Here is a 130,154-nt window from a genome sequence, read left to right as displayed (position 1 = left end):
AAAGCAGGGCATTAAAAAAAAAAAGCCTGAACAAAAGATGAACATTGCCACGAAGACAAGCTGAAGTCTTGCAAAGAGTGAAAGAGCATCAAAATGTGTAATCAGACTGTTTTATCATGTGTGACATCAGTGATACAATGAGATTTAATTATGTTTATATGGCATTTTTCTAATATTTGATTCTGCTTCTGTTGTTCTTCCAACACAGAGCTTTAATAATTAAAAATTCAAACATTTCTGTGGTGCTCATTTCTGTATGAAGTATTTTGTCAGGCTAAACTTTCTTCAGTTGTCTCATACTATTAAATGATTGCACCACTGCGTGACATATGTTCTCTCTCTTTTTGTGTAATGTAAATACATTTTTCCTTTTATGTAAATGCTTCTTGTACCAAACCTAACGTGTCTTAAGAATTTCACCTTTTTTTTTTTTTAAAAGTCAGTCTTGACAAAACTTAACAAGGTTGTCGGCTAGCATCGACATGCAAATGATTTCTCTTTCCAAAGCTTGTCATCAGCTTTTCCCCTCCATCCACCATTTGGGTTTCTTGTAGTGTTGGGCTTCAGGATTTGACACCAATGATGAAAGAAGGGATTTCAGGAATGTCACTCTTCAGTTTGTGAGATTCTGACTCAACCTGGTGTGAGTTTTCAGTGGATTAAGTGGATGTTGATTCGTGTCATATGACTACAGTCATAAAACTGTAATCTTGAGCCATATCTTGTGATTTAAGATAAGAACTATTTTTTAAACTTTTTTTTTAAAGTTTTAACATAGCAACTGTTTAACCATGAGTAATGCATATTTTAATTCCAGACCCTAAGTGATAATATTTGGCAAAAATAGAGCTAAACTGTTTTTCACCATACAGGAAAGTACTGAGAGAGTTGTTTGTGTTAAGTCTGGACATAGTTGTCTAACTGTTTTTTGTTGATGATGATAGAAAAAATAAGGTATTTTGGACTAGCGTGGAAAACAATTGTAGAGCTATGTAAAGCTACAGGGCATTCACACCTGGAGTATGACAGGGAACCCAGAACTACCAGAAAGTCATTGCTTTTGAAATTATTTCTGGGGTCACAGTCAGTAACACTTGTGAAGACACTGACAAGAAGATTACCATCTGAGATGATGAGCAGAGAAATATAGTTGTTGATAATTTATTGGTTGGGAATTAGTCCAGACTGTTTTGATGGAAGCCACTATTTACAGCAATAATCTGATGAAATATAAGTGAAAATTACTAACTTCACATTCCTCTTTTTTTTTTTCCTTTTTTTTGTAGATTGGCAAACATACTTATAAATGGCAACACCATTTATGTGGTTTGGATGTTTGCCTAATGATGATGGTCTCTAGAATCATAGAATGGTTTGGGTTGGAGGGGACCTCAAAGATCACCTAGTTCCAACCCCCCTGCCATGGGCAGGGACACCCTCCACTAGATCAGGTTCCCCAAAGCCCCATCCTACCTGGCCTGGAAACACTTCCAGGAAGGGGGCTGCCACAGCTTCTCTGGGCAACCTGTTCCAGTGCCTCACCACTCTTAACAGTAAAGAATTTCTTCCTTATATCTAATTTAAATCTACCCTTCTTCAGTTTAAAGCATTACCCCTGATCCTATCACTGCATGCCCTTGTAAACAGTCCCTCTCCAGCTTTCCTGTAGGTCCATGGAGGTACTGGAAGGCTGCTCTATGGTCTCCCCAGCGCATTCTTTTCTCCAGGCTGAGCAGTCTCAACTCTCTCGGCCTGTCTTCATAGGAGAGGTGCTCCAGCCCGCATCATCTTTGTGGCCCACCTCTGGACTCACTCCAACAGCTCCATGTCCTTCTTATGTTGGGGGCCCCAGAGCTGGACGCAGTACTCCAGGTGGGGTCTCACAAGAGCAGAGTAGAGGGGCAGACTCACCTCCTTTGACCTGTTGGTCACATCTCTTTCGATGCAGCCCAGTATACAGTTGGCTTTCTGGGCTGCAAGTGCACATTACTGGGTCACATTGAGCTTCTCATCCACCAGCATCCCCAAGTCCATCTCCTCAGGGCTGCTCTGAATCCATTCTCTGCCCAGCCTGTAGTTGTGCTTGGGATTGCTCTGACCCACGTGCAGGACCTTGCACTTGGCCTTGTTGAACTTCATGCAGTTCACACAGGCCCATCTCTCCAGCCTGTCAAGGTCCCTCTGGATGGCATCCCTTCCCTCCAGCATGTTGACTGTACCATACAATTTGATGTCATCAGCAAACTTGCTGAGGGTACACTCAATCCAACTGTCCCTGTCGCCGACAAAGATACTAAACAGCGCTGGTCCCAATACTGATCCCTAAGGAATGTCACTCATCACTGGTGTCCATTTGGACATCGAGCTGTTGACCACAACTCTTTGAGTGTGACTGTCCAACCAATTCCTTATCCACTGAGTCGTCCATCTGTCATGTCCACGTCTCTCCACTTCAGGGACAAGGCTGTCGTGCAGGATAGTGTCAACTGCTTTGCACAAGTCTAGGTAGTTGACATCAGTTGCTTTTCCCTTATCCACCAGTGCTGTGACCCCGTCATAGAAGGCCACCAGATTTGTCAGGGATGATTTGTCCTTAATGAAGCCATGTGGGCTGTCACCAGTCATCTCCTTATTTTCCATGTGCCTGAGCATAGTTTCCAGGAGGATCTGCTCCATGATCTTCCTGGGCACAGAGGTGAGACTGACTGGTTGGTAGTTCCCTGTGTCTTCCTTTTTTTCCCTTTTTAAAAATGGGTGTTTTGTTTCCCCTTTTCCAGTCAGTGGTAACTTCACCAGACTGCCACAACTTCTCAAGTATGATGGATGGTGGCTTAGCAACTTCATCTGCCAGTTCCCTCAGGACCCATGGATGCATCTCGTCAGGTCCCATGGACTTGTGCACCTGCAGGTTCCTTAGATGGTTTTGAACCTGTTCATCTCCTACAGTGGGTGGTTCTTCATTCTCCCAGTTCCTGCCTTTGCCTTCTGCAACTTGAGTGGTGTGGCTAGAGCACTTGCTGGTGAAGACTGAGGAAAGAAAGTCATTGAGCACCTCAGCCTTCTCCATGTCCTGGGTAACCAGGTGTCCCGTTTCCTTCTGGAGAGGTCGCACATTTTCTGTAGTCTTCCTTTTATCACTGACATCATACCTATAGAAGGTTTTCTTGTTGCCCTTGTGATCCTGGCCAGATTTAATTCTATCAGAGCTTTAGCTTTCCTAACCTGATCCATGGCTGCTTGGATACAATTTTTCTGTATTCCTCCCAGGCTACCTGCCCTTGCTTCCAGTTTCTGTAGGCCTCCTTTTTGTGTTTGAGTTTGTCCAGGAGCTCCTTGTTCATCCGTGTGAGCCTCTTGGCGTTTTTCCTGACTTCTTCTTTGTTGGGACGTATCACTCCTGAGCTTGGAGGAGGTGATCCTTGAATACTAACCAGCTTTCTTGGGCCTCTCTTCCCTCAGGGCTTTGTCCCATGGTACTCTACCAAGCAGATCCCTGAAGAGACCAGTATCTGGCATCTCCTGTAGTCCAGGGTTGTGAACTTGCTGTGCGCCCTCCTCACTGCCCTGAAGATCTTGAACTCCACCATCTCATGGTCACTGCAGCCAAGGCTGCCCTTGAGCTTCACATTCCCCACCAGCCCCTCCTTGTTGGTGAGAACAAGGTCCAGTATGGCACCTCTCCTCATTGTCTCCTCTGTTCACTTGGAGAAGGAAGTTATCAATGCATTCCAGGAACCTCCTGGATTGCTTATGCCCTGCTGCGTTGTCCCGCCAACAGGTATCAGGGTGGCTGAAGTGCCCCATGAGGACCAGGGCTTGTGAACGTGAGGCTGTTCCTATCTATCTACAGAGCGCCTGGTCGGGTGGCCTGTAGTAGCCCCCTATAGTGTTAGCTGTCCCCGCACTCCCTTTAATCCTGACTCAATGAGGGCACAAGTGCAGTAAGTAAGACTAAATGCTGTTCACTTCTAGAATAAAATTCCACTGTGCAGAAGAGATGCTAATCTGTTACAAGCAATATGAGACTGGTCAATAAAATCACAGCTGTTAGACTGATTTTTCTGTTTTGAGATTAGACATGCGAAATACTGGATGTCCTGAGATTGTGCTTCAGTTCAAAACACTAAATATGATCTGCAGAACCTGTTCAGATGTATGAAAACACAGTGAGAGAATCCAGACTGTCCTAAACTGTCCTTATGAGAATGTAGCCACTAGAGGAATATCTAGGGTTTATAGTTCACAGCATGCTTGGAAGCTTTTCCATTCTGTTTTTCTGAAATTGTACAAGATCCTTGAGTCAAGACTGGTGCTACTTGCTTTGTTTCAGTATGAACTGACCTTTTATTAGTATACTTTGAAGTAAGAGCTGTTGAAGAGCACATGGAGGTAATGTGTAGTAAATTTTACTTTATAAATTGCAACTTGCTTGCTGTGATGGTGTGGACCAAATGAGATGATGGCGCAGAAGTCAAGAGTGACCCAGTTCTCCAACTCTCATTAACTTCTGTACAGCCAGTTCACAGCAAGCACTCAGTGTGCGTAGAAACTGCAAAGCTCAGTTGAATAGCTAAAAGAACTGTGTGTTACGGTTTATTTAAGTTCTGGTAGACTCACAAGAGCTATACTTAGAAATATGAGGATATAAAAATGTTTGTGTTATTAGAATTGTCAATTCATAGGCTCAGAAATGACAAAAGCATTGCTGCCAACATTCAGTAAGCTTTTGAACTGAACTGAATTAACCCTGAAATAGTTCTGTGGAGTTTGGCAGATAGCTACAAAAGAACCACAGAAAAGGGCATCATGCTGGCTATGCTGGAAGGGAGGGTGAACTAGGCATTGACACCCTCCCCCCAACCCAGCAGCCAACTGGGTCTGTGGCATTGTGCTCATGCAGTGTACCCTAGTGACCCATGAAGATCCGTGCTCCAGGAGGAACTGAGAAAGACCCAATAACAAAACCAAGATGACTGTTCTCTGCAGGGCCTGGGCATGCTAGGAGTGTTCATGACTTGGCTGGTGGTCACTGCCTCCACTTCATAAATCTTTCCCACCTTTCCCCTCTCTCCCTCTAAAAAGTGTGTGAATGCAACAGTCTTGTTCAATATTTCTGTTAGAAAATCATAGAATCATAGAATAATTTGGGTTGGAGGGGACCTTTAAAGCTCATCTAGTCCAACCCCCCTGCAATGAGCAGGGACATTTTCAACCAGATCAGGTAGCTCAGAGCCCTGTTCAGCCTGACCTTGAATGTTTCCAGGGATGGGGCATCTACCACCTCTCTGGGCAACCTCTTCCAGTGTTCTACCACCATCACTGTAAAGAATTTCTTCATTATATCTAGTCTGAATCTATCCTCTTTTAGTTTAAAACCCTTACCCCTTGTCCTGTTGCTACAGTCCCTACTACAAAGTCTGTCCCCATCTTTCTTATGAGCCCCCTTTAAGTACTGAAAGGAAATTAAAATGTTTGGAGAGAAGTGATTAAGAATTAATACAAGGTTATGCATTAACCCTAATAAAAATCAAATAGCTTTGTTTTGGCCAGGAGAGGTAGACCTGTATCTCACATCTGCATCTTAATTTGTTGGGCTTGCTTACCATGCTTGCATTTGATTTTTAAGAGAAAGGCGTGACAGAACTTCAGCTGGTGGCGCTGGCAAGCCTTAACCTGTTGCATTGCACTGTGGTGGCACTGGGATCAGGAAATGAAGGCAAGTCTTGTGAGTGCTCCTGCGTGCTGCACTGGTCAGTATATGGGTCTGTGGCAGACACCCCTCTCCTGATTGAAGGCTGCGCTCCAGGAATTGAGGCCTGGAGAAGGGCAGCTTGGTTGTGTTGAGGGAGGAAGCAAAGAGAGTTGCAAAGTGGGATGCAAAACTCTTCCGTTTCTTCTCATCCAGTGCACACAGACACCCAGTCTGGACTTGAGGAAAGCTTTCCTCGTGTAAAGCTGCATGTTTCTGAAGCAGTCTTAAAGACCTGTAATTTTCTGTTTAAGAGTTCATCACCATAAACACAAGGGCAGTAGGTTGGGTATACACTTATCCAGGAGAAAATGCACATTGATGGTGTGTCATTGTCTGAGTTCAATTAACTTTTAAAATTAAATGAGTAAGTGGCCCCAGTCCAGGAGAAAGGACTCCAAGGGTTGAGTGTTCATTTCTAGGCTACAAGGTTAGACTGCTTACTGTCTGTAACCTGGGAGTCTGGTATTTTGTTTTTTTTGCCAGAGGTCTGCATCCATGTGTTTTTGTCCTCCCATCCTATTATATTTTCCAGGGCTGTAGGTGCTGGTTTTGTGTTTGCCCAGATTACAGCAGTTTGATTAGAAGAGTAATCAGAACTTCTCAGACTGAGGTCAGGTCCCAGCTGGGGTCTGTTTGGAAGTATACAATGAAATCTGCCATTTTGAGGTTTGCATTGCTGAAAGTGCTTGGGTTGAGTGGTCAAAATGTGCTGGTTTACATCTAGCTTAACGAAAGGATCAATATTTATATGAGAGAGATGGTAACACTGTATCATTGGTGTGTGATACCAGAGCTAAGGATGCTATACTTATCCCTTTTGGATTGACACATGGTGAATGGGAAATCATAACTCTTTTAAGGTTATAGAGCAAAACCTTACCAGGTTATGTGCCGAAAGTTATTGGCTTGATTGATAAATATTTTGAGCACTCCTTTAATTAATCTTCCTTGGTTAGTGTGGTGGGTTGACCCTGGCAGGGGGCCAGGTGCCCACCAGAGCCGCTCTATCACTCCCCTCGTTCACCAGACAGGGGAGAAAAAGTGTAACGAAAAGCTTGTGGGTCGAGATAAAGACAGGGAGAGGTCACTAATTATTGTCATGAGCAAAACAGACCGAACTTAGGGAATCCATCTAATTTATTACTAAGCAAGACAGAGTAGAAGAATGAGAAATAAAATCCAATCTTAAAACACCTCCCCTCACCCCTCCCATCTTCCTGGGCTCAACTTCACTCCCGGCTTCAACCTCCTCCCCTCTCAGCGGCACAGGGGGTCGGGGAATGGGGGTTGTGGTCAGTTCATCACACGGTGTTTCTGCTGCTTCTTCATCCTCAGGGGGAGGACTCCTCTCATCATTCCCCTGCTCCAGCGTGGGGTCCCTCTCACAGGAGACAGTCCTTCATGAACTTCTCCAACGTGAGTCTCTCCCACAGGCTACAGTCCTTCACGAACTGCTCCAGCATGGGTCTCTCCCACAGGGTGCAGACCTTCAGGAGCAAACTGCTCCAGCGTGGGTCCCCCACGGGGTCACAAGTCCTGCCAGCAAACCTGCTCTGGTGTGGGCTCCTCTCTCCACGGATCCACAGGTCCTGCCAGGAGCTTGCTCCAGTGTGGGCCTCCCATGGGCCACAGCCTCCTTCAGGTGCCTCCACCTGCTCCGGCGTGGGGTCCTCCATGGGCTGCGGGTGGAATCTCTACACCCCCTCATCGTCCCTCCATGGGCTGCAGGAAGATCTTGGTCCGGCGCCTGGAGCACCTCCTGCCCCTCCTTCTGCACTGACCTTGGTGTCTGCAGAGTTTCTTACATCTCTAAAAAAAGCGCTCTCTAACTGTTTTTGTCTTTCTTAAATATGTTATCACAGAGGTGCTGACTGGCTTGGCCTTGGCCAGCGGCGGGTCCGTCTTGGAGCAGGCTGGCATTGGCTCTGTCAGACACAGGGGAAGCTTCTAGCAGCTTCTCACAGAAGCCACCCCTGTAGCACTCCCCGCTTCCAAAACCTTGCCACACAAACCCAACAAAGTTAGTATTAATGAAATTACCTTCTGAGTACAGTTTTGGAAAATACTTTTTACATTCAGGTATTCAAGTGGTGGTGCATAGCTGGTCATATTGTACTTTGTTTCTTCTTTTGTCAGTAGAGCATTGAAATTATTATTAACCATTTGACTAGATAAATTTATCTCTGTAAGATATACCTGTACAGATTTTTGCCTGGAAAACCATTTGCAAAGCTAAAATTTTGTATTGTAGTATACAAAGTGCTGTTTATAATGTATTGGAGGCTCTCAGTGCAACTGACATGTTTCTTGGCTAAGACTAAATCATCTACTGGACACAAAAAATTAGATGATGTGATAAAACAAAAATTTGATGTTGTGATACTGCAACTTGAGGAAGGAGAAACTTCCTGGAGTGTGATTTTTTTTTCCTGGGGGAGGGGAATAACAAGTCTTAATGAATTGTGATCAGTTCACCAGTCTTTTTTTGATTTTTTTTCTTAATACTTGTAATGAAATCTCATTTCCTTTTAGACAGAAGTAACCGGGCTATTAGACCATAAGCTTTTACTACTTTTACCATAGTTGGCTGTACATTTTCCATCTAGATTCTCACTATTTCAGTGTCTAATCAGTTCTTTCACTTTCTAAGCAACTTTTATCTTCGCATCCTAGGTGATATTTAGCTTTGTTTTGATGGTTTCACTTAGGGGACAATCCTCCTCTTTGAATTTGTTTTCACTTCTCTCAAAGGCAAGGGCTTGGATAGATTTGAAAAGATAAACCTGTCTAACAGTGAACTGTGGTTGGGTGAGGTGATCAGGTTGTTGGTGCTGTTGGAGTTGTGTCCCCCTGCCCTCTCTCCATAGCTGAAGTGGCCATTTAGGTGCCTAGCCATCATAACAGCCAGGTAATTCAAATAAAAGATTTAGGTGCTCCCGGACATATAGTATGTGACTGGGACTGGACAGAGATGCTGTCTGTTGACTCACAAATTTTTTCTCCAGTTCTTTACCGTCTACTCCTTTTTTTAATCTAATCCTGAGAATTCAGAGACACACTGCTAAGTAGAGCATATAGAATATGTTGGAGGCATGTCAGTGCAGGTTATGATTACAGAGGTCTTCTTCCTTCCAGCTGTTCGTACTTATGAAGTTCCTGAGAGCACAGGCTTTTGCGTGGAATTCACTGTTTCATGAACTAACCGAACAGTGAATGTAGGTGGGTTGCTCTCAAACAACAGAAATTTCTACTTAATAAGCCTACTTAGTAGTTAGAGACGAGGATTTTTGTAGTGAAATTCAGATTTCACTATGTTTCATTGAGCAAGACCAACTGATATTTGTGGATAAATAAAATGAGCTATACAAAGGTCAGTTTACCTGCTGATATCACCAGACCACACACCAAATGAAGGCTTCATCACCGTGGGCATGCTTTCATGTAGAGCATATATCTGAGAAGGTTTAAAGATGCCTTTAACTAGGTGTATATAGAGCTGAAGGAAAAGTAAGAATTCTGTAAGTAAGTACTGTTTATTGTCCCTTAGTAATGCAATTTTGACATACTATGTTTTTCTCTTCAACATTTTTTCTTGACTGATTTTATTTAAATGATACGTGTGCATAGAGCATAAGGTGTTTCAGTTGTGTAGGTGATTTATCTAATCTTAGGGTGATGTTTTCTAATGCTGTTTGTGTCAGCTTACAAGTTCTCTTTGTGGGCTACTATTTAAAGGATACGCATCTTCAGTTTCAAATGCATCCTTTCTGATGGATCTGCAAGTTAAAAAAAACCAAAACAAAACCAAAAACCTACAGGTATTATTTTTCTGGTCCTTCAACAAAGAAGTTATAGACCTAGGAGGATTGTATATTGGAATTGCATTTAACATGATTCTCAAGAATTGTTGTTCAAACTTACAGCCTATAAAGTACCGCAGTTTTTCTAGTATAGCCTGTAAAGTGCAGGCCATGGAACATTTCTGTATCGCCCCCTCTTAAATTAGAGCATGTGTTTTAAAAAGTTACACAGTCTTTGTTTTAAAATCAAATAGCTAAAGAATCTAGCGTAAGCCCTGTTAGTCATAGCCAAGTTCAGTTCACCTTTCCGTTACAGTGCTGTTGCCGTACATGGAGTGCTGTTTTTCTACTTATGCTCATAGCAGCTGTAATGAAGTCACTCCTTAGACTTTGATAGTATAAAATAGACTCAAATCATAAGTATCCTGTTCCACTCATTTTGCAAGTCCCATGGCATTTTTTAAAATGTTCCCTATACTGGCTAAAGTAAGTTACATGGAATAATGCAAAGATTATTTTTAATGTCTTTATCTCTGCGTTTTACATTTTAGTGCATCTTGTTTAAAAATAAAAAGGAACAAGTAGTGTTAGCTCAATCATGGCCAGTACTCTCACATATGATTGTAAATGCAGTAGTTGTTTGGTTTGGTTTTTTTTTGTTTTGTTGTGGTTTTTGGTTTGGTTTGGGTTTTTTTTTTTTGTAGAGGGATCTTGCCTAAGCTGATTTTTTTGGTAATGTTTTGCTTGCTTTATCTAATTATTTTGTCATTATAGATGATAAGAATTAATTTGCAATCTCAAAGTTTGTTCTCCTATATTGTGGCATTCATCATCACAGAAGTAAGGCAGGTTATTGATTCTTCTGAGTGTCATAAGTGCATGCCAATGCGTGAATGGGTGGAGATTGTAGGAAGATCCTTGGAGAAAGCAACAACAGAAATTTATTCTGTCTGAATAAAGAAAAAATAAGCTTCTTAGTGTGTTAGTTAGAGAATGTTGCTTCTGTTGTGGATGAACAAGATTTAGGACAGGTTGTGGAGAGGGGCAGTTCGGACTAGGTGAAGCTCAGAAATTACCTTTTGGTAGGAACTTTAGGTCAGTCTGAAGTAAAGCTTGATTCCAAAACTCTCTTGTTTAGGCAGATCTGTCACACTGGCCTGTGTCTTTCCAGTCATTCTGGCTGAAGTAAAAGACACCAATACCAATAAAAAGCCAATATAGCCTGGAGGATGTTGCACTGGTAAATGGGTGAATAATTGGTTCCACAGAAATCACTCTTTTTTGGACCTTTTTGTTGTTAAAATCAACATTTTAATCTCTGAAGAGTTTATTAGTTTGGGAAGACTTCAAGTCTTTGCCCTTGCTATGAGTAGGGTAAATGGCTAGATCTTCTAGCCTCAGCTCTTCTGTGATCCCATGAAGATCTGCAGATTTCTTGTCAGCAGTTACAGCCCTGGATGTCTTCTAAGAATAGTTCAGAAAAGTCCTTAGTTACCCAAAGTGATTGGTTATTTTGCCCTTATTTTCTTGATCCCAAAGTCTCTTCCTGCCATTTTGTGTGATAAGTGGTAAAAACCATTTATACATGAGATCTAGCTTTTTTCTTTTTTTTTTCCTCCTTTTTTATCATCTCAAAACTTGAGGTTTTTTTAACATGAGGTAACTGGAAAAATATTAAATATTATGAAGTCTGCAGGAATGTACCAGAAGTGTGCTTAAAGTTGATTCCCAGTTTAGTTACGTCTTCAGGCTAATTTTTTAATCTATCATGTTCTTGCATAGCTCTAGCTATAACACAAAATGTTTTGTACAGCTAAATCAGGTATCTTACCTAATTCTTTTTTTCCTTTGACCCTAATTTTCTTATGATCCGGATTTTCAACGTAATCCTAAATTAGTTAAAGACCTCTATTCAGCACATCCATGACTGATACTAATTATCTTAAAGTATTTTAATTTTCTTACCAAGTTCTATATTCAGTTATTTGGATTGTAATCTTTTTTTTTTTGTTTGTTTTTTTTTAGTGGTGCAGTGTTAGCTTTCTTCTGATCTTCCAATTCTTTCCACATTTTAAGACTCACTGAAATAAAAATTAATGGTCCATAGTATGGCTTATTCAGCTTCCTAAATTCTTGGATGTTGTTTATCTCATCTGCTGGTTTAAAAATATTTAGCTTGAATAGATGATGTGTTAACATCTCTCTTTAGATATTGTTGGATTGCAAAGTATTTTCACCATGTGACTACATAATGTAGATATCCTTTAAGAAATTAAGCAAAATATTTATCGCACACTTTTTTCTTTCTCATTGTTTTGTGTTCTTACTTATTCTGGCATTTCCAGCAAGTAAGGGTACAGTAACACAGTGGAAGTTGAAGACTTTTGTTGTTGTTTTTCAGAACAAACTCCTTTCTATCATCACCCTCAGTTAAACTATCTACATGGACTTTCCTACCCCCTGTGTTTATTTGCTTTTCTTACCAATCTCTTACAGTTATGACTTCAGGGTATGTAGCCACTATTAAGAGAAGTCTTCCATTATGCCGTTGGAGCCAGCTGCTTTTAGTTCCCCTCTCTGACTGTTGTTTAGTGAACAGCTGAGCCGGGCTGATGATGTGTTGCTGCCAAAAGGGGGAGAGATCTCATTCCCTACCTCTTCCCTGCTCTTAGGTTGAGAATTCCTGTGCCCAATGTTTGCCAAACCCTGCTGCAAGCTGGCTTAATTTAGCATAAGTATTTTCTTTTTCTTCTTTCCCTCTGCTGCCCCTGCCCTGGCTTGGATGCATGTCTGGTTGGCGAGTTCACTCGTAGACTGATAATGGTGCATGCCAGAGCTGGTACAAAGTGTGGTGGGTGAAGATGAGAGCGTGGCCTGTGCCTTTTGGCAACATTGAAATGGTCAACTGGTTCATCACGAAGCTGTAGCCTAAACCAGCTTGGTTGGTTTTAATGAGTATAGGCACCTCAATCATGGGATTATTGCATTATGAGCATCTAGAAAAATCTAAAAGTTGAGCTTTTGAAGTACCTCCCACGCATGCTATTTGAACCTGATTCAGTCACTAATGGTGACTTGGTTGTCACTGATATTTGTTTGTGCAATCCAGCCAGGCAGTTTAAGACGAGATACAATTTAGCATTCTTTGTCTGGCGACTGCATCAGAGAGTGTTTAATTTATATTTATTTCGTTCCACAACTTCTATGCTCCAGCCTCCAGTTTTGAGCTCAGTTTGGGGCACTGTAAATAAATTGCCCACAATCTGCTCACAGCCAGCAAGTGTGGCAGCTTCTGCAGAGTTTAGGACCCTCCTAGAGGAAAGCAGCTGCTGTACAAAATGATCAGGGCACAGAATTCCTTAACTCAGGAAAGTGACAGGCCAAAAAGAGTCTCCAAGATTAGATATGGCTGATAACAGATCACTCGAATGCTAGCAGTCCAGGTGTGAGCAGACTGTAAGTTCTAATATAGTCCTTACCACCAGCCCTGTGTGTTCCTGATTTAAAAGTACATCTCAACTACAGCAAGGAGGTCACTTGAATCTCGGTGCAGCGTGCTTTATTCTGGAAGGATGGCACCAGTTTATTCACTACAGAAATACTCCCACATTATTTTTAACATATTCCTCACCTCCACATGATTGCTACAATACCCATGGTTGGGTTACTGCAATGACAGTTGGAGGACAGGATGCTGAGAGTTTTCTCTGTAGAGCCAGTGAAGTCCAGGGACAACACTGAAAGATGTACCTGATGTGGTCAAACATTCATTGAATCATTATTTGCAAATGTCTGGTTAGATCTGGTTGTGTATCTATTGTAAACATACAATTCATGTGTGTCTTTAAATATAACTAATGGCAGCAATAACTATAAAAAACCCCCTACCTTGCTGGGAAAGAGGTAAAGGCGGCTTTGCTAAATATTCATGGTGGAGACACAGAGGCAAGTACAGAATGCTTTAAAAAGTCTGAGAACAGAAGACCCTTTAACTAAACGAAGTGTCCAGAAGAGACTTAACAAGAATTTTGATGCAGTTGGATAACCTGTCTTTGGAGTGGACAGGTGGGTGATAGTGTTGTTCAGTATGAACACTAACCAAGTTCTTAAAAATATTCTACTGTTTTCTTAATTCCAGAAAAATAACCAAAACCCCCCCAAAACGAACAATAGATCATGGGGGTTCGAATACAGTAGCAGGACATTCCAAATGTTACCAGTTAACTTTTATAGGATTGATGCAGAAATCTGTCTTGTGTTCAGACTGTGTTGTGTACGGCACAGTATACTGTGAACGCTTTACAGCTTCTGTGAAAAGGACACAGCAGGCTACTGGTGCTGCTGGACATAGGAACAAAGTCTTAAGATGTGCTCCACATGCTAAAATAATGGCTTGTAGACTGTTGCAAGTAGTTGAAATAGTGAATGTGTCTTCTGGATACTACTGCTTCTGCTGTGTCTTGGTACAAACACACACCTACCTTTACTGATGACCTGAATAGGAGGTGTAGCTGAGTCTATGTTCCCCTGGGCTGGGAATGACTCTTTAAGGGTAAAACTCGGCACAATTTTTTGCTTAAAAACTGGTGTTGAAGTAACAGCTGCCACTTTAAGAAAGATGCAACATTTTTTGAAATCTTCTTTTCAGGTTGTAACAAGCTTTTCCTAACCATAAGTAGCATGAAAAGCAGGAGACTGCACTGTTGCTGACTACACAGGGGTGAACTGCTTCCTGAAACACAAATTAAGGTTTTACTCTTTTTGACCAAAACCAGGTTAACATAGGACTGTTATAAGCTGGATGATCCCTTCGAGGAAAGGCTAGAAGATGCTGTTTGCCAAAAACCTCTGAATACTGATGTGCGTTTTTGTGGTGTCCTTGGGGATCAGCTGGCAAAAGTGCTGCCACCTTGAACAATCTGGAAAGTCATAGTTCAGGGAAATGTGGGTACTGGCTCCCCAGTTCTCCCTCTAGGAAACTTACTGTTGCCTGGAAGCAAAGCCAGGTGCTTAGGTGAACTGCACTCACCAGGCTCAGTCAGCACTGCATGCAGTAATGCCAAGTTCTAGCTCATAGCTACATGGACAGAGCAGCACTTCTTGCAAGGGAAGACATCCACAGTTGTGAGGTTGAGAGCCTCCTCAGATAGCTCACAAAATGCCAAGAGAAGAGCTGTCATGTCACATCACCTTTTAATTTTCAACTCCTTTATGGGAATGTTGTCTCAAACACCTTCTCCCCGCTAATCTAAAGGGAACGCTGGAGCTCACATTTGTTTTTCCATGTAATTTCCTTATTCTGTCTCCTGTGAGTTTGCTCTATATTACCTAGAGAAATTATGCCACAGTAACAGTGTGTTCCTCTGAGGATGAGTTTCTTGTCCTAAATGTACAAGATGCAATTCTTAAATTGAGCAATCTTCTGCATTTTAGACCTTAAATAAAACTAAATTTGTTCTGTTTTCTCACTAGAAGCGGATTTGCTATCAAGTGACTCCGAACATGGAAACATGATTTCAGCAGGAAAAAAGCTGGGACAATAGCAAACAAAATCATAGTTTATAATATAATTATTAAAATAGCCATCCCAGATTTAAAATCGGAAAGAATGGATTCCAAAGGAAGTGAAAGCAGCTACAGAAAATGCAGAATTTGAGTATTAAATGTTTAGTAAGTAATCCAGAAGAGCCCTCTTGTGTTTTTAAGATTATTTTATTCTTTAAAGACTGTATGCTTTCTATTGGTTACTGAGTGAACTAAGGGAGAACTTAAAAATCAACCTGTCAGTGAACATGGAGGTCAAACTGAGTTGAGAGGGAATACTCAGTAGTGTAATAATACGCAGAGTTGAAGATAAACATTAAGTTTTCAATTCAGAGGCCTGGTAATCAGTCCAATCAAGGGCACCACACAGTAAATATGTTATTTGCTACTTTAGTACCTTGAACTGTTTTTAGCTTACTTGAACCTTGGAGGAATTCCTGAGTTTTCTCTTGCATGCTCTAAAGTAAAATTGCCCTTTCATGACAACTGAAATGGAAACCAATTACCTAGCAATTCCAAGAAAACAAAAGGTACACAGATATTAAGATGCCTATCTTAAGCTTTTCAAATATGCAAGACTTGAAATGTAATCCTTTTTGGTATGATGCAAGACCTTCCTTTCTAGTTAGATAGCAAAACCCACCACACTTGTAACTCCCACGCTGTTCCAGTTGATAATCAAATACCTTGGCTCCTTCAAATACCCTACATAAATATCATTTGGCAGTGGTAGTCAGTTATCCCTGAAAAACGACCTGATCATGTACTTAGATAATCACAAACCTGCTTGAGCAGTATAAATCCAGTTTATAGTAGTTGTGAGTAGTGCATGGGCGCCAGCTTACAATAATAAAAGTCAAATGTTAACAGAGCAGTGATCTCTGACACTTTTAAGTTCAGTGAATACTAGAAGATCCGAGTAGTGCTGTGCCCTTCTACATCCCTAACAAACGGCTGAGGACGCTGGGGGAGTAGAAGGGAAATGGCTTGTGAGTGCCCCATGCCACAGTCTGTTCTTCTGCCGTTGCTGAAGATGGACCACTGGGCTAGATGGACTGTTTGGTCTGAGCGTCGGGCACTTGCCTTCTTCACTTCTGCCTTCCAGCGGAAAATAAGAATCAGGCCCTTGGACTATTGCTTTCCAGCATGACAAGAATGGCACTTATCGCAATGATACCCAGCCAGCTGAGAAAGTCAACTTAAGTCATTACTCGCTAAACTTATACAGGCTGTGGGATTACTAGGAAATGTTCAAATGTTTGTTCAGTTTCAACTTTTGTTTCTGTGCTTGCATCTTAGGACTATTCTGAGACTGCTGAACTAGTTCTTAAATCATCTACTTTTTTGGACTGCTGGAACATAAGAAATCAGCGAGAATTACTTTAATCTTGTCACTGATCTTTCAGCCATGCACTCAAAATATAGGCTTATTAAGGAAGTTAGGGAATGTACAGCATTTGACAGAACTATTTACAGAAAGGGGCTCGTGCCTACGAAGTTGAGATTTTTCTGATAAACACCCGCAGTTTTGTCTAATCTAAGTTATTAGTTAAGCATATCAGTTTAGTAAAGGCATAAGCCATTGTAGACATCTCAGGCATTCCAGTTTAGTAAAGATGCAACTCTTTGCAAAAGTCATCTTTCCACCCATCTTCTCTGTGGGGCTTTTAAAATATATATAGAATTTGTATATTATCTCTACCTCTTATCACTTAAAAAATCAGTTAACACTTTTAAAATGTTCAATGCAGCTGTTCTATTCTCTTCTTGCTTAGAAGGTCAGTGGGACTAACTGCAAAAGTATAGACAATATAAATTAGTATTTAAATTATATATTACATGTTTATTATGGGTGCATTTTTTTAAAATTTACATTTTATGAAAAATCAGAAGTATTTACAATTTTTGTAAGATAAACTTGTATGCTCTAATTTACAGTCTGATGTAGTAACAATTCATAAAAATTCAGATCCTTTAGAGTTGTGTTTACAAATTAATTTTCTGAGGAGGCAGCTACAACAGATATTGCTGTATACACAAGCAAGAACCAGCTTGCTACATATGTTTTTTTTTTTTAATCAGATAAGCTACATGTACTTTTTACATTGTTTTTAAATTTCTTTACAAAACATCTATATAAACTTGTATGGCTTCAAAATTGTAACCTGCACCCAATGCAAATGTATGTATAATCACCTGAATGAAGGCTAGTTTAAAAGTGCCAAAACATAACTACTTCATTCAACTCAGAAATGAAAGTAATGCTTGATTAAAAATAGCAATACAGTTTTGGTTTTTCATTAATAAAATATTGTCATGTTAAACAGTTTGATTGCAAAGCAGATTACAATTAAGATTCCAGTAAAAAGACTGTACCATTTTATGAGTTACAAATTTACTATTCAATAAGATGAGCAAATTAAAAGCCAAATATACCCTTCCAATCAAATCTACAGTACAGCATGTGCTTAGTGCTAACACTGGAACTCTCACCTGCAAAAGTGTGTAGCATACATTAGAACTTATGTAGCCCCTACAAAGCTTAATTCATTGTAAAACTTCAGCAGTCCAATTCATTACTGGTTTTGCATGAATTAGTTCAAGCACATTTTATTGTTTTAATAGAGAATTTGAAATAGGTACTGGTTTTCAAAATGGTGATAAGAAATTCACACATGCATGTTATTGATTTTGCCTCAATACATTAGATTTTGGCATTGAAAAAACACTTGATAATACAAATACATGTAAGATTTTCTAAATTAGTGACTTGCTTTGAAAAACGTTACTAATGAGTCACTTCCCTTTGCTTAGGCTGTGGCAAGCAGATTAGATGACAATACAAACATTAAAATCGGTGGTTATAGAAGAAATTTAAACTATACAAATGGCAGTACTTGTCATCCTGCTGCCATAAAATACCCTTCTGAAACGCTATTCCTCCCAAAGTACTATGTTTACATTCACATCATGCAACCCCAAAAGCACTCAAAGTCCAAAGACGTGCAGTCAGTGAAGTGAAATGCTGTTTTGTTTGCTTTCAACAATTTGCTTTGACCATCATCGGTGATTTTTCAGGATTCTTATCTTTGGTGACATTAAAGTTAGTATCTCAAAGTTTCGAAGTCCAGCATGATGCATCTCTCTTTACTACAGCCACATTTATTGCAATTATCCCATGAGGAAGTGATCCAGTATTTTAAACCTCTTTTAAAACAATCTCCAGTTTTTGCAAATCTGTCTTCTCAATAAATCCTGGTCAAAGGAAATTTTATAAAGTTGTGTGCATTATACAAACACCGTGCTTTCTTCATGAAGAGCCAGACTTTGAAAAAGGAAGTGAGGCACGTGAATAACAAATTGGATAGGCACAGGCTTTTTTTTAAAGGCACAAATGTTATGCAATTCATATAAAAATAAATTAATTCTACAGCATTAATTCAAACAATCACAACGCCCATAAAATTTACTACCTGCAGAAGTAAATCTCTGCTGTCTTTTGCAATTTTGTAACGCATTGCACTTAGGGAAAAAACCCTCTATAAAACAACTTACATGTTAATAATATATGATACATGGGCATCAAGTTACATTTATATATGTCTAACTCATCTGGTTTTGTGGCATGAGTAGATGGAAGAACTACATGAGACTTTGCCTCTGCTTTCTTTAAAAACTGGCAATTAAAGAATCTGAAAAATTAGTATTACCTATGGAAAGCTCAAATATTTACTTGCTTTCCTACATTTTTAGGTTTAATGTTTACAGTACAACATACAATTTAATACTTTCATTACATCTATGGATTCCTATTTTGACTTCATCTATATAAACTTACTAACATTTCAACAAATTTTCCCAAATATTGCAGTTGATAATTTACAGACAGTGTTGAAGTTAACTTCAGTGCTATTATAAAGTAATAAAGTTTGCAAAATTACTTTTAAAAGTGCATTATCTGTTCTGTAGTTCAGCCTCAAAGTAGGTCAACATTTTGAAAAAATTAATGCACGTTAAAATAGTGTTTGAAAAGTAGAGAGGGCAGAGTGACCTTCTTGCACTCCTTTGATCCAATGACTTTCACAGGTACATCAGCAGTCTGCCATATATCGTCCTGAAAAATAAAGGTAAGTTTTTTGCAGTCAATAGATAAAACAGATTTTGTCAGTATTTTCCTGGGAGCAGTCTGAGTAACTATGGAAAACCAAAACACCTGTGAAACAGTTTCCAGCCACATGTTAATGAAAAGTAGCTGTTTATGCATCCCTTATTTAACAGTTTCACATTTTATAATTTAACACTATAGAATATATAATATTAATTTGAATATATAAGCACGTCAGTGTCTTACCAGTGGCAAATCTCTTCTTAAGGAGGGAAAGCCGATAGCCAGTGCCTACGAGCTCTACATCTACCCCTGAAAGGGTGCTGCCTTCACTAATGAATTGCACTGCGAGTGTTGCTGGTTTACTGGGTCCTTCGGAAAGTTCAAATTTTGCCCTGAGGGATCCAGAACCTATAAAAATAATGAAACTGAAAAGCTGGCTGTTTGACAAGAACAAGATCATCTCCGAAAATTTTTAGTAGTAAGAAGTGAAACTTTGAGATCTATTCCTAGCAGCAGTCCAATGTAAATTTCCAAAGAAATTAGAGTACAAGTCTGTTTTTTTCCAATACAATGTTTAAGACAATGACTAGTGAGTAATTTAAAAAGAAATTATACACATTTCTGCATGATTATACAGAACATGTGTATCAGACAGCCTGGTAATCTCTTACTACTTGAGGTATCTGATTGGTCCCTATAATCATCATTTATGCTTGCTGGTCTGTAAGTATGTAATACCCCCTATCTCGTATGTACTAATTTTCATTAGCAGATTTGAAAGTACATCAGAATATTTAAATGTTGTAATGATCTGACTGGATAAATGTACATGAACAAAACTACTGGAAGAAATGCAGCTATACAGTAAAGTATCCAGAGGAAAAAAATTCTTATTTTTATTATAAAGACAAGGTCTGATTAAATACTTTTTCCCACAAATCTCAGTTGATTTTTCAGAGACAGTAGTGAAGTGTCATCACTTCGATGTTGTTATAAAGCTATTATAAAATTAAAAATTACTTCAAGTACATTTCTGTAGTCAATGCAAGGCATTTAAAAACCCCCACAACATTGTGACTAATCTCTTTTCCTAGTTCTTAAACAAGTCTTCTCTCATTCTTGCAAAATATACTGGGAAAAATGATATAAATAATTAATAATGAAATAAAGTCAAGCATTTTTACTTCTTTAAACCAACTTGCTATTCCTAGTTAATAGGAACTGCTAAATGACAAGGAAAGCTGGTAACTGAAATGTTACTGGGGTAAAAGTGGGAATGAATGAATTAAACTGTTCTATGCAATGGCTTGTTCTTAATAAATTTGGCTTAAGGTACATTTCATTTCTTTAGTAGGTCTGTCATAGTTTGAGTAAATTGGAACTTCTTTCCACTGTGAAACTCATGTATTCAAGTGCTTTCAAAGTCTGTTCTGTGTTTTATCCCTGTCTGCAATTGACAGCTCACATGATCTGCTGGACCATAAAAAACCCCTAAAACATTTTATCAGCCTGTACACCAGAATAAAGACTTCAAGACATTTGTCCTAATATTAACAGAGTTTGTGCAACTTCTCCATTTGTTTCTGTAAGTGCAAGATCAACATAGTTATTACTTCGTCACAAACACTAGTAGTAGGTGTTTATACTCAAAGAAAAGGGGAAGAAAGATGGTGGGAGGAGAAGGGAATATAGCAGAAGCAGGGGGATATGTGCAAGTGTAGTGAACACACACAAGATGCAATCTACATCACTGGCAGCCTGTTTTATGCTGCTCTGCATGTGTACGGTAGCTCTTCATCTGGCCGCATTTGTGTTTTAGTATGAGTTTTTCTTTTAAAAAAGAAGCTCCACAGTTTGGAAAAGAAAAAAAAAAAGGTGTCTCCCTTCGTAATCATAATGAAAGACGGAGGTCAGTGAATGACAAAGTACACCAGACTACAGCAACTACCTCTGTCAGATAAAATTTTCTCTGATTTTGTTTGAATGATGACCACAACTTCACAGCCTCTGCAGAAATAAAAGAGGTCTTCCCTTTCCAGGCTTGTGGTTTCTGTATGAAAGCAGTCACATTTACAAGCAAACCTGCACTTTCATATTGCCCTTCACTAAATTCTTAACAGGGCTAAAGGACTTTCCTTTACACCATGAGTTCATTTCTTCACAGAGGCTTTGAGGATGAGATGCCTGCCTTTGGCTCCTATTTTATCGCTTCAGAAAAACATTGCGCCTGCAGAGGCTGCAAGGGCTGTGACATCAGCTGGACCGCAGGGAAAGGCAGCTGGGCAGAGGACAACTGTTGGTACCTTACAAAATGCTATATACGTTACCACTCTGAGCAGATGTCCATAGATTCATTTTTTTTTCCTGGAGTCATATATGGTCAAAACAAAGACCCTCAAAAAACTGGTCAAGAATCATCTAGTGTTGAGTCTACCTCAGCACAGGACTTCTGGATCTTTTTCTTCTTCCTCCCAGTTCTTCCACTTACCTCTTTATAGCTTATTTCAATTGTCAGTGTGTGGAAAGACATAACTGCTCATTTTCAAATACCATTGATGTAGTAATTTCCTACCCAGTCTAAACTCTATTTTAGAGCTACTAACTGCTTTCAGGTGGCTTCACTATTTTTCCTTTTATAGGTAATTAATACATTTCTATTTTGACATCTCGCTGTTAATGGAATCTCTCAGGAGGAAATCAGTTGAGAAGGTGGTGAACTGGTAAACAGGATACAGCATAACAAGATGTGTAAACTGGCATGGGGGTGTAGAGGCCAAAATGATTACCTTTGTACTGTTACAAATTTTCTGTACAAGCAAACAAAACAAGAGAGTTAACTTGCCTCCGTTCTCAGACTTCTCTGAAATGCTAGATATTTTCCAATATGCTTTCATCTGGTCTGCGTTCCTGTAAGAGAATGGTAGGTTAGTTATAAGCACTAGTTTTAGATTTACACCGGTATGTTACAGACATCTCTAAACGGAGGTTTATAAAAATACTCAATCATTTTAAGGTAAGTTTGTGGAAAACTATACAAAGCAAAAGGAAGAGAAGGGTGTGTCTGCATTGTCCCAGAACAGCAGAGCTCAGAAGTACACACCAGCTTTTTATGCAGTTAGCACTGCCCTATGCCTCAGCTGTGGATCCACAGCTTAAAACCCTCTGCAGTCTCAAAGGGCAAGCAAGGACAGGCCAAACGCCTTGGAAGGAATCTGAAAGCAATGTCTTTATGTTTAATGACGACAGTATGAGGGGGAGCAGTGTTGATTGCTCTCTCCTATGTGACACTCCTGGCAGCATGAATTTTATTGCATTTCCGTTCTAGTACAACTAGCTGGTGTGACACGGGGTTTAAGCTAACTTCTGACGCTGTAAAGGGTCAGAAAAGGGCACCAAGCACGATGGTCTCTAACCTGACAGGGCATTTTAACTCCTGGAGCACTTCGCAGCAGTTCCACCAAAGGAGTCATTAACTTAAAACAAAGACCCACCACCCAATCCCCTAGACCAAACAGGCAGCACAACACAAATACTAGAGCTGCTTGGGACATGACTGTATTTTTTTTTTTTTTTTGGTCAGCTTTCCAGGCTCAACATTTTGACCTTGGGTAGTTGCCTAAAGCCCAGATTGTCTCTTTCACCAAGTCCCTTAATCTGATGAATCTGTAATGGAACTGTCACTAAGATTTGAGTCTTCCTAGCTAACACACTAGGTGTTCTGTGTGGGCATTCCTGTTCTCTCTCAGGCTTCTTTACAGAGTGGTTTGTAGAAGAAGCCTGGGCAAGGGGGACTGGCTTCACCAAATGTTCTAGTTCAGGCAGGATACTGAACCTGCCCTTGCTCAGAATAAGCTTAAGGTGATTGGTTTAAAGTATTGCTGCCTTGAAATAACAAGTCAAGAAAGATTCGGTTGTGACAGGATTTTTTCCACTTAAGATGATACTGTATTACTACTTTTTCCAATTAACACATTTAAATATATTGCCTCCAGAAACATCAGAACCCATCTGATAAATGCATCAGGTTTATTTTTCTTCTGAACCTTGCTTTATAAAGTAAATTGATCTATTAACAAGGTTAACAAAGTCTGACTTCCTTCAACTTAGTATTCTTTGCCCTCTTCACGTCAAAAAGACCCTACTGGAAATAAACAGCCCAGGAATTACGTTACAGCTGAGTGAGTACCTATGTGCTGCCAAACCAGAGGCGCAGTGGTTGAACTCTGCTCACCTTGTGCTCTGCCTAGTCCCACCACCCTCTGCTTGTTTTCACAAACTTGTAGAAACAGAATTACCTAAGATCTGTATCTTGCTTTCAAGTGTTACTGTAAAGGCAGGCTTAGAAGGTGGTGGCAGGTGGCTGCTAGTTAGATAATCATGGAATGGTTTGGGTTGGAAGGGACCTTAAAGATCATCTCGTTCCAACCCCCCTGCCATGAGCAGGGACACCCTCCACTAGACCAGGTTGCCCAAAGCCCCATCCAACCTGGCCTTGAACACTTCCAGGGATGGGGCATCCACAGCCTCTCTGGGCAACCTGTTCCAGTGCCTCACCACTCTCACAGTAAAGAATTTCTTTCTAGCATCTAATCTAAATCGACCCTCCTTCAGTGTAATAATCTGCGTGATGCTTGAATTGAGAGACAATGCTATCTGGCTTATGAAGAGCTCCTTAGTTACCGAGGTTTGTTTTAAAACCATTTCAATCAGAAGCTAATTTTTAAGGTAGAACAATCAAGAAATCTTTTTAAGAACTGCATTTCTTCTGCTCTTTCTAAATAATGCATATATATGGATATACTTACATACACACAGAATATTTTTTAACCATTAAGACGTGGGTTTCAAATTACTGTCTTAAAAATGTATATCCTGTCTATTGGCCAAAGGAAAGCAAACATGGGAAATTTCATAAAGGCTTTTATTATTACACAGTTGGAATGGGTGCATATTGTCTCATTTTAGTTTACGTGAATTGGCTGCACATGATCTGTTTCGGAACAGAAGATGTCCTAAACATCTGATACTATGCATTTTATCAAGACAAAAAAAAAATTAGCTGTTTCTTCCAGTGAAATTTTTCAGGCTATGACACTAATGGATACACTGAAATGAATCTGAAATAATAAAAAGTAAAGTATTAATATTACCATTTTGCAGGTGGAAGTGATTGCATGTTTGTTACTCCTCCATCTACTGGTACCACAACCTGGACATTAGACAGCATACTAGGCACATTCATAGACTCTGGATTGTATTTATAATCCACTCTCACGTCAGTAGTGCTAGCATTACATTTCCAGTAAGTTGCAAGATTCAAGGGAGTGGACTGGATGCCATGTGAAGATACCTGTAAAAGAATAAAGCATTGAAAGCAGCTTAATTAAAATATTGCCATTTTGGGCAGAATTAGGGAATGATAGTAATGAATATAACTCTAAATCCTGACAAAACATCAAGAGAACAATTGACCTCTGAGTCCTTAATTGCAGAATTCTGAAAACTGTTGCAGCCTAAGTAATTCCTGTTCTTTTAATTTTAAATTAAAATAATTAAAGAAAAGGTTTAAACTCACTCTGGCCCATGAGGCTCCTTCATGTTCTGGCTTTTATAAGTGAAAATAGTTTTGTTTTAGTCTTGCGTTCTGCCTCACACAAGAAACATGCTTGCAGCAAAATGACTTCATCCTTGGCAATTGTGTCCCATTCCAATTCAGCTGCCCAAGCAGCCAGCAGCAGAGGGCAATGCCTGTCATTATGGGACAGGCAGCCAGCAAAACAGTTCTTAGATATTCAAAGCATTATTTTCATGCTGCAGGAGGGTTGGATGCTGCTTCTGCAGCTGAGCTTGTGCTACTGCCCTGCTGCATCTCTACCACACCTTCCTCGTCTACTCGAGGAACCTTCCATGTCCTGGTGCTGCTGCTCGCCTTTCCTTGGAAGCCCAGAATCTTTTCTATCTGCCAGGGCTTCCGCATGCCAGTGCTTCATTTTCCCCTGGCAGTAAAGATCTTAAATAGGTATCATTCTTCCGCAGTACTCACTTCTGCAATCCAAAGAAATGTTTTGTTCCTTCCATCTTCCTCAGGAATTCTGTGTGCCTAACATTTTTTATAGATTCAGTATGCCAAGATTTTAACCTATGTTGGGAGGATGTGGAAATTACAATGGTATTAATAGCTAGGCTGGCAGGTTATTTTGTTTGATGTAGACAGTTGTCTCAGATGTTCAACCATTTCAATGCAGGCCTAGCAAATCTCTGTTCTCCCTTTGAGGTGAGTCTATCTGTCTTGAGTTATCATGAAGATTTTTTTTTACTGACAGCCAGAACATCGTTTCACAGATTAGCAGAATGGCTGAGGTTGGAAGAGACCTCTGGATGTCATCTGGTCCAACTCCCCCTGCCCAAAGAGGGCCACCTCGAGCCAGTTGCCCAGGACCGTGTCCAGATGGCTTCTGAGTGTTTCCAAGGATGGAGACTCCACCACCTCTCTGGGCAACCTGTGCCAGAGCTCAGTCACCCTCATAGGAAAAAAGTGTTTCCTGATGTTGAGATGGAACTTCCTGTATTTCTCTCTGTGCCCATCGCCTCTGGTCCTGTCACTGGGCACCACTGGAAACAGCCTGGCTGTTTTCTTTGCACCCTCCGTTCAGATATTTGTATACATTGCTAAGATCCTCCTGAGCCTTCTGCTCTCTGGGATGAACAGTCTCAGCTGTCTCAGCCTTTCCTCATTGGAGAGATGCTCCAGTCCCTTCATCATCTTTGTGGCCCTTTACTGGAGTGTCTCCAGTAGGTCCATGCCTCTCTTGCAATGGACAACCCAGAACTGGATACAATACTTCAGGGGTGGCCTCACCAGTGCTGAGCAGAGGGGAAGGATCATCCCACTAGCAATACTTTGCCTAATGCAGCCCAGAAGACCGTTTGCCACCTTTGCAGCAAGGGCATGTTGTTGGCTCGTGTTCAACATGGTGCCCCCCAGGTCCTTTTCTGCCAAGCTAATTTCCAGCTGGGTGGCCCCCAGCATATTTCAGTGCATGGGGCTGTTCCTCCCCAGGTGTGCTTCCTGTTGAACTTCATGAGGTTCCCATCAGCCCATTTCTCCAGCTAGCTGAGGTGCCTCCGGAGGGCAGAATGACCTCAGAATAGGTGTATCCTCAGAATGTACCCTCAGCAAGTTTGCTGATGACACCAAAGTGGGAGGATACACCAGAGGGTCGTCCCAGTTCGGTGTCATCAGCAAACTTGCTGAGGATACACTTTGCCTCACCATCCAGGTCATTAACCAAGCTGTAAACTCAGTATTGACCGCTGGGATATACTGCTAGTCACTGGCCTCCCACTAGACTTCATGTCACTGACCATCGCCCTCTGGGCCTGGCTGTTCAGCCAGTTCTCAGTGCACGTCAGTGTATGTTCCTCCAGTCTGTACTTCACCAGCTGCTCTATGAGGATGCTATGGGAGACAGTGTCCAAAGCCTTCCTGAAGTCTAAGTAGACAATATCCTCTGCTCTCCCCTCATCTGCCAGGCCAGTCATTTCATCACAGAACTTTAGCAATTTGGTCAAGCATGACTTTCCCTTGGTAAATCTATGCTGACTAGTACAGATGACCTTCTTGTACTTTGCATGCCTGTTTCCAGGATGAAATGTTCCATTATATTGTGAGAGGTCAGAATGTCATATGTTCCCATATATTACAATTTATCAGCTACAGCATCCAAAACTTATGCAATTACAGAATCAAAGACAGTACAACTACAAACTCAAACCACCACCCCACCAAAACCCCTAAATTCAAGGAAAATTTTACATTGCTAACAAATACCTAAAAAACCAGTGTTTGAAGCTTGCACACATGAATTGGAGTGATGTGTGAGCAAGCTGAAACAAGTCATGAATCCAAGGGAACGACACGACACACAGCAGGAATGCACTAAGCCTGGGTAGCGCCTATGCACTGTAAGCAGTGACATACCCAGAAGTGGTCTAGATGAGGGATGACAGTTCATCTGCATGCTAGCAGGCAAATAACAATTCTTTTAATTTCTGTGTTGATATCAAATCTGCCATAGTTCCTTAAAAAATTCCAAAGGGAAAAATTGTTTACCTGATACTTTAAAACATCCACGTTGTAATAGGATGCAGACGGATTCTGCTCTGATAATTTCTTGAGGTAGACAGTTATAGCTTGCATGTTCATCCAAAAATCCTTAGTACTGGAGTCACTTTGTGACTCATCACTGCAAAGAAAAAGAAAGGTAGGACTGAGAAGGAAACACTGAGTTTTATTATTTTGAATGTCTAAAAATTAAGATTAGATCTTTCTCTTTCTTCACTATTTCAAGCAAGAATTTGTTCTAATGCTTTATAACACATAATTGTACCTTCCTAAATATTAAGAAAAATTAACTACTTGTATTTGGTAAAAATTCTGCTTCCAGGATGATCTGCATCACAAGATGGAGTTAATGCTGAATTTGGATTTTATATTTAATAAAACACAATTTTAATATACTGAATTATGTGTTACCATACTTTCATATATTTATAGGGAGTGTAAGCTTTCACAAAATGTTCAGTTAAAAGTGAAGTGAATTTTCAAATTATTATAAGCAATTGTTTCTGAGATACTTATAGTTGCATTCAATCTTAGTTAACAATTTATTGTATCACTTCTATATGTAGGTAAGAGTGCACATGACTGCAGTAGCAAAATCCTGTTTGGGAGGTACTGGAGCATGGTGTTCTGCAGATCAACAATATTTTCAGCTCTGGTTGCATCAGGTTTATTTTGAATAAGGATGAAGCTTTTAAGAAAACTGATTCAAAACCAAAACTCAAATCACGTAAGAATCAAACACCTCTGAATTTCTGTGGATACAGTAAAGAACTGCATCGATCCCTGAGGGGCAATGCAGAGTGTGCCTGCAGAATGAAAGCTGACAATGAGCACCTGCAACACAGTAAATATGACCGCAGTGGGTTGAATGTCCTAGAGCAGTGATTTACGTACCAGTAGTCTGTCCAATTTACTTCGAATTTGGTTTTCAGTACACTGTTGTGATTCATAAAATTTCCATTTTCAGTAAAATATATAAACACTTATCAGTACAGAGGCCTTCCACAATTTAAATAAATGAAATCAGTAGTAAAATTTTTCTGCTGCTGCACAACCAAGTGCGTTCAAACCAGAAATTTCTACATCACCACAAATATCACTCTCATTCAAAACTTTAATCTCTATTAATACCAAGCAAATTATACCCTTTGCAGTATATGATGAAAAGTCAAATTATTACTATATGGGTTTAACTTTGTAAATATCCATTACTGCATCCTTTCTAATTAGAGGTGAACTGTTAGAATACTCAGAGTGACACAGTTATGTAAGAGATCTGATCTACTGTAGAAGTGACAAATTATCTTAGCTATAGCTCCTACTACTTGTTTTCCATTTAAGGCTACTATTTCATCATTTAATCTTATCATTGTTACTACTGTATATAGAAATAATTTATAAAATGCATGTAAAAACACAGCTACATTTACAAAGTATTTTTAATGGCTCCTGTTATACTCAGCACAAATTTAAGTCCAGGAATCACTGAGAAGATTTTTAATGGTGGCAGTGGAGAGAACTGAGCTGAACAATATTAATTCAGGCAAATAAATAATGTATAAGCAAATCAATAAGACTGTACAGAATTCTGATTTACATATACAACTCCTCACATTTTACAAATCATGTAGTTTACTATTATATTAAAAAAAATACAAAACCTGTATACAAGTTGTGCATTTGGAAGAATCTGCTCTAGTTTGCTTGTGTTTTTTACCCTGAAGCAGAGCACAGCTGGAGATGGGTTGCTGGTGAAGACTTTAATAATCCCACTTGGGAATGATACTGTCATATCACCAGTAATCTTCACAATACATCTAGAAGAGAATCAAAACATCAGTTTCATTGCAACTCATTAACTGCCTAGTTTTAATACTAATTTTAAAGCAAATCACTGTACTTTCACAATCTGATGAGCTGAATTAAAACAGTTGGACAGTTGGACTTGATATCTTAGAGGTCTTTTCCAACCTTAAAGATTCTATGATTCTATGAAAATGAGGGTAATGTGGCACTGTGACAATGTACTGTCACTTTCAACTTGGAAGTCAGATGAAATAAGAAAAAAAGTTTAGCTGGTTAAGCATACAGTAGTCTTGATGGATATTTTTCAGACTTTGAAAACATGGCACAACTATGCTTAGGCAACACCTAAGTAGCATAGGAAGGGATATGACAGAGGAAATGAGGTACTTTTAGCTGCCCAAATTTACAAGTAGCACCTACCTAACTGTGATAAAAACCCTTCTCATTTTCAGTGTTCTCATAGAACACATTTTTGTAAAGCAGTGATGTATGAACTCCTAGTGGGATGCAGGCCAATACAGAGCAATAGGCTACTGTTGTCACTTATACCAGAAAAAAAACAACCCTTTGGATCCTCCTTCTAATGTATATACATTTCCCCCCAAAACATAAACCAAGTGTGTTTTCTTATTTTAACTTATTACATTCAAAACAATTCACTATTTAACTAACTTTGTGGGATCTGCTCCTTTAAAGTAGGCGTTAACAGATTCAGTAAGAGCTACTGCAACAGGCAAGGTGTCCTGGTTTCCAAGGCTGACAGGGCTGGGACCACGTGAAACACCTAGAATACATACAGTGTATAGGTTTAATTTTCAGAAAGTTTAGCAATAGATTTCAGAATGGTTGACTACATCTGTAATTTTCACAAGATGTTACTACCATCAAGGTCACAGTAGCACCTGAAGTAATACTTGAAAAGTGTGTAGAAAAATATAAACATAGTACAGTACAATCGCACCATCAAAACACTGCTTAGCAGCCTAAGAAAACAGGACTATTGATAGGACATTATGTAAATGGACAGACACAAGGAAATACATATGAGACAGAGGAACACCGCATTAAAATGGCTACTGATGAAAGTGAAGTCAACAGCTCCAAAGGAAATTAGACATAGACTAGAATTCTTAAAAAAAATAATCCCTACTGTATGCTTATCATATGGAAAAATGGTCACGGAAATGCAAAGAATTCACTTAGAGTATGCATGACCTTAAATGCAAATACATTAATATTACCCCACATAAGCGAACTGTTGAACATTCGCTTAACTATTTCAGCCAACAAAGATTACAATGCCCAAGCAAAAATTGTTGGATAAGCCTTCACAGATGCCTGTGCCAATACAACACAGTTCCAATGCATAACTATAAAAATCAACTCAGACCTCATGCTAAGGCTTTTTGAAATTGTGTACGATTGACAAAACCAGCTGTCACGGGATTTTACTTTTCACCAATTTTCTATGTGTGTACTGAATATAAGACAATACTGGAAGTTCTGCCTTTTTATTAGTGCAGCAGCATAGTGGAGAGCATCTTACTAATTTTTGGTACCGCTGCTGAAATGGCCTGTATTGCGTAATACTATCTATCACAAAGGAGGCATAATCTTTCTCATTTCATGAGCAATACGAAAAATTTTGAAAAAAAAATAAAAATCCTTCTATATAATATTGCTCATGGCAAACATACCCTATTTACTCTAAAACAGTGGCTGTGCCTTCTGAGCTCTTTCAGAAACAAAAAGGAAGTTGGATCCTTGTTCTTCACAGGAGGTCTAATATGAGATATTAGACCTTAAATTCAGAGATAAGTGAAAGAAGTAGTAACAACAAGGGAGTAAAAGACAGGAGTTGGTCTAATACTGCTACCTCTTACCTTACTTTCCATCATGATTTCTTGCCTAAGGTAGTAAAATGTTCAGAGTACTTCTCAGCACCATGAAAAAAAATTTAGTGCAACATTCAGGACTCCTTAGATTGAAAGTGTTACTCTAGTCACAAGTGTTCAAAACTAAAAATTCTTAGACGAATGAAATATTATGATGCTGGCTACAAAACACTGACTTATTTACTTTTTAAATATGAACAGTAGGTGTTTTTATTTTTTTCAGACAATACGTGAATCATGTTTCCACAGTTTTCTTTCTCTCCCTGAAGACTACAAATAAAAACTGTGATTCTCAATGCTCTCAGGAATCCAGAAATCATAATTTCAAGAAGCAAATGTGCAATAAAATAATGAGTTAACAACAACCAGAAATTCTGTTCAGTGAAATACTAAACCTCAGAAGTATTCTCCACCAAAGCCAAAATACGCACTCAATGGATGTGGCACTACAGTTGCCAGAGTGTTCTACTGTCTTTTTTCTCTCAATTTACTAAGGAGTAGCAAACAGTTGCAGAGCAGAGAGGAAGTGATTAGTCTGTATTAATTATGACATTGTTTACAGATGTATAAATTATTTTAAAATCTTTTACTTATAACGGCCTTGTGTATATTTTTATATTGTTATTTGAAAATCATGCAGAGTCAACTATATATGATATTCCTATTGGTAAAAGACAAATACTAATTTCTTGACTAAGAGTGAAATTCATTAGGAATAACACCACCACTATTTTTACTTTTTTTGGGAACACCAAATATGTATGTATATACAGTTCTCTTAGATGTATTTGAGGGACTACAAATGAGATAGCTTCTCTCTTATTTGCTCTGCCCCCACTGTTCATCACCCTTTGATTCACAAAAATCTGCGTGTTCTCCTAAAAACCCATAAATTGAAACAAACACAACTGCTTAACCTAACTCTGGAAGTTATCGTTTTGTTGCCTGGCAGCTGAAAATACAACACAATGCAGCAATATGCAGCTTGAGAGCCTTTCATGCCTGCTGTGAGCTCTCAGAGGGATGGGACGTCACCGAGCTACACTAGGGCAGCCTCGCTGCATCTCAGGCTGCAGCCCGGCTCAAGGCTACAGTGCAAGCACCTTCGGCAGTGACAGCAAAACTAGCTTTGATGCCCTGCCTCCTGCAGCCCTGACCACCATTAAACAGCCCCTGAGCTATGCTGATGCAAGAGCCAGTGACACAGCCATGCAAACAGTTGCACTGACACACTCAAGGAGGTTGCTAAACTACAGAATAAAAGACTGCATCGTTGGTCGTAAAAAGGGCAAATAAACAAACCTGATCAAATGTTTTTAATTCAGTTTAGGAACAAAGATTCAGACAATTTTAATATTGGCTAAACAGCTATCATGAAAAGAAAGTTTCTTGTAAACAAGATTACCTTTATTATGTGTATCTTCAAAGATTTGTATTATATGAAAATAGAGAAACATTTGTACCTACTTGCCTTATGAGAATAAGGATTGTCGAAGTAAAAATATTCACTATACTTGAAAGAAAGTAGTAATGACAAACTGAAGAAGCAAGACCAAGTTTCAGCTTGTTTTAGGGGAAGTGGGGGGGATAGACAGAGGATTACATTACATAAAAGTGGTTATATCAAGTTTTGGTGATTTCAGCAACATATAACTTGTTAAGTAGTTGAGCTTTCAAGCTACTTGTATCTGCCAGATAGCAGAAATAACTGAAGAAACTTGTTTCAAAAGAAATACAATTTTATGAGATGTACTGTATTAGGATGATTAGTTAACATGTAAATCAGCTTTGAGTACAATACCTGGTGGTGTGTCACAAAGCTTTTCAATTGTAGGAAGGTTTCCAATCAAAAGATCATCCTCTATTACATTTAAATGAAACAAAACATTGCAAGAAAGCAAAATATTTCAAGCAAAAATAGATGTTAAAAAATTAATATATATAAAAATATTTTGCAAAGTAAAATAAGGCTAAAGCATAAAAGAAACATTCAATTATGCATGCCTTAAAGTTTACTTGGAGAAAGATAATTAGAGTCAACTCACCATTATTCAGAACAAATGGGGTAGGGGAAACACTGGATTTTGCAAAAGTCAAAACACAGACAGTAATGTAGAGCCTCAAGCCCCAAAGTCATTAAGCCATCTGCACTGTCCTTCACAGCTCTCCAGGACTATTTAATTCATACAGTCAGTGCAGATGGAACTGGCCTTGTTTATTTTTGATAGGCCAGGTTAATAACCATATCAAACCTCAGTGCTGGCACACACCTCCTTACCTCCTCCCTCACCTCATGATTTCACTGTCACTGTCTCCAACCACACACAGTCAGAGCTGGGGCTACTGATGCTGCCACCAACTTTTTGTTCCTTGGCACCAGTGCTGAGGCCTGAGGAAGTGAGTCTGGATGGACTTTGGCAACCAAAATATCAGTTATCTTTCTGTGACGCTTCTCAGCATTTGGGATACTGGCAGACAGTAAACTGTAGCAGCTAAGGCTGGGCAGACCTTACTGGCTTTGGTCCTCCACAGGGTGGAAACACCTGCACTGCTTTCAGTGCAGAACTCCCACTAGAAGCTGTGCAGGTGCTCTCCTGAGCTGCTAAGCCTGGGTGAGGAATCCTTGGCATCAGTAACATTCACAGATAACTGAGTGTTAACTGAAGAATCTGATTTAATTTGGGACTAAAGTGGTAACAGTGTTCAGGAACAAAATACTTCAGTTCTGCTAAAGAAACAAGTTAAAATGTCTTTACAAAAAACCAAAACTCCCTAATAAGTCCCCTTTTCATTTGTTATAAACCAATGTCAAAACTGAAGGACTTTCCTTTAAAAACATGAGAAAACCTTCTGAAATTAGTGGCAACACATGAAGACTAATTTGCTTTTCATCTTCACCTTGTTTGTTAGTTTGCTTTTAGTAAACACCTCTGTTTAACTTACATACTTCATTAACTTGAAGAAAAAGATGCATTACTTTCATTTTTTTGGAAACTGCAATTACAGGATAACAAACAAAATAAAAAGAACATAAAAGAACTAAATTTTGTGAACAGTTATATTCATTCAAATTTATCAGTATCCCAAAGTATTTCTGCACCTGTACAATAACATCTTCTGAACAAATACATGATAGCACATTATGCTCGATGAATGGATGTACAAGCGTACCAAATACAAATTCATGGAATAATAATTTTGAAAAATATTTCCCCAAAGAGCATACTGTAATTGGACCTATGGTCTAATCTAATTAAATCCACTGTCCTGACTCTCAGTGTTGTTTAGAAGCAGGAACTGCAAAGGATACTTGAAGAACTTAGACTGGATTCTCATATGGAACAACTAGCTCCAGCAAATGGTTTTCCTAACAGGTGAAACCTAGTGGCAGAATTACACTGTTTCTAAAAATATGTCAAAATGGTTAATTTAACTTACCAACTGTAGGTGTATTAGCTGCACTGAGGGAAGCAGAAGAGGATATTGAGGAAATGCTCTCTGCACGAGCCAAGGGAGCTGCAGGTGGTGGACTTGAGTTAGAGGTCAGTGGAGGGCTGAATGGCCTAGGCTGAACAAAAGAGATTAAAAGAATATTACGCAAAGTGGTTTTAGAAAGAGGAAAAAAGACTGTAAATAGAAGAGTTTTTCATTTCATGCCCCAAACAATTTAATGGCGTTTCTCAACATAGTTCCTTAATGCTTTATCTACCCTAGCTTTTAGTGTAAAACAGAGAACCCACATTTTCCATTGGAATCAATTCCATGATTTCATAGATCATCATTATTAATTCTTGGCCTGGGTCGTTAAGTCTAATATATTTGATTACATAGCAGCCTGTCAATAATTGTGCTCTAACACAGTAGCAGAACCTAAGCCTACAGCCCTGCGTATGTGTGCAGCAAATGTGGATTTACAGAGCTGAAGGAGAGCTACTAACAAACTGGAAGTCCAGCAGAGGGCAACTTAAATAGTTGGGACCAGAGTATGTGAGAGAGAGGGACAGACTGAAGGACCTGGGTTTGTTCAGCCTGGAGAACAGAAGCCTAAGGAGAGATCTACTAGCAGTCTTTCACTAGCTAAAAGGGGGTACAAAGAAGGCAGTCAGGCTCTTCTCAGAGATGCAAGAGCTACAGCAAAGGAAATTTTAGCTGAACTTAGGGAAAAAATTCCTTCTTGTAACCTCATGGTTAAACCCTGGGACAGGTTGCCCAAAGAGACTGTAAGATCTCTCTCTCTCTGGAGATTTTCAAAACTCACCATGTCCCTGAGCAACCTGATGCAATTTTGAAGTCGGCCCTTCTTTGAGCAGGAAGTTGGCCTAGAGATCTTCAAAAGTTCCTTCCATCCTAAATCTCTAGATGGTTTTATGATTCACTTAACTGTTAACGTATTAAACCAACTAATTATCATTTTGGGATTAACCTATCTGAAAGGTACTGGAACCCCTTGAAGCATCTATTTTGGCTGGGTAACTGTGTGATTTTTTTTTGATTTTTTTTTTGGTTCTGCCACACTTGTTGCTGGGTATGTGGCTTTTATACCAGCTACAGGAATTGTAAAAGAAGTTGATATATAATGAAGACAACTGGCAGTCTTCCACGTGTATCCAGATACTAGCCAATTATACAACAGTATAACATGAATGTACCTTTGCCCAGAATCATACTTTATAGCAGAACAGTACCAGCTAAATTCTTCTATTTAATTACGATGATATGAAGAACAGATTCCTTGGTCTAAGACCAATTACTACAATTCTATATTGGAATGAGAAAAGAATCTCAAAATTAACCCTATTCTGATCTTACAGAAATGCAAAACAGTTTGAAAGTGTTTCAGTTTTGTCAAAGTGTAAAACTTGAAATTTTGTCCATAACAAGAATATGGTGAAAATATCTTGCTACTTTGAAAGACAGTAAGAGGATCTCACCACAGTAGCTTTTTTTCCAAGTCAGTAAGTCAAATGAAACCCAAAGAATCCTAATATTCACAGAGGAGATTAAGCATGGCTCCATCTGATACGTTGTCTGGCTATTTGCATTCTTTGCCACATTCCTTATCGGCAGGTGGACCTGCACTGCAGGCAGTGAGCAGAGATGCAGGCAGCGTGCAACCCCTCACTATCCCGATAAGCAGCTGCTGCAATCTGCCACCTCCCTTCTCCACCAACCAGCACCAAGGGCAGGGAGAAGTCACAGCAGGGCTACTTGTGTCAACACATGACTGAAAGATCTACTTAATACCAGGCATTCCCCAAAGCTTTGGCAATATCCCTAAATCAATGGAGCTTTGTTAATAACTTTGCTACTATTTCACATTTTGAAAACTTCAATCTCATACACATGCTATCCTTTCATTATCAAATTATTGATTTAATTAAAAACATTCAGCCTATGCAAAAATTATGTTTTGGATCTTTGTAATTCTGTTAAGAATTGTTTTGTTATAGTAATATAATTATCATGAACAACTTCCATGCCTATCTGGCAATGGCAAAAATCTGCTTATGTGATTCCCTGAACATTGGCTGGAAAGTAACTCCACTGTAACAGTGAAAATGAATGGTATATCTGAAATCAAGTTACAATGCAGAATAAAAAACCCCAACAATCAATACATACTATTTCAGTAATCCCACTAAGTTTCCCAGTAGACAGCTTTGGTCTTGAAGCAGGCCTTGGAGGGGGTACAATGGTGCCTACAGAAAGAGGAGTTGTGGGCCTTGCTGAAAGAAAGCAAATTTAAGGAAATAAATATTAGAAAGGTCACACTGAACATAAATATGTACTCACTTGAATAGAATAACTGGAATTTATGTCTCTATTCCTATTCTACAAGCTCCATTTTGTAAGATTTACCACTAATCAGAAATGCTTTTAAAATAGGGCCATATGATACCCTGAAAAGTGACTCTAAAAATGGCATCATGGGCTTTCTCACTGCTCTCAAATTAACTTATACCAACTATTGTTGGAGGTTTGTACGTCAAAAGATGGTTTTACATGAATTTCCTTTTGCACACAATCTATATGGATTCAGAATATAGGACAGTCTTTCATGTCTCACCACAAACAGAAAATTCAGTGGAAATTCGTATTTGGTCTTGACTGACAATGGCATAGCTCTGTTTACACCAAACTTTGCCCACTGAAATCCCACTGACTTCAATAAGTATGCACCAGTGTAACAGATGAATTACTCTGTTGATGGTAAGAACACATTAACTCCTTATTATCTCTTAGCCAAGCTATCAGAAGTAAAAAGCAGTTAAAAAAAAATACTGACTCCATGCCCTTCTAAACCCAACAGAAACAATTAACAGATGGTGGCAGCAGATCAAAGATGCCACTTTTACAAAGTCACTTTTCTGAAGAGAATGAATTGAACTGTCTTTCAAAATAAATGTTAGATGCCATCCAATGAATATGACAGATCTAAAATTAACTTCAAAATAGACTGAAATCCTAATATATGACTATGTTGCTGCAGCACATCCTATTATCTCCCTCAAATTATTCTGGATGGTTCTTTTTTAATTAAATCAGTTAATGTTATTTAAAATGCAACTTTTAAGTATGGTGTTTTCTTAGGCATTCCGCATAACTCTGCTGTCACTTAAGTAGTACAGGAGTTTCATCACTGACTTGGGAAGACAGAAATTAGGCTAATACTGACCACATCCACTTTAAGAGTTGCAAACTCAGATGTACCCAGATAAAGTAACTTCTAAAATATCAGTCATTCCTTTAAAATTTTTATTATGCCCCAAGATGACAGTGCATGCTAAACACTGAGTAATCTGCTGCAGTACCACAGGAATTCAGTGAGTCACGGCACCTTGCCCAAATGCACATTTCCTTTGCCCTCTTAGTATGTAGCATTACTGTGATATCATCCATGCTTCAAAATACCAGGTGTTAAAAAGGAACAGTTTTAAATCAAATTTATTTAACTTTATTTAATCTGAAAATGTCTGTACAAATCCGTTTAGAAATAGAATTGTTTTTGCAAATTCAGTCACTTAATCTTTGAGATCTCACTGCTGTCTGACATTCCCCCCCAGAAATCGTTCCTATTTCTAGAAAAGCAAAGCTCTGCATAGTTAAGAGAAAGCAATGCCTTTATTTGAGTAATTTGAATTTTTCTTCTTATTTCAAGCTGAATATTTACTTCATTGTTCTAACTTTGAAGGAAGTTGGTACTAACAAACAGTTTAGTACATTCTAAGATGAGTTAATTTAAACATCAGGTGAGTGATAACAAAAAGAAAAATGAGTCCAAAGCTTGCTTTTCGGAGTCAGTTATTAGCAAAGAGTTATACACAATGCATGCTTGCCATACCCTTATTTGTATGAGAACAAGAAGGCACTAAACTATAGTCCAGTAGTGCTGAAGATGATGCGGAAGAAATTTCAGCAGCAGCGCCAGTTTCTTCAATGAATAATTGTTCATGGCATATAGTATTATTGAAAAGGTCACTTTGATCCTCAGAAGCACAGCTGTTGGAAGAATTCCCAAGCAAAGCAGAAGAGGCAAGGCAGGCATTTTCAGTTTTAAAATGCAATCTTTGGGGCTCCTTCTTGTCTGCGCTTGTGCGTCTAATTGAAAGAAGTTCATCAGCAAAGGAAATCCACTGATTCTGAGACCGTGAAAGACAGGATAAAGTACTGGTGCTCCCTGATGGCGCTGCTGTAACACCAGATTTGCACAAAGTGCTAATGGTAAAGTCTGGTGAGGATGGGCTTGTAGACCCAGAATCTGTCTGGTGTCCAAGCAAAGACTGAGATACTCTACACCCAGGCAAATCAGTGGTAGATGAAGAGGAGCTCCTACTGTGCTCTTTTAGTGTAGCTGAAGGAAAAGGGAAGAATTGAAACTAGGACCAACACTGCAAAGATAAAAATTTCAATATTCAAAAAAGTATTCAATATCCCCTCCATGAGGATTATTAGCCAGCATGAAAAATAACTTCTCTACTAGGCTTAAAAACCCACCACTTACAAATAAAAGAAAAAAACCCCCACAAAAGAGCCACATACCACACATACTTCATTCACACCGCCAACCATGTCACTTTCAATTTTTTAAGCCAAAAAGTAACTTGTTGTCTTTCTCTCCACTTAAGGCCCTACTTCTCATGACTTTCTTTATCCCTCTTACTTCCTCCTTGTTGTGGTTTAACTTCATTTCATCTTTGTTTTTTTCCTTCTTGTATCCTACTCTACTTTTGTTTCCTCTCCATACCTTTCTGCTTTTCATTTCTTTCAAAGTTATCTAATCAAACCTACCCTATCCTGTTCCTTCCAAACACTTTTATCCTCTTACCCTTAACATTTGTAATGGGAAGGCCCAATACAAATGGCTGTCCAGTGAATGAATGAAGACAATGCAGTCATGAGATCCTGTTTAATACTCTTAGCAACCTGTATCTAGCGAGTAACTATATACATGAGGCATCATCCACCCCAGTTTATTTCCTCTCTCATCCTATAGTCTTCAGACTGCTGGAAACAGGAGTTTTCCACAAGTATTCCCTGCACTTGGCTGTCGCCTGTTGCAGTAGATAACCACAGAAGCAGAAAATGCCAGGTTAGTCAATTCTCAACATCTTGCAATGGCAAAGCTAGAAGCAACAGCAGAGTGACATACAGAATCAAAAAAAGAGACCAACACATTTAAAAGTTCAGATCAAAAGTAGAGGTGCCCTCTCTACAGTGGTCCTTTTACCATGAACAAGTACATCCTCTAAGAACACATATACAGAGTTATAACATAGCTTTCCCTTTCTAACCGATATTTTAAATATCATTCAAAGGCTTTAAAAGCAATGTGAAAGTCTTCAAAACTATTTTAAAAATACATATGGATGAAAGTGAGGAAGATAAATAAAAAGAAGCATTTTTACCATATCAATTGCTGGCTAAAAAAATGTCTGTTGTGTTTGTTCAAGATAACAAAGTTATCTTAAACTTCTAACAAAGCAGGATTATTCATGGATGACCGAAGTTTACTTCTGTGCTGCGTAAACCACAGTCTGCTCAAATATCATGGTAGTTTAAGTGTTCAATGATTAACACAGAGTTACAAACCAATATCTAAAGAAATGCTTTAACAGTAAAAAGAAAAAAGTAATCTGTGGGACATGCTACATCATGATATGCAGATATGCTGTATACCAAACAACTAATTTGTGTAATTTAAGTTTTGGATTGAGATTTTCAAAAGCTTTAAGCATCAGCTTACCTCTATTAACCTTCAAGTTGAACATAAAACACTGATTTCAAGGAAAATACAATCAGGTCAAGGTTCTGTATTTTTTAAAGTCTTTAGAATTAACCTGCAGGTTAGTGAGCATCAGAACTTGATTTAAACAACAATATGAATTACATTGATCCAGTATTTTTTTCCCTCCAAATATATTAGTAATTTGTTATACACTCTACAGATCATTTTACAAGTATAAATATCTTAGTTAACTCCTAGAACAACAATCCTTTAAATAATTATTTAGCAGGTAAAGTTTGCCAGGGCACAGGTGTCTCATATCTAAAAATTGACTTATACCCACAGGACACTATATTCCACCAATTTCAATGAAATGTTGGGCTCTGTGCCTAAGTCTCTTTCTGGTATGAGGGCTTGGGTAAATGACATTCCCCCGCCACCCCCCTGACATGGCTACAGAGGATGTTACGGATCCCAATTACCTGTCACTACTCATCAGCCAGAGACCACTTTCTCCACAGTTCTACTGCCAGGAGGGTCTGTATGAACATTTCCTAACCCTTTGACTTCTCATCCAGGCGTAGCAATAAACAACTCGATACAGTAACAACCACCAGCACAACAAATTCAGTATCCTCTGCCTTCCTCTACAGACCCCAATACCAGACCAAAGCTAGCAAAACAGATTATTTTGAGAAAGCACCAATTCTTTCCAGCATATTCCAGTAATATATATCTACCCTTAAATACGTTACAAATTTGGATCCACTAGCCAATAATCTTGACTGGTTACCTAGTCAAGAGACTGGTTACCTACCGGGTGAGGAAGAGACAATTTAATGATTTCCATAAGCTAGATTTGTTAAAAAACTAACTTTTAAAGGAACAAAAATTTTTAGTGAAAGAATAACTTCCACTTAAATCCCAAAGGGTTACACAGCAGCTGGTTGCTGCTAAAAGGACATTACTACCAGTTGTGCAGAATTCCCCTATTGATATGTGTACTCTTCCTTACTGTTCTTTAGTCTGTGTGAACAAGCACAGATGAAAACAGCTAGAAAGCCATGATTGTGAACAAAGAAGTGAGGTCTATTATGATTTTTGGAATATGAATATCTAGCTAAAAGACACAGTGAACACTTCCTTTCTCAGACATGTGGGAGAAGAGTCTCTACATTAACACAGCAGGGGCTGGAAAATAAGATATGCAGCAGGTAGACTGAAAAGAACTATGGAAACAGCGTATCCGCTGCTGTTAGTACACAGAAGATTCTGCTTTAAATCCCCTGAGATATTCAACATAAATGATTTAAATACTTTTAGTAAGCAGGTCCTAACATATCCATATCATCTGCTTTTGTTTCGGTCTCTTCTTCCTCTTTCTGAACTTGTTTCTCAACATCTCCTGATCTCAGCCTCTTCAACACACATACTCACTCACATGCTATTTTGCCTCCCTCTCCTTCACTGCCTTTTGCATGTAACAATCAATATTCACTATTTTTATTATTTTTATGATTTCTGTCTCTCCCTCAAAGACCAGGTTTCAGGAAAGCCTGTGAGCATCCTGCCCACACTACCATCCTCCAGAATCCTGCACCCCGGAATTCCCACGCAGCACCTGCCCTCCCCCTCCCATAGTCCTCAGCCCACCCTTTTCTTGCCAATACACTCGCTCTCAGGTGGTGCCAGGCACTCCTCCTCAAGTGTAGTCTCAGTTCTGCTGTTTTTATCCAGCTGCCCTTGGATTATGACTGCACATCTCCTAACAGAATCATGGTTTCCTACAGGAAACAAGTTCCTCACAGCAAAGCTCCACGGTGCCTTTGTACATAGCCGAACGGACTTTCCTGGAAAGAAACCTGTCCTTACTCAGAGCGCAAGCGCAGCTTGTCTCACAGTTGCTGCCACGACCTCCACTTAATCTCCCAGCCCTACCAGCTGAAAAAATAGGATTATATTCTAGGTGGTGATAATTTTTTTGGAAAGTGAGAGGCGATAAAAAAAGGCAGAAGTAAGACAGAATTGTCCTAAGGTTTCTAGTGTTCCTTCTTCCCCCTTGCTCCCTTATCTTGAAAGCCTGATATATTGCACCTTCAGTTGTGTATGACTTAAAACACAGTATACTGCTTTACAAAATTCTTTCATTTCAATAGTCAAAACACATCCCCTAGCACTAACCAAAAAAGCAACAACAGAACATCCTGAAGTATATAGAGAAAACATTTTCTACTATCAAATGTTTTACCTGAAGGGGATGAGGATGCCAAGGAAGCTGAAGAGGAAGATTCAAGAGAAGTGTTGAAGAGTGGATCCCATGCCAAGAGGTCACTGTTCCCCTTTCTATATTAAGAGTTACAATTGGAATATAAATGAAAGATGTATATACTCATAAAAATCAAACTGCAACTTCAGTAGTAGTTTGATAATATAATAAATATAATAATTTGATAAATAAATTAGAAAAATTCTTATTAGTTAGTCTTTGCATCTAAAAATAAAAAGTACTTACAAACTGCAGGTCAAGGAACTGATTTACACATAAGGAGACTATCTGAGCTAACACCTTGGTGCAAGTTTGTGTGGGGACACACTTCATAATGTCAGTCAAATGATTGTCATGTTCAAGGAGACATACAGCTTCAAACCCATTTATTTCAGTATATACACACATAAGCCATGTACACAGACCTATCCAAATTTGGAGCTTGTAATCTTAAACACTTTACCATGGAACAGTGTAGGATAGAAATTAAACGTGTCTTATTTAAAACCTGAGATTTTAATAAAAATGAGTATTTTATAATCATGAAATTATAAATATCAATTGAGACAGATCACAATGCAGCAAATGCATATTAAGGGGAAAACAAATGAATAGAAATCTCCATTGTTACATAATTACTCCTTAAATCTTATGATGCAATAGATGCCTGACTTAAAATAGCAGTGAGCTAATCTTTCCAATGAGTTTCTGAGTATAAAAGTAAAGTAAGACCAAATTCCTGCAAAACTGCATTTGGTAGAATTTTAAATTTGAACTTACTCATTAGTTGGAGCAGAAAGCTTTGATTTTGCTAACTCTTCACCTAAACAAAAGATACATATTATCACCAAAGCTGTGACACTCTAAAATTAAAATTTCAGCTTCATTATAAAAAGATAGTAAATATTAATGGTTGCAGTTCAAAACTAATTATGAATTATTAAAATGGAAAAGAGCAAATGCATTATTTCTGATAGTATAAATTCAAATCCTCCGGAAATACCTTCTAATAGGAGAGCAATGCATTTTGGGAGGAAGTGTTGTTCACTTGAAATGTCTTCCTTAAACTGTACTGTTTACATCAATATTATTCTTCAGCAAATCTGACTTGGTTTCCTACTGAAAAAACCCGTACAGGATAGAGGCTACTGCTCTGTCCTCTATCTCCATGGCCAGGTTTTTTGTGTTTGACTATAAGACAGAGAGCATGTGATTTGCTGCTGTGTGGATCACACTAAACTTGAGTGGGTGAAAGGGTTTTAAGAACTTGCACAGGAGTCTTTTCCATGGCCCCCCCTCTTTGGCTTTTGTATGTGTTCCTCATCACTGTCACAGACAGCCTCACCTGTTTCCCACAACAGGGAACAGCTGAGCATATAGGAAAAGAAGAGGTATGTACAACTGACAAAATAATATTTTTTTCTATTTAAAATATAGATACTTAAGAAGTTTATTTCTTCAACAATTAAAAAAAAATCATCTATTTTCATGCTATGTTAAAAACCTAACATAAATAGACTAACAGTTAAAGATTCATACTTACTGGATGAATTTCGATTCATTTGTGCCTGAAACAGGGGGAAAAAAAAAGGAATAAATTCTTTTACCGATGGTGAAATAAAATCCTGAATAGTCTCAGGGTTCTTATTACCACTCAGCTTTCTATGAGATACTTTGCTTTCAATGCCCAGCAAAACATTCTGAGCTTGCAGAAGACCAGACCATGAGCCAGGACAGAGCAACAAGTGCACACCGCCACACTGGTAAGAAAGTGTAGGAGCAAACACTGTAGAGCTGACAAAGGGAACAGTATTACTAAATTCCTTTACAGGCTAGGGCAGTAAAATTGAACAGCTTAAGTGTCACATGTTATATACGAAAAGAAATATTCCTAAGGTTTTCCCAATAACTCCCCTCACATACTACACTTACTTGGTTATAATCTAAAAATGTGAATAAAAAGCCATTTTATACTTACAGGACTGTGTCTCTGCTTTTAAAATGCCGGGGCGGGGGAGAAAGAGAAAATTCATCATTATTATTTTAATATGTTATGCACAATATCTTCCTTAAAATCACAGCTGTTCTTATTCTGATCTGAATATTGTACTAGCATACTTTAACACTGTCTATTTGTAATATCTCATGATATAAAGGATCGTTCTGTGGATTAGCAGAATACATCAATAAAGCTGCACTGTAAATGTTACATGTATCCACATTGTATGATGTATTTTAGAGGTTTGTACATTATTGAATACTAATTAGCAAACTATGTTAAAAGCCATGCTCAGCTAACTCCACAATGTATTCAAATGTCTTGTGGTAGCAACAGCAGGAAGACAAGGACTGAGCACTCCCAAAAATCAAAGGAAAGTTAAAATCTGAGAAGGGAGAATTACTTAATGTTACATTGCAATAAAGTGTACAAAAGATGACCTACGGCACAAGAAAAGAAAAGAATCATTGAACTTGAACCTAGAACAAATTCTGTATAGTAAAATGTATGTTTACACTAAAGATTCTTTACCACTTTTCTACGCATTAAAAATACAAGGAACAAAATAACTTACAGATATTGCTGGAGAAAGAGTGATGTTCCCTATAGATACTTTTAATTCATCCAAGGAAGGCATGGTATATTGAGAGCTATTATTTGGCTGGACAGGTTTTATTTCTACATGGAACCTCCTGGGCTCATCATCTTCAGAGTCAGAATCACTGGATGAATAGAAGTGGTTCGCTTTGGTATGTTTTTCTCAGTTAAGGTGGAAATACTTCAAATTCATCCATTTCATAATTACCCTCTACAAAATGCTTATATTAAGTGAGCACCACAGATAAAAAAATGCAGCCTAACCTCTTTGTGCTCTTACATAAACACTTCAAATATATCCACTGTCCAAAATTAACAACTATGAGGTAAATTTTGCTTTTTATATTCCATTAATTTTCATAATGGTATTCTGTTCTGAAAGGCACTATGTCATATAACTGAACAACTGCATATTTGAAAGCATCAGGGTAAATTCAAGATTCTACATTAGCAACACTTCTGCATGTTAAATTTATGATTTGTAAGACTCAACCAGGAATTCTAGTACACATATGGAAAATGAAGAAATCCTTTTAAACCAAGTGAAGGAAAGCCCTAGCTTTTTTAATTAGCAGTGAAACGCCCATGGTACCTGTACCAAACATTATCAGTAAACAGCCGTAGTGGCAGCCGCCATTACTCGCCCCTTCTGCAGAGTGGCACTGAAAATTTTGCAAGAAAGGATGCCAGTTACACAGAAGGCTGCACAGTAAACTGAACAACGTCAGCTGCTTAAAGCACTGTCATCTCTGGCAAAAAAGGAATCAGAACAACTCAGCCGTCAAAATAAGGAAAATACACAGATTAACTGAGCCTTGGTTCTTTATATGCACAGGAGCTGTACTGAACAAAAGCTCTGGAAGGCCTATGCTAAGTCTTAAAAATGCATTTGTTTTGTCAATAAAGAATTTGAAAATTTTCCTCTACTTAAACATAAAAGTTTCATACTACCTAGGGGGAGCTTACATATTCTATACGTCACTTCTGTTATTTTCACATGGAAATACGCCAGCCATTTGAATTAAATCTTTTCAAACTATTCCCTGACAAAGATTTAACCTGAACCCTAAAGGCATTCCAAATCCATTTCAACTGAAAGAATCCCTGAGTTGTGGTGAAGAAAAAGCCAAATATCTTCATCTTACAGCCTATCTGTCCCCCAAAATGGATCATATCTAGAAAAAGAAAATTTCAAAGATAAGTCATTTTTCATTTCATCAAAAGATGTTGTCTTGAAAGGTATCACCATGTTTCAAGATTCATTTCCTACAAATCAGGCAGGTCTTATAATGTGCTTTTCCAACACTTCATACTGGAGTTATTAAGACTGACTGCCATTATGGTAAAATAATATCCTTCAACAAATCATCTCAAGAGTTCACATCAACAGAATAAATATCCACTCTTGGAGGCTAAGGGACCTAAAAAGGAAAGGAACTGATCACTTTCTGAAACTGGTCAAGATTTTCAGAAGTTGAATCACTACTTGGCTGACAGGGATTGCAAACCATTGAGCTTTTTCACCGAATGTACGGCCTTTTCTATTGTTTCACAACAAAAAGGAAAATGTAGAAAAAGATACCCAGATGAATAATTTACAAAGCACGAATGTTGGTCACTCTTCTCTCCCTTTCATAAATACATGCCAAGCATGAAATAATGCCCCTCTCGGAACTGGATAGAAGTCTTTCACTTTTATATGAATTTTGTAAATAGGAGATAACACAAACTGCTTTTATCAGTACAGCAATCTTCACTGGGGGCAACAGAGGCATATGCTTCAAAGTTGAAAACAGAGAAACTATGAAAAAAGCCTGCTTTAACATGCTGTTAACTGCTTAAAAGTTTTCACAACTTAAGGTAACTGGAAAGTGTAAGTTTACCTTTTATCTGCTGTATGCAGAGAATTCAGTGAATTCATTTCCAAAAATGAGCTACTTTGCCAACATATTAGGCTTACTTAGATCTACAGCAATTATTCACAGCTCTTAAATAGAGCTTCTCTCTGTTTCTGATGGGAGGAAAAGAGAGGACAGTAATTTTTTCCTTCAAAGGAAGTGCAGAGAAAAATCATGAACCTCCATAAAAATGACTCGTAACAAACATCTAATCTGCATTATCAAAGCTATTATTAAAAAGACAATAAAAGCTAGAAGCACCAATTAGAAACAACATGTTGTATAATGACTTCATTAATTAACAGAAATTCTATTTCTAAACTGCAGGAGCACCCCATCTTTTTAACAGTGTTCTAAAAAAGCAGGAGGGTACAGGTATAGAACAGATAACCACTCTGTACAGTTAAAAAAAGTTTACAAACTTTACAAACTCTCTGAGAGCTTTTCAAGGAGAAAGATCTGCATTGTCACCTTAAAGGTTTTATGCAGGCTTTGTTTTTTTTTTTTACTGTCAGACAAAAAGTCTTATTTAAAGTTCCCAAGACATCTGATCTAATCTTTACCATTTGCAGATACACAAAATCTAAGATAGACAGAATTTTGTACATTTTACAAAAGCTATGAACATAAGAATACAAGGTTGCAACAAAGGCATGAATGTCATTCATCTTCCTTTACTTAACACTTTAATCGTTATTTTCTCTCTCCAAAGAATTGTAATCATCAAATAACTCGTCACAATAATAGTGAAAAGGATATCCTGTGTTGCTTCTGGTTTAATGCTATATCCTTCATCATCTACATCAGGAATATTCTAAAAAGAAAAACAAAAATTATGATATTGACAAATATCTAAAACCCCATGTTGTTCTTATATCAGACTGAATTTTATATTATTGACAGATTAAAATTTGATTGACAGCTCATGAAAGTCATTGTTATCCACCATTATTACAGTTATCTCAAGTTACGCCCTGTAGTTCAGAAGTAGTGTGACAAGAAACCTCAGGAACAGAATAAAACAAAACAACCTCCAAATTTCCTGTGAAAACTAGCACGTTTCAATGCATCTGCTTTTACTAGTACTCTGTCAAAAAGGTCAGCAAACAACAGAATCATTTTAGCTTCACTATTGAGTGTTAAATAAGCCTAAAATTATCTCGGCCCCAAATATTTTCCCAGTTTCTACTTCTAATTTTCTCAGCTTAGCCACAGGAGGCTCTGATGGTATGGGAGCAAAACATTTCCGAAGTACTAGTCAATACTTTAATATCTGAGTAAAACCACTCCAGGTTACACAGGTTGCAACTTCCTCTCCTCTCCTTCAAAAGGCAGCAAGCCTGCACTATTGCTTTAGCAAAGAATATCCACATTAATCAAAAGGCACAGACAAAACTTAAATACAAGTGCTGAAAATCATGTTCCAAAGTTTTCCGTTACACATCTCCAGCACCATCCTGGATTTTCAAAGCTAATAAGCATCTGGGAACTTCAGACTAGTTCCGTTTTTCAGTTTTTACAAGCAATTAAACATAAATTGAAGAGAATTATGTTAAAATCATTTAGATAAGCTTAGATAAGCACTTCATTTCATAAAAAAGCTTTTGTGCAGACAGAAAAAAGTCTCTAATATAATAATCTAAATTTTAAAAATGTGCAAAACCCCACACTTGTGTATATTATATATAAAAAGATACACTTGGATACACAGGTACTTTCTCCACTCAGAACAGAAAAGCCCACTCATGACTTTGTACGCATAGTTAGTCTGTCTGAACTGCTCAGATGACTCAGTAAGTTTGTTACAAAAAAGCACAACCCAGGTGCCTTCAAAATGTTGTGATTTCACCAGTTATAAATGCCTTATAAAAATTACAAGATTTGTATAAAAAAAGTTATTTATTCTAGTGTACCAATCAGTTTATACTACAAGAAAGTAGGTACTGGGAGGCAGTTTGACTAATATATACAGTATGGCCAAAATATACTTTGCTGTTGTAAGACATGAGATGTAACAAAATGACTTACACTGCAGACTTCAAGTGGACTACCAAGGAACCACTTGACTTCCCCTAAAATTTGAAGCCACTTTGAATAGCTTTTGAATTACAGAGGAAGTAAAACACAAAAATGTAGTTGTCCCTCTATTCCTTTTACACATATCACAAATGGGATGTCTGATATTTTATTAAGAAAGTCTCCTCTACACAACTGTCTAAATCTAGCACTTCTGGATTAAATGGAATGAATTTAAACATAGATCAAACTTTCTGCTAAAAAGAGTAAAAAATACAATCCAGTATAGGAGATGTGATACTGTACCCAATTAAATAGCACATCAAACTGAGGTCCAAAATAATCCTTAACCTTAAACCTTAAAAAATGGAACACATAGATGCAATTTCTTGAAATACTTATAAGATCTAGACTTCACTGCTATTTGATTAAAAAAAAAAAAAGTATGGAACAGAAAGAAAGAAAGAAAGAAAAGAAAGAAGTAGTAAGAGTAGGATCACACGGTCTAGTACCTTAGCTGTACTTGCTCAAATCAGTGTTCTTAGCTACGCTTGACCTCAGGCCGACCTTGTTTATACAGCAAAAAACACTAACGAAACTTGACATCAAAGTAAACAGAACAAAAACATATATCTAGAGGGTAGCTACATTTTCCAACAATACTACAACTTCTGAATTCTGGAATCATTTTAGATGTCACACTAGGCAATTTTCAATAGATAAGGATCATTCATGGTTAAGATGAATTGTAAACAAACAGAAATCTTTAAATATACAACATTTAGTTTTTCTTCCAGCTGGGCCATATATGTCAATGATATTATTACTGGGCACACACAGCATAGCTCGCAAATCTGACTATTTTGATATGAACTGTGAAAAAAATGTAGTTTGCAGAAGTTATTTTCATTACATTGTTTTTAATTTACTGAATAATCTCTAGGATAAAGTAAATCCTTAGCGAGTACTAAAATTCTAAAGTTCTTAAAGTATTACATTTCTTTCTGCATATTAATTAGTTCTGATCTTGCAAAGAGATTCGAATCATCTATTCCTCAGCAATGGCACTTTACCATTAGCCTCATAACTTCAGACAAACAAGTCAAAATTAATACATACATAACAGAGATGGAAGCTTTTCAGCTTAACTTCTGAACACAGGAACTGAAAAATTCCTTTTTCAGCAGGCCTACATTACCACTTTTTTCTAACACTGTGCAGAAAACATAATTTGTACTTTTTTTTCCCTATTTCTAAAATTTAAATATATATAATTTAAAATGTCTGACTCTACACAGTGTATACAGAGTCAGAAATAATTCATTTTGTATTTCTAGCTTTGTCAATGATTCTTGTTCCAATTTATGATCATTCTTAGAATACCTTCTGCTTCCATTAATGAGATATTGAATTTATATCTTTGTGTAAACCAATAGAAGAAAAGGGTGGAAGAGACACTTGATGTACTTTTGTATTGACAAAGACAAATTGCATCACATACAAGCAAAATGGTACCTCATAATCTTACTTACAAGTTAAGTAACAATTTCAAAATATTGTTGATATTTTGAATGGTTGAACAGGTGAATGTTTCTGCTTCCTGAAACATCAGAATTTTATTTACTAATCTACATTTTGTAACAGTGGTAGAGGACACAGCATTTTGAGAGAGATATATTAACAAATCTGATGTTAATGAAGGCATTTAAATTTACTTGACTAACTCCGTTCGCCACACTCCTACAGTTGCAGAACTATATGTTATGTTGTGGGTAACAGTGCGTCTTTTAAGTATCAGGCAGATGATAGAGACAAGACCTGATTTGCCTACCATGCTCATCAGAGGAAAAAACCACAACCTTCATGTATACACATGTAATTTTTGAACTTCAACACAAAGGAAGATGATCTTTACAAACTTTGGGTTTCTGTGAGAAGTAGTTATTAATACGATGGGGGTGAAAGTCTGGTTTAGCCCCCTACCCAAACATGTTATTTGTAGTCTTTGCAGTAAAAAATAAGCTCAATATGGATGTGAATTGAACTCTTGTGTTGGTTTTGCATGGCAAGGTTTTGGTAGCGGGGGGGCTACAGGGGTGGCTTCTGTGAGAAGCTGCTAGAAGCTTCCCCTGTGTCTGACAGAGCCAATGCCAGCCGGCTCCAAGACGGACCCGCCGCTGGCCAAGGCCAAGCCAATCAGCGCCTCTGTGATAACATATTTAAGAAAAACAGTTAGAGAGCGCTTTTGCAGCCAGAGAGAGGAGTGAGAAGATGTAAGAACATCTGCAGACACCAAGGTCAAGTGAAGAAGGAGGGGGAGGAGGTGCTCCAGGCGCCGGAGCAAGATTCCCCTGCAGCCCGTGGCGAAGACCATGGTGAAGCAGGCTGTCCCCCTGCAGTCCATGGAGGGAGGATGAGGGGGTGTAGCGATTCCACCTGCAGCCCGTGGAGGACCCCACGCCGGAGCAGGTGGAGACACCTGAAGGAGGCTGTGACCCCGTGGGAAGCCCACGCTGGAGCAAGTTCCTGGCAGGACCTGTGGATCCATGGAGAGAGGAGCCCACGCCAGAGCAGGTTTGCTGGCAGGACTTGTGACCCCGTGGGGGACCCACGCTGGAGCAGTCTGCTCCTGAAGGTCTGCACCCCGTGGAGGAGACTCACGTTGGAGAAGGTCGTGAAGGACTGTCTCCCGTGAGAGGGACCCCACGCTGGAGCGGGGGAACAATGAGTCCTCCCCCTGAGGATGAAGAAGCGGCAGAAACACCATGTGATGAACTGACCGTAACCCCCACTCCCCGTCCCCCTGTGCCGCTGAGGGGGGCGGAGGTTGAAGCCGGGAGTGAAGTTGAGCCCGGGAAGATGGGAGGGGTGGGGGGAGGTGTTTTTAAGATTTGGTTTTATTTCTCATTCCTCTACTCTGTTTTGCTTAGTAATAAATAAGATGAATTCCCTCTCTAAGTTTGGTCTGTTTTGCTCGTGATGATAATTAGAGAATGATCTCTCCCTGTCCTTATCTCGACCCGTAAGTTTTTTTTTTTTCATTGTACCTTTTCTCCCCTGTCTAATGAAAGAGGGGAGTGATAGAGTGGCTCTGGTGGGCACCTGGCCCTCAGCCAGGGTCAACCCACCACAACTCTGCAGAAGTAACTGGAAAGGTGGACTTCCTTAGGAGAAGGTTTCACAGTCTCAGAGGTTTTGTTGAGCAGTTAAACATATAGCTATAAAAACCAGAGAGCATTCCCTGCGTTTGCAGACGTAATACAATATATTAGTAATTAAGGTATTATCCAGTTTTAACTATATACTAAAAATTTAGGGCTTATAAACTCTGTCTTTGCATGAGTATGTTCTATGAACTGTCTGGGTTAAATAATTTTTTTAGGAAATTATACATAAGGACATAATAAATAACAAAGTAAAACTGCCTATACAAAAAGCATGAGGACTAAGCATTCTATTGCCAAAATGTGAGGGTTTTTTAGTTTTGGTGAATACTTTGTCTGTTTCCTTGCTCTGTTCCATCTGTCATCTAAAAGCAATGAAAGAAGCCACACCAGTACCATGTCATTAGTTCCTCTGGGCTACATACAAAGGACAAGAGAGGAACATGTGGAGTGTATTTTAGCCTAGCTACTTCGTCTGGCCCTTCCTCAGCAAGGTAAGCAGTGCTTACAGGGTGGTAATCGGTCAAGAAGCAAAGAACCTTCACTACGCTTCAGATTAATTTCTGTCTATTTTCTCTTCTCCTGAGATATCTACAGTAGTTATGAGAGCTCCTTATCAAGTTTTCCTCAGGGTATGCTTCAAGATACAGCACAGCTGAACAGCTCACTGTTTCTTTTTCTGCCAGATAAACTTTCTGTTATTTTACTGAACTGGACTGACTTCTTGTAATCCAGACGAGGACTGAAGCAAACTCAAAGTAAGCAGTTGAAGCTCACAGCCTGGAAAGACAGAAAAAAGAGCCTCTCCACTTTTGACATATTTGAGATGTAAATTTGACTCAGGCACACCCTTAGTTTAAAACAGAAGTATTACATATTATCAGCCTCCTCTCCTTAGGGTGCCTATTAGCCCAAAAGACATGGAAGAAGAGAGCAGCCAGTCAGTTTCTACCATTGCCAGAGATGCAGAAAGAAAAACAGGTATTCAAAGTGTCCCTGCCTCGTGCTGTGACTGCAAAGCCTTGTACTTTGTATGAATGGCAGCTATTCAAAATATGCCAGAACTAAACATTACAAAATGCAAATAAAGAAAAACATTTGAATTTCACTAAATATAAGGTTACACTTGTGTTCTACTAATTAGAGTTTGATGGTTCCAAATTCAATCAGTCCCCAGCAATAAAAATGGTGTATAATTCTATACAACTGTAATTATGCTAAACTTGTATGTAAAGAGGTTAATGAAAAGTTCTGGATACTTCAATGTATCTGTTTGCATTGCAGTTTCTATGAAAAAAAGTTTCAGCATTATGTTCTGTGCATGTGTGGCTCCCTTCTTAATTACTTTTGAACTTACTGGACAATTTCAAATGGATTTGACAGACAGAACAGAGGACTCAGGGATAATTACATTACTACAGTCTTCATGAAAATAGGCAGTCAAGTAGAAGAAGGAGATCTGCAAGCATCCCAACCAACGGAAGGGTTGCAATCCAAATTCCGATCTTACTTGACACAAGTGGAACCTTGTAAATGCTTCTCCAAAAGAGAAATTTCTACTAGAGCTTGTCTCTTCCTATAGACCATCCCTAGAGACATGGCACAACCATGGAAACAAGACAATTAGTTCTGCCTTTAGAAAAACTTTCTAGGTAACGAACACATACAGAGCCAGACTTCAGTTGCTATCTCCTTCTAGTGTACACACAGTTAACTTTCTATTTTTCTTAATTATCAAGGCTTAGCTTAATGGAAGTTACATGTGTAGATTGACATGTAACAACACAGGAGTTTTAAATCTCATGACCTACTGTCATGTAAATTTAAACAGAGACTGCTTATTGAAGTGGTCAACCTTTTTAACAAATACCAGTTCTCAGTTCATGGCTGCCTTCCAACTCATGAGCACATAAAAATCTCTTCTAGAAGTTACAAAAAAATATTGATAGGAATTAACAATTTATTCAAATGCATCACATTTTCTAATATACATAATCTGGTAGCTACAAAAAGGATGAGCACAAGTGGATGGCTTGCCATGGATAAATTTTAGAATTTCCATTTTAGTACAAAAGATTTTTTTAAGACCATCTCACTGTTTTGTTTTCTGGAAACGGAGAATACAAGCTCAAACACACTGCATTATGCATTTTGAACTAGTGAGAAGGTCCTAATGGTATTGACTACATGGTGTATGTTCAAAGATCCACAATATCATGTAGAATTGGTAGAGAAAGTATTGAAGTCAGTTCTTACTGGATCCTTAACTTCTAAAATGTCAATATATTTACCTCAGTGCTTATAGTTATAAATAGTTGTAGAGTGGCTCTCTCTAATGTCCCTTTCATACAACTAAAATTTTTCACAAATAAACAAAAGCCACCTTTAAAAAAAAAAGACAGACAGAGATTTCCATGAGTGACCAAAACTAATCAAAATCATAATTGGGACACCTTAAATAAGCTGAATTTTCTGAGGGCTGGTCCTCAGTATTTTCTAGTGATCAAACAAAAATTGTATTTGCTTTCGGTTTTTTTTTAAATAATATTTTTCCAAGTTCATTTTCTTGATATGTGTAATTTATTACAAAGATCCATATACAACAAATCCTCATAGAAATAACAACATAGATTGCTATAACTACTTAGATGAACTTTGAAAAATTAAACAGAAAGGAAATCTTAAAAGACAAGAAAAATGAAAAACATTTGAAATGGGACTTTCCAGAAGAGGTCAGAAACCTTAAAATGTAAAGGCACTCTGGGGTGCTTGTTTATAAGGGGTGAAATGAATCTCATCTATGGTATGCTGCAACATTTTTCATGAGAATGACAGTAATGGCTGCTACTAGTAAAGCATTCTACCATTCAGAATAATACTATTGCTTGTAAAAAGCAAGAAGAAATGATAGACCAAATTTTAAATTCCAAATGCAGTCATAAAATGTTGGCATAAAACAAAAAAGAGAATGCAACAAAAGTATCATTTTTGCTGTTAGACACTATGTCTTTTTTTTAAACAAAATATAAATTACATCTAGACAGGAACAATTAACTTAGATGATCATATGGTGTGCCTGATGCAGCCAGAAAAAATGTCCAACACACTTACAGTTGAATTTTTTTGAACTAATTAGTTTTTAAAAACGCAGAGACCGAAATAAGCAAAGAAGAAAATAAAAATTGCAAGTCAAACCCAGTTGTGGTTCACTCCAGTGACTCAACCTGAACTGTCAAAAGATATTATTTCCATGAAAAGCCTGATAATTACAGGGATAATTCTAAAGTTACTTTACTCTAAATGTACCCAAGAAAAGAAATTTGCTCTAAATCAAGATGACTTTGCACAGGATAAAATAACTGTCTCAATGATGCTTACAAGGCTGTTCTTTCACATATTCTTCTACTATGTGGCAAAACTTACTCTTCCTTATTTAGAAGAATGGTTCTATTAGATTTTTTTAAACCAAGTTTCTCAAAATAAGTGTTAATACTAGGTACTAAAACTCCCCTATATTAAATGTGCTAAAGATTATGTACTGAGCAAAATTAACACTTCAACTATATTTTCAAAATACTAAATCCTCTATCAGATAAATAATGCAATGTAGAGATGGTATATAAGTTAGATTTCATCAGACTGTAGTGCTTGACAATATTAGCACATACATTTGTTTTGGAAATAAGTCTACTTACAACTGAGTCTGCATCTGGACACTCCCTATTAAAAAAAAGAAAATACACAATTATAAAATGCATAAATTATTTTATTCACACAATTCTGGTACTTTCTTTAATATTTTCAATTAATTTGAAATTTTGCATTTGACCATTTTGCTTCTCAGGCTCTGTTAAAATTTTCACTATAAATAATCCACATTCAAATCAATGAGATTTAAATAAAAGCTGAAAGTTTATGCTCAAAACGCCACAGAAGAACTACTCAAGAGAAATGCTGAAAAATCACTCTCATCACAGTGAAAAAATAAAAGAATAAGAAAAAAAACCAAGGGAAGCCAGGAGTATGAAGCTGTATTCTGGATGAAGAAACTTTAAGAGTCAGGTCTCTGTGGTTGATGTGCACAGTAAGTAGAAGTCACCAATCCTACTGAAATAGGCCACAACCAACTGCAAAACATTTTGGACAATAACCAGTTCCCAAAGAAATTAAGGCTATTCTTAGAGGAATTCAGAGCTTCCCTCTTTCGGAATTTCATTCTTAGTTCATGTTTGTCAAGCATATTTGCAGTCAAACACTAGAAGATGCCAGAAAAAATAAACTACCTTCCTAGTAAGCACTTAAAAAAAAAAAAAGTCCTCAGCAGAAAGGCAGTGATTGCAAGCACATTATTCACAAATGTTATATTTTTCCACTATAACTTCGATTTAAGCAGTGGTAATTAAAAAGATTAATGACAATGATTCTCTCTGATGTCTATAAAAAGCAGAAGTAATTACATTTACAGACAGTGGGAATACTTGAGTAGCATACAAGTCCTCTCTAATTTGCATCCAGACAAATAAAGCCGTAAGTGCCAGCGACCAACAGTTAATTTTATATAATAAAACTGAATGTCCTAAATATACACTTACAGAAAAAAGAGGAGAAAAAATAATCGAATCTATTGCAATCTAAATCATCTTCTCTGAAAGGCTAAATGGGTTAAATGTAAAAAACTACAGTGTCTTTAAAAACAGGTATGAAAACTTGATAACATGGAAGCATTAATATGAAATTCAGTACATTCAGTTAAGGAATTGACAGTGAGATGAAGGATCCCTTCTCCTCTGAAAGGCCTCACACAAAAGATAACGTATGTGACCAAGTTTGTAATTGACTTGCATCTTATCTCCCTCTGCTGGAAACTGCATTCATAGCAATAGAAAGAGCTATTTTAAAAGCTGTTTTACAGCTTCAAGAAATAAAGTGTTAGACCTCTCAAAAGATACAACAAACAGATTTTCTGACATTTGGTTTTAAAACATCTGTACTCAAACAAGACAGCCTGAAGTCCATAAAAGTTAAGAAATGTGAAAGATGTGAGGCAAACTACAATGAAAGTAATTTAGCCCATAATGAAGATTTTCAAAATTAGTAAGCTAATAGATCTCAAAAAGTAATAGCAGATGTAGTATCATTCAGAGGAGCATCAACAACACCTCCAGGATCCGTTCTCAAGCTACAAAGGAAAAGTCCATTTGCAAATGCTGGTGACTGGAAAATGAGGACATTAGGTTTTAGATAGATGTGCTTTTACATCACTAGATGCACAATCTTTCTTTTAAGATTAAAGAATGAGGTCATGCTTCTAGTATAAGGTAACATTTCAGCTAATGGGCATTCTGTAAGGGAATTTAAGGATTGTAGATAAAAACTAAAACCATCAAATTATGCAAAGCAGTGGTTAGAAAAAGAAGTGAAATCCTTGACTAACTTGTATAGCAATATGTAATAGAATACACCGTGTATGTTATTTCCCTGTGTAAAACCATTTCTAGAAACAACATCCAGTTTAGGTGCCAACACTAAGAACTGTATTGATAAACTACAAACCGTAAGAGTTTTTCTAGATGCAGAAAGCCTGCCCTACACAAGCTAAATAAGTTTACAGCCAAATTTAACAAGAGATTAAGAAAGGACGTGACCTCTATGTACAGAGAAGTTTCTGATGATACAGAGTTTTATCATGTACAGCCTATAAGAGGATCATCAGCTGAAGATGAAATCAGACAAAATTTAGACTAGCAATAAAATTTTTAAAGACATCATAAGTAACTATTAGAATATTTTTCTTAATCGTATAATGAATCCTCTGTTATTTATTTGTGATGTTCTAGTTAATTTAGAGGTTAGGAATTAATGCAATAATCTCTGTAAAAGCCTATGGCATGTGTTACATAGGAGGTCATATTTCTTTCCTTCTGACCTCAGAATCTATTCCCTTTTGTATTGCGTGTAAATATAGAAACAAATAATATAATATAAACCAAATCTCCGTCCAACTTGTTGCAAGCAAGGCAAATTCTTTTCCCACTTCAGAGTAGCTGAGCTGATTTATATTTTCTGATGACATCATTGTGCCATGAAAAACAAAAATTTTTTTCCAGAAAGAGAAACTGGTATTATCTTTCAACATTAAATAAAATGTCTTTGGAAAAAAGCAGCTTTTAGAAAAGTATTCAGATACTACAATCGATAAACATACAAAGGTGGAAAATGTTTCATATAGTGTAGAAGCCAGTTTTCAGCCCTCAGTGCCTATGAAAATTTTTTTCTCTTACAGGTCAAAGAAAAATATCATCTCTGAGTAAGGATACAATGAGTCACACACATGGGAAGAGTTCATCTGGAGCTTCTAGGCCTTTACTGATTCTGGAAAACTACTGTTAAGAGCCCTAAATCTTTGTTGTGGCCAGATTACATTTCATCATCTGACAAAGAATGAATGGAAGGAGATGCCTGGTTTGCAAGGAGACTTATAAACATACATGACATGAGGTTAGCTTGAGTAATAACTCACATGGTGGCAAAATAATTATTTTGTTGGACAAGAAAAAGATGACAGCTACAGAATTCAATCATACAACAGTGCTCATTACTATCAAAATCACTACTTTGCAATTAAGGGCAAACCACAATAGGCAAATGATCAAACATAATTTTTGTTGTGATTTGATACTGCAACGGTTTTGCATCGCAAAAAAAAAAGCGTAGCAAAAAACTTTCCAGAGAGTGATTACGTTTAAAAGGGGCACTAAAGCTGTTTAAAATATGAATATGATAAAATATTTATAACATTTTAATTTAATTACTTTAAACTAAACTTTCATCAGAATAGGTGATTCTTTGTAACAAGATAGTGTTCTCAGATTACTGCTGACCAAAAATCACACTATATACAACATTTACTTCAGCTTAATAAAGAACAGAGGAGAGGGTGGGGGAACCACTAAATCACATAAAGAACAGAAATACAGAGGGATGACTTAAAAAACCAACACCGTGGTGCCCTAAAGGCATCATGACAGACAGAAGAAAAAGCATGGTTTAGAAGTGTATCACTATTAAAATTAAACATTAAAAGAAAAATAGCTATAAGGTACTTCTGTATGTGCAAATAATTAGCATCTGCAGTTCTTAGGTCATTAGTTTTTCAGCATTACAGTAAAAACTACAGCTGGTAAAATATCTTTTAAAAGTAATTTTAAAAAGTATGTATGCACATGTTGCCTCTGAGAATATTTCTAAATTGCTACGTTTGACAAATTTTAAGCTATTTTCTGTTAAATCAAATACTTCTATTGAAAACACACATATAGAAATTATGAAAGAAATACATTGGAATATAGTGACCATAACTGGTAATACATAGACTGAGAACAATCGATCTAAGAACTTTTATTCAAACTCACTTTCTGTAGAGTTTTAACTCCTGGGACACAGAGCATGCGTAATGAATACGGCAAAGGGTATAGCTGGGACATCAGTCACGAGTTAGAATGATAGTCTTTTAGAAATGAGTGTGCACATGAAAAAACATTCAAAGATTTTTCTGTCCTTTGATGCTGCACACAGAAGTTGTTCTAATGAAAGAATAACTGAAGCTTCAATTCTGCAAACACAGGCATCCAGTACTTTTTCTATGTACAGAGCTATTATTTCATTAGGACTACGCATGAGAATCACATTACCTACAATGTTCAAATGTAGAACGAAGGAGAACTACTTACGTATGCACAGGAAAGAATGAACCATGACTATAGACTACTATGAATACGTTTACGTTATTTCCTTAAAATCCTTAGTTACAAAAATCTTAAATAGCTGTGATGTTCTCATATTCATAGCATTCCTCTAAACTTCTGTTATAAACCCATTTTTGTTAAACATCAGCTACTGTTTATCCCCATACTTTTTCTAGCTTTCATACAAGACAAGGCTTCAAGATGGAAATGTACTTACACAGATTCAGCATCTTTTTCTTTTTTCATTATTCCTGATAAACCAAAAGGCTTCCTCTTCCGTAGTTTTATCCCTATAGAACAAACACTTTTCATTTAAAGATCAAAAAGATACGTATGTATTTAGCAACGCCAAACACAGGTGCAGATCAATGCCAATACATTTTAAATGCTGCCACAAGTGATACAAAAATCTCTAAACAGTGGAGATAAGTGTGGAGCCAAACTAAGGGAACATTATTCCCTATTTGTTGTTAACTAACATACCAATCAAAAAATTAAATTAAAATATGGTTCAACACACTAATAACATAAGTTCTTATAAAACTGATTTGAATTGTACATCTAACTCTCCAAGTTGGTTCTGCAGACTGTCACTTCTTTTTTTTTCTTGTAATAGAAAATGGATGTACTGCCAATTTTGAAAAAAGGGACTCTGCTCACAGAAACTCAACAGGAGCTATTGCTCTGGCCGATCCTCAATAGCCAATGCACTTGGATCAGAAACTGAACCCTGCCTCTCCCAGCTACTGCAGCTCAACACCCTGTTGTTATTTCCCTGCTTGTTCCCAGTAGCTGCAAGCCCCTGTCTCTCCTAAGTAGGATCTTGGTCCTGTAAAAAAAAAGAGAATGTCTCTTGGCTTTCCAGCTGATGCTGAGTTCCTGATTTCCCAGTGCTGTAGCCAGCTTTAAGGCTGGCTCTCCCTGAGTGTGGAACCATGCCTACTCTCTGTCATTACTTCCCTGTTTTTAGCACTGGATACATAGAACTATAGTACAGAAAAAAATTTGCTTTCATACCTGTTTAATGTACTAAAGTTAGAATACATTTAAATATTTCATAAGACTTGCTGTCACGTCAGCTTCTCCCTACAATTTTTGCTGGAACAAAGTAGACTGCCAAACAAAATGACTAAGTGCAAGCATCTGATCCAACTAGTCTATGATTTTGTTTTGATGTAAGATACTACTGACAGCATGCTTTTGAGCAAAATGGTGGAAATAATTTGGTTTCCAAAATTTAACAACTGACAATTCAAGCACATCATTAAAAAAATCATTATATCCCCCTTTACAGAAACACATTACACAGCACATAAGGAATCTCTCCACTCTCAAAAATTTTGAGGGTTAGATAACTCAAAACTTCTCAAATCAGGTAGGTGTAAACTCAGCCATATCTTACATCTTAAGAGACATAAATTGCTCAAAAATTATTTTTGTATGTTAGTCTGAACTTTTATTTTCTTTCTGTGCCTTATGCAGTGCAAACAATGACAAATGGAGTATGAGAGTAGTTTCTGAACATGGATCCTCTCTGATTCAGTAAAAAAAGATTTTAAGTCTCAGTTGCAATCCTGGCAACTTAAAAGTTGTCGGCTGCTATAGCTATACTGTCAACTCCTCTGTCCCAAAAGCAAATACACAGCTTATGCAAATAAAGCAGTTCTTAACCACTTAAAATAAACCCCCTAAGCAAAATAAGCTATGCCAACAAAGAAAGGCTTTGCAACCATAGGACTGCATTAGACTTGGTATAACATGGTAACAATGGAAAGAGCCTGGGCCATGTTTTGACACTTGTAAATTAAGTTACAACACAGTCATAAGTGAACAAAATCCAAACCTCTTCAAAGACACAGTCTTAGCCAAAGTATATTTACAAGATACATTAATTTTTTTTTTACCTTTGTGCATGAGGTTTATAAAGCATTGAACGTCTTATTTCATTGAAGTTTGTTTTCCAAAAGGAAAACTGCTTTTTAGTCCACCAGAGTACTTTAAAGTTACACAGATTCACATACTGAATCCCCTTCACTCCTCAGTTTCGGGTCGTTATGCACAGCATTATTACGTAAATAACTATGCTACAACTACTCACCCTCAACTGCACCAGACGTGTTACATTCTTCAAATTCAATAGGGCCTTAAAGAAATGACAGTGAAGATACACATTAGGTCAAATTTAATCTAAGAGATTTTAACAACTATTAGGATTTCCTAAAAATACTAGAAAATCTAATTGTACGTTTAAGTGGCAACTGAAAAGCACAATTACCCTGCCAATGGTCAAAAAGATCACAAAATCATACATGTACAGCAAATTAAATATTTTCACTCTTTCATACTGAAATATTAAACTACTAGTGCACACTGTCTAAATACAATTCAATTTCTGGTGTTATTATGACCACATGAAACATCTAATTGGTTTCCTCTTCTCATTCAAAATTTCATCTATAATATAGTATCAATGTAAAATTTATTTTCTTTTAATAAACAAGAGCTATATCAAAAAAAGAATCAAAAAGGAGCTATACCCCTAATTTTGAGATTCACACTTTTGCTAACTCTGTATTGATACTTCTTCTGATTCCTTTTCATAGCCATTTACCTAGACAGTTAAAAGTGGCGTGCAGAATCTTAAACATAGCAGTAAAGAAGATAAAAAACTTTTTTAAAAAAAGCAGAGAAGACTGGTTAAGTGCTGTATCTAAATAAATTATTATGGCTTTCCCTTACAGTTGACACAAGGTACCAGTTAATTGTCATTGCAAAGTGCAGTCCTAACCCTCATTTCTTCAATCTGGCCAGGTCTAGAATTTGTTTAACTACACTATGAGCAATTTTAGGGAGCAAATGTGCAGAAAAAACAGTGATTTTTCCTTAAGACCATGTTCAAGGAATAGCAGAATCACACCAGCACTTGTGCAAGTGCAAAGAAAACAGAGGGCACATGCAGGCAGGCACCATTACTTTCAGCCCATAGTAAGAATGAGCCCTTTGGCCCCTGTTTGAAACAGTAGCTTGCAATCATATCCACAGAAGAAAAAACAAAGTTTAGCATGCTAGCAATATGACACATATTTTTCTCTAATCATTTTGAGGGACTGCACACAAGTTTATATATAGGCACATCACAGATAAGATAGAAAAAAACCACCTGTTCTCAATTCTATACTCGAAGGCAGCCCTCCCCTGCACTTATGCAATTACTTCAAGTGAGAGACTAAAATCTTGAAAATTTCAATTTAAACCAACTGGAAGTAAAGCAATTGTGGAAATCTCAAGTACTTCTGACCCCAAACACAGCTGCTATTAAGCACTCTAATTTATTTATCTTTGTTATGAGGTTATGATTATTCAAGAGCATCCATGATAAAACCAAGAGGTGTGCAATTTTCAGGGTGTTTTCAGACAAAAAGGTATACTTGAAAGCATTTTCCGGGAGTTTCACTTGTACTCTTTTCAAAATGAATATGTCATAGTCTTAAAATAAATAGCTGATATAAACAGATCTCGGACACAAGAAACATAGGGACTACAAGCTTCAGTTTGATTTTAAATAGTATACCATAGCAAATCATTGTACTGCAATTAGAGATCCCACAATGAGAGTAAAAATTAATTTAGCTGTGCCTTACCATTGTAAATTACACAACTGGGATTAATTTGTATTTGATTCATGCAGTTAAGTACCTCAAATGGTTCTATTTGTAATGTAACATATTACAATTTGCAGTGCAAAATTGTGTTTGACAGTATAAATGCTACATTTTGACAGCATTTCTCAAAACTGCAAATGAAAAATTTATACTTATGTCAAAGACAATTGAGAACTGATGATGTAATTCAATACTCAATGATGCTAAGCAAATGTAATTATTTTAGACATATTAGATAAAATCTACCACATATTTTGAAATTTTGCAGGCTTCTAATGAGTTCTTTAAAAAAAGGTGTGCTCAAAGTAATGACTTGTATTTATTGCAATTAAGTCCCTGCCAGTAAAAAAAAATCTTAGTGCTTGTAAAACTAGAAGCAAGCTGAGAATCTGAGACTAGAAGCCATCAATATCCCGTTTATCAATGTAATTGTTTGGCCTCCAAATGAAGCTCTTGAGAGCATAATGTAAAAGACCAATCTCAAATGGCAGTCTTAACTGCCCTTTAAATTTCAATTATTAAATAATTTCAAAAGCAAATATAATTATTCAATATAACCAGACGAAATACAAATTCCTAACGGTTCTCTCATGCTACTAAATATTGTAAATACATGGGCATTTTAAGCTGGTCTTCCAATTCCTTCTCCTTTGCTCTCCACTAAATTCAGAGTAAAATAAAGTCAGTGTGCTTCACAAATCAGCAAATCTGAGTATTTCACAAAACAAAAACCAGCAAAAAAATAGAGAAAAACAGATTTAGAAAACTGTAGATGTCTACATCCCCACACTGATTTCATCAACATTTTATTTTAGGAATTTAAACTCTATTGTTCAAAACATATTGAGCAAGAAATTCAGAAAAGTATCATAAAACACAGAAGTTGAAGAACAAATCCATTACTTCTTTAGCACTACACTTCAGCCAACACATTTTTCATCACTTTGCTAAGCCTTCAATTACTTTTGTTTCTTGCTTCTACACATATTCCCATTTGGCCACGAAAAAACCCCAAAAGCCAAACCAACCACAAACACTCATCCCCAAAACAAAAACAGAAAGAAAAAAACTGTAAACAACAGAGACTTAAACATATTTTTAGAGAAAAACAATACTCAAGCTTTTTCAGAATACCATCTTTTTATTTACCCTTTCCAGCTACTAAGACTGATCCCCAGACTTTTGAGACTTTTACACTAATGATTAAAATAAATATTCAAGGCTCAGATAAAACTCATTCTTATTGCAAACCAGTATTTTTAACTTTCACTTCTAACACAAGCAGAAAGCAAAGATTTTCTTTAACAATGCATCCAAGTTCCTGTATTTTGCCCATTACACTTGCCTAACACTTGTCTCTGAAAGTGGGGTTTTTTTACAGCTTGATAAACTTTTTATTTGAAGAGACATTAATGCTAAGTACAGAAATGCACAGATATGAAGATCAGATTAGCATTTTCAGTTAGATTTAACAAAAGCTGGTTCACTTCATTCTTGCAACAATATATTCTTTTCCTATAGGGAAGACTATAAAATTCAATGTGAAAAAAACCTCAGTTACTAAATACTTGCCTGAGGTAAGTAATGAGATGGAAGCTGTGCAAAAAAAAAAAAAAAATTTAGTAAGCAGGTTCTGCTTTTCACTAAGGTCTATGAAGTTAACTTGAAAATTGTAAATACACTTTCTTCTTAATGATACCTATTAGCTTATTTTATGCTTCACCAAAATGGGCAGAGTTATCATAGCAGTCCACTTTCCCCACACATGCTCCTTCCTTCCCTTGCATCTATTAGCTGCTTTACTACAGGGAAGATAAACAACAACAATGAAAACTGCATTTTCTTACAACAAATTGTGTTAATCAGTTACAATTTGAAAGCATCTTTTCATCCTAACTTACTTTCACTATTTAACTCTAATTTCTATAGGGCCATTCATCCTTTGGAATCTCAGAAGTCCAAGACGCCAGTGGCTGTTCTTAGTTAATCCAGAAATATTAAAAAATTAAGTTCAGCATTTTCCTCCAATGCTCAAAGATGTTTACTGGTTTTTAACCTGCATCCACCAATATAACACATGTTGCATTATTTGCTTGCAGCAAAGGCAAATTCATCCATTTAGCCCTTTTGAGCAGAGTAGAGTGAAGTTTGCGGCAGTTTTTAATTTTCTTAGTTTTGTTCTGTAACTTTGGATCTCCCACCAGTTCTGCTTCCTATATGCCTGCTGTAAAGAGTACTATGTTTTGCCTGGGGAGTAGTATTTTTAAACCAAAATAACATTACAGAAATAGACATCTTCTGTGGCACTCTATGATGAGCCAACTTAGAAAACAGGACAGCTGTGATGAGCTTTTGGTAGCCCACATAACAGCTAGACTCTCCTGTGGGCAGATGCCTTTGTGCCCAAAGAGGTAATAATATTGTAGCCCAACCAGAAGTGTGTACTGCAACCACATTGTCTCCTGCTAGAACCAGTTGCAGTCTTCTAGCCAGCGAAAAGACCTTAGGCACACATATTGCTATGGGAGCATACCATCAATAAGGAATCTGGATGCTTTCTTAAGAAGTTCCCTTGCGTTGTCCACTCTACTTGTGTATATGGAAACAAACGCATCTGCTCTATCACTGCAAAAAAAACGCAAAGAGCTGTCTTCTCTGAACCACCATAACATCTATCTTTCTGATTCCTGATTCCTTAACATTAGATGGTAAGGTTAAAATTGCCCAGCAGGTTGGTGTTAATGGAGATTGCCAGACATAGATGCAAGTCAAAGCTTGCAAACTCATGTGCTGGTATCACAACAACTTTTCTAACAGCTACATAAAAATTTTAATGTGGATGCACTACCTCTATCAGGCAGAAAAGTTTTCTTAACAGACTTGTGCGCAACGACTGAAGTTCAGACAAAGGCTTAACACCAACAAGGATTTCAGCTCAAAATCTGGAAGATTACAATGGCCAAAATTTCTGAAGCAAGTACACAGATTCAGTCTGTTGCAACATGCAAAGAAAGAAAAGCAGTTGTTTCACATTTAAGAAGTATCGCTGATGTTGGGGACTGAACTAATTCCCTGAAGCAGTCTCTACAGTCCCTGCCACATGGTAGCTGAAAGCACTGAAAAGGACCATCTAGATGGTGCCACACTGCAATGCAGATGAAAAAAATGACGATGAAGAAAATTATAATCGTGATTATTATAAAGATATTCTGCAGTACTACAGTTAAAGCGTTGAGATCTCCTTTGTTCTTTTTCTCATAAGCCATAACAACGTAAATTGAGAAGGAAGCCTATTCTCAAGCATTCATACAAACAAAAAATAAAAGTGAATACTAGAACTTTAAAAATCAAAAATACATTTTAAAGACACTGATGGGAGTAAGTAAAAAGTTACAGCTGAGATCTAGTCCAGCCCTTGCAATACTCTCTGAATTAATGTTCTGTTAAGCATTGATAGTTCCAGGCTCAAGATAATTTTTTTTACAGTCTGGTCTGCCTATTGATACATTGATCTACAGAACTCTCAAACACCTGTACATAGACTTGAAAGAAGTATTTGTTACTGTACACACACAGAATAGAAAAAAATAATACAGTGCATAAATGAAGGTTATCCTTTATAACAGAGATATGAGTATCTAGTGGGATTTCAGTCACTTAAGGATGCATACCTAGTTATCAGGATGCTAATGAGAATTTAGTATTCTACAAAGGCAGTGGGTGTCAAAAATCAGTAAGCTCCTCTAATTGTATGTAAACATTCCCACCACGCCTCATCCTAAAGCATTTTCCAAGGCAAGCTACTTCAGCTCACAGCATTCTACCAGCTGGGACAAATACGGACACGAAGAAAAGGCAAATGGTTTTACAGACACATGGAAGCAGACAGCTGCTATTTGACAAGAGACTAAAGGAAATCAAGAGTGGGTAAGTTTTTGGGCTCTTGAAAATGAGGAAACTTTGGTTTGCTAGAACAGAAAAGGCAAAAGGTAATTGGAATAAATGGAAATTTTTTAATGAATCTAATAACTTACAATAAATGACACTGGCAGAAATTAACCACTGGTGTGTCTGCAGCTCGAGATGCATCTCCTAGACTGTTCAGAAAATGCATGTATTGTTTTTCTTGTTACAAGAGGCATGTGAGTATATGGTCTTTCATGACACTAAGAGGCAAAGTGGATGGTTAGCAATAAGGAGATACTGATCTGATGAATGAAGAAAATGTAATTGCAATGTCAAGTACATTACAGTATCTACCACATATTTAGTCCAAGTCTATGGAAACAGTATTTTCAGAGTATACATAAGGTGACTACAGAAGAGAGTTTATAAATAACCTTACACCTGCTACTTAATTTATCTACAAAGTGACACTAATTATCTTGAAGACAGTCAAGTGTGTTGTCAACTGCCCTGAAAAGATTTAAAACCTCTCCACAAAGCCCTAGAGATAGGTTTCCTAACCTATCTGTATACCTTTTCACAAAAGCTCAGTGAGTGAGACATTGGGAAAACATTTTGCTAAGGTCAAAACAATAAAATAATTTGCACTCTCCTCAACAGAGGGGGGAAAAAAAAGGTTTTATTGTTTGGATTCTTAAACAAGGCAAATACAAAAGCCAACTACTATCACTAGGAAGGAAAACACAATATTATGTCATACCCTGAAAAAGAGCTGCCAGTAAGTATATCAATGAACTGGAAAATCCTGCAGAGCTAAAAAGGTAAACAAATCAAGAAGTCAACAAATTAACTAAAAAGTGCTTTACATTTACATCTGCTTTTGGAAACTGCCTCCTTTCTAGTTTAAGGGGTGTATGCATGACAGAAAGAAACATTACCCCATGCAAGCATATATTTTTATTAACTACATTTAATTTTCAATAACTGGAAACACTCAGATATTTAAAAGAAAAAATCTGCCCTTCCCCCCACTTCAAGGAATCAGTTTACACACACGCATGCACAGATATAAACATTAACATATCTGTTTCAAGCAAAAGCTTTTAAAAAAACTCTGTAAATCTGTGCTTGTAGTTACAAATACGATAACAAACCATATTCTTGTTTTTGATAAAAACAAAAGTTTGTCTCTTTGAGTGTAAATCATGCATGAAAGGAGGACAATTTTTTTTAAACTGCATATGCTTCACATGCTGCTTCAAATGGCAAAGCTTTGCGTGCCTGGCTCAGTGCCAGTTGACAGCTCAGCTGGATATCAATGCACATTCTGACCCCCCTTGCAGCGTGTCACTTCTGAATTGTTTCCGCAGTAGAAAGTTTATTCAACCTCTCTCTCAAATTCAGTGGACCGACCATCATTCTGCTATTTAATCATAGCAGAACAGGTTATTTTTCTGACAGCACTAAAGCCAGACAGCAATTCCTAATGAACAGCTTGATACAAGTGGAATTTCGACTGTTTTAGCCTCAATTAATTCTGCTGTCAAAACAAATGACTGCTTTTAGTGTTTAGATGTTAAGCTGCATCACAAAGGTCAATTCTGTATGTACACAAACATATAAGCAATCTTTTTCTTGCCATCATCTGATCCTGTGACATGTTTATCAAAAAATGTCAAGCTTTCAAATTTAGAAGCCAGGAAACCAAAATATATTTTCTCAATGTTACTGTTTCTTACACTAACTTCTTGTTTTTACTGCCTGTCCAAAAAAGAGAAGTGATTTTATAAAAAGATAAGAATTTTATTTTTCCCTGGAAAAGAACTTCTTATTCTAGAATTTAAAAAAGAAGAGACAAAACCAAATTCAAGTATAGCTTATTTGTAGGAAAGCAGACTAAAGATGAATGGCTGTTACAATATTTGAGGTAAATAACATATTTGTGATGTATTTATCATGCTAGTACCAGACTGCTGCAAGGAAATGTTAGTTTGTGGCTTTACTTTGCCAAAAAGAGGATAAAGGACAGAAAATACAAATGGCCTATCAACAGGCCAATGTAAGGGAAGATGCTGAAATAATACTGGTAAAACTGTATCCTTTAATCTAATTCTACAAATACACAGTTCCACCACAATAATCACTGAATTTCTGAATACTCTGTTACATCCTTAGGATTATATATCAGCCTAGCTGATCTGTAGCCTCTAGAGATGCTTAAGACTTAACTGAATTTTTTTTTTTAAATTCATGTTGAAAAAAAGAAAATCATAGCATGGTGATAGTACTCCTTTTGAAAAAGACAGAGGTGATAGTGGCAGCATAAATAACTATAATTATCAATAGCAATATATGCAGTACTTCCAAGGAAAGTCTTTTTTTAGATGAAGAAATTAACATTCAAGGAGAGCATCCACTAAACAAGCAATCAATTCTAACCCTGATTCTGTTACTAGGCTTCCAGCCCTGCACTCATTTCACCGGATCAAAGGAAACATTATTCATCTCAGGCTCTTCTGGTACTGTGGGTACAAGCTTCATGAATACAGCAAGTACACCACTTTCGAGTATTTCTATGTGGCTTACAGAACAAAAACAAAGCAGAAAAGGATCATAATCTGAGTAGCTTTAAAATAATTATTATCAATTAAGATGTTTATCACCAGCAAGGATACAGATGATTATTTTCCTCTAAACTAAAAAAGTGGCAAACATCTTCAGTTACAAAGAAAATATTTTTTATCGCTCATATAACTGAAGAATTTTCAACAAGAGACAGTAAACACATTCTCAAGGCAAAGTTTCAAGTTAGAGATCCAACTAGCCTGCAACACCTGAATATGACAACAAACACTGGAAATTTCAGCCGCAATTTATGAAACCATGAGGTCTGTGAGCAGCAAAATTAATGTCAGCTAAGACACCAATCTGCAGAACACTACGTTCCCCAAGTCCTGTCCTCCACATGACTCCCAGCCCAACTTTTCTTGTCGTCTTCTACTCCTCTCCTGCTTTGTATTTCACCCCATATTTTCTTTCTGGTTGCATAAACAACAGGACATGAGATGTGGCAGGTTTTGATCTATCCACAGGCTAAGTAGCTGGCCAATACGTATGTACAAACACTCAGCTGTCTGCTGACTCTCCAACTGAATAACTTGCATCATTACAACTGCCTTTCCCTTATGTGGCTTGACTAGTTTGGGTCCTTCTTCTCTACCTGATTTCTATGAAGTCTTTGCAACCTCTACTTTTCCATCAGATTGGGTTGAAAGTAGTGAAGTCTTGTGAAAGCTATATGGGTGCGTGTGTGTGAAAATACTAAGCAGCAGAATTGCGTGAGCCTAGTCTACAAGTATCTGTAACAAATGGCTCTGCCTGACTGCATGGTGTATGATTCACCTGCTGAAGGCAGATCATGCAAGTATGCAGTGATGAAACAAATGCACAGACATATTCAAGTAGTTTTCTTCTTAAAGCAGAGTCAGCTAAGATTTTGGAACACTAGACATCATAAATATTTTAAATTGTAGCCCTTGCCTTTAAAGACTGCTTCAAAGAATCATGTCTTTATAAGTGTCACACATTGTCCCTGTAAACCAAGAGCGGTATGGTTTCTTACTGAATTTCTGAAATTAAACCCATAAAATCATCAGAGGTTAAGACACTTAAGGGGACCTGTTTCCTAAAGAGAAAAAAAAAAAAAGAGGATAATACATTTTATAGTACCCAGAATTTCTGAGACAGAAAGATCTTTTTTCAGTTAGACATAATCATTGAATGGTTTGGGTTGGAACGGACCTCAAAGATCATCTAGTTCCAACCCCCCCGGCACAGGCAGGGACACCCTCCACCAGACCAGGTTGCCCAAAGCCCCATCCACCCTGGCCTTGAACACTTCCAGGGATGGGGCTGCCACAGCCTCTCTGGGCAACCTGTTCCAGTGCCTCACCACCCTCACAGGGAAGAATTTTTTCTAAAGTCTAGATTAAATCTACCCTCTTTTAGTTTAAACCCATTACCCCCTGTGCTATCGCTACACTCCCTGATAAACAGACCCTCTCCAGCTTTCCTGTAGGCCCCTGGAGGTACTGGGAGGCTGCTCTAAGATCTCCCCAGCCCCTTCTCTTCTCCAGGCTGAACAATCCCAACTCTCTCAGCCTGTCCTCATAGGAGAGGTGCTCCAGCCCTCATCTTCGTGGCCTATCTCCAGACTCACTCCTCCCCATGGGAGTCCTATCATGCTTTCTAGTCCTTTGAAAGTGTTTTCCTATTTACTTGTACAGAAGATTTATTCTGTGGGGAAAGGAAGAAAAGTATACATGCTTAACCACCTCTCCAACCCAACTGTAAAACAGGAAGTATTAATTAGCACGACAGTTTCCACACATTGCACCATCAATGAGCAAAGAAAGTCAATGTGAAATTCCTCCTGGTGTGCTTTTTCTGCAGCTTATGGCAAGTATGAGACACTTCTTTGTGGGGGAGAAAGTTACACCACAGGAAGAGTATTGAGATGCATGTTATTAAGGATTATCACAAAATCTCCCTTCCCTGCATTTATGCCCATAGAGCTACATGGAGCCCAAGACAATATAGGTTTGACCTTGAAATATGTCTCAGCATTTAAAAACATAAAATATGCATATGATTATCCAATATTATCCATAATAGTATCCAAGTCGGTGGTTGCAAAGAGAATAAATGCATGTGACAAGACCCTGAATTTCCACTCCTGTCTGTTCTTCCTAAATCAGGCAATAAAAAAATGATACAGAACTACACAATCCTATGAAGGACTGTATCAGCTATAATAGTAAAACAGAGAGGGACTCTGTGAAACTAAATTCCCAAAACTTAGGAAGAAATTTAATAATAACAGCAGCACTTCTTATACGTTTTTTCTGGATATTCCCTTTCCCCTGATAGAGCAATCAATACAGAAAACTCTCCAAAACAAATCCATTTCAACATTAAATAAAGAATTTAAATTACAAACACTGTTAATAAAACGACAGGAATTTGAGATTTTATTGTTATGGTTAAACCTGGGCTTAGGTCTGCACAGCTAACTCAATTAGCTACTGCTTAGACATTTTCTTTTTTCCTACCCTCATACTATTCAGGCAACAGATCAAGGGGTATACCACTGTACCGTACATTGCCAAAAAGCAGACAAATTAGTATCTGTTATTTAAAATGGAATTATGGACACAGAAGGCCACACAGATGTTCTATAATGATTAAGACAGCAATAAAAAGATAATGAAGACAAAGCAGAAAAGATCCTGCACTTCCTGAGAACGACCATGGACACACAAGGTCAAATACAACTGTGAATTCATTATCAAATAGAAGAAATAAATATTAATATAATATTTATTAAATACTTGTGTTCAAGAAAGCATATGACATACAGACTTAGTTGACCAGACAGTCAATTCAATGCAGAATTTGTCCAATTGTAGTTTGTTCTGGTATAATGTACTATCACTATAATAATACTATCACTAGTATTATTGCCAATGAAATTATGAGTTAATTAGAAGCGGGACCCAGTGCAACACAACTTAGTGACCACTAACACTAGATAGACTATTACATGTACAGTGTAGAATTTATTTCAATTTTATTGGAAAGGTAGACTATTAGATGAGATAGGTGGTTTTGAGTTTGTTTTTATGTCTAACAAAGTAGGGAAGCAAACACATGAAGGTAAAGAACCATATTTTTCTTCGAAAAGCTTGTGTTACAAACCTCAAACCATTGCTCTTGTCTAACACTGCAGTCTGCTAAGAATGAACTACATGTGCAGATGTTTATAAACAGGTTTCCAAATCTTTCCAGATTTCAGAAAGCTTAATTTCTTGTAAGCTTTTCTTCTGGTAGGGAAAAAAAAAAAAAAAGAGAGAGAGAAAAGAATACCCTTCTTCCTTCTAACTTTGCTAAGTAAGCTTCCTGTGAAAATTTCATGTTTGAAAAGCCCATTTAGTTAATGGCCTAGTTAATTCTGTCCAAAGAACATTTTCTATCTTAAAAGAAAAACATGCCTCCAATAAATAAATTAAAAAACCCAAACCCTTCCCTCAATATTAATTCCATATAAGGTTATGCTACTTTATGTAACTAAGTACAGGTCTTATTTACTTTATTAGCATAAACCACACCTCAGTATATTATTTCTATTCTCAGGTGTTTAAAAACTTTTCAATAATTTTTTATTAGTAGCACCTATCCTGCATACTACTGCATCTTCTGCTGACTATCACCTAATTAATATTTTTTCCCAGTTACGTTACCAACATGGACATTGGTTTGCTCCCACACCCCAGAAAAATTATTTGCCTCAGGCTGCAACTGTTTTTGTCTTTAGCAAGAAAATTCAAGAGCAGCCAATAGTACTTCATCTCACTGAGTGTCCAAGATCATTGAAAACCCAGCTTTTGCCCTGTCTTATCTATAGACGTTGTCTAAGGTATTTTCATCAATGCCATTAGGCTTCCACTTGCATTAAGAGACTTTTTGAACAAAACCCGTACAGTTATAACTCTCAAGACCATTTAAAAACAAATAAATGACAATCTAAAGTTTGCAACTTAAGTATATGTGATTATTAAAAATCTATGCTGGCAGATGAGACTTCCTAAAGCCCACATCAGCTATGGTAGGTTTGCTGTTTGTGAAGAGACCCAATTTTTGCAGGCAAAATGAAACAGACATCTAGGACAGGAATTAAGACACTTTTGTTGATACAGCTCTTCAGCTTGCAGCTCCTCATTAAAAACAGAGCTCTACAGCAGACCCTTGGATACCTCTTTATCTGCCTGAAGCCCAGATTCTCATAAAAATCCTCAAGGAAATCCACACTTTATTTCTTCCATTACCTTCTGAAATACAGCAATGATATGCCTTTCTTTACAAAGAATAGTCTTCTGAATCCCTTGGATACATGTCAGTGCTGATAAACTAAACTCATTCCTCAGTCAGCCTGCTGTGTAGAATTATGTGCGGGCACAGGCTTTGAGAAACTGTGACAGTTCAGGCTATTTAGGCACCTAATCACAAGTGTTGGCAGCATTAAAATATTCACAATATTTACAGAAAATATAAAGAAAATAATTTATAAGAACATAAAATAAGTACTTGCTCTGTTACACTTCGTTACGGAAAAGAAGCTCAAAGATGCCATGCAGAGCTGTTCAAAAATGAGTATTAACCATTTTCAGTGTTTATTTTGATCTGCTTTGTTACTGTTTAGTGCCCTGGAAAAGCATTTTTGTAAGTGCTATGAACTATTGTCAAAGAAACCCATAGGAAAAAAAAGCCACACCCAGCACTGTTTCAAGTCTTTCTCTCAAAGCCAAGTTCATTATTCAAGCACATAAAAAGCTAGTAGTTTTAATCAAAGCAAGTTTTAATACTCCATGGCCCTTGTTTTGCCTCTCAATCTCTGGGAAAGGACTAACTTGTTTCTAAAAATTCTTAGGAGTAAGACAGCTATTCTTAACTCTTTTTTTCCTACTTTATCCTGTTCATCTTGTAAATTTCTTAATTAGATAGAAAATGTGGTTTACATAACACACACACTAATTAGGAATATTAACATGGAGTGAGCACAACTGTACATTTACAGTATTTGCACTAGCTTCCCAGTTGTGCTGCAGCTTACTTTAAAGATATTGCATTCATTTTGGACAGAACACATAAGGAGTATGATCCATAGGCATTTACAACTAAAATGCCCACATAAGCAATTAGAAAAGACCTGATAGCATTTCATAAACTCACACCAAACTTTGCACTAATCCCCACCACTGCCAACACACAGCCACATAAAATATTATTCTAATCAAATGATCAATAATTCAGTTGAGTTCAGTGACTCAGAAAGCAGTTGAATTAAAGCCTAGGTAAAATTTGTTTTTTAAATGCTTACTAAATTGAAGCTTCAATGATTTATGATTCTGGTAACAGGCAATGCTGGAAGGAATTGTAAGGAATCCAGATTAAATTGCTTTGCTTGCCATCCAAATAGTAAACATTATGGTTTATCAACAGTTTTACAGCCTATAAAAAGTCCACATTGCTTTCAGCAGGAACACCATACCTAAATAAACCGTTATTTTTTAAGACTTCAAAATACAAAATGTGTTTGTGTTACCTCTCCAGAAACAGAGGTTCCAAATGCGTTCCCTCAGAAAGACAAGGATCACCATCACGTGGACAAGGATGCCAGGATAGTTTTTTCTGATATGTTACCTTGTGAGGCAGTGGAGATTTTTGGTATTATAGCTGTCCTAAGTCACTGACAAATTTCTCAACTCTAGACTACTTGACAGCATTCCCAGAAAGAATTTAAAAATTATTTAAAAAAAATCTTGAATTAATGTCTCAATTTGACATCCACGACCTTAAACCTTCCCATAACTGGAGTTATCAAAAGCCTTGAGACAATTTTTCTGCATGGACAAAGAAAGCAAAATAGCTCCAAAAAACTACAAACTAAACATTTTTTTTTTTAACCAGCATTACTGATCAATTACTGACCAAACAGCCGATTTCTAGATTTGGTGGAGGAAGGAAATGGAATAGGAATTTTATATCTGTCCTTTTCTGAATCTTGTTATCTGTGGAAACACCATCTGATTAAAAGGACTTACACTATTATTCCAAATATCTAAAAGGACATGGGGGACAGAAGTCAAATGCTTTACTATATATGCAAGAGCCAGTGACAGCTGATCAACAGCAGTTGTGGATAATAAACATCGTAAAGTACTTGTGTTACCATTTAATCCAAAGAGCTGATGGACTGCAGGCACTAATTTTACAGTGTTTTTTAAAATGCAAACTTCTTCTAGCCCCTCCATAAAGTTCAAATTTATTGGATGGACAAAAAAAGGAGACAAGAAGTGTTTTTACAGGCTTGTGCTTTCCACAGCCCAAATTCCAGATGCTTTTACTGGTATACTTAGGAGACAACTTGCATGGTGTATTGGGTTTGTGTGGCAAGGCTCTGGTAGCAGAAGGGGCTACAGGAGTGGCTTCTGTGAGAAGCTGCTAGAAGCTTCCCCTGTGTCTGACAGAGCCAATGCCAGCCGGCTCCAAGACGGACCCTTCACTGGCCAAGGCCAAGCCAATCAGCGCCTCTGTGATAACATATTTAAGAAGGAAAAAACCAACTTAGAGGGAGCTTTTGCAGTGGGAGAGAGGAGTGAGAAGATGTGAGAAACTTTGTAGACACCAAGGTCAGTGCAGAAGGAGGGGCAGGAGGTGCTCCAGGCACTGGATCAGAGATTCCCCTGCAGCCTGTGGAGAAGACCATGGTGAGGCAGGCTGTCCCCCTGCAGCCCATGGAGGAGGATGAGGGGGTGTGGAGATTCCACCTGCAGCCCGTGGAGGACCCCACGCCGGAGCAGCTGGAGGCACCTGAAGGAGGCTGTGACCCTGTGGGAAGCCCACGCTGGAGCAAGCTCCTGGCAGGACCTGTGGACCCATGGAGAGAGGAGCCCAGGCCAGAGCAGGACTGCTGGCAGGACTTGTGACCCCGTGGGGGACCCACGCTGGAGCAGTGTACTCCTGAAGGTCTGCACCCCGTGGGAGAGACCCATGCTGGAGCAGTTCGTGAAGGTCTGTAGCCCATGGGAAGGACTCACGTTGGAGAAGTTCGTGAAGGACTGTCTCCTGTGAGATGGACCCCACGCTGGAGCAGGGGAATGATGAGAGGAGTCCTTCCTTGAGGATGAAGAAGCAGCAGAAACAACATGTGATGAACTGACCACAACCCCCATTCCCCGTCCCCCTGTGCCACTGAGGGGGCAGGAGGTTGAAGCCAGGAGTGAAGTTGAGCCCGGGAAGATGGGAGGCGTGGGGGGAGGTGTTTTAAGATTTGGTTTTATTTCTCATTCCTCTACTCTGTTTTGCTTGGTAATAAATTAGATGAATTCTTCTCTAAGTTCAGTCTGTTTTGCTCATGATGACAATTAGTGATCTCTCCCTATCCTTATCTCGACCCACAAGCCTTTCGTTACACCTTTTCTCCCCTGTCTAGTTAAGGAGGGGGAGTGATAGAGTGGTTCTGGTGGGCACCTGGCCTCCAGACAGGGTTAACCCACCACACATGTGACTAATTTGCCAGATCTTCTCTGCCTACTTGTGTGTCGCAGTTGCAAATCATGTTCTGGCTTATTCAGATTGTGAAAGATTGATCAAGCTAGCAGAAAACTAATTAATTTTTTTTTATTATTATAGTTACAAGATGGCCCAGTGCCTCCCTCACACTGAATATTTGAGTCACAGCATATGTAACAATTGGCATCTGCAGATCATTGTTTTATTGGAGGGCTAAGGAGCCAGCAAGGATTTTGGCTTTCCATTTTTGTATTACAATAAAATTTCTGATTGCCTCTTTATTAAAGTTTTAAGAAAATATGCAAAAATAAGAGGAATGACTTAATGAATTACTAGCAGCCACTAACAATGACACCAGAACAGATTAATGAGAACAAATCATCTATATTTGGCTTTTGTTCCTGTGTTTCTAGGCAACGCGGAACAGTTGAGTCTTCCAATTTGGCCTTCAAGGTACCTTCTGGGTAAACTGTGTAGTGGGCAAAAACTAATACAGGGACACACACACATAGTTAGTACCCCACATATGAAAAGAGGGCACAGTAATTCAGTAGTTAAGAATGAAAAAATCATTTATGACCAACTACAGCTGTATAGGCATTCACTAATCTCTTCAAACACATTAGATACTATCCTGCCAATTTCAGACACAAGATCTAGGAAGAACATGAGCTTGTACTTCCTAGTAGTTTCTATTTCATGCAACATCAACTTTGCATACTGGAACAAACCCATTTTTTAATAGATTATTAGAAGATTAAGTAAACAAAGCTAGAACTCATTGATATGTCATTAATCTGGACTAGCCATCATCTCCATTATTGATTTAACACATACTTTGGGTGAAAGAAAAGCAGACATTTTCTGTCATGCAATAAATTACTTCCAAGGCACATGGAACAGCCTGTCACAAACAGAAAACTCATTCATCAGAAGTGGCCAACAAGTTTTGATGAATACTGCAGGACTATGAGTGCCAAAAGCATCTTCCAACTGATGGTATCAAACCTGCTATTAAACCTAACTGTAGAAACATATCATAGAATCAACAGGTTAGAAGGGACCTGAACGACCATCTAGTTCCAGCCCCCTTGCCATGGGTGGGTACACCCTCCACTAGACCAGGTTGCCCAAAGCCCCATCCACCCTGGCCTTGAACACTTCCAGGGATGGGGCTGCCACAGCTTCTCTGGGCAACCTGTTCCAGTGCCTCACCACCCTCACAGTAAAGAATTTCTTCCTAATATCTAATCTAAATCTACCCTCCTTTAGCTTAAACCCATCACCCCTTGTTCTGTCACTCTATGCCCTTGTAAACAGTCCCTCACCATCTGTCCTGTAGGCCCCTGGAGGTACTGGGAGGCTGCTCTAAGGTCTCCCCAGAGCCTTTTCTCCTGCGGGCTGAACAGCCCCAACTCTCTCAGCCTGTCCTCACAGGAGAAGTGCTCCGGGCCCTCCTCTGGACTTGCTCCAACAGCTCAATGCCTCTCCTGTACTGGGGCCCCCAGAGCTGGATGCAGTACTCCAGGTGGGGTCTCACAAGAGCAGAGGGGCAGGATCACCTCCCTCGACCTGCCGGTGACGCTTCTTTTGATCCAGCCCAGGATACGGTTGGCCTTCTGGGCTGAAAGAGCACATTGCTGGCTCATGTTGTGCTTTTCATCAACCAACACCCCCGAGTCCTTCTCCTCAGGGCTGCCCTCAATCCCTTCATTCCCCAGCTGGTATTGATACCAGGGGTTGCCCTGATCCACGTGCAGGACCATCATGGTTTAGGGAGGGGAATGAGCAAGCAGCTGCATGGTGCTTAGTTGCTGCCTGGTGCCAAACTTGCACTTGGCCTTGTTGAACCTTGTGAGGTTTACATGGACCCACTTCTCAAGCTTGTCCAGGTCCCTCTGAATGTCAGAAATGGTTCAGAGAACACATTAAGTTCTGACCTGAAGCCCTTCTGGTTATTGCAGGTCCTGCCAGCTGTTTTTCAAATTTTACATTTAAGTGATGGATTTTTTTCAGTTAAAATTAGAAGATTTGCAACTGGATGTACGTGGGTATTTTTTTTTAACACTGAATGGAAGTAAGAAAAAATAACAATAAATACAACTTCTTCAAATACTGTACTACTAAGAACTAAGCTTAAATTAAAAAAAAAATTAAATTCAGTAAGAAATAGGTGATAATGCTGACTAGATAAATTATTTAGGTAGCAGTTAAAAAAAGCCATTGTAAAGAATTCCATAAATGAAGTTAGAAAAACCTCATAAAGCATTACTGCTTGAAATAAACATTATTTGTACTAGAAAAACAGTGTTAAGACTCTAGAAGCCTCTGTATATTATGACCCAGGTTACAGAAATTAGCCACCAGAGGGAGCCCATATAATCTGGTACAAAGGACATCACTTGTACAAAGAGAAATTTCAGATACACAAGAGTTTAAGAAAACAATCGCCTGTATCTAGAAAACTTTACTGTAAATTGTTTACAGACCATGCAATAAAACAGCCCTCAATACAATTTTTACAGATATAAATAAAAGCAAATTAACTCTGCTATGAATTATAACTATAGGTAGAATATACTGAAATAAACTAAAATACTGTGTTATGCATTACCTTTTTAGTTTATTTTTGTTCTCAAAATTCAGTATTTCAGAAAGCGGCTCACCATCTAACTTAGTATACTAGCCCACAAATACTATTGAAGGGATCCTGGGGGATTTTAAAGTATTTCCTTCAAAGAGATTTGGGACTGGAATCTTAAACAACAGTGACAGCCATAAGGCATTTTTTCTTCCATCTGTTTTGTACACCAAGTCAGCATAATTTTTATATTAAATATTTAGATTTATCTGTGGAGTCACCTCCTTCTCCAGACTAATTAATAAATACTCACACAGAGAAAGATTTCCAACATTTGCTCCATAAATTAAAATAACTTTCTATTAAGAACAGTTCTCAACTGCAGAAAAGTATTTTTTTTAATCTAGAAAAAGTAGTCCTTACCACACTGGATGTTTCCATTTAATTCCTAGAAGGCTGAAACCTCACTTTGCCTTCCAAATCTTTGTAATTGTCAAAGCTATGTGATTCTAAGTTAATAAAATGAATATAAAGAAGCAGTAACCACAATTAACATCACTAGTGGTCTGTATTTCTAGTCTCCTATCTTTGACACTTCACAGCTTCTTGTGAATTTGTATTCTTTTACTGCTGAATTTGCCTGTGTTTCCCTCTGCATCATGACTGCTTTACAACGTAATACAACTTACTTTGTAAATTACAAAGTAATACAATTGCTTTACAAATCAATACAATTATTTAACACTGTAAAAGAAAATTCAAGGTGCATACATTTCCACACTAAACACGTTATCTTTTCTTAGAATTCTTTGCTATTAAAACAGTTGAAGAAAAGAAATTTGCTATGGCAAAAGCTTTTATTTGGCCCCAGAGAATACAAATAGGATTTGAAGAACTCAGTAAAGCAGCAAATAAGTACAAAGTGTATATAACATCTCTCACTAAATTAAAGAGTCAAGTCTTACTTTTTGTACAATTACTATGTTGTCTAGCAAAAAACCACACTAATAACATTGATGACTTCAAGTGCACAGTGCTCTAGGATACATTAGCAAGAGTCTTTGTAACTCAGGGGGTCACAATCCTAACTGCAAGATGGACATCCCTAGCCACGACATCTCGGCAATAGCTAGTCAGAGTGGTCTGAACACTGAATTTTCACGTCTTTGTCCTGATTTCAGACCAACTGAACTCGAACCCCTGAAAGTTCAAGCTTCTTCTTTCTTAATCTCAACTGAAAAATTGCAAAATACACCAGACACATTAAAAAATTGTTCCATATACAATCTTACCTCAGCCCACTTGGATATCAGCATTAGCGGATCACAGAAAGAATATGAAAATGTTAAAAACACCTCACAGAGGCGTTTTAAGATACCTAGTAACTGTATTTAACTATTTAATATAAATTCTCAAAATTTACTCTATTATATACATCCTTGCTCTGAATAAAAACCCTTCGTGCTTTTATACTAGAAGACAGATACTAGTCAGGACTCCCAACACTGAAGTAACAGAAAACAGTACTACTGAACTCCTGTATTCACTAACCTAGTGATGATGTATTCATGCCCAAATATTAAAGTGAACTCTTTATTTTTCCTATAACGCAAGATACACAGTACTGTGAGACTGCCTTTTTATGCCAGTCCAGGAAAGTCTTATACACCACACCCAACAAGCAGCATTTTCAGAAAGCATTATCAATTTGCTGCTTAGTAAAGAACATTCTACATACAATCTATTCAAATGCATAATTTTGTAAGCTAATCAAATAAACTACTGCAACTGTTCCAACAGTTCGATAAGCAGCTTTATAGACATCTGTTCTGAATATATCCATAAATGTATATTAAATAAAGTTTTGAAATATAATTTATGCAGAAACACATAGCAGACAACACATAGTTTGTGCAAGGAACTTCAGTTTCTTGACAAATTTCACTGGTGTACCAAGGAACAGCATAGTTTAAAAGCTTCCCTGAAGGTCTACATAGAGGGGCTCAGAGTTACAAACTGCTATGCTTTATGAACACAAATACTACACGTACATAATAAATTCTGTATTAATAAATTGCTACAAATCATTTAATATCAAAGCTAATGAATTCTGACAATTTTAAATTGCAAGTACATTAAAAATATAACACATTAACAAACAGGGGTTTGACCTTTTATTAGGAGTAGAAATCTACAATTTTAAAATTAACATTCCCTACTCTGTTATTTTTAATCTCTTACCAGGTCTTTCCTTGCCAGTTCCTTTTGACTCAGCAAATTTCTGTATTAAACTTTCAACTGTAGTATTTGTCATGTTATTAATAAACTCTTCATGCACCTTAAAAAAAAAAGCCACACAACACAAAAGGAATTTAAAAAACAGTAATTGAAATAATGTAATTAACTTTAAAAAGTGGTTTTCTCTAGAGTTAAGGTTCAAAATACTTCCCTCTAAAATATATTACAGGGCTTCCAAAAATCAACAGGCATTTTATCAAGGAAATCTTTCCTTTGCCTTAGTAGTAGCAAGTGTATGTACAATACAGATACAAATTAGGAATGAAAGAATACAGCTTGATCACAGGTCTAGGATTTACTTCCATTTCTTCCGTCTAAATGACTTGTATATACATCATTTTCCGAATTTGTAAACAACATGTCCCACTATAATGTCAGGAAGACAAGCACTCTCTTAAGCCAGGACCAGTTAAGGGTGTGAACTGTTACTAGTGTATTATCACAGCTCCCACCTGCTTGAGTAAAAGCATTACTGTTGTAATGTTTTTGGTCTGACAAAGGAACAACCACATGTTGTCAATAAGAAGTTTTTCCAACAAGGTAATATATATAATGCTTTAGAAATAAATAGCATGACCCTTGTGATCATCATTCATTGGCAGAAAACTTCAAAGCTGAGGAAAACAGCAACTCAAACTATGTGTATGTAAATAAAACTACATTTCAACTTGCATAAAAATTAAGGACTACTTATAAGCGTTATTAATTAAACCAACTTACATCTAAAGAAAAGATACTATAAAAGCTTCTGTTACTAAAGATCTTTTGCTCATAAAACCTAAAGCGCATAAAAATTTGGAAAGTTTTCAGAGTGATATAATTTCAAGTTTTAGTCAAAGAAAAGGATAGGTATCCTGATTATGCGTGAAATGAGTGCTAATTTAATATCTAAGGAATAGAACTTTGAAATAGACTAAAAAATCTTCAAATCATCAAAACATTTTGTTTTCTGTTAAGACAAAATTTATTCAGACATTCTGTAAAATTTATGATACTGAACTTATAAATGCAATAGAAAGCCATAAAGATTTGAGTTTATATTGAATTTACCATCATTTGGAAGACGTGATGTTGTAATTATCACAAACACAGTAAGAAATGTTCCATTTAATAGTTAAGAAAATACGTAGCATAATCCAAACAAATGATAATATAAAAATTACCTCTCCTATTTGTAAATGAATTTCTTTTATAGTATTTGACAATGATTCTATAATCTCTTTCATACGAAGAAGGTGCGTTTCTTCAATGTCTTGAAATTTCTGTAAACCAATACAAGCAGTTAATCATAATGAAAATATTTCTTTAAATACTAAACCTTAAATTTTAGTAATTAAAGGCACTAAATATAAAAAAAAGTATTTTCAGATCTTGATCATGGTAATTACAATGTTTAAGAAAGGAAGGTGCAGAATTTACAGTTACAAAATAATGTGCTTTAAAATCTATCATTTTGGAACCATTATCCAATTTTTTACTTTTTAAACTTTCATCTATCTTGATTTTTCAAAAAATACGACCTATTTCTACCAAAAGAATTTAGGGTTAGAGAGTGTTTAAAAAAAATAAGATCTCTTTTCTCCATTACTGAAGTCTTGTTTTCTCATCTAAATCCAGAAATCTTATTTCTAGATCTGTTTTGCCCTTCCTTCTTAGCATCCTCTCCTCCTGCTCACAATATACACATTTTCTCTTTTTCTAGTTATGTTTATATTCTTTGCTTCTTTAAATATAATTAATTTGTTTGATCTTCAAACTCATTGTATATAGTCTTCAGTTTGTTCCATTTTACCCAGACTTCTAGCTGATAGTCATTTTAAAAATCACTTCCAATGTTTTCAATGACCCCCTCCTAGCCAAAGATCAGAACTAAAAATGTCCTCATCCTCCCCAAGCCAACCATAATTGTCTTGAAATCTTTGTTTACTACTGCGCTCTCCTAGTTGTCTTCCTATTTTTTGTAACTGCCCTTTCAAGTGTGTCCAAACTTTGGAGCACCACTCAATGCTCTCTCCAATTTGTACAGGGTTCTCTGAAGACCATCTCTCCACACTTCACACCTCCTGCCACTCTGATTCACAAACACGACTCCATACAGGTAGGTCAAATATCTCTAACTTCTAAACTCTCAGTCTTTCTTCTGCCATACTTACATACCTCTCTAACCATCAAGAAGATTAATTTTTTTTTTCTCCAGCAGCCTTCCTCTTAATTACAGAAGATCTGGTCACCCTCTGTAGGCTACTCCATGATGTTACTTCTTTTACTGATTGCCTTATTATATAAACTATATTATTTTAATTTCAAAACTATCTATGGTCCATCTCTATAATATCTGCTCTCAGTTACTATCAAGGTGTCAACACATGTACATAACATGTCCTTCCAACGTGTGCCTGTTTCCACTACCTAATTTTAACCTAAACACAAAGTCAACATTTGATGTTATGTCAATGATGCTTCATTCATGTTTGGTTTGTGCTCCCCATAAAACTCTGCAAAACAAAGGTACCAGTCTCCTGTGAACTCTCCTCTATAATGCAAAACAGCTGTCCATTCAGATATTTTTTTGTCTCTTATGTCAGTGGAAAGCATCCCACTCCTTCAATGTTTCATTATTTCTTGTTTATTGTTTTATACTTAAGATTTAAAGTCTTTGAAGTAGAGACATCTTGGCCTTGTACAGTACATAATACAAACAGGTTCTGATCAAAGAATAAAGCTAGGTACCATAATACAACCACATCATTCATATCACAGATATAATCATTAACCAAATTGTTTACTTTCACTTTTGAAAGATCAGTCCATTTAAAAAAGATGTACTGAAATGAATCTGTAATATTAATGACCCAACAAATGCAAGCCATTTCTTAGTGTTTTAAGCTACAATACAAATGAAAAAAATCATCAGCAGGATCTTTAGCTGTCCAACCCAGTATACACAGTTTAAGTAAGCATTATTCCTTTTTATAAACCTGTATGTTTTCCTGTAAGTTTTACAATTTTTTTATTTAAAATGAATTATTACTCATTCTTGAACTTTATTTATATGCAGACTGCTCAACAGCAAAACCATCAAAACTCTACTCAGTTCTACATAAAACAGAAGACTTTTAAAGAATAATTTAGCACTTTCACCTATTTGATCCTTTGCAATAATTGATTGTGTGATGTGATTTTAGAAAAAGCTTCTAGCAAGGTGGAAAAATCTGGCATCGTGTTTTCTTAGCAACTACATAACAATTGTATAACACAACTATAGCTTTACTCAGAAAAATCTTTCAACATAAGGAATTTCTGTCAAATCCAATTTCTAAATAACAGTGAACTGTATCTTCCTACTTCTTTAATCACAAAACTTTCCATGTTTACCACAGCAAAACCCATAACTTGCAATTCAACAACAGGAAGATCATATGTTTCAAAATTCAACCCCTCAAAATCACTTACCATGAGTCACTTTCATAACTGCAAGTAAGGTAGTAAAGGACAAAAAAGGAAAAAAATATGTACAATTTACACAATAAGGTCGGTGGAGTATAACTAAGAGGATAGAAAACGAGGACATTACTACATGATTACCAAGAATAATGCCACAGCAGTCAAAGATGTTTGTCCTCAGAAAAACAGTACGTGAACAGTATAAGACAGATTCAAGCTAAGCCAACTGACTTCACAATGAAACAGCTGAGAACACTCACACTCATTGATTTTTTCAGAACTAGTATATTTCAAGTGAAATGTACTCTAAATTAAGATAATCTAGGGTATGCCTCATATAGAAGTGGGTTTCCACATATTCATGGATGGTGTTGTTTCTCCTATCACATCATCTTTAAAAGTAGCCCTCCTGCAACCAAATTGTAGATGCAGCTACACCATTATACTTAAATTCCACAGATAGGATTTATACTGGCAGAATGGCAATTTTCATTTCCAATGTGGATAGACGTGGAAAATTTCCAGGTGTCTATTAAAGGGTTGTTGCAGCTAACAAACTAAGGACATTTAGATGAGTTTGGTTTGTATTGAGAGGTAACTTTGTACCATTTTTATATTGGAGAAAAATCCAATCCAGACCAAAAAAGATTCTAACTGCCCTTCCACCCCTCCCCTGATCCTCTCATCCCCCTCCATCCCCCAAACCCCACTAAAAAACAAAAGCAGACCAAAAGCATGGTCAGGTTTTTCCAGCTGTAACATCTGACATGGTAAAAAGATTTTTTTTTTCTTTCTCTGCATCTCAGACTGGTTTACATATGTAATATCTACCTAATAACACAAATAAGAAAGCTGAACAAAAAGCACCCTCAGATTCTGTCTCTAGATACAAAATAAGCTGTTACTTTCCTCATTCTTTTGTTGTAGTGGATTGTTCAAATGGATTATTTTTTTTTTTAGCACATAACGAAAAGTCCAGCTAGTTTGCTTGCTGAAAGCCCCTACATTTTCCTTCACTAAATCACTGACAACAAAATCCATTTCAAATACTCTATGTTTATCCTCTGTCAGTTCTAAACAAGAACATTACTCACAGCTTTCCAGCTCAATAGAGACAAACTTGCAGTGCAATTCAGCAAGGCCAGCTTATTAAAGTCATATTTGTTAATTTTTTTTCTTATTGTTTCAGAAAACAGTAAGTCAACTGCTATAAACACAGTCCCTTTCTTGTAAGGTAAGGAACAGACAGCAGTCAGCTTTTGTGAGACTAAATAACGGTTTAAAGCAACCTGACTGAACTTGTTCTGCAGTGGATTAGAAGCATTCACAGGATTTATTTCAGCGGGGGTTCAGTAACTTCCAGAGCAAAATAACAAACAGGGTAGGAACTTCTTGATCCAGAAAAGCCAGACTTGTATATGACTTGAGACAAATAAATGGAACAGTTCAGTATTTTTTTCTGGTATGTCTTGATTTCTACAAAGAAAGGGTCTAGCTGAAAAGGTCCAGCAAAAGTCAGGCTGCACTACAATTTATACAAACCACACAGTGATGGAGTTACTGGAATGCTTACTGAGCAAATACAATAATTACATTAACAGGAGCACTACAAAAAAGTTACCATTTTGGGTAGCAGCAGTATGTGTTCACGTATCGGTTTGATTCCACCTACTCTTACTTCTGGAAACTCTCCAGGAGGAGTGCTACACTTCAATGATTCTTTTATTGCAATTATATTATACTTGTTTCCAAGAACTGTTTTAAGATCATATTAGTTAAGTTTAAAAAGGTTCCCTAGTCCCAAAACTCTAAAGTGATTATAATCATACATCAATTCCAATCCTAATCCCAGTCAAATTGCCTAGGGATAACTGATACACAAATATTTTAAGTTACGGTGAGAGACACATAATGCTAATGCAGTAGATGTAAACGTGTAAGTAAAGTGGACACATACGCAAGTGAGTCCAGACCAGTGTCACATGTTAAACTTAAAGATGCAATTCTCTACCCTTGGTACCACACTGCCTCTGCCTTTGTGCCAGCACAAATGCTTGTGCAATCCTTTAATTAAACCACACCGCAGGTCTCTTCTGGGTTAAAGCCAACCTTCCTTCATACATTAGTTTTAGCTGGATTAGTTCTACAAGGTAGTTCCTCATACAAATACGTGACAAAGGAAGAAGCATGGAAATAGGACAACCACTACTTTTGACAGCAATACTAACTCAAAACATATTAAAAACATATCTTCACACAACAGAGATAAGAGAGAGGTACAGCAGGCATTATGGCCTAGCCACAGTGCCTATGAATTTTCTTGTTGAACTTTTATTTTTAATAAAACTTTTTTTACCACTGAATAACTGCAGTCATCAGTGTTTCACATTCCACAATTAACCCCCCCCCATACATTTAAAAGTCACATATTTTTTAAAGGAGAGCAAAATAATGTACATAACCTAATTAAACTCAAGCTCAAAAGCATAAGGATTACAGCTCCTCCAACCAGAACCAAGTCAGGATACTGCACAAAAAGATGCCTTCTGCAAACTCTTCAAGGAAAAGCTGTCAAGACTCCCAATTAACAGTCATGTTAAAGCAGAATTTTGCAGTAGCATGCCTGAGCACTTTGTTGCAAATACCTGGACCTGGGGGGTGGGAGGGAAGAGTTCTGGTATGTGATATATATGGTATCCTTTCTCTTAACAGCCGTGTTGAGTATCTGTTCAGAGATGAACTAGATCAAATTGTAATGAAGTTCTCAAAGTAGGAAAGCAGTTTGCAGTTTAGGACAGGGCGGCTTTTTATTATGTCAGCCTACACAATTCCCATGCTGTGAAACCTTAATTTCCAAGGAGCTAAGGAAAACCCTAACACTTTACCACTTACAAGTTAAAAATACAAGTATGACAATCCCCCTAGTAATTCCATCTATGCCTAAAAATTAATCTTTGAAACTAATGAAAAGAGCAAAGGGATTTTCTTTTTGGTTGAAAATTCTATCTTGTAAAAGCTTTACTAAACCAGGAAACGTGTACAAATGAATATGCCAACCAGTCCTCAACCAACTATTACTACTAAAAGCAGAAATGATGAAGTTTGCTTTTTGAAATCTGGGGCAGTGGAAAAAAAAGTCTGCTATCAACAGATTTGAAAAAGAAACTTTAAAGTGTAACAAACAACAGCTTATGCAATCATACAGAGAACTTGATATCCTCTGGAATACAGATTAAAAGTCTTATAAAAAAACTCCAGAAACTTGAACAGATGTAAAGGCTTTTTATAACCTCAGGTAAACCCTGTGAAGGCACTTTAACAAGCTGTAACTGAAATGTTTTGCTGGAATGATAATGAAAAAACCATAATGGATCCCAGTATTAAAACTGCTATGAATGAGTTCGGGATGTCAGCAATTTACAGGATTTCCCACATGATCACAATTCATCTACAATACTTCCAGAAGTTAATTTTGTCTTCTGCCTAAAACTTTCTTCAAAAAGTCTTTCTAGAGTACCAGTGTTCACCTGTCCCATTCAAGGACAGTGCTATCACAACATACATGGTCAGTGTTTGTCCTTCAAACATTACTTCTGACATTATTGTTCATGTTAATTTCCAAAGGAGATCATTCTGTCTAGAACCAATTTTTCAAAAGCTTTGATTTCAGGTGTCTTCAGAGATGAAACAGCAGATACTAAAGTAACTCATTTCATATAACACTTACCTGTGCAGTTTCTGTCATTTTCTGTTCAAAATCAGTTTTAAATGCAGCATATTTCTCCACATATAGTTTATAAGTATCCGTAGCTTTTTTTGATTTAACTGCTGCCTGTAGGTCAGTACAAAAAAGTGTCAAATGTCACACATACAATCTGATTCAAGGTTTTTAAAACCACTACTAAAAGAAAGCCTAGGATGATCTATAAAAAAAAATATTCAGGGGCATGTCAAAATAGTGAAGTGTCGTAACAAAATTTCACCACCAAATAACTCAGATTCAAGCCATTAAATATTTCTATTTAAAGCTATACATAAACCACATAAAAAGATAACACAGCAATTACCTCATTTAAATCCCTTCCCCTTATCAGCAATGACTAATTTATAATATACTTATTTTGAAATCAAATTTGTATTGCTGAAGTTAACTAATTAACTCTTGTGAAATATTTAGATCTGCAACAGAAAAACATGAAGAAAGCAGAGTTGGAAAACACAGAAAACAATTATTTGTGCAATTCTGAAAGAGTCAATGTTAAAAAAACCAAAGTCGGCACACTTCTTTGTTAGAAATGAAGGAAGAAATTGAAAAGTACAGGCTTTACATCAATGGAAATTTTAAGATTGAGATATTTGAAAGTGAAGTTAATGCAGAACATTCTGATGGCCAGATTTATGCAGCTCAGTGTTGTTTATAATAGTCCTTTTTGGCTTTATAATGTATTGATTTTTTTTTTCATTATTTGTTGCTAATAAACCAAGATCATCTTTCTGGGGTTTAATATTCTTAAAAGACAAAACAAAATACAGGAGAATCCCTGTATTACATGGAGATCAAAACTGAATGAAGTGATTGTGGTATAGAAAAAGTTATTTTCAAAGTTTATAGCATGACACATGTGAGATGGAGTTTTTCAAACCTTTGATATTGTTGCTAGTTCCAAGTTAAAAGCCAATGAAAATAAAAATTGTCTTGATCACCAGCTTTTTCTCCTAGCTTCTTTGTTTAACATGTCTACACTATCTCATTTGAGTTGTAACTCAAAACTACTCCTGAATTGTTAATGGCATCAGTAAAGATAGGTGTGTATTTACTATTTGTTCTAATTATGAATGGCTCTCCTCCTCTCTTTCAAATTAATTTCATCTGTCCCACAGTAAAACCGGAAACTATTTCTCACTTGCAATGACTTGTAAAGCTGACTACTATCTATAACTTTCAAATGAATTAATACAAAGATGCCCTCTGGAGAGTTATATTCTGTGATTTCCAAGAGAAGAATAACTGAAACTCATGAGTAACAGTATAGCATTAGCACTTGTTCACCTGGGGAAACATCAGCCAGGACTTCAAATAAAGAGGAACCAAAGCTACAATTCCATTCTCCCAGTTGCACAGAAAACTCAAGCAGATCTTAGTCATGTAGTCTTCTAAATCCAGTGTAACAGAGCCTCAAAATACTTCACTGTATGAAGAATATGGATCCTCCAGGCATTAAAAGGAGAGCGTGACAGGTTCTATCAAACCCATCAGTTACTTATCCTGAATTTTACTTCATGATCCTCACTCTTGCACATTCACACAGGGGAATAACCAAGAAAACAGTCCTATCTTATTACACAAATGCCATTTACTACACTGAAAGTACAAGGTGCTCTATGAACACTTGGTTTTAAAAATAATTAAGATTAATATACGATGATTCCAAACATAACCATTGAAAGGGAAGGAAATGCCAAGTTAAAAGACTTACAAAATAAGGGGTTTTTTTAAAAGCCTTGCGTAATTGAACCTCATATGCATAGGATTTTGACAAAACCAAAACATTCTCTGTCTCTTGTAATCATGTTTAATGACGAGCAGAACCTGAATGTTATGTGCTGAAGAGTATTTGCAAAAACTAACTTCTCAGCAGGACAGGCAAAATGACAAAACATGTGAACATTGTATGATCAACTAGTAATCTCTTGTAAAAACAGGATGTGTCTATCCTCAGGTGCAGCAATTGCTAGAACTCTATGCAGCAAATTTACAGTAAGTGAAAGAATAAGGATCAGTCAAGCATTTTTTGTCAAGTCACTATAAACAGAGAAGTTCACATGTCAAAGAGTAACAGGAAGTTATTACACAAGTTAACACTATTAAATGCAATTAAAATTGCAAGGTGTCTTATACCTCCTCAGATTCTTCAAGTAAGTTTTTCTCCAAATATCTGGCTTTGTGATATGTCTTAGCATACTGGTGCAGATCCCCTGCTTTCTGATAAAGAAATTATTCTGTGATTTTGATAGAAAACATTTTTCATGTTGTGCTAAAAGCAATAAACCTATTCTCTGCCAAAGGAAAAATAAATTAATACAATCTTTGTCACCATGTTTCTGAAATTACAAGTGTAAATTTGAATAAAAACATGACTGAAGAGATGTGACGGGCATGGTTACCTGCTCCCACTGAAAACATTTTTTAAGTACTTGCTGAGCATTTAAATATGGCCTAATGGTTCAAACAGAAATCTATAGGGAAGATGCACAAAACAGTACAAAATGGCTGTCATCCTATAGCACTTCCTCTTTCTCCTTTCTCATGTAGGCATCAGTCAGACAACATTTTTTTGTTTCTGACTGAACAATGACAATGTTACATCTTAAAAACAAGCCATACTTCAAGTCAACTTTTCCTATGGAAATGTTTCAGTCTGTTTACAAAAATTCAGAAGAATTATACTTTCGATAGACTGGCTGGAAAACATTTGTCCACTCACATATTTCTGATTCATGTCTAGAATCCAACACTGTCATTTGAGACAGAGACTAGGGAAAAAAGGCTAGATTTGTATCAAAGATAGAACATGGTCAACAGGATCACCTTTGTCATCAGTGAAAAGACAATAACTGACTATTGCTCCATCAAGATAGTGCAGTACAAAAAGCACTAAGACCATTCTAACAAGAACAGAGTCCTACACAGATCAGGCAATTGACATGGAAATAGGTAGAGGTATCAAGATTTTAAAAGAGAAGACATGGTTAGACACAGGGAAACATGACCTCTTTACTACTTAGTTTCCTGAAAACAGGAAAAAGTTACAGTAATGCCAGCAGGTTGAGGGAGATGATCCTTGCCCTCTATTCAGCACTGGCGTGGCCACACCTTGGAGTGCTGTGTCCAGTTCTGGGTTGTCCATTGCAAGAGAGACATGGACGTACTGGAGAATCCAGTAAAGGGCCACAAAGATGATGAAGGGTCTGGAGCATTTCTCCCATGGGGAAAGGCTGTGAAAGCTGGGACTGTTCAGCCTGCAGAAGAGAAGGCTCAGGGAGGATCTCATCAATAGATAGATGTAAATATCTGAAATGAGATACACAGAAGACCGAGCCAGGCTCTTTCTAGTGGTGTCCATTGACACTGTGACTGAGCACTGGCATAGGCTGCCCACAGAGACAGTGGCGTCTCTCACCTTGGGGATATTAGAAAGCTGTCTGGACGTGGTCCCAGGCAGCCAGCTCTAGGTAGCCCTGCTTGAGCTGCAGGGTTGGACACGATGACCTCCAGAGGTCCCTTCCAACCTCAGCCATTTTGTGATCCTGTGAATGGATCAAACTCCCAAGACTCAAGGACAGTACTAAATACAACATCAAGATACTCAATCACTTCCTCCAAGTTCAAGCACCACTTCCTCCAAGCTGAAGATTGGTGCATCCCGAAGAGGAAGAAATCAAGCAAAGGAGGCAGGAGACCTGTATGGATGAGCAAGGAGCTTCTGGAAAAACTCAAAGGGAAGAAGGACATTTACAGAATGTAGAAAAAGAGACTGGCCACTTGGGAGGAATATAGGAATGCTGTTGACGTGGTTTAGGCCCAGCCAGCAGCAGAGCGCCATGTGCTGCTCGCTCACACCTCCCCCAGCGAGATGGGGAGGAGAACGGAAAAACAACAACAAAGCCTTGAGGGTTGGGGTAAGGGCAGTTTACTGGGACAGCAAGGGAGAGGGAAACAATCAACAACAGTACTGATAACAGGTATTCACAATGGGTGACAACAGAGCACAATTTACCGATCCAAGACCGACCCTGGGACACTCAGCAGCCCATCCCAGAACTGTGCCCAAACCGAGCAGCACCCTCCCCTGCCCAGCAGCACCCACCCCTGCCCGACTAGCCCCCTTTTATGGTGAGCATGCCGTCACATGGCATGGAATAGCCCCCTGCCAGCTTGGGTCACCTGTCCTGGCTCCCTGTGAAATTAACTCTATCCTTGCCAGAACCAGGACAGCTGTCAGAGAATGTAGGGATGCAACAAGGAAGGTTAAGGCTCACTTGGAATTAAATCTGACAAAGGATGTCAAGGACAACAAGAAGGGCTTCTTAAAGTACATCATCAGCAAAAGGAAGACTAGGGAAAATATGGGTCCACTGCTGAATGAGGTGGGTGCCCTGATGATAGAGGATACAGAGAAGGTGGAACTACCGAATGCCTTCTTTGCTTTGGTCTTTACTGCTAAGGCCGGCCCTCAGGAATCCCAGACCCTGGAGGTAAGACAAAGTTTGGAGAAAGGAAGACTTTCCCTTGATTCAGGAGAATTGGGTTAGAGAACATCTAGGTAAACCTGACACCCACAAATCCATGGGCCCTGATGGCATGCACCCATGAGTGCTCAGGGAGCTGGCAGGTGTTATTGCTATGCCACTCTCCATCATCTTTGAAAGGTCATGGAGAACAGGAGAGGTGCCTGAGGACTGGAGGAAAGCCAATGTTAGTCCAATCTTCAAAAGGGCAAGGAGGACCCAAGAAACTATAGGCCAGTCAGCCTCACCTCCATCACTGTAAGGGTGATGGAGCAGCTCATTCTCGGGGTCATCTCTAAGCATGTGGTGGAAAAGAAGGTTATTGGGTTTCACCAAGGGGAAATTATGTTTGACCAATCTGATAGCCTTCTATGATGGCATGACTGGCTGGGTGGATGAAGGGAGAGCAGTGGATGTTGTCTACCCTGACTTGAGCAAGGCCTTTGACACTGTCTCCCATAACATCCTCAGAGGCAAGCTTAGGAAGTGTGGGTTAGATGGGTGGACAAGGAGGTGGGTTGGGAACTGGCTGAATGGCAGAGCTCAGAGGGTTGTGATAAGTGGCACAGAGTCCATTTGGAGGCTTGTAGCTAGTGGTGTGCCCCAGGGGTCACTACTGGGTCCAGTCTTGTTCACCGTATTCATCAATGACCTGGACAAGGGGACAAAGTGTACCCTCAGCAAGTTTGCTATGATACAAAACTGGGAGGAGTGGCTGACACACTAGAAGGCTGCGCTGCCATTCAGCGAGACCTGGACAGACTAGAGAACTGGGCAGAGAGGAACCAAATGAAATTCAAGAAGGGCAAGTGTAGGGTCCTGCACCTAGGGAGGAATTAACCCCAAGCACCAGTACAGGTTGGGGGTTGACCTGCTGGGAAGCAGCGCTGCAGAGGACCTGGTGGACAAGAAGCTTTCCATGAGCCAGCAGTGTGCCCTCCTGGCCAAGAAGGCCAATGGTATCCTGGGGCACATTAAGAAGAGTGCGGCCAGCAGGTCGAGGAAGGTTATCCTCCCCCTCTACTCTGCCCTGGTGACGCCACGTCTGGAGTGCTGTGTCCAGTTCTGGGCTCCCCAGTTCAAGAAAGACAGGGAACTACTGGAGAGAGTCTAGCGGAGGGCTACAAAGATGATTTGGGGACTGGAGTATCTCTTATGTGATGAAAGGCTGAGAGAGCTGGGTGTGTTTAGCCTGGAAAAGAGAAGACTAAGAGGATCTCATCAATGCTTACAAATATCTAAAGGGTGGGTGTCTATGGGAAGGGGCCAGGCTCTTTTCAGTGGTGCCCAGCAACAGGACAAGGGGCAACAGGCACAAACTGGAACACAGTAAGTTTCATCTCAATATGAGGAAAAACTTTTCACTGTGAAGGTGACAGAGCACTGGAAGAGGTTGCCCAGAGAGGTTGTGGAGTCTCCTTCTCTGCAGATATTCAAAACCTGCCTGGACATGATCCTGTGCAGCCTGCTCTACATGATCCTGCTTTAGCAGAGGGGTTGGACTAGATGGTCTCCAGAAGTTCCTTCCAACCCCTACCATTCTGTGATCCCTTAGGTTTTTGGTCCATGAAACTGGAACCTTTTAAATTAGCACTGAAATTAACATTAACTTACTTGTCTTCTCAATGGAACAGACTTCAAATACTCATGTAATTAGCTACATTGTCTCATTGAAGGGACAACACAAAACCTCCTACTCCTTAATTCACTAAAAAGGGCATTAAGTGTTTGCATATTTACCTAAGGAAATTTATCTAACAACATAATAGATGCTAAAACAATTACACACCATTTCTGTAAAAGCCACTAAACAAAATTATCATATGATGCAGGTATTTACAAAATAAAGAATTAGAACTGCAGTGCAGTTAGAACAGATAAGGAAGTAAGTGTAAGCAAAACACAACTAGGTATTCAAAACATCATGCACATTATGAAATAGCCACAACTACCACTTTTAACCGTTTTTAGCCCTTTCTCAGCATTTCACTTAGTAATACAAGGTGAAGGTGCTACTGATTGACAATACAATGAATTAAAGAAAGATGTCACAGAACTACCTTATCAATGTCTCTCTGTGTTGCTCCTTCCTTTTTCAAACGTTCCTGTTCAACACACTTTGCATTGTAGTTTTCCTTTGATTTCTGTAAGGCCTGAGTGATACTTTGAATGTTTTGCACTGCTTCCAATGTTCCTGAAACATCTTCCTTAGTCTGCCAAATATTACATAGTTGTCAAAACCAAACCATCTTAATTTTAATGTTAATGAGTCATTGGACAGGCATAAGAAAAAAAATCAATAACCTTTTTATAAGCTTTGATTTGTTCATCTCCGTACTTGTGAACTTCTTTTATTAGCTCTTGTAATCTCCGCACAAGATCCAAGTGACAGCTTGCTAGTTTTTCTGTTGAGGTTTTGAAAACATCCCAAACTGGTGCAAATGTCCTAGATTGAGGAAAATAGTATGTAATGTTCACCTGGATTTGTTTCCTTTTACGTGGATGTGTTATGTTACATCAACAGTGCTAAAGTGTAACTGCTAAGTTCACAGAAGTTCTGTTCTGTTCCTAAAACTGAAACAAACAAAAAACCCAACTGCTATAAATTCTTACTAAATGTTTCAAATGTACTTGGAATCCTATCTACTATTTTTTCCATGTTTTATGTTTTACCTGTATTGACTCTAATAAATAAAGCACAAAGTTCACATAATCTTCTCTATTATCAGCACACAGTAATGACAAGTGATATTCCTAAAGATGATGCAAGAGCAGCTCAAAATAATTTAACATTGTATACTTGAATAGTACAAACAAACCAGAAATTACTTGGTTAGTTAAGTTTCTAGTTGTCTTACATCATTACTGCCACAAGATGCAGGAAAAATATTGGCAAAGATGGTCTGCCACTAAAAGGGATTTACTGATTAACAGAGATTAACTGTATGGCAAAGGAGGGTGGGGGACAGGTCACTCCTCAGATTCAGATTTCTATACTGAATGGACTTCTCCAGCTATTCTAAAGTTACACTCCTACCTCAGTTTCCTGATTAATGTTGCTAAAAAGTCAACACTATACATAGCCTTTAAAGCACTGATGTTCAAACTAATATGCAGATACAGAACCTTTGAAGAACAGCAACAACTGGGATCTAGTTATCCACTGAGGAAAGCTCCCCATATTTCTAGCTGTGATTACTACCAATTAAAAAAAAATCTAGCCTCATCTAAGAAGTCTGAGTTGTTGCCATAATGTTTCTAATGAAAAAAACATCCATTAATCATTCCAGTTTTTAAAAACATACCCCGTGTACAAAATTTTAAACAAACTATGGAATAAATCTATTGAAAAGTCTCATTCTTAGCATCTCTGAGGACAGAGATAACACTCCAGAAAGCAGAGATAGTATAAATAAATTTACTGCCACATTTGTGCACCATATGTTCTCTCTTCAGAATAATTACCACATGCTTGGGAGCACATCCTTTATTATGTCTAAAAAGAACACAACCTTAAACACAGAGGAACAGACAGTCCCTCTGTGTTTGGGTTTGTTTGTTTATTTTTAAACTGTCAATAAGGAACTATACTGCCTTTTGTTTTTGTCATAGCTGCATGATATTTTGCATGGTTGCTGAAAAATTAACAATAATTTTTAAAGGTGGCAAAGCTATGCTACCTTCAACATCATCAATAAAATATTCAGAATCAAACTTGATTCTTAACATGTATGCAGTTAATTATTTATCTCAGGTACACTTACTTACCCAAGTTGTGTGTAATTGCTTGCTGATTTGGCTAGTTTTGTCATTGACCTTGAATATGCTTCTTCTATTGTAGCCCTGTCAAAGAAAGCCACCAAAAGCATAATCAAAATTTGGAAGATATTTGAAGACAGACAAACAAGCATTCTAAAGGTGCAAAACAGAGGACTTTTTACTTTAGCTGAAAATTACTCCATTTTAATGACTCTTCAATAACTATATTTAAAAAAGAAATCAGAGAAGTACATTTAAAAAAAATAATGTAAGAACTCTGTGACAGAATGTTGCAGGGAACAGAAACAAATAAAACTTAGGAACTCAGAACTTGAAAGACAATTTCTTCCTTCCTATACTCTCTGCTGTTCCCCTCTGCCTTTAACATTCTTTAGTAACAATCAGAACAAAGTGACATACAATCACCAGTCTAACACTGTCTAAACACCAGAGTTTTACAGAGCAACAAAAGCAAATGTATTTGTAACAAAAACATTAAAATAAACCAACAGAACGCTTACTGAGCAATCACATTAAATAAAATGGGGTCTTATCTAGTCTTTTTGTAGGGGGTTTTTGGTCTTGGGTGTTTTTTTGTTTTCTGCTTGTTTGTTTGTGAAGTTCTTTGCATAGTGATATTTGAGTTTGGAAAACAGAAAATAACATGTAATGAAAAGCATTGTATTCTACTGGTTACACTAATTTTTAAAGAAGGTTGTCTCAATACATTCTGATTTATTTTGGATAACCTCTTCCCTATGTAAAGTTCAGTGTATTTTCCTGCAGTGAAACCCACAATTATACTTGTCTTTTGGAGATTCAAAACCCAAGATTCTGCATAGATTTCCTCCTTAGAGCCTCTGCTGGGGCAATTGCCACGGAATAGTCACACACAATGTATCACAGCAGTGACTCCCTGCAAGTGCTTCCCCCATCAATACTCTTGTTACTAAGGTAAAGATACACACTATTTTAATTTTCCACCCTGAATCAATATTCAATATGTAGTGTCAACTTAGATTTAGAAGCATGCTGGATTTGAGTAAATACTGTAATTGTCTTTTCGTGAAAATGCAAAGGCTTGAAGCAATTTCTTTGCTGCTGTGCAATATCTTTATTCGAGGCAAAAGACAGAAAAAAAAGGTAGATGAAGAATTGAACGCCTCTCTCAAGTTACACTGCAGAGGTTTTTATTTCTCCTTCACACCAACGCTTTCCAAGCAAAAAAAAAAATCCTTATGAAAATATGAAACAAAGTAGCAATAATCACCTGAAACAGAGGGCCATGTATTTAAACCTACCGAACTTCCAAAACAACTATCCAGTCAATTGGACAATCAGTTTGGAGAAGGTGATTAAACTGCAAAATGCAGTAACTCAATTACATTTTAAATCTCACCTACAAACAACTGCAAAGTTATTCACCATAAAAAAAGTCAAATAACTTCATCTTCCTTCCCCATATGTAACTATTTTTGATGACATGAAAAAGTTTAAGTTTCCAAGGTTTGGAATTCTTGCTTGCTGCACAGCAACAAGCACATATGCACAGAAACCCAGAAGAAACACTGATATTTTGTTAATTACCATAATGAACAATATATTTTGTTAAATTATCAATAGCTTCTATAAAAGTTTTCTAGATTTGATAGCTCAGTGCCTTTTTTTTTTGAAAAACAAAACAAAACAAACAAACAAAAAAACCACCCAACAAAAAACCCCACCAAACCACAAGACCAAAATCCACACCTCTCTCCTTTGGAGCAATTTACAGCATACTCACCTGAGCAATCTCCACAAAACTGGACTTCTGTAGTTTACCACACATTATCAACATACAGCAGTTACAAACACTAACAATTGAAAGATGCTATTACTTGACCAGTTGCGCACACGTATCTACATTTGTCCTATCAACTGACTTCCCAGAGCAGTCTGATGTAATGGTCATACACTTATGAATGCCTCAGTAAATTAATTTTCACTCATTTGAAAATCTATCTTTACTTGAGATCTGTTAAACATTTAAAAGTTAAATGGGAATATATGCATTGCCACTTTCTTCTGATCAAGTAGATCATTTTCATGATGCTTACAGGCAAGTGGTGCAAAACAACATTTGAAAGACTTCTGGAGAAAAGCCAACACAATACCTATCCAGTTCCTAGCTAAGCACAGTGGTTTCTTCCATGTAAACAGTTTAGGTATTAAATACACATAAACATAAGACAGTTCACCTACAAAATCTTCCCAGTAATTAAAAAAAACAAAATCTGTGGGGGCAGCCCAATCTTCTCATATATTCTCACTTCTTTAAAAAGAAAATTTCTACATGCTTTATCAAGAACAGAAAAAAGATATCTATATTTCAACAGATAGATAGATAACCTGCCCCACACAAGATTTACCAATATCGAGCAAATTGCCTAGCACAAAACTCACTCAGATGACATATTTCTGAACCACAGATCCAAATGTCTCTCAGTTCTTTTAGTACTTGACCATTAACAAATACTCAAAAACAAAAATGAGAAAGCGAAACAACAGTGTTGAAAATTGAATTTATATTGACTAACTGCATGTAGCCAAAGAGGAACATTTCTGCTCCTTCTAGAGATATCCAGTTGGAACAGCAGATATAGTATAGGAATATCATTACAAATGAACACATTTCAAACATTTTTGTTAGTTTGGGTTTGGTTTCCCCTCCCCCGCACCCCCCTGAGGAAACACCTTTGCAATTTCAGAAGGTTCTTAGATAGGTTTTGAAAGAAAAATCTTAAAAACCCCCACCTTAAGCTGACTATAATAAAAAAGAACAACATTTTCCCACATCCTATACAATTTTTATTTTTTCATTACTATTTCTAAGGCTGGAGAAAAGGGAACAACAGACTCTTCCCAAATTACGCTGCACAAAACACAAGTAGAAGTACTTACTTCTGAACAGCACAAGTAACAGAGACTGCTTTCATACAGATGTGTCCTTTGTGTCCTAAGCAGTCTGTACATCCACATACACTCAAACATCTTTCCTCTCTTTTAAATCACTCCAGCAATTGAGCCTAACCACGTGACTAGTGTCAAACAGTACACACAAAGCTTAAGTCCTATAACTTGTTAAAAGTATTATCACCAACTCAGATATGTCTCCACTACTCTGTGGAGGAAGGAGGGGAACAGATAATTGTGTGCAACATCTCTTCATTTCTTTGCAAGAAACAAAGATGCAAAATAGAACATAGTCGAGACAACTGGAGTGTTGTAAAATACTTTTGAAGTACTGTCCAATCCAATTACTTCTGAGATCAGGAATTTGACCCACGTGAATAAATGTGTCCTACTGAACCATATTTATTTCCAGGGAAATTGAGTGACATCCCGCAGTTACTTCACAACAGTAATGAGGGGCTTCACTGCCTAGATACGGATATTCGTAAATGTTTTTACTAAAGCGAGGATATGAAATAACTTAAGGTCTGTCTATTTCTTTGAAACTACAAACTATATGCCACAAACTACCACTAGCTTAGACTGAGATTGATCAGTGATGCATCCCTCATTTGAAAAGTAATACCTATTTGGCATTTAACTGCTTTATTTTAATGGCAGCCTGGCACACTGAGATGCATCAATAAAGCAGAACTGAAGAAAACAAATTGGAACAGATAGGGTAACAGGTTTAATATCCTGATGGGAGGTCACTGCAAAGGACTGAACTCACTGCTGCTGGTCTGCATCAGTGACAGATGTTTTCCAATCCCACGGCAAGTTGCTCTTAAGGAACTATATTGAAGCCTTGTCAAATGAACTAAACTGTAGCGCTAAGATTCTAGTGAATCTTGGTGTGTTAATGAGAACTGAAAATTTTCATGTATTTTACCAAAAATGCTGTAAGATGGCTGGATATCACTTTGGCACATCCTGATCCATGTATAAGAACAGAAAATACATTTCTTGATCTCTCATTGAGGATAAAGTGCCCACGTGGATCCTCATGTGTTCCTGCATGGTCATTAATCTTTAGTCTTAAGTGTTATTCAAAGTTGTTTAACTGGGAAAAAAAGTCTCCTTAACAAATCACTAAAATTCATCAGCAGAAATGTCAGTCGAAGCATTTTTAATATGTAGAGAAAGGTTCAAATATTTTATTTATTGATTGCAAAGGTTCATCTCATTTAAAATTTAATCTGAAGGAGCTGACAGAGTAAAAAAAAACCCCTAGAATGCCACATCCTTTTTACTAGGAATTTTATGCAGAATTAACTGTCAAGTTTTGTTTACATCACTATAATAAAGCAAAGAATCCAAGCCAGATGTAGCATCAAGTTATTTTTATCCATTTGCATAAGACCTTTCACCTTAGGACCAGTGTGAATAAGACAGAGCATGCCTACAGAATACAATATAGGGGAGATAAGACGCAGGGTGAGCGAGAGAGTTTCTGATCTAAACACGGAGGTAAATCAAAATGCAATGGATGTAAAACAATAAAATTAAATGTGTCCAGGTGATGTACAGCCTAGGTCTATGACCTACTGCCACAAAAAGAGACTGATTCCAAGAATTAAAACAGGTTTCAAAGGAAAGATCCAAGCACTCACAAAGATAACACAAGGCAGACATTTGTAACGGTCACTATTAAAAGTGCAAGCTTGTGAAGCCCTAAGTATTTCACACTAAACATGTACAGTGTGATATCCTGTATATGGTTATGCTGGTTATATGGATATCCCTCCACTGAGTCCAAAGCAGGATTTCACTGGAACCCTGTCTAGCTTCATAATGTGTTCTCTGGAACCAGGAATTCTTGAAATGCAAGATTCTGTGGTTTGTGTAGGCCTTTCAACAAGAGACTGCCCATCACACACGGACACTGGAACTCATCCATTTGTACTTAGTGGAAAGATATTTGTCATTTTCTCCAATTCACTTTGAAACTACGCAAACATCAGTGCAACTTAGTACCTGCCGGATTTGTAGTGGTTACATTTGGTGGAAATTTAAAAAATAATTTCTTTATTGAGATCTACTTGAGGCCAAACCTGAAATTTTGATGAAAAAGTCCAGAAAACAAAGGCTGGTTTTTTGGACAGCTTACTGCAAGAAATCTTCACTGAAACAGGTCCTCAGTCTCTTGCAAGTTTTTTCTGTGTGCCATCTGGTGTCAATAATTGAATTCAGGAAAAATTTTGAAGCAGACATCTAATTAAAAATTTCCATTCTGGACAAAATTATGTTTAATGTAGCAGCAGCAGTCGTCTTTAACGAAGAAGAACTAAAAACAGCACCAGGTCATTGGTTTTGGAAGCTGTCACATCTGCAGATTTCAGTTTTGCCCCTTCCATCCCATAGAGAAGAACTTGTGTTAGTTTCTGCACATTATTTTCTTGTCCCTACATATTGCTCCCTTTTCTTTAAGAAACCTAGTTTCTCAGCATCTTAATCTGAAAGTGTAATTTTTTTTAATATCATAGTAGCAGTTGCTATCACCCTAGTTGTACATCTACAGTCAAAAACTTTGTAAGACTGATAACTTCTGCTACTTTAAATTATAGTTTTTCTTCCAAACATGACAAAATCACATGACAGTGATTAATTTAAATAAACTGCTGGACACCTAATGTGACACTTCAGGTTTTTACTCTTGTTTTTAATGGAAACTTGAAAAATTAGAAGCTTGTTATCAGTTGATGCTTAAGAGTCACTATTCCGTTCTAAGTGAATGTAATAAACCTAGATATTCTTGTAGGATATAACAGACATTTTAAGATGCTCTTTGATTTTAATAGTTACATGCAAAATATGTAAAATATAATAATAAAGTTTAATATACTGTTTGTGGGTTTTATTTAAGAGCCAGGATAACCAAGGATGAATACTTACCTTTCTCTTATAAAGTCTGCTAAGTCTTTTGTTGACAGATGTCCATGTTTCATGTTGTGGTAGAGGACATCAAAGCCATTGTTCCTTTCCCCCTGAAGATTAATAAAAAGAAAATAAAACGATGAAACACAACATGCTGAAGCAATTACAAAACAAAGTACTGAATCTCTGCATTTTAATAACTGATGAAGTTCCATGAAATGAATGATCTCTAATTCTTCAGCTTTTTACCAATTGCTATTAGTTCCCCTCAATCTGCTGTAAGTAAACCGAACTAAAGTCACCTCAGCAGCTACCACTACCCTTCAAATGACAACTCTTCTACTACTTATTTCTAGGCTATATTCAAAGCCATTTCTTTTCTAGATTTCTACAGGTCTTCTATTCTTTCACATCCCATCTTACTAAATATATCCTTAATATTGTACTCTCTTTCTTCATTCTCTCATATCTGTCATTAGTTTCCATGAACTAAAGTTCAGACTTTGGGATCACTGGATATCCTGCCTCCCCAGTTCTTCACACTTCATGTACCTTCTATTTTTTGTAAAAATGGTAAAAAAAAAATCACTAATCTTCTTGCAGGTAACTTCCCTTTGTCTATTCTTAAGTTTAGTCTTAAAACTTGAAACACTTTCCAGCGAGTAAGGCACACCTCACCATTAAAACAGACACTGCCCTAAGAGCTGATTAATCAACTCAGCCAGCTTATCACCTCTGGCACTATGGTGAACTTCCTCTGGACACAAGAAAGCAACAATAGAAGTCAAAGGAAGGCAAGGCAAGACATGGCATAATAGCACTCCTACTATAAATGTTTTCCTGTCAAACTATCCATTCCCCCCTCCCTTCCAAAAGCTTCAGATCCATAACACTGATGCTACAAAAGACACAGAAGCATGCCCTCAGGAAGACTGCATGCATGTTCAGAGTGGAAGGGAAAGAAGGATGGGAAGCAGAATCCTGGACTTTTCACAACAGCACCTCTACATCTCCGTTGAGAGGAGCCTGAAGATTTGGCCATACACCCCTCCAAACATTTCAATCCTTTTTGTTCTGGAAAAATTTCTTTATGCAGCCATAAGGTGCAACTGCTTGGGGAAATTATACAGCTGACAAACAAAGCTGGCAAATAAAAAGATCTGTGATCTAGATCACTATGAGGACACAAACAGCTGCACTGCTCAGCAGAAGAGGTAGGAAAAAAGTGGAGAAGGCAGGTGGGGATCCGCCAGGTTAACAAAGTGGAAGCGGCTACGGGTGGATAGAAGAACTTTGCAGCAGCCACAGTAGCAGGCCCACTTCTGTGAAGTGTTAACTGCACTAGATAATACATCTGTCTTACCAATAAGACAGCAAGTTGCCTTAAAGGACACCACGCATAGACACATAAATTTACCAATAAAAGATGACTGAAGGCAATTTGATTCAGATTACTAGCCAGGATTATTTGCTTTACTTCTTCAAGCATTGGGGAAAACAAAAGAAATGAAAAACACACCTATAAAAATCACAGTTCCTAAAGTTGCACTACATTTTAACCTTAAAAAGTTCATGAAAATGCAGATCAGTTTAGCATAAGTCCAATTACAGAAAGTTCTGAAAAAAGTACAAGCAGAACTAAATTGAATGCGTGAAAATACAGCAAACTCTAAAAGGACTATCTACAGAGCAAGGCTTTTATAAGTTTGAAAAATAAAAGAAGGATAAGAACACCAGTTAGTAAGAAATGTGATGTATTTTTGTAAATGATGTCTTACTCTTTCAAGTACCACTCTAAAACAGTTTCACTCCCCTTTCATTCCTATCTAACCATTTTTCCTTGTAGTTTGAAGCCCACCATAATTTTGAATATTGGTACACTAATAGGTAGCTTATTAACTTTCTGTATTTACTCAATATAAACCCTGAACACCACCACATTACATAAACACCAGAACAGCTCTATAACTAAGACCTCACCAATATTTTGAATTAGAAAACAAAATGAAATTCTTATTTAACTACTCCAAAGTTGCTACTGCACCAAAATTTGGAGATAAACATTTAACAAATAAGTATTAGGCATTTCTCCAAGAAAAACTAATAAAATTCTCCGTTATGAAATGTTCTTTCCCTTTGCCTTACGGTGTTTCTTCTACCTAAACCACATTGATGAAAGTGTGCTGAACACAGACTGCTCCTGAACTTTTAAAAGAAACTTTTCATAATGGGAGCTTTAATGGGGACTTTCCTATACCAGAGCTCCTGCCACTTTAGAAATACAGGAAGGTTAGCATAGCCATGACCCAGCCTCGGGCTGCAGCCTTCCTGATGGCTGGTAATCTATCAGAAACATAACTTTGCAAACCTTTGGAGAATGGAATGAGCCAGAGCAACCGATTCCCATCATCATCTTGTTCTCTAACTGTAACTGAAGGTTACTGCAAAGTAACTAATTTTTCCACTTAAATGAAGTTTTCTAATCAGTCCTACTCTTGTTCCTGACTTCAAACTGAATAGCACAAACCACAACAGAGAAACAGAACAGATACTTTCCTCATTAAAAAAGTCTCCTTTTATACATTATCAATAGTTATCAGAGGCTAAGAGGGTATGTGAAAAATATATTAAGGTTTAAACAAAGTAACAAGTCCAAAGCAGACTCCTAGATTTGAGGGCCTATGTGTTTTAAGCTTGGCACGAGTAAAAGACATGATTTCACTTGTAAATACAATGCCAAGTGTAGCCTATCTTACCAGTACCAGGTTTTACCTATAAGCACAAACATCAAAACTGTTCAATCATTTACATGATCAAGAATTCTGATGATTAACCTGATGACAATTCTATAAATTACATTAACTTCTACTCATGTTTGGAGACATATGCATACCTATGTCAAATTAAGTATGGTATCTCAGCGCAGAGAGCAGACATTTTTCTGCTTAGGAAAAGCTCTACAGCCCATTCCACAACTACTTCATTCAGCAGTTATTTTCATGAAGAGTAGCTCAAATAATTCACACAACGAGCATCAGCGTTTAGGATAAAGACAGAGATGTATGCTGTGGCTAAGAGGAAGAGTAGTTCAATTTACAAAGTATGTATCCTCTTATATGCACATATACCATCAACACTGTTTATTTGTGTTTTGGTTGTTTTTCCTCAACACTACCCCTCCCTCCACACATTGTATAAAATTCTGTACACAGAAATTGTGTCTAGCCAATTTTTGTTCATTAAATGTTTTTACCTGCTCCTTCCTGGTGGCAACAGTAATAGCTGAGATCACTAAAAGCCCAGTACCAGCCTACTTAAAAATAAATAAATGCAGCACATAGCACAAGGAACTGATGAGACCTTCCACTCCCTTTCAGCAGCAATTACCATCCACTGCTATGACAGACAGACAGTGAAGTCAGATGCACATTCTTCTAGAAATTGCATCTTGGAGAATGAGGAACTTCTGTTGTTACATATAACGTCAAGTTCTACACAACAGACTTCCAGATCAGTTTGAAAGACCATTCTGAATGTCATTTCACAGGTAAAACGCCATATGTTGAGGATGATCCCATCATTATTCAACACAAACCAACTGTAAAACTGTGCACGAGAATAAAAAAAAAGTGGTCCCCCCTCCACATAGGCTCCATTTAATTACTTTAAAGTTCATTAGCAGTTTTCTCCTTTCCTACAGCTAACAAAACTGTCTCTTCAGAAGCTGGTGTTCTTGTTGAGGTTTCCCATTTCACGCTGCTGTAAGAGAGCTCTCTTGTGTATACAGTATAGATATCTCCTAACAGCAAGCCATAAGAGGAAACAAGACTTCAAATACAAGTAAACAGTTCACTTAAATAACCCTGCAATGGGGCATTACTGCCCAACTTTGCATACAAGATAAATTAAGTCACAGAAAGTGAGGACAGACAGTCCTTCCACTTCCCTTCATCAAGAACTAACTGCAATGATTTTCTCATGGAAATGAAAGTAACCCTGTCAGCAAATGTGAAGTCAGAATTCAGCATTTCCATGACTTGTGCATAACAGGAAACAGATTACAGGAACTCTGTTTTACTGAGCTACTTAACAGACTTTGAAAATTTTTAAGACTGAGTTTGTTTGTTGCATATAAAGATGATTCTGAATTTAAAACCCACACTCAGCAAAGTAGCCAGAAATTTCTGGGCAATCTGCAGCAGTATTTATTTCCTACGTTCCTAATAAAATTGGATGAGTGCAAGCTCTGTATACTTTGGACTAAAACTGTTCAACATTAACATCTATTAGTGTAAAAAGTTAATACTCCCTATTTCTCTACTAGAATTGAAATTGGCCAGAGATCTCAAAAACTACAAGAAAGGGTTCTTCAGGGTCATAAACACCAAGCAGAAACAGAAGGAAAATATTGGCCTGCTGTTAAACAGAAGTGGTGAATTAGTCACCAACACTGAAAAGGCAGACGTTCTCAACACTTTCTTCACCTCTGCCTTTACCAGCACTGTTGGGCCCCAGGCCTTGGGAGCAAAAATCCAGGCTGACGCAAACACGGACCCACCATCAGTGAAAGAAGAGTTGGTATGTGAACTGTTACAGGAGCTTGACCCTTACAAATCGATGGGTCCTGACAATATCCACCTGAGGGTGTTGAGAGCCAGCTGACATCATAGTGAGGCTGCTCTCCTTAATCATTGAGAAGTTGTAGAGACTAGGGGACGTTCCAGAAGACTTGAAGGCAGCTAACGTCACCCTCATCTAAAAGAAGGTCTTAAAGGAAAATCCAGGAAATTATAGACCCATCAGTTTTACTTCAGTCCCTGGGAAAGTTATGGAAAGAATCCTCCTGAGGACTATCACAAGTCAAATGAAGCACGTGACTGGGAAAAGCCAACACTGATTCACCACAGGCAAATCGTGCTTGACAAACCTGATCACCTTCTACAACAAAGTAACCTGCTCAGTTGATGTGGGGCGAGCAGTGGACATTGTCCACCTGGATTTCTCCAAGGCTTTCAGTGCAATTCCCCACAGCCTCCTCCTAGAGAAGCTGATGTGTTATGGTCTAGACAAGTCGTCTGTGAGGTGGGTGAGGAGGCGGCTGATAGGCTGCACCCAGAGCGTGGTGGTAAACTGCTCTTTTTCAAACTGGCAACCTGTCACAAGTGGGGTCTTCCAGGAATCGATATTGGGCCAAACACTGTTTAATATCTTCATAAGTGATCTGGATGATGGGATTAAGCGCATTCTGATGAAGTTTGCTGATGATACCAAGCTGAGTGGGGAAGGGGACACTTCAGAAGGGAGAGCCATTCTGCAGGAAGACCTAAATAGGCTGGAAGAGTGAGCTAACAAGAACCTTAGGAAGTTCAACAAGGACAAGTGTAAGGTCTTGCACCTGGGAAAACATAATCCAGGAGTGAAGCATAGGCTGGGATCCACCCAACTGGAGAGCTGCTCTGTAGAAAGGGACCTGGGGGTCCCGGTGGACAGCAAGCTCAGTGTGAGTGAACAGTGTGTTCTGGTGGCAAAGAAAGCCAACAGGATGCTGGACTGCATCAACAAGGGCATCACCAGCAGAGATAAGTCATCATCCCACTCTACTCAGTGCTTGTCAGGCCACACCTGGAATACTGTGTTCTGTTTTGGTCCCCGCTATGTAAAAAAGATGGGGACAGGCTGCAGAGGATCCAGATGAGGGCCACCAGGATGATCAGAGGACAGGAAAGCCTGCCATATATGAGGAAACGCTGAGAGAACTGGGTTTGCTCAGCCTTGAGAAAAGAAGGCTTAGGGGAGACCTCATCACCATGTTTCACTATTTACAGGGTGGCTACAGAGTACATGGAGACTCCCTTTTTACAAGGAGTCACATGGAAAAGACGAGTAGTAATGGTACAAGTTATATCTGAGAACATTCTGATTGGGCACAAGAGGAAAACTTTTCACAATGAGAACAATCAGCCATTGGAATAATCTCCCCAGGGAAATGGTGGATTCCCCAACATTGGACACTTTTAAGATTCAGCTGGACCGGGCACTGGGCCATCTTGTCTAGACTGTGCTTTTGCCAAGAAAGGTTGGACCAGATGATCCTTGAGGTCACTTCCAACCTGCTCTTCTATGGTTATAGCCCTATCTTTTTACCCAGTATAAACACACTTTTCTCAATTATTAAGGGGACTGTAAAGTTCCCATGACTGGGAGTGGGGGTCAGATACATATTACTTGTTTAGCTAGTGTGAGAAGAAAGAAAAGGACAGCTGCAAATACTGTTTTCACAGAAAACCTAAACATATGAGACAATAAAAGGCACATACAGTTCTTAAACACATTTTGATCTTGGTCAAACTTTAGAAACTTGATGACAGAAATTCAGGCAAAATTTGAATTTTTCTAACTAAGTTCAGCAACTAAAGAAACATTTGACAATAAGTGAATCACTGTGATTTCAAACTACGCTTTTAGAACACGCATTAGCAGTGGTTAAGCATGTATGATCATTCCTTCAACCCTTTAAACATCACTACATTACAAAGAAGAAATGGAACAGACTGAGAAAACTGTACTTTTGATTACAAATTATTTAAGTCATAACCTGCCTAATCCTCTTTTTAAAATAGCCTACCAAACAGACAACTTATTCTCCAGGAAACAGGCAGACAAGTATTCAAACTGCAACACTTGGCAGTGGTACTCTAACTTCATTACCGGATTCCTTTTTAACCATAAAAAAGTTTAGGTCCCTAATTTACTTCAAATAGTCATAAAATGAAAACTGGATAATCTCCAAATTAAGTTTCCAAATCCTAGTTAAACCTTACAACTGCCTTTGGCAAACATGAGATATCAATTAAATATGGCCAACATCCCCCCACCTTGTTAGATAAATGCTAAATAGGAAAACCCTAGAAAAGAATGAATGTGAGAAATAGAATCCTTCAGCTTTTGAGGCAAGAACAGAAAAATTTGTATCCTTTGCCTCTTGTTTTGGTCAGGTCCAAAGAAGCTGTCCTACAGCTTGTTTTACACTTAAATTACTGCTCCTGCTTCTCTGTCAGATACAAGTATGGAAAAACCACTCCCCTGATCAACAGATCATGCACGCAAGAATCCTAATACAGATATATCACAATGGCATCGGAGTCTTTTTGGTAAAAAAAAAATGTATCAAGAAAATTACAGAGTTGCACTGATATGCCAAGTAATAACTACAGACAACCCATTAATTGGGGGTTGGGATGCACAACTCCCTCATATAGGTAAAATTCACTTTTTGCTAAAACTAGGCACAACTGTTCAGCAACTGCAAAGATTTGACTTAAGCAGCTTAAAAAAATATCTTATTTTAACAATTAATGCACAAATTTTAGTGCAACTGAATAATAGAGACTGGCTGTTCATTCCTGTAATTCTAAAATTAAAATTCCAAATATTAACCACACCTAATCTTTTTCTTGACCACAAACTTATAAAGATATATACTATTCATTATGGTTTGTCTATTTGTATGGTTGACTTCTTTTCATTCACTTATAAAGGAGCTTTAAAGAAATAAAGCAATAGAAATTCTGCTAACTCCAGGGATATGTAAACTCATTTTAAACCCATGTTGTCATTTTCTTTAAACTGTTACTCCTTGCTGCAGTTTCAAATAAGTAACAGGTGTTTCATCATTTCCACCTAGGCAATTATTTAATTTAATGGGCCCTGTATACATGAAAATACCCCTATGACTAATACTATGCTGTTGCATTTTTGAAAGCTAACTATCAATAAATTTAAACTTATGAGTGTCTGAAAGAGCTACAGAAAATTGTGTGCATCGCAAAATGAAAAAAAACCAGTCACCTGATGTTTACACAGGCAACATATCCTCTTCAGTTCTGAAAGTTTTGAGAAGTTTGAACACAAAAGCAACATGGCAATTTCAATTTCCTTCCTCCACCTTCAGTAAATTAAATAAAGATCAGCTCCAGAGAATCTCTACACATATGAGGAAGCACAAATATTTTCCTCTACATCTAAATAATTAAAAATATTTTTTGAACAAAAAGTAGCATGAGTTGGCAACTTTCCATCATGTACACATACAGAGGGAGGAGACTCAGCAAATATTGCACAACAGCTTTCCTGAAACCGAGCATCCAACTGTATGCCAAGTAGAAGAGTAGCGCTGCGTAAACACATGAATGGAACTCCAGATGGAAGCATGACAAGCCTCAGTGTCACTCATATCACGTAAGTGCACAAAACAATACGTCTTACACTTACTAGAGCAAGCCTCTTTTCACAAACCTAAGATTATAACCTTGGATACTGCCAGCCCCTACATGTTACAAAAGCTCTTGAACAGAAAGAAACACTCCTTAGCCATTCTCAAAATCTACAGGTAACACAAATTATTAAAAAGTTAAAATAAAGGGAAATTGTCAAAGCCAATTTAATCACACATTTTTATATCCCAGAACTTACAGAGTTACCAAACACAGCATTGCATAGAGACCAGTTTCAGCTATAAACTGAACTTCCAACAGTTTAATTAAATTAATTTAAAAAAATTAATAAACACTGATTGGCTTAGAAATGGCTTATTTTTGTTGACTTGACATAGTTTAAACTTACAATTAACAAAAGCATCACCTGCGCTAGTTTAAGCACAATGTCAAAACTTACGCAACACTTCCTAAGCAGTGCTAAGAAAACAGTAAGTCAATAATGATGATTGATTTTTTTATTCTACTGTACCAGTATGAGTGTTTTCAAAGTGACAAAATGTAGCTATGTATAATGAAAATAACTTATAAAAGTGTTCCCTTTAAATTACATTATTGATGTATCACATACATAGCAGCAAGCACCCAATGTTTTATGACAACATCCTAATTAGGAGTTGGGAATGTTTGGCTGCATGACTCGAATGCCTAAAATTCAGTCATAAGAATCAAAGCCATTTATAGCCTGTACTACTAGTTCATAATTTTTGATGCCACAAAAAAGTAACTGTATCCTACTGACTTTGAAAGCTGCTGTTCTAGAGTGCTGCATTCTACTAGCGGACCCCTACATTTTTCAAATGATAGTAAAATCTTTCAAGTGACAGTATGGGTCTCCAAACTTCAACGTCACATATCCTGAAAATAGTCATGTTTATCTCTGAATGACCTCTTAGAAGCAGTCAGATGGCAGACCCATAAAACATCCACTTTTCTTTCATTCTCTAAAAAAAAAGGAAAAAAATTGCAACTTTTCAAACACTTTTAAAAGCAGTACAAGATGAAAGTCTCATGATAAGCTTCAAGACTATTACAATCAAGAAGCTAAGATTTGTTTTGTTTACATGACCACTTTCAGGAAGTTCTTAAAAGACAGCAGCCTAAACCGTGTAAAAGAAATTGATACATATTTACATATATGTCACTTCCCTTTTCTGAAGAAATCAGTTAAATCCATCAAGTTTCTGAAGTCTTTTCCTATCAGTTACAGCAAATTACCAAATCAGGACAGAGCATCCTACAGCTCAAGATCCAGACTTCCCTTTCTAATGCATAATTTGAGCCGCAAATTGATGACAGCATGTACATCAAATAATTAAATATTAATTATGTTTTGGGTCCATTCTCACATCAGTGCTTTAGAAAGTAGAGTTATCCTATTCCATAGGTGACAAAACCATTTTGCCTGGTGTTACTTAGAAGGGCAAGGTAAAAGCAAGAAATAGAAGACAATTCTTCTAAAGTTCTACACAATACCACCTTTATTTCTACTTACAGATTTCTCTTATTTTCTCTTATTATTTTTAGTCAGTATGCATTCAGTGCGTTTTAATCTTCTAATTTCCATCTTAACTTTCTTAACTTTCTCACCACATTTTAAAGCATATACAGATGGAATCCCAAGTCTTCCAAAGTACTTCAGCAACAATTCTGAACAATAACCTATTCTGAAAGTTAGTAGAAATGGAGAAGCCTAATGATTCAAAATTCACAAATCTATAAATTATGCTTGGTTCTGAGGATACATAGAAACTCAACATTTTCTGATTTTAAAACTCCATCATATTTAGACACTACAGTTATTCTTGAAACATATTTACCCACAACAGTAAATAAGGAGCAGCCCCTGTTCCTTTTTATTTTACTTCTACACAAAATAAAACCCTGTCCATGGTATTACAAAGGCTTCTCAGTTGAGTTTCACAAGTTTAAGACCCTATCTAAAGTCTTTGTTGTCACTGCAAGTCTAACAAAGATAATCCACTTCTTGTCCTACTTTGTGTCATTTTTGGAGGTAGGAGAAAAACCTGCACCAACAAAAGAAAACCTCTTTTTCCTAGCATTCATTACTGACCCACACTAGAAGTTTTGCCAACAGAACTATAAGGCAGAGACTTTGTAGAGTCGAAAGAGAGAATGGGAACTTTGGGTAGATGTCTACCACCTCGTATTTACTGATAGCATCTGTGAAGACACAGACAGTAAAACAGAATGTATTGGAATGGCCCACTGCCTTCAGTGATTTAACAAAATTATTGACTTAGTAGCAAAATAAAATACAACTGATCAAACAGTTAAATAAACATACCATAGTACGTGACATAGTTAAATAGAAAAGTGATTTTGTCGAGACAGCAAAATAAAATACTTCTGGTTTACTTTAATAATTCTATTTTACTTTAGTTTTTAGGAGGAGATACTAACTTGTCCAATAAAAAAATGTGAGGTTTTATGTTAATTTAAATGCTATTTTTGTGAAAGAAAAAAATTCCACATATTAGTTTAATACTGATCTCCCACAGTGAGGCTTCAAATTAAGCAGATTTGCATGCCAAGAGAGAAAAATCTAATATATTGTTTCATTAAATTTTAATATTCTGTTGAAAGCAAAACTTAAAGAGTCAAAATTAAACACAATGCTGCAAACAAAACACAAAACTTGGCTTCAGCTATGCTTTATATTCAAGAATATACTGTATTTGTAAAATTAGTTTCCCATAAACATTAAAAATAACTGTTGCTCAGAGAAAAAGCAGACATCTAAAAGATATTTTCTCTTCTTTTTTGTTTCAGTCTCAACAATAACCATTTATATGTTTCCCCTATTAGATGGTAAAGATTCACATTAAAAATTAAACATGCATCAAAGACGTAGCAACACTGTAAACAGCCCAACGATTATAACAACACTGAATTCAGTGTTTCAGACCACCAACAGTCACAATGAAAACAAGTTTCGTTTCACATGAGGCTCAATAATAATCCAAATCCATATATTAATTTTTTTCTCCATATATATCTACCCACTTAAAAGTGTATATATCTGCGCAGAGATAACTGGTAAGTTGTGTTTCTAAAACAGACTGGAAAGCCTGTTGTTTCCCCAGCTGGCTGCTGTTCAGGCTGTACCTTCTGACATGCAGACAGAGACAAGTTATCGGTACAAAAGCATAAAGCTCCGAGGGCCGCAGCCTCGCGTTTGCGTGATACAACTGTTAAGTTGTTACAGACGGTGCCATTCCCCCCAGACAACTGCATTGTTTGGGGGGCTTAAGGAAGAGAGATCGGGCTGCAGACCAACCCACATCCACGCACCACGGCGCCTGCGACAGCGAGATCCCCAGCACAAGGTCTCCCGCTCGTGTCCGCGCATCCCTCGGCCCAGCGGCCCCACGGCGACCGGCAATCCCTCTCCCCCGCCGCCTCTCCCCAGGGGACGCCCGAGCACCGCGCGAGGCGGAGGGCCGGGCAGGGGCAGAGGGCTGCCGTCCCCTCACCCCGCCGCGGGCTTCCCGGGCGAGGGCAGCGGCGGCGCAGGCAGGTATCCCGCTTCCCCCACGGCCCAGCCCGGCCGAAGAGAGCCGCGGCGGGCGCAGGCGGCGGCGGCGGCGGCGGCCACCATCCCCCCCCCCCCCCGCCGCGCCCCCCACGGCAAGGCCCCGACCCAGCCCCGGGGGTGGCGTAAGAGCCGAGGCTGGTCGCTCAGAGGGGGCTCCGGCTGCACCGTGCCGTGCCGTGCCCTGAACGTTCCACCCGCGGCACGACGGAACCGGCCCGCGACGCTTCCCTACCCAGAAGCTCTCCACGAAGTACGCCATCATCACCCCACCGCCCCGGCCACCGGTGAGCCCGGCTCCGGCCCGCCTCGGCTGCCGAGACGCGACAGAGGAAACGGGCGCCGCCGCGGCGCGCCGCCCTTCCCGTTGCGCTGCAACCGCCTCCTTCCACCCAGCTCCACCGCCCACCCGCCCCACGCATGCGCCCTGCCAGCCGCAGGCCGCCGAGACTCGTGCGCAGGCGCGCAGCGTGTGGTGCCCGCCCCCCCGCGTGCAGGCGCATGCGGGGAGAGAACGTCCCGCCGCTGCCGTTGCCGCCGCCGTTGGGTCGGCCCGGCCTGGGGGCCGGTGGGCTGCTCCCCCCTCGTACCCGGCCTGGGCGGAGGGGCAGCACCCGCCCGAGCGAGCAGGGCGCACACGGCCCGGCAGCTCCAATCCACGGCGAATGGCGGGGTGCCATCTCGTGAGTGAAGAAACCCTGAGCTGCAGAAACGCGAACGTAGTTGCAGAGGGCAGACTCAGAAATCTTGAGTGAAACCCCCTCAGACGCGTCAGTAACCGCTAGGGACCGGTGCCGCAATGCTCGGAGGCAAAGAGGGTCATGCTGTTTGAAGCGGCTTCGCATCCAAGCACGGTTCCAGCCGAGCAGGGTAAGATGGTGACTCGTCCTGCTGGAGCGTTGCTGATAAAGCCCAGCTTACACTCCCAACTGCCACCTCTCGCAGGATTTTACAGTTCCACTGGCAAGCTCCTAAACACAGTGTGCTTCATCTAAAGACAAAGAGTCTGGAGAAACTGTTGGCTTCAGACCTTCGTCTTTTTCAATCACAGTGCAGTTTCCAGACCCTTTGGTGGTTTGATGCAGATTGTTAGCCAGTGGGGGTGACGCTAATTGCTGGACCAGAACACAAGAGCTGCTCAAGTGCTGTCCGTGGCCAGTCTGTACCTGGAGTGCTGCTTTTCAGTGGGAGTATCTTAATATATTCTTCATGGCAGAGTCAGCACCACTGGGCTCTTTCTGGGACCCCAAAGAGTTCCTATTCTACCTTAATTATAGGATCCGTTGCCCAAGACAGCAGTTAGGTTTTCATTATTGACTAAAAATAGGGGGTCAGGTCTAAGCAGTGATGTGAGGGGCTGCAGTTCGTTGTCATGTGTAAACATGTGGTAAGCACTTTATCCAAACTTCATCTGTGGTTTTGTCAGCGCAAAACTTTATCTAAGATGCGAAAAGTAAGAAACTGATATTCCATGCTGGATGTTCAAGGTCCTCCCCTCCCCCTCATGGAAACTCTATCCATTCTGGTTTGAAAATCTCGCTTGCCTCCACCTTAGTTGTGATGTCACTTGGCCTTTGTTCTCTAAGGTATTAGGTAAGGCAAAGAACAGAACATTTAAGTCATCCATAAGAACCTGATGAATTCACCAACTTACATCAAATTTATGCTGATTAAAGACTTCTATGAAAGCCAAATGGTTAAGAAAACTGTAGTTCAGAATTTTACAGAGCTATAAAAATCACTAGGCAAAAAACCCAACCAACCCAAAACCAGCTAGTTAGGGCAAACAAGACAGCCAAATCTGTATTATTCATACCAATATAAGTCAGTGGAATTCATTCTGCATGACAAAATTTCAACTACCTTCACCAAAGGTACTTTCATGGAAGATGAACAATATCATTCTGAACTGGTATTACAGTCATTGGTAACTGGCTCTAGCTTTAGGCCATCACTTCCTGTAGCTCCATGATAAGTTTAGGAGTTCCTTTCTTTCTAGTAATGGTCTCCCAAAGTGTCAGTACATGCCAAGTTTGCTAAGTTGTCAATGCCAAGACAGAAAACTTGTGGACCCCTTTCATAGCCAAAATATCTTAAAAGTCCCAAGACTGTTAGATCTGGATCTCTCTTGATAATAGTAGTAAGCACGTATACTGTAATTCTAAACAGTAACAACATGCTATAGGACTACATTTAAGAAAAAATACTTTATGCAGCTGTTTACTTGATATAAGTAAGCAATCTTCATTATGATGTAAAGTGAATATGAACATGATATGAACATAGTACTTTTTGCAGTGTGCGTTTCTATCTGTATGGATGTACACCAGGGCAAACTGTGAGATAAAAGCTGCATGATCAGAGCTGAAGGCTTTTATTCCATAGAAGAGAGAAAAATACCTTTCACAGGGACAGGTACTACGGATGGAAGGAGAGTTGGGTTGACTTCTCCATTTCATAGAAAAGTTCCCATCTTCCACATGTTCAAAGCTATATAGTAATCCTTCATCTACTGCTACATCAAGATGTGAAGCAACTGCTGCAGCGCTGCAGCAATCTACCATCACTCAAACCCATCCTCGGGTTTTCAACAACCGCCTGCCACAAAAATTCGAGGGAAATGCAAAATCTTAGACCTGAACTGTAAAGCATACTGCAGCACAGGTACAGTTATATATAAAACTACTTTGATAGGAATGATGATCAGTTCAATAGTTATGGTTTTAAGGCACAGTGGAATTCTCCACAATAAAATTAATTTCTTAGGAGTGAACTTTCTCTAGAACTCCATATAGTGTCATAGAATGAGCTCTACCAGCAACAAAGGGCAGTTCTTAAACTTTACCATCCTAGATTCTGCATGCCAATCTTGCCACTTACCTTCTCTGTAGAGTAGCACATACTGAAAAATCCTTACTGAGGACAGTCGTATTATGCACGCTGCTGCTTTGAAGAATGGCCTGGATAAGGAAATCCTAGATTACTGATTACCTTGCTTTATGAGCTGCTGGATATTGTGTTGTGAGCGTGACTGAAGAATCAGTCCATGTGCTGTGCCAGTGCCATGGCAATATCCAGTCGGTGTTTCTAATTTTTCAGTGATGCTTCTTGCATAATACCCAGCAGCAGGTATTGGCAGATATCAGCACTCAGTATCTTGCATTTGAATTTAAAATTCAGTGTAAAGAAGCATATGGAGGTGTGATGGAGAGGTGATTTTATGTGCTGGGTTGGCAGTTTTATGTGCTGGATCCATATCCAGCCAGTTTATTAAGGTCATTCTAGAAGGTGACAGACTGACCTGACATGAACATGAGACCTTGAGGTTATGAGACCAGCTAAGTACAGTACTTAAAAGCAGAGATCGATGCTCGGCCGTATTCAAAACAAATTGTTAGACATATTAGGAAAGGAACAGAGAACCTCATCCAGTTTGTAAACCTGTGTGTGTGGGCACCTGCACCATGAATGCCTTATCCTAACAGCCCCTCCTCCCCCCAAGAAAACCCCACCACCACAAACCAAACCCCCCCCCCCCCCCCCCCCCCCAACCCAGAAAACTGAGATAAAAGCAATAAGAAAGAATCCAAGATACGGGAACTGACATCCACCCAGTAAACTAGAATTCTTCAGGCTGGAAAAGAGATGACTGAGAAAGAATATGATGTAGAGAACTCATGAGTAATAATAGAGGAGATGAGTTAAAAATGAAAAATATGTCTTAATGAAAGCACAAGCAGAGAATTCAGTCAAGCTAGAAGGAATGGGAAACTGGACAAAGTTTCTAGGTTTCTCTAGGTAGATAAATCTAGAATGGATTACTAAATACAGAGCTAGTATCAGTTATTCTGGAAGTCTCTGATCTGTGAGTTAGTGAAGCGTGTGAGAATACTTTGCAATAGTACTTTAATCTTACCCTCTTCCCTAGGTATTGGTTGGCAAGGGCAGGATACTGGGTTAGGTAGGCTCTTTGTTTGTCCCAGTATAATCATTCTTTTGTTCTCCCTGTGTAATGGGGGTGGACAGAAAGAAACGTTATTTTGATAGCCATAACTACACAGTGAGTCCTGTATAATAAAACAAACATTCCCATTGTGTGTTTTCAGCAGCTTTCATGGAAGATCCAGTAGTTTTCTGGATTACTGTTTTTTAGCAGAGAGTTAAGAAAAGAATTTCTCTACCGATTTTTTTTGGCCATCTACATGAGTGTAAGGTTAAAGAACTGCAACAACAAACTTCACAGGAAGGGTATGAAGAACTACAGAGACTTCTTGGCTATAATAGTTAACAGTTATATTTTGTGAATATCATCATAATTTTTGAAAAATTATGTCATTTGGCATTAATGTGGATTGCATACATGTGAAAGGAGGCATTTAACTCGGAGTTGCCCTCTCAGAAAAGCATCCCTGATTCCACCATTTGCTCTCTGCATCTCAATCTATGCATCCTACCATATTTTCAGCTTCGGAAGTATTATTAGAGTAGTATTTAGAAGTATTTTAGAAGTGTTATTTTCAACAATCAGTTCTTTTAGATCATCTGAGATGTGGCATTATATACACTAAGTTGTTACTTGAAAGAACTTGTCAAATATGACACTAAAGATACAGTGCATCTAGACTACAGACATTAATATGATTGAAAAATAAAGATTGTATATTGTATTTTTACCTATAGTAACTAAGTTAATTTGCCTTATGTCTAAGCCATTTGAAAATTATGAGCTCTAGGTAAAATAACTGCATTCAATTATTTGTAAAACCCATGATACATGAACCTACAACTGAATGCGCTAATATTTTAAGATGAAAAAAAGAATAAAGAATCCAAATGATTGCCAAAAATAATTCAGATTATTACATTACTTAATGTCATAATGAACTGCCAAATAGCCAGTTGATATTTAAAGCTCTTTATAAATTAAAAAAGAGTAAGAAGCTGATTCAGGTAAAATACATAATATAACATTGCACTTTAAAGAGAACCTGAAGAAGCAGGTGGGGGTGGAGCCATTTTATATACCAGATATATATTTCATATATCAGATTGAGGATGTGCCTTGAAAAATGCATTTTCTTTCCTTACTGTCCTTATTAAAAGAACTACACAAAGAATCCTGATAGGTAAACAGAATTTATTCTGCCAGTTGAGCTATGTTTCGAAAGATTACAATCACTGGAAGGAGATCTAAAAAACTGAGAGTTGTTTACCACTGTGGAGGAGAACAAAAGATCGGGAAAAGGAAGACATAGTGAATTGTTAGGTAAGTCCCTTTCAAGAGTCATTTAACGTTGCTACGTACTGTCAGGTTACCATGTCGGATTTAAAAAACACCAGGAGTATGTTCTAACTAAGCAGTTGTACTGAATACCTGCAGACATTACCCTGAAGTTTAATAATTCACTTGCTTATGACCTACACATTACCTTCATGACATTTATTGCAGCCTTTTTGTACAAAAAGTGTAATGAAATCGCATAGACAGAAGTTAAAGCTAGAAAATCTTAGGAAAAAAAGTCTGGCTAGGAGAAAGAGATTATAAAGTTAGCAGCAAATACAGCTAACTTGAAATAATTTATTCAAAGGGTGTTGGGAATTCTGCAACACAATCTTAAGACAGGCTAGGCCCTTTTCTGAAATCTGTGCACAAACTCAAATTGTGGCCTGATGAGAGATCACTGGTGAGATTATGGCCTACATTGCACTTATCGTCAGGATGGATGTTTCTAACATCTTTTCTGAGTTTAAGATAAACAAAAATACTTGTGCATAGTTCCAGATAGCCACACTTATTACAGTAAGAGATCAACTGAATTTTTTTTAAACTTGATGCAATACCTTATGTAAGTTCTTTCAAAGCTAGTAGTGATTTCTGTGTTCTGTTGAAGATTTACAGCAAGTTTTAATGCCACTGTTTTCAACATCCCTGGAATGATTTATTCCATTAGGCTGCATCATCTGACTCACTGTATACTTAAATGCGCAATTCTATTGATCTAGTCACTAAGCTTGATCACATCCCATTCATTACTTCAATTACTTAACTTATGAACCCAACAGGATTGTTTCATGGTGAGTCACTAGGTGCCAACACCCCACCTTTATTACTCTTCTGCTCTGTTGCTGCCAAAAGCATGTTTCATCAAGTCAACCTTCAATCAAATGCAAGCATTAGAAAGCATTAGTGAACATTAGTAACAACAAACTGGAATGGTTTAATGGTTGTAGATTTCATTTTGACTTTTTCTAGTCGTGCTTCAGTCCTGCATGAAAAATTCTAGGACATTTCTAATATATTCAAGAGGTGCATTACTACAGAAACATCATACTGGTTTTTTTCATCTATATTCCATGTAAGATGGGGAAATAACATGATAAATTATTATGCTGCAATACTGTCAAGAAGACATTAAACGATTAGCTGTATTTATGCTGTTGAAATATCAATATATTTGACATTGCATTCTTGTTTTAGGCATTTACCTGCAAACGTCAATCAATGAACTTGAAGCAGCCTCTTACTTGCAGTCAGCTAGTAAAAATAACCTAAATCAAAAAAAGACTGAAGTATTTAAAGTATTTGAATTCAATGAAAAGCAAACAAACCTGCAGTCTTTAGAAAAGCAAGCTCTAATTGTATAACTTCACATAGTACCAAAGCGCTCCAGCGCACAGGCAAGATACGGTGTCCAGATCACAAAGATGTTCTCCACTCTGGTTATAAGGTGTGACAGAAACAGAAAAGGTAACTGGTGGTAGAAGGGTTTGAAGCTAAGCTAGTAAGATTACATTGTATCTCAGACAAGTATTCTTAGTACAGCATAGTGGAATAAACGATACTTGTGTTTTTAATTAAACCAAATACAGCTGAAAAAGATGGATATTAGTCTGTACAGATTTTTTACGTGTCTAGGTAAGATGTAGGTATTTGAAATACTGTGAAAGAGGTAAAATGATTTGTTTATACAGGTACTTAATTAGGATTGCAGGTTAAAAATCAGAATGGCGGTATGAACAGGATGGGCAGTGAATAGTTTGCATTTGGGCAGAAGTCATGCTATGTGAAAATAATTCTTACCTTTGATTGTTCATAACATCCCTAGATATACATAGTAGTGCTTACTAATGGCAGCCACCAGCTTGAGTGGCTGGAAGACAGATACAATCTTCATAGTATCCTTATCACCTTGATAAAATTCTTAATGCCTAAATGCTTATGAAGATGTGCAGACTTACGTTAGTAATGATTTAGAGGGCCTTCTGTCTCCACACACATCAAAAAACAACCTGCTATTTCTGCCAAGTTTGAAATTAAGATACTGATGTTTGGGTTTTTAAAAAAGAAATAAAAGTAGCCAAGATGCCTATGGTTCTTAATTAGACCAACTAAAGTCTGACTTGTTACATTGGGCAATTATTTGCCCAACAACTCTGTTAAACACTGCGGTTTTATGGACTGAGAAACAGTTACACAGATAAGTGAATGCTTGCAACAAACGAGAGCTGTGGTCCAAGGTTGCAGCTAGCTTCCATCTGGTCTTGGCCCAAAGACAACAGTTTTGGTGTGTAAAGCCTTCAATAAAGAGGACTGGGTTAAGCAAAACTGAAATTAGCTACATCTTCCTGTGGCAGAGTACTGGAGAAAGTGATGCAACTGTCTTCCTCCCTTATGCTAAAGTATGTAAAGAATTAAAGAAAATGAATACTTGAATTCTTACTTTGTCATGTAATTCATCTGTTCTTCCAAAGTATTTCCAAAGCTAGAAGGAAAAGCTACACATATTTATACACCTGGGGTTATTTTGGACATGGTTCCAAAATGTTTATTTGAGCGTGCACATTTCAGAATGAAAAATATACATGCAAGACAATGACCATTAATGTGTTAAGGAGAAAAAAACCCCACCATGGAAGATGACTCAAAATTTCCTTTTGAGATAATGACTAAGTTAAAGGAAGACAACTGAAAGATGCCTTGTGTCAAGATGCGGTTCTGGGAAGACAAATACCACCTCAGAATTTACTTGTAAAACAGTTTGCATTTTTTTGGTTGTTGTTAGTTTTAAAACAAATCCCTGGGATTTTTTTAATAGTCTCATTCACTATGTTTGAGTTTTCAAACTACAGAACACTTCTGCAAGCCATGGAATCCCCTCAGCAAGTCACCATTAATGTAACACTGGAAGATAGCTTGAGAAAACTGCAAATTAAATATGTCCTATATGTAAGGGCATTCCTTGGCAATCATTTCAAGGTAAAAGGACTGGCAAATTAACATCAGTCCTCATTGTGTACAGTGAAACACAGAGAAACAAAATTTTATTTGGCATTTGTATTAAGCACTGGGGGGTGCTGAGAGAAATAAAGGAAAATTAAAAACATTGGTATCAGTTATAGCAATACTGCAGTAGTTTACATACAGGTTCATCTAGATGCGTAAGACAGGGGAAGACTGTATATTTCCCCTGTATATTTAATAGAGGAAATTTATGACTATCCATTTTGACAATAAGGAAAAATGGAAACAGTTTGGCATGTTTTATCTCCTTATTTTAAATATAAGTTAAGATTCAACAAAAATTATTTACTCCTGAAGCTACAAAATAAATACCTCAATTTTCATTTCTATGATTCAAATGAATATCTAGCAAAAAAGAATTGGTGTCACAAAAAAAACCCTGAAAAACTGCATGATTCAAAAATAATTCCTTGTACGCCATCACTTACACATAGATGCATTAACACATGTGCAGCATAATTGCATCTGTTTTCCTTAAAAACCAGACTGATTACTGGAAACAACCTCATTATTCTGATTAACATTTGAGTGTGTTATGGGAGGTTTCATTGGTATATTCTGCTCATTTTATGCAAAACAAGGGTAAATACCTCTTAAAGAAATGCACTTTACATATCAATATAAACACAAGATGTTATTAAGTGTCACTCTGGGAAAACAAAAGCTGCCAACATCCACTCTGTGAACACTTAACATACATAAATTATTTTATGCACACAATATTCCTACTGAAATGCGTTGTCATTCAAGTACATCTTCAAATTAGATGTACAGGTTTTTTGGGGTTTTTTTTGAAGAAGTAGCAGGAGCTATGTTGAAAGTACAATCCTTTGCAGTGTTGCAATCAGACCACAAACTTAGTCGTAACATTCCTTTCACTTATTCTAGATGCTACTACTTATTCTACTCATCTCTTGTTTGTATATACAGGTAGTAATTAACCTCAGACTCAAAATTAGAAGCCACAGCTTAAGATCAGGCTGCAAGATGACAGTATGAGACATGACCAAAACACGTGGCTGACAGCAGGATGTTCTATCATAGGTACCCCGCAATGTAAGGGGAGTGGGGAGGGCTGTTTGAAAGTAAACAAAAAGAAAACTTGCCCCCATCCCCTCGCGCACAGCCACTAGTGCTGTGCTCAGCCCCCAGAACTGATCCCTCTGCTCATCACCTGTGCCTCCGCACACCTACAGGCAGAAATCAAAGTCCTTCGTTAAGCAGACTTTCAGCTGAGTATGCAGCAATTAATTTCCACTATAAATTTGATTATAATACATAGTTACAGCATGACAATGAATTTTACTGAATTTAAGCATTATACTAAGGAAGCTGTCTGTTCTAGACATACGTAATTCTCTAAATTGTCTACGTGCTATTGACCAAGTGTTAAATATATGAAGTGAACATACAACGTTTGAATCAACATGGGTGGATTTTCTCCACAGAGATACTACTGTTAGTTTCATACTTTCATTTTAGGGACTGCTGTATCAGGAAGTTACATAAATAGAAGGACAGATCTTTAAATAGTTTGTATTATCACAAAAAAAAAATCTAGATAAAATCAGATTAAGACCACTGCAAGCTTTGGTTCAAGGTCTTGAGTAATTTTCATTTATTTTTAGTTTACTCCTTTATTATTCACATTATTGATAGCACAAGCAATGAGAATGATTTTTTTTATTTTTTATTCTCCCTTTCCCATTTGGTCACACTTAGCAAGCATCAGCTGTTTCAAACAAAAATACAGTCAATGTACCAGTTCTCAGTGGTAAAGCAGTTATCAACCAACAGACATTAATTTCCTTTCACGTAAACCTCCTATTTGTACACTGATCTGCCCTCAAGCAGCATGAAGCATCTAAACTGAGTTGACCTTAACTTATCCAAGGATAATGTTCTTCCAGATAAAATGAAAATCCTTATTCAAAAGACTCCAGAAGTTACATGTGTGAACCAGAAGAGTGCACTACTGAGTCAGGCAAATCATAAACTGAACAGGAAATTTTCATCTTTCATTAAAAATTGGAATGCAACTTCTCTATTTAAACAACTTTATTAACATAGTCAAGCAGCGATTAACATTCACATCTATTATGTCACATCATACAAATGTAAATACAAAATTACTACAGTACAATATATATTCTCTGCATGATCCAAAATATTTGGTGGCCCCAAAAACTCTTTAAAATTCAGCAGCTTATCAAAAATTAAAACCATATTCTATTTAAAATGAAGTTCTGTTAGCACATAGGCAGACTTCAAGAAATATCACTCAATTTAGTACAGTTTGAGAGGTTGCAGGAGGATATGTTTGAAGGAAACATTCTAACGTTGTGGCAGATACAGAAACATCAGATTTAAAGCTTTCAAGCAAAACTCATACAACCTAAGTTGTCAGCAGAAAGATCCAGCCATCTTTCATTTTAAACTATTTTGTATACTGCATCCAATTTAAAATTTTACAACAGTAATATTAATAAATCAGACAATGTACAACATAACTACCTACTCTTCCCATGAAAAAAGATAATATTACACTGGAGATTTCAACAGCCAAATGAACCTGCTTATACCAATCTTTTTTTTTCTAATCCCTGTCCTCGCAAAAGACACCCACACCTCCTCAATTTTGTTGCTCACCCAAAGTAAGGAAATAGACACCTAAAGTGAAAGTAGCACAATAGAACCAGCTTACAGAAAAATGATACTATAAGTGCTGAATTCTTCACGATGTGAATTTGGCTTACTTAAAAGTATACTGCAACACCACACAGGGATTCTTACAGAGCCATTTTAAACTTCCCTCAGATCAGTACATTCAAGTGAATAAGTATCCTTATTATTTTAGCAGAATATACTTTCAAGGCAAGCAACAAGAGTACTTCCCTCAGCTTTCCATCTAAAATAATAACCTAAAAGCAGCTTGCTCCAACCATTAAGTGCAAAGAACAAGCATCAGTGGCAGGCAAAAACCAGTTTCTTTTGGAGAAGAATACCTAGAAGACTGATGGATGCAAGCAATTCTGGGGAATGCATAGGTGAGTGAAATACACAGCTACCAATCAAGCATTATTTATTCAAGATGAGGTTACTGGAAATACTTATGTAATATATAACAAATATGTATGCAAACTGTATCAGCGTCTTTCTGAGATAACTGCAGGATGTTTTGCCATTTACAGCAGTCATTTCACTGTAGAGCTTAATCTTTATCTAAGATAAAATGTTACTCTTTAGACCCTATATAGAAGCTTTATGCATCTATCATCCTCATGAAAGAGATAGTATTGAAGCAATTAGTGTTAAGTTGCAACTTCTTTCCTTGACAAAATCTGAAACAAACAATTTCCAATATGATGTTGCATTTAAAGCATTCTTCAAGAAATATTTCAGTTGTTTGAATATGGATGCATTCTCCTCAAGGGAAGAATGTTTTTGCACCTTATATGTTAATACATTCAATATGAATAAAATAGGTGAAGCAAAAGTCATAATTGTCCCACAGTAGAAGGTTAATTTAGATTAAGTTCAAGACAGAGGAGCTGCCTAAATGAAATACATAAACTGATATAATTAAGACACATTTTTATTAGCATGTGTTCTGAACAAAAAGGGTACAAGAGTATTCACCTGAGATAAAGCTAGTATTTGAATATTTCTAAGTAGCAATGAGTTTCGCTTGAGGAAAGCCACTTGAAGTTTTAAAATATACATTTTACTATTATACAATATATGCAGTTTAAGTAATTAAGATTGATGCTAACATAAAATTCCTAAATCCCCCTCCCCAAAATCATCACAGTGTGTATCAATATTGTTAGTTAGAAAATTTATGCTACTTCATAACTTTTAAAAATGATAATGATTATAAATTTTAAACCATTACTTCTAAAAGTGATCTTTTGAGTACAAGCTTTAAGGAGCAATAAACTAAAGCATAAGAATTAGCTTATTACAATTTAAATATATACATATTCACTGATTTAGAAAATAATCAAGCTTTGGAAAAAATGTACAAAATTGATTAGGTTTGCTTGCACTGGTTAAAATAACGAACTATTCTAATCTTTTTCCCTAAATGAAAAGAACTGTTTCCTGAATGTGTAATGAAAAAAATTTAGTACTGAACTTCACTTAAGACTAATTTAACAGCAATTTAGAATTGCCAAAAAGATGCATTTATAAGGATTTTAAATACACTTTCTGTTACCAACTTAGGTTGATCAGCAGCTTTTGTTCACTCTCAGAATCCTTCAAAAAGGGAAACTCAAAACAGGAAAAAGGCATATATAAAAACAGTAAACACTGACCTCCTGAGGTTCCTACAACAAAAATATTCAAGTAGAAAATTTACACCATTACTTAGCAGCGGCTATTTCTGTAGTTTAGCACACTAACAGCACTTTATTCAGTGTGTAAGGAGCAAATGAAGTAAGCCGTGCTTTTAGCATGCCAAGAGGCAGAAACACTGGAATGTAACAAAGACAAACTCACAATTCTACCAGTATAAACATTCAGTCAACATTCAAGAACTGTCAAGACTACACCACAAGAATTAAGATGCTTTTTATATATCCCATGATGCAATAATTGAATTGTAACTGTTAATGCTGATTCAGAACTTTTCTTACCTCACGTTATACCCTAAATGGCTTCTGCAAACCTCTGCGCTATATTATGCATTAGGAATATGATTTATTTGCTTTAAAATATACCATGAGAGAACTTACTGATACAAAAGACTATTTTGTCAGTACTGTTTATTTCTGCCTTATTTTAATTATTTTCCTTGCTGTTATACCAGATCAGTTCACATCTGTACAAATACCTATTAAAATATGTATGTACAAAAGTGGCATCCTAAGCTAATCTGAGGTGAGGTGGAATGGTTTTATTTGGTTAAAGGGGCTTTCTGAAATTTAAGTTTAGTTAAACTCAGATTCTAGCTGTAATGCTACAGCATTATTTGGGTAGGTTTTCTATTATACAATGTTTTTAATGTCATTTCTCTGAAACTCTTCCCTAATGTTCAAACACATTTAAAATTAAAGCAAGTTTGGGTCTAAAATAATATCCCACCTTGCTAAATTTTAAAGGTGGTTTTTTTTTCCTTCCAGAATTTAAAGTGTTTTTAATGACTATTACTAATTTATTTCAGTTATTAGTTAAGAAGGAATTTTGTATTTGCTACCAAAGCAATGTAATTTGAAAGCAAGTTATCACATGCAATTTTGACCAAATTGAATAAATATTATGTACTAGCATTACTGAATGTACTTCATACAGTACATGTCCCAACAATTATTCAGGCATAAGCCATTAAAATTTGCAAAGCCAAAAAAAAGGGGGGGGGGGGGGGCATGTAAAACATGCACGCTATCATGCATAAAAAAACCCAAAACTCTTTAAACAGCATTTATAAGTTCACACTCACACAGCTCAAACTTCAGTGCAATGGCTAAATCATTCAACAGTCAAAGAACAGAACCATGCAAAGAACAAGTTCTTAATAAAACAAACCCCAAACAAACAAAAAAACCCCAAGACTGTTATCCAGTATCCATTCTGCAATGCAAAGGTGAGAAACAAAATCTATAAAAAGGCTGTTATGGCTTAATTTTGTTTTGCAGATTAATTATGCAGCACTTGAAAAATGGAAAGGTGTGGCTTCACCTCTGACCAGCAGAGTTAAAAATCTCTCCATTTTCCTTTATCATCATGGGATACTCTTTAGGCAATCTAACTTATTAAAGACTTGCCACTTTCAGATGGACACAAGATCAAGTGTACCAGTTAGGATTTCACATTCACAGTACATAAGAAAATACACATGGAAGGAAAAGTAAAGGGTTAACTTAACAAGGATTTATTCACAGGAATACATGTAAGTAGAGAAAAAAAACACAACAGAAAAGCTAAACAAATGAAATGAAGAGGATCCAAACCAACTTTCACTCTGTAGCTTTAAACTTGCACCCTTGTGCATATAACTACATCACAAAGGGCCACCAACATGCGCCGATACAGTGTAGATACCCTGCATTACATCCATTAACTTAAACATCTCTTTAAGATCATGCTTTGAACAAAAAGAAAGCATAGAAGGTAATATGTTGAGTGGGAATAAACACAAAT

General features: G+C 37.7%; 1 protein-coding gene across 1 annotated transcript; it reads right to left on the bottom strand.

The window, feature by feature from the left end:
* Positions 1-16,918: 16,918 nt before the first annotated feature.
* FCHO2 (FCH and mu domain containing endocytic adaptor 2) lies at positions 16,919-116,102 on the bottom strand. The gene is made up of 28 exons (XM_075741201.1): positions 115,944-116,102; positions 103,898-103,989; positions 98,021-98,095; positions 96,557-96,698; positions 96,313-96,465; positions 89,691-89,795; positions 83,683-83,781; positions 82,463-82,559; positions 62,040-62,084; positions 60,159-60,231; positions 55,892-55,916; positions 47,776-47,830; positions 45,096-45,274; positions 44,501-44,515; positions 44,066-44,090; positions 43,303-43,345; positions 42,505-42,599; positions 38,373-38,882; positions 36,653-36,756; positions 34,469-34,598; positions 32,832-32,891; positions 29,808-29,919; positions 28,991-29,146; positions 27,318-27,450; positions 24,355-24,554; positions 22,047-22,111; positions 19,448-19,612; positions 16,919-19,210 (listed from the first exon to the last, which is right to left on the bottom strand). Exons 1-28 carry the CDS (start codon positions 115,971-115,973, stop codon positions 19,188-19,190), a joined length of 3,006 nt encoding a protein of 1,001 aa, XP_075597316.1. The 5' UTR covers positions 115,974-116,102; the 3' UTR covers positions 16,919-19,187.
* Positions 116,103-130,154: the final 14,052 nt, after the last annotated feature.

This window comes from Balearica regulorum, chromosome Z (assembly GCF_011004875.1).
Source record: "Balearica regulorum gibbericeps isolate bBalReg1 chromosome Z, bBalReg1.pri, whole genome shotgun sequence".
Taxonomy (NCBI): Eukaryota; Metazoa; Chordata; class Aves; order Gruiformes; family Gruidae; genus Balearica; species Balearica regulorum.
This window is presented reverse-complemented; position numbering and strand designations above follow the sequence as displayed.

Bases quoted from the DNA above. Each gene is read 5' to 3' on its own strand.
- FCHO2 (XM_075741201.1), bottom strand. From the start codon at position 115,973: ATGATGGCGTACTTCGTGGAGAGCTTCTGG. The intron at 96,699-98,020 runs GTAAGTAAGTGT...TCCTCAATCTAG, and splicing joins AGCAATTACACACAACTTGG to GACATTTGCACCAGTTTGGG. The intron at 38,883-42,504 runs GTAAAACATTTG...CTTTTCCTTCAG, and splicing joins GGCATCCTCATCCCCTTCAG to CTACACTAAAAGAGCACAGT.